The sequence below is a fragment of the Ruditapes philippinarum genome, unplaced genomic scaffold (assembly GCF_026571515.1).
Source record: "Ruditapes philippinarum isolate M1 unplaced genomic scaffold, ASM2657151v2 ctg457_1_1_1_1, whole genome shotgun sequence".
NCBI lineage: Eukaryota > Metazoa > Mollusca > Bivalvia > Venerida > Veneridae > Ruditapes > Ruditapes philippinarum.
The window spans coordinates 7639-151817 of record NW_026854735.1 but is presented as its reverse complement, the minus strand read 5'-3'; the positions used below and the strand labels follow the sequence as shown (position 1 = coordinate 151817).

The window sequence follows — 144179 nt, the reverse complement described above, 5'->3', positions numbered from 1 at the left end:
ACTGATCTAGGATTGGTGGTTAATATTTTTAAATTTTAATTGAGAAAAAACATTCACCAATTTCAGTTTGGCCACATAACAAGATCTGTGTTTGGATACGGGTTTCGACCTTATGAATACCTTCCACCTCCAAGTCAAAAAATTTCTTGAATTTTTACAATGGTACCCCGTGAAAAATGCAAAAATGAAAAATTACAACTTTGGAAGGGTTTACCTTAATCGTTTTCTGTTTCCCAAAAAACTTCTTATTTGTGTTTTACAATTTGTAATTTGTTTGGGGGGTCAAAATAAAATTCACCATTTTAGTAAGTTCCCGTTAACCCAAAACTGTTTTTATTAACCCTTTCGGAAACCCTTTTTTAAATTTAAAAAAACATTTTTTCCCAATCGAATATGAATCCAAAATTTTGGGAAAATGGGGGGGGTTTAAAAAAACGCTTTTTAAAAAACCATTTGGAAACCTTACCTTTGTAGGTTCAAATCCGGAAAGGGACGGGTTTTTGAAATTTTACAAGTTCGTTCAAGCAAGTAGCTAGTTCCAACCAGCTTACCAGGAGGGTGGATGGTTTTATTCTAATACATAAAGGGGGAATCTGACGGTCTTCTTCCCCAGTAATAGTTAAAAATCGCCCATCTGATCTTTAACAATGTTTGGTGTACTTTAAAATACCCAATAAAAACAAACACAACGAAACTTTATATTTCAAAATTCTAATCAATAAAAAGGAGGGTTTTTCGTGATCACAATTTTATTCAATTTCCTTACAGATTTGAAGATATTTTCATTGTTCGCTGTGACCTTTTTTGTTGCCAGTTGCCGTTTACAATTTCGGTCGGTAATTTACAACAATCTAGAGACGTCAGGCTGTTTTGTCTGCCAAATTTTAGTGTGTTCAATCATTAACACTGAAATATTTTTGGGACCCATACATTTATCAACAGTTTCTTAGCACCTTTCTTCTTTTTTTCTTTAATACCACTAATCAACTCTTTTAATATGACAGACACATTGAATATCGTTCGAGAATCAAAATATTCGCATATCGATGACTCATTAAGACTGCATACAGAAATAAACAGTTTACTTCATGAGGAAGACGCAACCGGTGTAAAAGCTTTTCATCAGAATGTCAAGAAACACAAGATATCAAATCAAACAAGTCCAGTATCACAACATGACCTGACCAGCTATGATGTAAACGCTAATAATATAGACCGTAATAGAAAAGTGTCAGATTCAAGTGAAAGTGGTTATGAACAACTTGAAATGGTTTTCAACGCGCGGAAGCAGACTAAACATGGAGTTAAGATTATAAAAGTTTTTGAAACAAATGTTCACACGATTGGTTCAACAGAAATTTTGTTCTGGTTTTGTAGTTTTCTTGCTTATTATGTATATATAAGAATTTAGATCTTAAGTATTTATTTCTGTTTTCCTCAATAGCAAACAATATGTAAATGTATTAGGGGAATTCTCAAAGTCAGTAAAAAATCCAACAAACAATTTATTTCTTTGGAGTAAATCGGAAAATTTCCTCGGGTGATATTTGAATTGCGCGTAACTTACAGGAAAGGGTGGTTCCTGGCACCGTTATTCGTGGGTACAAATTTAAAAACATATACCTTAAATTTAGTTTTGCTGGGAAAAAGTTTTTTGGCATTTAAAAGTGTCTATTTTCTATCTGCTCAAATTGTTCCAAAATGGGAGCCCATTATAAACTTTTTCTATCTTTTACAATAATATTTATTGTTTAATACAGGTTTTTTGGGAAAACAAAAAACCAATCAACTTTAGTTTTCTGGCAAAAAAAATCAAAACCTTGAAATGTTAAACTTATTTTTATTAGGCTTTTTAGTTGTAATATCAAAAGGGAAACCCTCCCGGTTTTATCCAAAACCCCGGCTGTTAATTTTTTTTATATTTTCCGGTGTCGGGGGCCCTTAAAATTTCCCCGCTTTTCAAGAGTTTTTAAACAAAATAAAAAATTCACCCGTATTTTTTATTTTAGGTTGTTTATTTTTTTATTGCTTTGTTTAAATCTAGTCATATGCATTCCTTTTTAATTAAATTTTAAAAATTTTGGCCGGACGGCCCAAAAATGGAAAATGACGGAAAAAACTGATTTTTTAATTGGATAAACATATGTTTGACTAATAACGTCAAAAAAAATGTTTGTGTCCGGGTTTGTATTTATGGATGGGGAATTTTCATATTTGGGCTTACTCAAATTCTTCCCTTTTGATGTAAACTTTTTACTTTTAAACATTTTTAAATTTTTAGGTTACAAGTAAAATAAACAGGGGGAAATTTGATTTAAATTTTTAAATTTTATCACCGGGAAACAAAAATTTTTTTAAACTTTCAAAATATATCGGGGAATTTTAAATTTCAATATAAAAATACGAAAACCCTTTGCACAGAAAAAATAAAGGGGGGACGCCAATATATTTTTTTCTATTCTTCGGGGACAAACACTAATTTTAAGGGTTTGCGGGGTTTTGGGACGAATTTTTTTAGAACTTTTGGAAACTAAAAAGGCCCTTTAAGGACGTTTGAAAAAAAAAAAGGGAAAATTTAAATTTAAAAAGATGGGAAAAACGGAAAAAAGGGTAAACTCTTTTGAATTTGCAACAATTTCTCGAATATGAATTGGGCGGGTTTTTTAAAATTAGGGTTGATTTTAAAAAGGGGTTTGAGCAAAGACTTTTAAGGGCAAACAAAAAAAAAATGGGGGGAGAATTTTTAAACATTTAAAATATTGTTAGGAAATGTTTGAAAAATTGAAAGCACATTAGAGACTACAATGTGGGGTTTCAACGTTGCTTCCCATTTTAATTTTCCCAAAGGGTTTTAAAATGCACAAAAAATGCTCCTTGAGTTACATCAGGATATTAAAAAATTCCCGTAAAGATTGGGGGTTTAAAATTAAAATTTAACCTAACTTAAAGCATCACATTTCTTAAAAGTTTAATTTATTATCTTATTTTTTATATTTTTTTTTTATATTAGTTTTTTACTAAAAGAAAGTATTTGCATTTACCCCCTTATTATGATTTGCTTTGGGTAAAAAAAACCTTTTTCCCACGCTTTTTAAAACGTTAAATTCCCTTTTGCTAATTTATCAGTAATTGTTTATGTTGCTAATGAAGTAATTAAATGTGCTTTCAAATCATTTTTGTTCTCAATTATATTTTTCCTTTATACGTATTCATGTATTTATTCATTTATATTCATTCCTCTATACATTGATAAATTTGTATATATTTATACATTTATTTGCCCTTCAGAGACAAACATACACATCCTTTTGTTGACGTTTTTGTTGTTGTTGTTATTTAAAATAAACTGATATGTGTAACTTCATTAATTTCACTTGGTCTGTTTCAGTTGATAAAACACCTCTTTAATCCAGTGAAGGAAAGTATTTTATGTTTAAATGCTGACATAAATGGCAGTTTAAATACTTTTCATACCGGCATTTTAAAGAGATAATGATAATGTTTAACGTTGATGTGAAAGATCATTACACAAACAGTTTATCCTTCTATCAATGCTACTTGATACGATTTAAAGAATATTTTTACGTTCTTTCACAGGGTGAAAACTGTAAATCATTCGATTTATTTCTTAAACACTTGTCTGTTTAATATTTCGTTGTGTAACATGAAAGTGAACACGGAAATAAGTGGCATGTTTATTATGGTTTGCTACAAAGCAAAGCAGATTATGTATACATTTCAAATAAAAAATCACCGTGCGTCAATTACTGAGCTGATAAAACATTGCAATATGTAGTTACAGAGATGGTACAAAGATGCATTTTAGTTGTATTCATTGTTAAACGAAAGCGATTAATATAAATGACTACAATTAAGTGTTAAAGATGCCCCAAGCGTTACAGTACAGAAAAGCTACTTAGCTTTATACACTTGTAACAATGCCAAGATTGTTTCAATGAATGGTGAACATGAAGGAAGTATTAAGAAAGTTTTGTTTTTACCAAATGTTATTTATTGATACCAAGATTTATTATGTATCCAGATAGAAAGCAAATGTACCTATATGCAGAAAAAGAGAACATAACATAGCATAATGGTATGAAATGTTACAAAACAGATCAATATTGCATGCACATTTCAAGTTGTTATCATTTAAACCAATTTGAAAATATACTAAATGAGCGCATATGTATGCATGATATATGTATACATATACATATGTAAGCATTCAGTTTTGACCGAATATCTTATATCTGTTTTATCTATTGATAATAAAATCCATTCAAAGGACCAGCACTCAATGCAGGGTACACAAACAAAGGATAAAGGAAAACCTTCAAAGAATCGCTGGAATAAAACAAGTCCAAGTGTATAATTGTGCACGACTTCTAGCATCAAGATACAGTTGTTTATTTGGTAATAAATGTATATGTCACATATATGTTAATTTACTAATTTGGGTTCCCAATATAAAAAATTTAAATGTTTTAGACAGATTCCCGATTATTAATTATTTCATTTGTTCATACAAAGATGTACGTCCGTATGGCAAGGGCAAAAGCGGAATCAATACAATTTCCTAAATAAAAACTATAACATGACAAAGATGTACGTCCGTATGGCAAGGGCGAAAACGACGTCAATGCAATTTCTTAAATAAAAGCCATATCATGACAAAGATGGATGTCCAAATGATAAGGGCAAAAACGACGTCAATATATTTTCCTAAATAAAAACTATATCATGACAAAGATGGACGTCATAATGACAACGGCAAAAACGACATCAATACAATGCCCTAAATAAAAACCACAACGTGATAAAAATAGACGTACATATGGCAAGAGCAAATCGACGCTAATACATTTTTAATTACTTATTATTTGTAACAAAACTCGTAAAAACTTGGTAAACTCAACGTTAAATGGCGATGAAATTTATTTATTTTAAACAAAAAAATATAAGAATTTCGCTTGTTTGAATAATTAAAACAAACAAATGTAGTAGAAGAAAAAGTTAATGTAGAGCTTATTTCTGCAAAATAGCGGACGTTTATATTAATTTGTAAAATTTCATTTGGAACTGAGAGAAAATGGTTATCTTCACATACCCACACTCCCGATCCATACAATAGTATTGGCTTAAACATACTGTCAAACAACTGTAACTGAATATCAATAGGCAACCAAAGTTTTATTAATTAAAAAATAATATATCCCATCAATAACATCACTGTTTGGAGTACTGAAGCTATCGATCAGTCCTGTAAAGTTTCATTGAAATTGCATAAGTGGTATAACAGGAGTATCTAGCTTGTCCGGACAAACTTTAAAAATAAAAATTATTTAAGGGCTAAGTACTAGAGGTGCCGATCAATCCTGTAACGTGTCATTTAAATTGCATTAGTAGTATAAGAGAAGAAGTCCGAACAAAACTTTAAAAAATAAAAATCATTAAAAGGCCGTAACTTGAAATTGCCGAGGATTTGCACAACTGATCAAGTTTTGTGACGGACGGACAGACAGATAGTTGTGGCTACTTTATAGAATGTATCAGCTTCTGTGTAGCTATCAACACAAAAATCATTAACAAGCCAAAAACGCTTCTTTATTCAAGGGCCATAACTCATCCACAAATCATTCAGGCGGAAACCCCTTGTAATATCTGCAAGTACTTGAGCTACTGATCAGTCCTGTAAAGTTTCGATGAAATTGCAGTAGAGGCATAAGAGGAGTAGTCCGGACAAACTTTAAAAATAAAAATCATTAAAGGGTCATAACTCATATTATTGAACCGGAAAATGCCACTAATAGGCACAATTAGACTTAGTACTGAACATTCCTGTAAAGTTTGCATGAAATTGCACCAGTAGTTTCTGAGGAGTAGTCGAGCCAAGTTTGTGACGGACGGGCAGACAGACGGACGAACAGACAACGGGAGAAGTTATCCCTATATGACACCGCCACTCTTTACAGACTTAAAGAAAACAACTTTTGTTTGATCAGTGTTTACAGTCAAGTGCCACAATAAACAATATTTAAGCATACAATTTAGTGCTTTTTAAAGACTATATATACACATACACCTGCAAACTGTAACATGACAAAGATGAACGTACATATGAGAAGGGCAATAAGGACGTCAAATCTAAATAAAAACAACAACGTGACAAAGGTGAACGTCCATATGACAAGGGCAATAACGACGTCAAATCTAAATAAAAACAACAACGTGACAAAGATGAACGTACATATGACAAGGGCAATAACGACGTCAAATCTAAATAAAAACAACAACGTGACAAAGGTGAACGTTCATATGACAAGGGCAATAACGACGTCAAATCTAAATAAAAACAACAACGTGACAAAGATGAACGTACATATGACAAGGGCAATAACGACGTCAAATCTAAATAAAAACAACAACGTGACAAAGGTGAACGTACATATGACAAGAACGAATACAATTTTATTTGTTTCTAAATAAAATTCATTGCGTGACAAAAAGTGACCATTTGACCAGAACAATAACAATTTAAATATTTTGGCCTTTACACCCATATGGCAAAGGCAATAAAGATGTAAATACATAGTCATAAATAAAAGCTGCCTAGGTCTCAAATAAAACAGGCGCCGCCCGATTTAACTATTTTACAGCATTTACATCTCGCGAACTCCGGACAATTTTAAATCTGATACCTTGCGTGGTCATGAATGAAACGGTCACCGGGCGATTTTTGCCGAATTGATTTTACAGAAAGCATTCATAGGATCGGGCTGTCGCCGCCCGATATCCGGACGGGGTCTGTGCGATTCATAAAGAGATCGGACGGCTGCTGCGCGGGGGCCGGGCCGAGAGGTTAAACCTTGACATTTTATGATATTATTTTCTGCAGCCATGGCTTCACCCACACAGACCTTCTCCTACCACCACCCCTGCGCTGATCATTGTCATTTAATGCTGCTGCAACAATTATATTTTTCCTTTGCATTAAGAATAATACGACGAATAAGTTGATGTTAAATCCGCCCGGTTCCTGCTCATGGATCGTTTGGGTACCTGCTAATAATCGTTCGCCAACGAGTGTCTATTCGGGCCGGGCGGCTGCCTTTAAAATCGGACGGTGTTTTTTGTATCAAAAACAATCGCCCGATCCAAAAACATCGACCAAGCTACGGCCTTTTAACTCACTGACCCCAAACATTATCTTCCGGACAGTTATACTTAAAACTCGACGGGGCCGCCCGATGAGCAAACTTTTCAGTTTCTACCGTCCGATTGTCACTGCCGCCGGACGAACGCCGGCCGATATATTGCGATTTTTCAGAGAAACAGACGCCGCCCGGCGGCCGTTTGTTATTTGAACACAGATGACCGAAAAAAGAACTAACATTATTTAACACTATTTTTGTCTTGCCACAGTCTTATCAGATGTCATTTGTATTCTTTCTATCACACTTTAATAAGATAAATAGTAGGACATAACATTAACAAATAACAAACATATTTGAAGACTTTCAATTTGAAAACATGTGTGAATTTGATGTATACATGAAGTTTTTCATGAAGTTGTTATAAATATTTAAAATAGTTTTCACAAGTTATTGATCGGTGTCTTTGTTTACATTGGTTGCCTGAGCGCTTGCTTTAACATCAAATGCTTTATATTATTAATTATTTCAATTCCAATCAATCAATTTCGATTATATGATCTATAGAAATACACATGATATTGCATTTGAAATATCAGTACACAAGAGAATGAATCACAAAAATCAGGCGAGCATGCGCTGTTATCCACGCTTTTATTTTTTATTACTTTACTTTTTGTACATACTTCATTACTTTATGTGCATACTTTATTACTTTATGTGCATACTTCATTACTTTATGTGCATACTTCATAACTTTATGTGCATACTTCATTACTTTTTGTACATACTTCATTACTTTTTGTACATACTTCATTACTTTATGTGCATACTTCATTACTTTATATGCATACTTCATTACTTTTTGTACATACTTCATTACTTTATGTGCATACTTCATTACTTTATGTGCATACTTCATTACTTTATTTGCATACTTCATTACTTTATGTGCATACTTCATTACTTTATTTGCATACTTCATTACTTTTTGTACATACTTCATTACTTTATGTACATACTTCATAACTTTTTGTACATACTTCATTACTTTATATGCATACTTCATTACTTTTTGTACATACTTCATTACTTTATGTGCATACTTCATTACTTTATGTGCATACTTCATTACTTTATTTGCATACTTCATTACTTTATGTGCATACTTCATTACTTTATTTGCATACTTCATTACTTTTTGTACATACTTCATTACTTTTTTTGCATACTTCATTCCTTTTTTCACCTACTTCATTACTTAATGTGCATACTTCATTACTTTATGTGCATACTTCATTTCTTTATTTGCATACTTCATTACTTTATGTGCATACTCCATTACTTTATTTGCATACTTCATTACTTTTTGTACATACTTCATTACTTTTTTTGCATACTTCATTCCTTTTTGCACCTACTTCATTACTTAATGTGCATACTTCATTACTTTATGTGCATACTTCATTACTTAATATGTATACTTCATTACTTTATGTGCATACTTCATTACTTTATATGCATACTTCATTTCTTTATTTGCATACTTCATTACTTTATGTGCATACTTCATTATTTTATGTGCATATTTCATTACTTTATTTGCATACTTCATTACTTTTTGTACCTACTTCATTACTTTGTGTATATACTTCATAACTTTATGTACATACCTCATTACTTTTTGTGAAAATATATTACATTACTTTTTGCGCAAACTTCATTATCTTATGTACATGCTTCATTACTTTTTGTACATACTTAATTACTTTATGTACTACTTCATTACTTTATGTAAATACATCATTACTTAATGTACATACTTCATTCCCGTATGCGCAATGATCATTTTGTAACATCGTTGTGTTATTTACATACTACATAACGTTTTGTGCATTTGTTTATCATTTCCTTATGTTATTGTTAAATATATATATTACGTACATTCTCTATTATATCATTTTAATCTTTATTATATTATGTGCATACTTTATTACATTATGAGTATTCTTTCTTACATTATATGAATACTTTTTAACATTATATGCATTTTATCTATTTACGTGCAAGTATACTGGTAGACCTAACTCTTTCGTGCATAAATTTAGTGCTTATGAACCTAAATATCTTCTGTTTATTGAGAAAGATTTTATTTAAAGTATTTAATGCACATCAATAACTATTGATGCACATAATATAAAAGAGACTGCACATAATATGATAAAAGATTCACATGCGTATAAATTGCATGAGTAAGTAATACAGTGCTTGCCTGGTGATTCGTATCACCTTTAACAATGATATTTATTTTAAGATAATCACTACCGTAACACTAAAAGTGTATTTTCCCATGATGACATAGCAAATCGTTAAGGTTTTTGTTAAAGGCTTGTTAATGTTAGACTGATTGACAAAATCGCTAGTCCAACAGTGATGATTACATGGCACCCTGTTGGTTTGAATTTCAATTCAAACATCGCATTGTTGTTAACAAATCCTCGCTTTAAGGCACATTGTATCTCCGAAACGAGTGAATATTGTGATTTTCCCTTGTAAAGGGGCAAATAAGAGTTTTATAACGTTTAGATATTGCTTTAAGAGCATGTTAGATGTATATCAGCTTGAGGAAGAAGTGCTGAATGTGAACTTATTGGTCATACGAGTATAAGTAGGAAAATGTAAACAAAGTAATATTTTGACTTCCATACAAAATACTTAATCACTATATATAACTGAACTTATTGCCAAAAAGTAAAAAAGAAGAAACAGGCAACTTGCAATTTTATTTTATTTTATTTTTGAAAGATATATCCGCACCTCAAAAATAAAAAAGCTTCTTAAAAATAGAAAAACATTTCTGATGCACAATGGTCCTTTAAATAACATCTTCATTGTTTTGCCTACAAATGCTTATTACTATATGATTAGGAAATAAAGGGACATCTGATGAAATATTTTACAAATGTAAATAAACACCGAATTGTTTTATCGAATAAGCATCAGATTTTAACGGGATAAACGCCAAATGAAATATTTACCGAATTTATTCCAGATTATACACACAAAAAACTCCATATGAAATGTTTTACAAATTTGCCAAATAAATGACAGATGAACTATTTTACCTAATTAATAAATACCAGATAAAAATTGTACTAAATAAACTTCATAGTAATTATTCAGGGCGTCGTATCCGCTGGAATTAGATATAGTTTTTATACCTGTATAACGCCATAACAAGGCATGCGTTATTTTCATGATTTATATCAAATCATAACCTCAAAATGTCGACTGTAAAATAATTCTACAAAGATTGATAATTGATATGTAAATTAAACTACACTAACATATCTATTTTTTCTTCCCTAAAACATCAGTCAGACCAGTGTGACTGTAAGATAAGTAATTATAACGTATATTGTTTATTACGCACTGATCAACATTTGTTTTGATGTGTCTAATGACTAGGTATGCAAAATCTTAAAATATTATCTTACGTTTTTATTTCCAAACATGGTTTGATAACCCTTAAAATCGTACAACCAGAAATAAAGGGTTCATGGAGAATATCCATTATATATTACAAACATATTAATCACTAGTCAATCTTGATTATACGGCTTTGTCTGATGAGAATGTCGATGGTATTTGTCGGTGATAAATGAGGTATTTTATCGCTGTCATCTCTGTTCAATCAATCACAACAATGCATGCATGTAACCTTATTCTACATCAAATTTCACGTTCATGGTATATTTTTAAATTCTCTTTCCAGAAATATTCTCAGAGTGCATTCGTGAAAAAAGCAGTGGCAAGTTCGGTATCAAAATTTGCAGATACGTATTTTGTGTCGCCTTGAAAAAGGCAACATACAGGGTTTACTTTTGTCGGCGGCGTCGACGATGTCGGCGTCGGCGGTGTCAGCGTCTATGTCGGCGTCCCCTTAAGCTTGTCCGGAGCATAACTCAGTCATTATAAGACGGATTGACTTCAAACTTGGTATGCATGCTTCTTATAATGACCCGAAGTGCAGTGCGCAAGAACCGGTACTCTGCACTTCTTAATTTTTGAGTTATTGCCCTTTGTTAATTTTCATACTTTATTTTGTCCGGGCCATTTCTCCTAAAGAATAAAAGCTATGGACTTGAAACTTCATAGGATGATAGATCTCATTAAGAAAAATGATAGTGTACAAGAACTGGTACTCTGCACTTCTTATTTTTGAGTTATTACCCTTTATTAAGTTGTATACTTTATTTTTGTCCAGGCCATTTCTCATAAATTATAAAAGCTATAGACTTGAAACTTCATAGGATGATAGATCTTATTGATAAGAAGTGCAGTGCACAGAAACTGCTGCTCTGCAGTTCTTATTTTTTGAGTTATTGCCCTTTGTTAATTTTCATATCTGGCCATTTCTCCTAAACTATATTGTTCATAAGGCGACACATCCGACTTGCGGAGTTCTAGTTTATAATTTAATTTCGGTTAAATAGGGAAAAAGTGAAAATGACATTTTTGTCTCGTTACGTGATCGTGTTTGGGGTCATCGTTTTTATGGTTCAACAGAAGTGTTCGAGACTCCATGGACCTGACGTCATGACATATATGGATTATTCCATTCCAAAATTCAAGTGTCAAATACTGAAAATGCTGTTTACACGTAGCCAAAGTAAACAATAGAATTTCAATAACATGCATACCGAGAATCCAAATACATATAGTTTGATTAAACAAGTAAAAAAATCCCTTTAACTAAATGCACACTTTCTTTTGTAACTCAGTATAGAATGGAATATTTATTTGTAGCATTTGTCTAGATTTCGCATGACATATATAATGTAATTATATTTATATAATATTTTCATCGCCGTCTTAACACATCTAATATCTTATTCATAATCATATCATTAAACTGCAATTAGATATTCATAACGTGAGAAATGTCTTTCTTCAGGCGTGCCTATACATAACAGAATAAACAAAATCCATATTAAAGTGTATTAAGCTATATTAGAACAGAACAGAACAGAAAATTTATTTCAGTCTTATGCATGCATATACAGCACGTCAACCTCAATACATTTGTGACAAATGTATATCAAAAGAAATTGTATAAGACAAATATGAACAGTAAAATAGTGTTGTTAACGTTTTCATAACATTATGATCAATTATTGTAAGATTTATAACATACAATGTATAGAATGATTAGAACAATATTAAATTAACACATTTACTAATGTGTTTTTTATTTGCCCTGTTAAGGATAGAAAGCGATCGACGACTAAGTATATCTACTCGGAAAAATGACTTTCTAAATTATATGTTTATGTGTAAACACAAAGAAATCAAGGAGTGATTTGACCAAATAATAGTGGTATTAGGAACATCGCCTATGAATTAGCTAATCTGGGACAAAAAAAATCACAAACATAAAAGTGCAAATACGAAAACACGAAACCCAGAAAGTTCGATGACAAAAACTTGAAAGTATGATGATTAATTAAAATGACACGATAACGAAAACACAATGACTGCAAGTACATATCACGTAATAGTCTTTGTGTCTTCACATCATCCTCGTATATTCGTGTTTTCGTATTATCGCTTTCCGGTGTGCGCAATCACAAAAAAAAGAAAAGAAAAAAATGGTGACTTTATGATATACTGACGCCTCACCCTCAAATTACCGATTTATGAAATCAAAAATGAACATAAGCAGCCGAAAACCAATACATTTACATATCGACTATTACAGGCTTGCAGTAAAATACCATCCCAAGAAAAAATACTGTTTTTACATTTTCATTGCAAACAAAAAGGATATTAAACTGATCTATGATGGAAAGTATGCAATACCATAAATATTTATGTTTATAGTATTAAGTATCATGTGTATTAACAAACCATGAAAAATATATGTGGATTTTGATAATAAAAATGTTCCAGAACAAAATTGTAGTAATTCATCATATAAATGTCATATTAAATCATGTATAACTATAAAAAATATAGAAAAATATTTATGTTCAAGAAATAGTTTGTAAGAATTTCAAAATGATACATTTCTATTGTTATAATCAATACAAAAACATGTATTTGAATTTCTTTTGAAAATGTGCCCATTGTAGACCAATCCATTTTAAATCAAAGCACAGAAGGCGCTAAATTTGTTTGGGTCTCAGAATGTCAGAAAGGTTAAGGTTTTGAGATTATAAAACAATTTAATTTTGTACAGTGCCACCAATGCTTTCCAGCGTTTTAATTGTAGTAGAATGGCTATAAGACTAATTGCAACACCAATCCAATGTTTATTTGACTTAAACAATTTGAAAAAAAAGAGTTGCCTGTACTGGGATATGAACTCCAGACCTCTCGCTTACTAAGCGAGCGCGCAACCCCTCGGCCACGGTGCATTTATATATTAACGGCCTGAAGAAAACCATATTATTCTAAATTAGGGTTTGTAACGACGCTAACTGTTGTTTAACACTTGTGTAAATAATCATGGCGCTTACTATAAGCTTGTATATCTATAAAGAATAAAACAATATTAGAAATCTTCGACCATTCGGGAATTATTTTGCTTGAAAATTAATGCGCCTGTCATGTGACCATATTTACGCAGTGATTTCCCCTGAATTGTTCGGCCTTAGTGTTACATATAAAGGGAAGTAACCGCTTCAAAAAAGCGGACTACTTTCGGCAAATGCAATTAACAGCATTAGACTCTGAAATTTCGCTACCATTATTTGTTTGGTCTGACGACCCAAACAAATAAAAATCATTTTGAGTCGGCAGATGTTTACGTCCCAAAGTTACTAAATATATACACACATTTACTCAATGCTTATTGTAATTTGATATCACTAGCTAACTTAATTTTATTAAGAATATCAACTTGCGACATTAAAAACAGTAGTTTTGCGATATTAGATGGCAAGGCATGTAACGTTATCACTGGGACTTTTACCGGTAGTTGCGATATTAAGCGGCAATGGTGCGACATTTAGCGGAAAGTATGACATTTAGTGGCGTTGCGAAATATAGCAGTTGCATGTTTATTATGTACTCTTAATATGTCACCTTCTCAAAATAAAGTTATTATTATTATTATTATTATTATTATTATTATTATTATTACACACGTTTGGGACTATACCAGTCAACGTCCAAATGAGCCAGTAACCGTGCAGCAGTTGACCGCATCTGTTTGCGTGGAATTGAACAAGATTTCACACAAGATACTCATTCGGTAACATGACTGGGAAACATGACTGGTCTAGACTGAATATCGTCGTTTATTGTTATCTGAAACGTTAAATTGATTGGCCAATAATACTTGTTTTACTTTTTTATTTTTTTTTATTGATGAAATATTTTTTTGAAATTGTTAAAATAAACTATTGGAAGAAAGGATTACCCGTCGATGTAAATTATTTTCAATGACGCTAATCTCACAATAGAATACAATTTTATTAAAGTTGGAAAACAGATCTGAAAGCTGAATTTTTGAAAGACTTAAATATGAAGAAAACAAAAAAATTAACATAAAATATTATTTAACTTTATTTTACACACCGCTGTGTGCGAGACAGTTCATGTAGTATCCACAGCTGCATTAAATATTTGAAAAATACTTGCTTTTATAAACATATTTCACAAAATCATCTTCAATCAACGTTAAGTCTAAATACAACAAATTATATCGAACACATGAGCCTGTTTAACAAATTACATGTATAGCTAAACAAAGTGAGTTTCAATTTTACCAATGGCAATGTTTAGTGCAGGATATATCATAAAAACATCGAAATACTTTTGTATGGTATCGAAGTCCAGCACGTTTTTCATGTACATTATGCTATAGGTTTAAAATGGTCAGATATATTCAAGAAAAAATGTCAGAGATGAGAAATTAAGACACCCTTCCCAATTTGACAGTTAGCCATCTTGGAAGTGGTTAAATATTTACGACTGTACAGCTTACAACATAATAGCATTGCAGGGCGTGTGTAAGATAAGAATTATACATGGGTCACTTTTGTTGTAACGACTTTGTGTTTTGCCAGGCGCTAGTTGACTCGCCCGAATCATTTGTGCGTTTAAAATCAATATGCATTAAAAATTAATCAAAGCGAGAATCTTTAATTAGCTGATCACGCGAAATTCAATTAAAATGGTTTTGAAATCGAAAACATTCATTATCACATTCATACAATATTGCGACAAGTTACGGTTTATAAACAGAGATCTTACAATGATTGATGTATGTAACATCAATGATCGAGACAAGAAATAGGGCGTTATTTAATTAATTGTATACTTTACTTCTTTGTAACAGGGATTTTAAGATTGAAATTATAAATGTAGGTGGTAAAGCAGTATGTCGTCAATACGCCCAATTAAAATATTTACGAATGATAATATAAATATATTTTATAGGAATAAATGTATTTTGTTCATTAAAGGGACTCCATCGAGTTTTAGCAAATACTTTTTCGTGAATTGTTAACCATTTGAGGAACATCTTTACTTATAATAACTTGTGGATCATTTGCCAAGAAGTTTTATGCATTGTTACCCAAAATTGGGGTTAATGCTTTTATATGTAATTTGATTAAGGCAAAATTTTGCACACAAAAAATATTTTTCAATTTATTTACCTCCTTATTATATTTTGCATATTGGACCATGCAAACTGCACCTGTAATCTTTGTTGAACCTAAGTGGAGCTCATTTAGTATGTGCTGATATATATCATATATCAACTAACCCAGCTATCTCAACATAGCTCAAATACAATATAAGCAATTTTCGATTGTTTGGAAAAAACAACCACTAAACAAATTAAATATCACAGCGTTTTCAGTGTAATCGTTTCAGCATTACTGCATAAACTACTATAATTTAAGGGAAAATTAAATTCATGAACCAGCAAATACTATATCACATGTCGCTGTTGTTTGAAGTATGCCCTTTAGTGATGTCAAACGATATGACTGTGTGTATTTTTTATAGGATATTTATCAAATGATTACTGAACCGCTTTGAATTTTATCGAAATAAGTCATAAACTTAGGTAACAGCTTAAGTGGAAACCTTGCCTACACTAATATATGACATTTTATTAGTGAGTGTTTTAATGGACGTGGCGTCTTTTATGTTTCAGATATTGTGATTATATCATCAGTTAATCAGCATTCAATTATTGTTGACAAGAACAGAGAAGGATATCATCATCTCATTAATGCAAAGGTTCATTAGCATAAATCGGCTGTATAATACTTTAAACATGCAGTCTGCATATTAATCATTTGAATATGCATGATAGGTTATGTTCATGACATCACGGTTTACAAATTCTTTAAAAAAAGATAGAAACTGGTTTCACTTTCAAAAGGATGAAAGGGTGTAAATCGACCAAATAAAGACCTATTTAATTAGGACTGAAAGAATATTTGGCGTCTTCTATGAACTATTTTCGTTAACATTAAGAATATATTAGATTCATTTTGTTTGTTACCCAGCAGTATGTCCGTGGCGCAGATGCTTATTGATTACCTCCCTAATGTCTGTTACCCAGCGGTATGTCCGTGGCGCAGATACTTATTGATAACCTCTCTCATGTGTGTTAGCTAGCCGTATCTCCGTGGCGCAGATACTATGATTACCTCTCTAATGTTTGTTACCCAGCGGTATGTCCGTGGCGCAGATACTTATTGATAACCTCTCTCATGTGTGTTAGCTAGCCGTATCTCCGTGGCGCAGATACTTATTGATTACCTCTGTAATGTTTGTTTACCCAGCGGTATGTCCGTGGTGCAGATACTTATTGATTACTTCTCTAATGTCTGTTACCCAGCGGTATGTCCGTGGCACAGATACTTATTGATTACCTCTGTAATGTTTGTTACCCAGCGGTATGTCCGTGGCGCAGATACTTATTGATAACCTCCCCAGCGGTGGTATGTCCGTGGTGCAGATACTTATTGATTACCTCTCTAATGTGTGATAGCTAGCCGTATCTCCGTGGCGCAGATACTATGATTACCTCTCTAATGTCTGTTACCCAGCGGTATGTCCGTGGCGCAGATACTTATTGATTACCTCCCTAATGTTTGTTACCCAGCGGTATGTCCGTGGCGCAGATACTTATTGATTACCTCTCTAATGTGTGTTAGCTAGCCGTATCTCCGTGGCACAGATACTATGATTACCTCTCTAATGTTTGTTACCCAGCGGTATGTCCGTGGCGCAGATACTTATTGATTACCTTTCTAATGTTTGTTACTCAGTGGTATGTCCGTGGCGCAGATACTTATTGATTACCTTTCTAATGTGTGTTAGCTAGCTGTATCTCCGTGGAGCAGATACTTATTGATTACCTCTCTAATGTGTGTTAGCTAGCCGTATCTCCGTGGCACAGATACTATGATTACCTCTCTAATGTTTGTTACCCAGCGGTATGTCCGTGGCACAGATACTTATTGATTACCTCCCTAATGTTTGTTACTCAGTGGTATGTCCGTGGCGCAGATACTTATTGATTACCTTTCTAATGTGTGTTAGCTAGCTGTATCTCCGTGGAGCAGATACTTATTGATTACCTCTCTAATGTCTGTTACTCAGCGGTATGTCCGTGACGCAGATACTTATTGACTACTTCTCTAATGTGTGTTAGGTAGCCGTATGTCCGTGGCGCAGATACTTATTGATTACTTCTCTAATGTGTGTAAGGTAGCCGTATGTCCGTGGCGCAGATACTATGATTACTTCTCTAATGTCTATTACCCAGCGGTATGTCCGTGGCGCAGATACTATGATTACCTCTCTAATGTCTTTTACCCAGCGGTATGTCCGTGGTGCAGATACTTATTGATTACCTCTCTAATGTTTGTTACTCAGCGGTATGTCCGTGGCGCAGATACTTATTGATTACCTCTCTAATGTGTGTTAGCTAGCCGTATGTCCGTGGCGCAGATACTATGATTACTTCTCTAATGTTTGTTACTCAGCGGTATGTCCGTGGCGCAGATACTTATTGATTACTTCTCTAATGTCTGTTACCCAGCGGTATGTCCGTGGCGCTGATGCTTATTGATTACTCTCTAATGTGTGTTAGCTAGCCGTATGTTCGTGGCGCAGATACTATGATTACCTCTCTAATGTTTGTTACCCAGCGATAAGTCCGTGGTGCAGATGCTTATTGATTACCTCTCTAATGTTTGTTACCCAGCGGTATGTCCGTGGCGCAGATACTTATTGATTACCTCTCTAATGTTTGTTACCCAGCGGTATGTCCGTGGCGCAGATGCTTATTGATTATCTTTTCTAATGTTTGTTACCCAGCGGTATGTCCGTAGTGCAGATACTATGATTATCTCTCTAATGTTTGTTACCCAGCGGTATGTCCGTGGCGCTGAATGCTTATTGATTACCTCTCTAATGTGTGTTAGCTAGCCGTATGTTCGTGGCGCAGATACTATGATTACCTCTCTAATGTTTGTTACCCAGCGATAAGTCCGTGGTGCAGATGCTTATTGATTACCTCTCTAATGTTTGTTACCCAGCGGTATGTCCGTGGCGCAGATACTTATTGATTACCTCTCTAATGTTTGTTACCCAGCGGTATGTCCGTGGCGCAGATACTTATTGATTACCTCTCTAATGTTTGTTACCCAGCAGTATGTCCGTGGCGCAGATACTATGATTATCTCTCTAATGTTTGTTACCCAGCGATATGTCCGTGGCCCAGATGCTTATTGATTACCTGTAATGTTTGTTACCCAGCGGTTTGTCCGTGGCGCAGATGCTTATTGATTACCTCTCTAATGTGTGTTACCCAGCCGTATGTCCGTGGCGCAGATACATATTGATTACCTCTCTAATGTTTGTTACCCAGCCGTATGTCCGTGGCGCAGATGCTTATTGATTACCTCTCTAATGTTTGTTACCAAGCGGTATGTCCGTGGCGCAGGTACATATTGATTACCTCTCTAATGTTTGTTACCCAGCCGTATGTCCGTGGCGCAGATACTAATTGATTACCTCTCTAATGTTTGTTACCCAGCGGTATGTCCGTGGTGCAGATACTTATTGATTACCTCTAATGTGTGTTAGCTAGCCGTATGACCGTGGCGCAGAAACTTATTGATTACCTCTCTAATGTTTGTTAGCCAGCCTTATGTCAGTGGCGCAGATGCTTATTGATTACCTCTCTAATGTTTGTTACCCAGCGGTATGTCCGTGGCGCAGATACTTATTGATTACCTCTAATGTGTGTTACCCAGCGGTATGTCCGTGGTGCAGATACTTATTGATTACCTCTAATGTGTGTTAGCTAGCCGTATGACCGTGGCGCAGAAACTTATTGATTACCTCTCTAATGTTTGTTAGCCAGCCTTATGTCCGTGGCGCAGATGCTTATTGATTACCTCTAATGTGTGTTACCCAGCGGTATGTCCGTGGCGCAGATACTTATTGATTACCTCTCTAATGTTTGTTACCCAGCGGTATGTCTGTGGCACAGATACTTATTGATTACCTCTCTAATGTGTGTTAGCTAGCCGTATGTCCATGGCGCAGATACTATGATTACCTCTCTTATGTTTGTTACCAGCGGTATGTCCGTGGCGCAGATACTTATTGATTACCTCTCTAATGTGTGTTAGCTAGCCGTATGTCCGTGGTACAGATACTATGATTACCTCTCTTATGTTTGTTACCCAGCGGTATGTCCGTGGCGCCGATACTTATTGATTACCTCTCTTATGTTTGTTACCCAGCGGTATGTCCGTCGCGCAGATACTTATTGATTACCTCTCTAATGTTTGTTACCCAGCGGTATGTCCGTGGCGCAGATACTTATTGATTACCTCTCTAATGTTTGTTACCCAGCGGTATGTCCGTGGCGCAGATACTTATTGATTACCTCTCTAATGTGTGTTAGCTAGCCGTATGTCCGTGGCGCAAGTACTATGATAACCTCTCTTATGTTTGTTACCCAGCGGTATGTCCGTGGCGCAGATACTTATTGATTACCTCTCTAATGTGTGTTAGCTAGCCGTATGTCCGTGACGCAGATACTATGATTACCTCTCTAATGTTTGTTAGCCAGCGGTATGTCCGTGGTGCAGATACTTGTTGATTACCTCTTTAATATGTGTACCCAGCGGTATGTCCGTGGCGCAGATACTTATTGATTACCTCTCTTATGTGTGTTAGCTAGCCGTATGTCCGTGGCGCAAATACTATGATTACCTCTCTTATGTGTGTTACCCAGCGGTATGTCCGTGGCGCAGATACTTATTGATTACCTCTCTAATGTGTGTTAGCTAGCCGTATGTCCGTGGCGCAGATGCTTATTGATTACCTCTAATGTTTGTTACTCAGCGGTATGTCCGTGGCGCAGGTACTATGATTACTTCTCTAATGTTTGTTAGCCAGCGGTATGTCTGTGGTGCAGATACTTATTGATTACCTCTCTAATGTGTGTACCCAGCGGTATGTCCGTGGCGCAGATACTTATTGATTACCTCTCTAATGTTTGTTACCTAGCGGTATGTCCGTGGCGCAGATACTATGATTACCTCTCTAATGTTAGTTACTAGTAGCTAGCGGTATGTCCGTGGCCCAGATGCTTATTGATTACCTGTAATGTTTGTTACCCAGCGGTATGTCCGTGGCGCAGATGCTTATTGATTACCTCTCTAATGTTTGTTACCAAGCGGTATGTCCGTGGCCCAGATGCTTATTGATTACATCTCTAATGTTTGTTACACAGCGGTATGTCCGTGGCGCAGATACTTATTGATTACCTCTCTAATGTTTGTTACCCAGCGGTATGTCCGTGGCGCAGATACTTATTGATTACCTCTCTAATGTTTGTTACCCAGCGGTATGTCCGTGGCGCAGATACTATGATTACCTCTTTAATGTTTTGTTACCAAGCGGTATGTCCGTGGCGCAGATACTTATTGATTATCTCTCTAATGTTTGTTACCCAGCGGTATGTCCGTGGCGCAGATACTTATTGATTACCTCTCTAATGTTTGTTACCCAGCGGTATGTCCGTGGCGCAGATGCTTATTGATTACCTCTCTAATGTTTGTTACCCAGCGGTATGTCCGTGGCGCAGATACTTATTGATTACCTCTCTAATGTTTGTTACCCAGCGGTATGTCCGTGGCGCAGATACTTATTGATTACCTCTCTAATGTTTGTTACCCAGCGGTATGTCCGATGCGCAGATACTTATTGATTACCTCTCTAATGTTTGTTAGCTAGCCGTATGTCCGTGGCGCAGATACTATGATTACCTCTCTAATGTTTGTTAGCCAGCGGTATGTCCGTGGCGCAGATATTTATTGATTACCTCTCTAATGTTTGTTACCCAGCGGTATGTCCGTGGCGCAGATGCTTATTGATTACCTCTCTAATGTTTGTTACCCAGCGGTATGTCCGTGGCGCAGATACTTATTGATTACCTCTCTAATGTTTGTTACCCAGCGGTATGTCCGATGCGCAGATACTTATTGATTACCTCTCTAATGTGTGTTAGCTAGCCGTATCTCCGTGGCGCAGATACTATGATTACCTCTCTAATGTTTGTTAGCCAGCGGTATGTCCGTGGCGCAGATATTTATTGATTACCTCTCTAATGTTTGTTACCCAGCGGTGGTATGTCCGTGGCGCAGATACTATGATTACCTCTCTACTGTGTGTTAGCTAGCCGTACCTCCGTGGCGAAGATACTTATTGATTACCTCTCTAATGTTTGTTACCCAGCGGTATATCCGTGGCGCAGATACTTATTGATTACCTCTCTAATGTTTGTTACCCAGCGGTATGTCCGTGGCGCAGATACTTATTGATTACCTTTCTAATGTGTGTTAGCTAGCCGTATTTCCGTGGCGCAGATACTTATTGATAACCTTTCTAATGTGTGTTAGCCAGCGGTATGTCCGAAGCGCAGATACTTATTGATTACCTCTCTAATGTTTGTACCCAGCTGTATGTCATTGGCGCAGATGCTTATTGATTACCTTTCTAATGTCAGTTAGTCAGCTGTATGTCCGTGGCGCAGATACTTATTGATTACCTTTCTAATGTGTGTTAGCTAGCCGTATGTCCGTGGCGCAGATACTTATTGATTACCTTTCTAATGTGTGTTAGCCAGCGGTATGTCCGTAACGCAGATACTTATTGATTACCTCTCTAATTTTTGTTACCCAGCAGTATGTCCATGGCGCAGATACTTATTGATTACCTTTCTTATGTGTGTTAGCTAGCGGTATGTCCGTGGCGCAGATACTAATTGATTACCTCTCTAATGTTTGTTAGCCAGCGGTATGTCCGTGGCGCAGATACTTATTGATTACCTTTCTAATGTGTGTTAGCCAGCGGTATGTCCGTAACGCAGATACTTATTGATTACCTCTAATGTTTGTTACCCAGCGGTATGTCCGTGGCGCAGATTCTTATTGATTACCTCTCCAATGTTTGTTAGCCAGCGGTATGTCCGTGGCGCAGATGATATTGATTACCTCTCTAATGAACCAGAGTTAGAGCGTTTCAGAACAGAATACTTTGAAAACCTAACTACAACTCTAGTACTACTGCTGAATTAAAGCGGCATGTGAGTACACGAACGGGAGACCCGGTGTCCATTAAACTTTCTCAGGGCGGCATTCATACTGACGTTAAATAGGGTGAGAACCAAACTCTATAATAGCAAAATGCAAATTCCGGAGGTCGTCCGTATCAGCGATTACTAAAAGAGATTGTCAATGTTATATATACGTGCTTCTTTGAAGGTTTTGTATAAATGGAAGAAATGCTGAATACCATTCAAGCGGGAAATTTTTGCTTTTAAAACAATCATACCATTCTATTTAAAAGAGACGTGCATAACAAAACTAAGTGTACACATGCTGCCGCCGGTATATACGGGAAATCAGTATGTATAGTGCAACCACGGAAAAAAGTGTCATCTGGACACTGAAAATAATTAGAAATTTAATGTCATCACTAAGTCAACGGATAATAGAGTTTAGAAAAAGATTAAGACTTCTTGAGTTTTCTTTAAAAAGAACAGATAGTTGCAATATAAAATTTAAGTAAAAACACTCTACAATGAGGACAATGTACCATTACTTAATAAGAACAATATATTACTCTCTTACGTCATGAAGGAAGATGCGATGACAATGTCGTGGTACGTTCAGCAACAACCGTCTTAATTTGACGGGAGCAGGGCGACCGCTGTGTCCCTTGTTGGCAAGTCAATAGAACAACAAATTCCTGTACATATAACAACACGGCCTGTAAATGTAACAGGGGAGATTGACGACGACGACTTTATTGCTTGTCATAGTTTGACAACCCGAGAATGTTACAGCTGCAAGCCTAATATTGTGAAAATATTTCTGAGTATTTTTAACATAGATTGACAATAATATAACAAATGCATTGGACCAAGATTCAATGCTATCTGTAATTTGTGGTAAATTTCTTTTGGAGACTTTAAGATTTCGCCGTTCATTTTTTTTGAATTGCCGGGCCTTTTCTCAATAGCGTATTAAATTCTATAAATTTGTTTGCCCATATTTTTGTTGCTCCAACCGACAAAAAGGGACCCGAGCATTGAACCTGTATACTATCAATCAAATTAATACTCGTGTGGTCTTAAGATTTAGGTTGGCGTTCTTGGGTCTTAGGCAGGTGATCAGATTCAGGCCGTTGTTCTTGAGTATAACCAATACTTCCATTAGCCTGTGGCTTATTAGTCCGTTTGTTTTGAACAGACCCTTATAGCGAGTTGACACTTTGATTAAACTTTACAAAAGAATCAATATACATGTACATCTAAATATGGACATAATATCAACAAATATTTGAATCTAGAATTAAACGTTTACTTACAAAACACCCCAAAAACAATTCAAAATTTAACAACACACACACACACACACTCACACACATGCGCACGCACGCACGCTCGCATGCCCCCCCCCCCCCCACACACACACACACATTAAAACAAAAACCAGAAACAATCAGAATTTCATGTTTTGTTATTATACCTATCTGTTATTTATTTATTTAAAAGTACTAATCAAAGTAAATCAAAATATATTTCTCGTTGCTCCTTTGTTCACAAATTTAAACTCACTTGTACAAAAAAACAAATAAAAACAAAAATCAGTAAACTATCGAATTAATTATTAACATAGTCATAGCAATATAAGTTTCATCAAAAATAATCTGTAAATGTTAAAACTAGATTTAGATAAAAAAAAACACAATTTGCAAATTGACATGCTACCTCCTTCGACGTTTCCTATCCTAAAAATGAGCGATCTAGGTCTATGCTTAAATGAGGAGGGTTCATCCGCCCTTTCAGGCACTGTGAGTACGGACCCTGGGTATGTCACAAGCCATACCCTTAAATGCTGTTCATGGCGAAAACGGTGACCTAGGCTACTGGATTTGAATACAGTAATTCACTGAATATGTTATGATTTTCATATTTTAATTGAAATAATGCATGGGATGTCAATATAAATATTATATGCATTATATTCATGCGCTAAGTGTGTTGCTGCCAAAATTAAGGATTTTAAAAAGCGGACGTGCAAGGTTTTCTGACATTTAATATACGGACATACTTAAGGGAAAGCAAGGGGGCTTCAGTCAGGTGTTTCGGGTCGGTGCCACAGACATGCGTATCGGACAGAAAAGGACCGATACCAAACCGTTCTGCTTCCTTTATAGGTGCCAAAATGAACTCACGGATTTTTACCAATCAACGGGCCGATTTTTCGAAAGAGTAAAACATTTAGCGATAAAACAGTATACTATTGTTGGGAAACGTAAACGAATGAAACGATTATATGTCCTTAGAATGAGAGATGAATTGAATTTAAACTTGTTAACGTCAGATATAAACTCCAGAGGTCCGAAAATATCAAGTCTATATCCGATCCAACGAAATACTTCAAAAGTGAGAAATAGACTGAATATTCTCGCAGACAGCAAATAAGAACAATGTCCATTTATTCATATATGTCTTTATTATGACGAACAATGACCACGGTCAATCTGAAATAAACATTAAACATTTTAAAGATAAATGACTAAGCTTATGTTAATTGAACAATGGATTTCGATTAACGTTTTAGTCATACATGTATGATGTATGCCTTGGGAATCAAAGTATGTTAACTCATCTCGCCGACACGTGACATACCTCCTGGATTAAAAGACTTTAATGAACGTCAAAGTCTAAGATCAAGGTCCGAGAAATATTAACAATTTTATAAGTCAGGATTGTGTTCGCAAGGTTAGAATATGAACTTTAATGTATTTAAATTGATTGGTTTGTGATAAATTAAAATAATAATAATAATAATAATAAAAATAATAATATAATAATAATAATAATAAAATAAAATAAAATTGATTGGATCTCTAACATTTTTGACGCTGTTGTTAGCTAGTCTGACGAGCATGATCCGATATTACATATATTATAATAGTAGATAATATAATAAAGTGTTTTAGAACAAAACAGTATTCATCATCATATAAACGCTTATACTAAAACACTTCGAACTTCATCAATATTGTTTCAAGCAATATTCTATAAGAATATCCATTGGATTTGGATTTCAAAATGAAACACTTCCGAGAATGTCTTTATTTTGCAAAACATCACTCCTCACAGGTGTACGTGTGATACTTGGGCGGGTAACCGGCTTTTGACCACATATAGCACAATTAATGTTTAGGCAAACTACTTTAATACAGTATCTTAAATTCCTTTACCTTAATTCAGAATGTCAAATAAAATGTCAGTGTATGCTACCAGGGTACAAGGCAAGGCGTCAAGAATTCTCCTCTCATATATATTTGATATACCTTAATGAATGGATTGAAAACTGGAGGAGTGAGGAGAAGAGCTGTGTAACTTTGATTTCAATGTGTGCTCTACAAATGTAGCCGACAGTATGGTTATTCCTTCAATTAAGACAAAATGCTAAGGAAGTTCTGGGACTATTCAAAGAAATGCAGAGATTATCACAACGCAGAAAAAAATGTAAAGTCGTTGTGATAAATGAAGAAATTACCAAATTGCAGACAATTCGATAAAGATCCTGACGTCATTACCGGAAAACGAAAATTACTGCCAGCTAGCTGGCATCATTTAAAATATTTTATTTACTAAACCTAGCATTAAAGACGCATGTTCGAAACAGAAGAAAACGTATGTTAGCATAGCCTTGTTATATTGAGCAAAATTTACAAGTCGGTTACAGATGTGAAATTTCAAGCTCTTATTCAAATTTACCAACTTAAAAGCAGCGTGCCTTCAGATCTATGCTTATTTACAAGAAAAGTTTGAAAATCTTAATGTATTTAAAATCTAAAATATTGTGAAGTGAACTTTACACACTGCAAACGGCACTTACAATCTGACAGTGATCTGAGTAAATTACCAAAAAGGGGTCAAAATATGCACAAAAAAACACCATTTCTGTATTACTAACGCAGTAGAAATATGGTGATAAATACTGCAAATTGAGTCATTTATCCTGAATCTTGAATCGTTTTACTTTACTTAAAACCTTTGTACAATTTTTTCAAGCTTGATTTTCTTGAAATATTTTGGCTTACCTGTAGGCGTGCAGCTGAGTGAATAATCGTATTCTACGCGGTTTGCATAGTATAAGCCCCATTTACGTCCCATCCGGTAAGGGAAGTAATTCTTCCTCGACGCTCATCACTTAAATGAAAGAGTCTATACGAGTCTGAGAATTTGTCCAGTTAGCATCAGCAATGATATGATATTGATCTTGTCTGTCGGCTTACAGAAAGTCTAATTCCTTGTTGATCAATATTCTTGATTTTACTTCACCTTAATATAACGAATTAGATCTACTAGTAATATGTTAATCAATTTAAAAAAGTTTTGGTGACAATCCAGATTTTTTAACAGAGACAGGCGAAGTGTACCATAAAAGAAAATTGATCGTATTGGAGCGGAGACCAAATCATAGCAATTCATGAACGTTACTTAATATATATCGAATTCTAAGTGAGCTTATTAAAAATAACTTGATCACGTGTAACATTTATATTTTACAGCAAATATAGATAGATAATTTATAATTTTATTGTGTTGCTTTCAAGAATAAATTTGCTTAGAAACAAACGCCATTATAATATACATTTTTCTTGATTACATCCATTCCAAACAACGATTTTAATTTGTTAGCTTTCAACATATTCCGTATCTATCAATATGATTTATTATTAACTTTATATCACTTAAAGTCAACACAATCATAACATAACAGACAATTATCAAAGTATTGTATATATCTCTAAAGCTTTGTATTGTTATGATGAAATACGCTTTATAGCCTTCTGTAGTTGTGAAAAAGAAATTTTCTATTATGAAAATCTATTTCACCTCTTTGTGGAAAGTTATGTTAGTGTTTGAATGCAAATAAATACAATTTTTGTTCGACTTTTTAAATTGCATTGCTATTATATTTGTGCCATTCTTTGAACAGAACTATTTACCTTCTCAGTGAAGATTATTAAAGTAATGAAGGGGTATTTGAAGGGGTATTTAGTTATCATATAGAACAGATATTGGTACAAGTCTGTTGAAAATTCAATACATTTACAGTTTAAGCGCACGTTATTCATATTCGAAAAATTCCACTGCAATGATTTAGTATGTGATTTTTATTTTTCACATTAATTCTGTTATCTAAATATTATGCTTTCATTGAAAGTAGCATGCATTGCGCTTTTTGCAGTACTTTAAACGTGAACTCTGATAATTAATGGAAATTGTTCGTGGTATTTCAAATCAAATACTCCTAAAGGAAAAAGTGATTTAGAATTAAATACACGTTTAAGCTTTGAATAAAAATCATAGGTAAGGTCGGGTGGTCAATTTCATTTAGATTAAACTGTGGTTACATATAAATATTAAATTAATAAATGTATTAGTTCAGATAAAATCCAAATATCTACGTATTTTATATAGAACTATATATCTTCAGGTTAATCAATTAATTATATTACATCTTCCATCGCAAAACATTTACATTTAATTAACGGAAAATCGTTAGATTATGTGTTTTTGTAAATTTCTTCCACACCGTTTCTCGTTTTATAACATTTATAGAAATTCAATGTTTTTGTATATTATATGACAAAATTGTTTTATAAAAACAAACGTTTAACAATATTTTTTCAGTATCGTGTCACTTATATCATTTGTTCTTTGTAGAAGTAATGATACAGATATCTATATCAATTAACGAGCTTTTCATAAAGTGAAACACATGTCAATATTATGAATAAAATATAAAATATTCCAGTCTGCATCACATTTATTATTCAAATGTTTTTATAATGTCTAAAATATTTTTTTTGATTTCGTGTATGCATTCTTATCAAGACCTTTGAAAATTATTGTTTGTAAATCAGCATTTGGATGATTTGGTCATGTCCAAAGGCCAAGTGATATGTTGTGGCTACTTGATATAACAGATTACATTGGTGGCTCCAAAATTAAAATAAAAAAATAACCGAAATTTCGTTTTTACATACAGTGGAACCTCCCTACAACAGCCAGTAGACAGATAATTGGCTGTTGTAAAGAGGTGGCTGTTGCTGGTAGGGCTTTATATCAAGGATGAATCTTTCTTTTCTTTTAAAGATATTGAAATGTGTATGGTTGTGAAAACAAGACCCCTTCAAATGGTTATCATCTATATATAGGCATGCAATACTTAAAAATTGTTGATCACCTCTCACCAACAGTCACATCCGTACAACAGCCAGTTATTTTTTTTATTTCCATTCATTGCTCTACATATAACAAGTCAGCTTTTAAAATATGATGCTATAAGTTCTTACACACTTAATGAACATGCGCCAAAATTACTGAACCTTTTGCGACAAAAATCAACAAAAGAATGTGTCAGGTATATTTACGGATGGTTCCGCTAATGTGTCCGAGGATTACTCTATTTTCCACCATGATGATACATATACATTTGTATATATAAAAATACGAACTATTCTTCAAAACTGAGGTGACGTTTAAGTAACAAACAAAATAGATCCGAGTAGAATTTATTGCTTAAATATACCTGAAATTAAATATACAATAATTTACAACAGTGTGCGTAAGTTTTCAAAGATGCAAATTCTTCGACAAAAAAGAAGAGAGAAGAAAATATAAAAAAGTCAGTATCATTTAAATTAAAAATGTTTAACTTGTGTAACGAAAATGAAATAATAGCTATGAACAATAATTGTCACTTCCCTAAATATTTTAACCTATCAAACCTTGAAAATAAATGAGGCTTTATAATAATAATGATGATTTTATTCCCCTGGTGCTCAAGCTTTTGACGGTAAACTTTTCTTTCAATGTAAGAAAGGGAGCGAAAGATACATATTAGTACTAGTGTAAAATATTTTCCTGTTATACTAGCCCTAACATAATTTTGAACGTTAAGTTGTTTAATATAACTGTTAAAGTACTTGCAGTATGCAGTTATTACATTTTGTAAAAATACCAGTCATTTCACATGGATAAACACTATAAAATAGACCATAGTCAATGACCTTAATGCGTTTAGATCGGCCATGATTTGGGTGGTCTTTTCGCGTGATTATAACATACAGAAATATTTCGTACATTATGTCATAATATTTTTTCATAGATCTGTCAAAACTTGTATAACTACTTGATTCAATTATGATATGATTCGTAAAATTTGCAATATGTCGCATTCAAAGTAAAACTGTCAATTTCTTAAAATATTAAGATAAAATCATTTAATAAATTTCAAAGAAAATAATCGTATGATGTAAATTAAATATGTGTGTTCGTTCATTCTTTTCTTTTTATGTTAACATTTTCTTGTTATTGAATCGGTGTTAATACATTGTAGATGTTTTTGATAGTAATGCTTGAAACAAGCAATGTTTATACAGTTCTGTTTTGCCATATTAACGTTCATCCATAAAATGTATTCATGTAACATAAATTGGTACAAACTTGGCGAATTTTCATATTATTGCATAAATATATTTCAAACCGTGTAACATTTCACAGAACGACACACCACGTTACAATATTATAATATAGAATATTGGATATCAATATAAGTTATTTTATCTAAACTAATACAAAACGTAACAAAAATATTCCAAGTAGCATTTCCACACTCCCCATTATTTAGAGAAAGATAGGACAAGTACACTGTCAAATGATTTACCTTCAGAACAAAATAATATGAATCTATTATCACGCCTGTAAATTGATACTTCTTTTTGTATCGATAGAAGTCCTGACTATGACAGTAGTAGTTGCTGAGAAAACTGTTACAAAAATTTCTTACTATTGATCATTAATAATGACAAAATTTAACTAAGTCGGCAAACAGGAAGTGGATGAGCTACAGAACTGAAATATGGGACCACGTGATGATGCTGTATACCAAATATCAAAAGGCTGTATATAGGGAGAACACCGGACGCGTTCACACTTGTTCAATTTTGGAACATCGCGCGTTCTATTTTAAAAACCTGTGTTCAGCAAAGGCGTTCCATGTACCAGTTTGAACGTCAGTGACTAGACAACATGAGAGTATTTGAGTACATGGGTAAGATTTTTGGTCAGTATATTGTCAACTGAGGTTACATTTGCACAATTCAATAAGTAATGATGCTTAAAAAATTAAAACCATAATATGAACAGTGGCGTTCATCACATGTTCTAATTGAGAACGTGTTTCGTTTCGTTTCGTTCAAAGCCTTGATAATGGCCGTGTTGTCACTTCCCTAAATATTTTAACCTATCAAACCTTGAAAATAAATGAGGCTTTATAATAATAATGATGATTTTATTCCCCTGGTGAAAGAACTGTTGTGGAACAAGCAGTGCTGAACGCCTTGAACTGCTCTATAGATCTACAGAAACGTGTCTAAAAATAGATTTGTGACAATTTGTGACGTCATAATTAGCATCCGCACGAGGGTACCAATTCAAGTACAACAACAACAATAACGAAACGCAAGCTGAAGCACTAAAATTGAAGAAAAATACGGTATAAACTTTAAATAAGTAACATACACTTCATTAGCATCTTTTTTATCCATAAATTTTATTTTTATCAAATGGGTTTATGTATACAGTAGAACTTAGTTGACATGTTGTAGTTCACAATGGCATAACGTGTCTCTTTATTCTTTTACAAGGAGTAGACCTAGATCTACATGATATACATGTAGATCTATGTGAGAATGTAGATTTTTCTGAGCAGTCGGGTTATTTAGATGCTAAGATTAATGAATTATTTAAATTTTGTGTGTTGATCTTTAAATGATATATTTTGTTGCTTTATATTTTAATAGGATAGCGAGTAAGAAAGTACTGTTGTGGAACAAGCAGTGCTGAACGCCTTGAACTGCTCTATAGATCTACAGAAACTGGAGCAAAATATTTACAGAAATTAGAAGGGGATGTAGAATCTAATTTCAGGACTTCCATACAGATCGTTGAGATTTGTTTCCTTTAAAAATACAATAGGTTCGACAATATTTAAATTCCAACATTGGTCTTATATAAGTACTGTCTTTAACTTATAAGGTTCTGTTGATCCCTTGAAATATCTATGAATACCTATGTGGATAGAACAATTTAATACTTAGCAAGTGTTGGAAATATAGATTATGTACATGTAAATAAATTCCATTTATATTTTCCAGGATAATGAAGAATACGATTTTCCAGCTAAATTAGAGACAAATGAAAACACCCCACACAAACTGATGATATTCAGAGGCGGAGTGTGTTTGTTTGTGTACTTGAAATTAACTTTGTTTTCGACATAAAACATTGTTTATTGTTTATGTTTTCAAGGTTTATTGTTTATGTTTTCAAGACTCTCACAAGTTAACATGTACTAAAAATTACTGTAAGGACTTTGTAAAACAGAATTTATGTTAATGTATTCTGATCATAATTGTTAAAGTCTTTTAGATATTTTTTTCTTTATAACTGTTTATAAGGCTTAGAGTAAGAAAAAAATAAGAATTTTTGAATAACATTATTCATTTTGTTATTGTGAATAACTGAAGAATAATTAAAAAATCTCAATATGATTTCTTCGTTTTATGACTTAGATCTGTTATTTTATAAAGTGTTCAAATATAAACATAAGTGTTCATCAGTGTTCTAAATTTTAACATACTTAACTTTGAACAAGTTCTATGCGTTCAATATCTGTTGCATCGGAATTGAACGCGTCTGGCATTTAAAAGTAGAACCCCTGAATGTTTATAACATGTTCAATAATGGAATGGTTTGGTCGTCAACGTTAAAATTTGAACACCAGATGTTCATAAGGCGTTTGGAGACAAAAATTGAACACTAGTATTAAGAAATGGAACGCGTCTTGGCGTTCAATATCTGTTGCAAATAGGCGTTCAAGATGTTATCTATTCTTTAACATTTACATTTACAGTGATATAGTTGCTGCGTAAACTGTTACGAAAATTTCGAACCATTAATCATTAATATCAAAAATTTAACTAAGTCGGCAAACAGGAAGTGGATAAGTGACAGACCTGAACTCGAATCACACGGTATGGGACCATGTGGTAATGCTGTATAACAAATATCAAAAGGCTGTGATAAGTAGTTGCTGAGAAACCTGTTGCGAAAATTTCCTACCATTGACCATTAATGTCGAAAATTTAACTAAGTCGGCAAACAGGAAGTGGATGAGACACAGACCTGAAATCGAATCACACGGTATGGGACCATATGTTAATGTTGTATGCCAAATATCAAGAGGCTGTGATAAGTAGCTACTGAGAAAACTGTTACGAAAGTTTTTTCCCCGCCCGCCGGCCGCCCGCCCGCCGGTCGCCCATCATTCACCATACTATAACCCGGGTTTGCACCTGTGCAACCCGGCCAAAAATGTATTGTATGTATAAATATGCAATGGGTGCAATGAATTTTATATTGGACAAACTGGGGAAATAACGTCAAATGTACTGTATAGTATTAAAAAAGTTCAATTTTTGATACTATACAGTACACACGTATAGTGATTTTGTGCTCCACCCCTGATGAAGGCATAATACGCCGAAAGTACTTGGGTATTTATACTTTAGCACTGTATGAACGTTTATTTTCTCCAAATTTATTGTTATTCTTTCCACGTTCTTGTATCCTTCTTGGGATCCGGTGTTTTTGAAAGGTATTTTGTGGATGTAAAAAAAATTCACAAACCTATATATATATATATATATATATATTCACTTATAATTGGTTTAAAGAGCTCTCAAAAAGAAAATCGTGGAAAACGATGCTGCTGATGATAAATTGTAATGAGAGATTGATTGTGGTAACCGATAATTGTATCATAGTTTGGGGACCTTTCTGTTGAAAAAGTGTCAGAGTTAAATCGTATACATATACATGCACAGTGCGGTAACTGGAGTGCGGGTATCAGTTACCCGCACTCCAGATATTGCCCGTTGATTGGTTCATTTTTGCTGGGGTTTACATATTGTGACGGCAGAGAAAGGGAAAGGGGCAGAAATATCATATTCAAATGCTCGTTCATTGGTTAATTTTTTCTGGGGTTTCATTTTATGACAACAGGGAACGTGCTGTCATGTTTTACTATGATACAAAAGAGAAAGAACACCAAAACACTCGGCAATCTGATTTATACTCGGGGGCTACGCCCCTCGTACAAATCAGATAGCCTCGTGTTTCGGTGCTCTTTCTATTACATGTATTGTGTGAAATGCGCAACAATGAACAACTAATGATTGTTCACTAACGTTTGCTTTCTTCATTCTATTGCTTAAATTAATCATAATCGATAACGATTGTTAGGTTGCATCAAGCGATTTAGTTTCAGGTAGGACAATTGAACTGATGAAGTAAACAAATGGACTCGTCCGATTTTAAGAGGGAGCACTACAGTATGTATTTACAGAAAACGAAAAAATAATTCAAACACGCAAAATGGCATTTATTTATTATAGTTCAGATACAATGTGTGATGAGTAATAACATATTTGCCTTTTTTCTAAAATTTTCCTCCTTTACTCAATGATCACAATTATACTGTTTTCTGTCGTCTGCTGTTTACCTCTAAACTAAATGGCGCTGTCCATATATATTCTGAATGCTTTGGATTTCTTAGTGAAGTAGTTTAATATCGACATGTCTCAGTGAGTGTAAAACCGTTATGGTCAACTTTACGTTGTGCAGTAACTAACGGTGGTACAGAGGTGACATGGGTGTGTTTTTTTATCTCGTGAACACGAGATACTATGTTATGTGCACGAGTTACTTAGTCGTGCACACGACTTAGTAACTCGTGCACACATATGATTAATTGGTGGGCACGATATACTATGCCGTGCGCATGAGTTACTAATTCGTGCACATGAGTTACTTAGTCGTGCGCACGAGTAACTAAATCGTGCGCACGATATGATTAAGTGGTGCAAACGATATACTACATGTATGTCTTGCGCACTAGTTGCTAAAGTGGTGCAAACGAGATTATTAAGTCGTGCTACGAGATAATAAACCAGTCAGATTACACTATATATATATGAATTTTTTTAACTCTCTCTAGAATTCCTGGTTAAAGTCCCATCCTGTAATAGTGTTAATCATAACGTACCTACTAACGCCTGTTAACCTTGTCCACATAATAACTTGAGAAGGAAAAAGCCCTGTTTTTGGCGTCCGCGCCGAAGCGCGGCGCCCTTATGGAATGAGAAAGGGCGACAGCAACTTCTCGAGCCTTATAGTCGGTCATAATAAAAGCCGATCATTCCGATCGGTATGAGGGTGCTTGATTAAAAAAATGTTTCGAATTGCGCACTATGCATGAAATAACCTTTTCCGTCTCTTCGCGGTTTTTTTATTTATCATTTTGTAGTACACAGTGGGTTATTATTGGCGTCCGCGCCGAAGCGCGGCGCCCTTTATTGTGAAAGGGCGTCAGCAACTTCTCGAGCCTTTTAGTCGGTCATAATAAAAGCCCATCATTCCGATCGGTATGAGGGTGCTTGATTATTATTAATTAAAAATGAAATGTCGCGATATGTACAATGAATAGCGAACTGGAGAATTTCGCAATGCAAACATTTTCAAATGAAATAACCTTCTCCGTCTCTTCGGGTTTTTTTTTATGTATCATTTTGTAGTACACAGTGGGTTATTATGGTATGTTAAAATAGAATGATGAGTTGATGACCTAAATTTTACATTCCGAAAATCTATTTATAGAAGGATGTACTCCTATCGTTAATTCCCGGTCTCTGACCGGGATTTACTAGTGACCGGCGAATAGTATCACACGTTTATAGTCCAGTCTCTCCCGGTTTTGGAGTAGATGTTTGATATCGTTACAGAACAGAAAAAATATTTTACAGATAAATAAGCTTTTTTTTCCAAAATGAATGTTTGTCACTTAGTTTGGTTACAATAATTAATAAACATAGATCAACTTTCAAATTTATTGATTATTATAATACATAAACATACAATTCGAAAAAAACACAAAAAAACAAAAACAATAGCATGTTTCATTTTATCTATATGAGATAAAAACAATAAATATGTACCATAATTGAGAAAAAAAGGTACATTTTATGGCATTTATATGACACTATCAACTTTGAAACATTTTATTTAATTTGTTATTCGTGTTTAGTAAAGATGCCGAGGAATAATTCAAAGTTACAAATTCGATTTTATGAATTATTTAATTGATTGATAATTTAAAAAAATGATAATTAAAAGAAAATTACAAATATACATCTACATGGTTTAAGAATAAACAATATCATATATTGAAAGATTAACCATAATTTACTGACTTTTTCCAGTTAAGTTTTGACTTTTAATCGTCGGTCAATATGACAATTGAATTCTTAAAATTTATTTTACAATTTTAATAAAAAAGGAGAAGTAAACGTAAAAAACTCAGTATTAAAATAGCACATAAAACACAAAAAAGATGAAAACAATATTTATAAAATCTGTATTTTTATATTAAAATAGATATTACAATATTGTATAATAAACAATTATGCTCAACATAATCAATATGGTAATATAAGCAGTGTCCTATTTTTACTAAGTGTGAACAGATACCTTAAGGGGGGGGGGGGTCTTCGCTTATAGAGATAACATAATAAGGGACAAGTGTGCATGGTGTTGAACATGCATTACACATATGGATTATAAATGATTGTATACATTGTATCCGTTGCTATTAATAATCGCGATCATAAAGAAATAACAAGTAATATTCTAATATCTAGCATGCCAATATTTGTTTTAATATTTTTTATAATGAATAATGTCTTTCGTCCGTTCATTCTGGTAAAAACCAATTTTCCATTGAAAAGTTTATAAGAATATCTTGTCATCATATGTCTATTAGTTCATCTTCACTTTCTGCATTTCTTGCTTGGACGCCCTTTGATGCTTTGCATCAATGCTTTTCTTGTTATCATTTGGTAGGAACATTGCCCATGGCCAGTAGATGACAACTGATTTTGAGGTCATAAGGTCAAAGGTCAATGTCATAGTGAAACTTATTACGCGTAAGTGTATATATGCCACTGTGACAGGCAGATGAAGTAGGGGCATCATTGTCTTATGACACATTTCTAGTAAAGTAAGAAAATTCTCACATATAAAGCGTAATCTGATTGGTTAATTGTGTGCACAACTTAATTTTCTCGTTCGCGCGACTTAGTAACTCGTGCGCACATCTTAATTATCTCGTGCGCACGGCTTAAAAACTCGTGCGCACAATATAATATCCTAAGCGTACCACTCAATTATCTCATGTGCATGAGCATGACATAGTATTTCGTACGAACTTCTTAATCTTCTCGTGCCCACGAATATTTAGTAACTCGTGCGCACGTATTAAAACTCGTGTGAACGACATAAATACGATATAAATAAAAACACAAACATGTTACCTCTGTGCCACCGTACTTACCACTGCATTTGTTCAAGTTCGAAAAGTTGATGGTGCATGACGGACAATGTCAAAATACTTCATCTGCTGCATGCGCGCTTACGTGAATTAATTATACGGACAATTTGATGGCTTCATCTATCATAATGTTTCAATTGAATTTTATTCAAAAGTCTGAATACCTTGGCATTTGAGAACTTGAGATATATAAATTTTCATCAAAGTAAAATATAAAGAAAATTTCTTTGTACCTTTTATTCATTCTTTGATAAAGCTACCCACATAGTAAATAATTAATTTCAGATGAATTGTGTTTCCTTAAATTGGCCATAAAATACCTTTTAATTTCCACAACGTGATATATTACACCTCTTAAAATTGAAAATAGCATGGTACTTTAAGTAAAGAAAGCTATCAAGTTGACAATAAAATAAATGTAATAGCCAATGTTGGTAATAAAAATGTGTAATTGAAATATAAAGTTTTGATAGGCTTGTATATCAAAGATTTTGTTTAAAACTAATCTAATATGAAATATTTTATATATAGTAATGGTTATTAGCAGTGTTTATTTGTTTGGGTCGTCAGACTAAACAAATAATGGTAGCGAAATTTCAGACCCTGATATGCTTATTTCCAAAATCCGCAAGTAGTCCGTCACGAACTTCTCAAAGCGGTTACTTCCTTTTATAAGTACACTAACGCCGAAAAATTAAGAGGAGATCATTGCGTAAAGATTGTCAAAAGACAGACACATTAGTTTTCAAACCTTCTCAGGGAAGAAAAAAAGTTTCCGATTGGTCGAAGATTTCTAATATTGTGTACTTCTTTATCATTTTCGCAAATTACCGGTAATATTGTTACGCGATGAAAATTCGCAAAATCTTTATGCGATGAAAACTCGCAAAATCTTTGTCAATGAAATAATCTTTGTACATTTTTGTAATTGTCATTTTTGTATTCAAACATATTTTTTTAACATTCTAAAAAACACATTTGGTTGCCACTAGCTAAAGGTGTCATACATTTCACAATTGAATGTTGAGCAGTCTAAGAAATGACTACACCCCCAGCAGAGCTATTTAAAAAGTGTCTTCTTACGCCTGTTATAACCGTTACTTACCTAGTGGGTTTAATACAGTTGAAATGTATTTTGTCCTGTTTGGGCCAGTTAAAGAACTCTTCTTGGTATGTTATATTTCTGTCCTATAGTCTTGCCCCGCCTTTCTGTACTTTTATAGATAAAGCAGCAAGTTTTTTCATTCTCGAAAAGGAAATTTTTTCGCCCCATTAAAAACTTGGTTTTGTCTCTTTCTTATACTTTTCATCCCTTTTTACCCTCGGCAAATCAAAATGAAAAAAATTTTGGGCCCGATAAAATTTAACCCCCTTAAAAATTTGGGGTTTTTTTTTGGGCCCAAAAACTAAAAAAAAACCTTTTAATTTAAACAGTCCCAAGTGTCTATAGTGAACGTTCTTCGAAAGAGAATGTTAAATCCCGCTACTTATCTATTAACAAGTGCCAGTGCGCTCGACTGTTCTCAGTGCTTTATATTAAAAAATGTATAATTTTTTTAAGTTCAACGGGCCATAGTTCTGTCAAAATTCATATTTACAACAGCTCTTCTACTTTTCGAATAGTCGAGCGTAATCAGTCAAACATTTAGTCCATCTTAAATCGTAACACGGATATTTTAACATGGCCGTGAAGTACGCGGGGTAACGGGCAAGCAGTCTAGCGGGCTAACAGTGTGAACTGAGCAGGCTAGCAGTCTAGCGGATTAACAGTGTGAACTGAGCGGGTTAGCAGTCTAGCGGGATAACAGTGTGAACTGGGCGGGATAGCAGTCTAGCGGGCTTACAGTGTAAACTGGGCGGGCTAGCAGTCTAGCGGTCTAGCAGTGTGAACTGGGCGGGCTGGCGGGCCAGCGACCTAAACTCTTAAACTAAACTGATTCAACATGAAAACGTTATGATACATATCCTAGCAGTGTGAAGTGGGCGGGCTAACAGTGTAGCGGTCTAGCAGTGTGACCTGAGCGGACTGGCGGTACAGCGGACGAAACTTTAATACTTAATTGAATCAACATAAAAACGTTATGAAACATTTCCTAGCAGTGTGAAGTGGGAGGGACAACAGTGTAGCGGCCTAGCAGTGTGAAATGAGCGGGATGGCGGGCCAGCGGCTAAACTTTAATACTTAATTGAATCCACATTAAAACCTCATGATACATTCCCTAGCAGTGTGAAGTGGGTGGGTTGACAGTGTTGCAGCAATGTGAACTTGGCGGACTGGCGGTCCAGCGGGATAAACTCTTTAACTTAACTGATTGAACATGAAAACGTTATGATACATTTCCTGGCAGTGTGAAGTTCACACTGCAACCAGCTACACTGTCAGCCCGTCCACTTCAAACTGCTAGGAAATGTATCATGAGGTTTTAATATGGATTCAATTAAGTATTAAAGTTTAGCCCTCTGGCCCGCCAGCCCGGCCAGTTCACACTGCTAGCCCGCTACACTGTTAGCCCGCCCACTTCACACTGCTAGGAAATGTTTCATAACGTTTTCATGTTGATTCAATTAAGTATTTAATTTTCGCCCGCTGGCCCGCCAGCCCGGCCAGTTCACCCTGCCAGCCCGCTACACTGTTAGCCAGCCTACTTCACACTGCTAGGAAATGTTTCATAACGTTTTCATGTTGATTCAATTAAGTATTAAAGTTTAACCCGCTTTCCCGCCAGCCCGGCCAGTTCACACTGCCAGCCCGCTACACTGTTAGCCCGCCTACTTCACACTGCAAGGAAATGTTTCATAACGTTTTCATGTTGATTCAATTAAGTATTTAATTTTCGCCCGCTGGCCCGCCAGCCGGCCAGTTCACCCTGCCAGCCCGCTACACTGTTAGCCAGCCTACTTCACACTGCTAGGAAATGTTTCATAACGTTTTCATGTTGATTCAATTAAGTATTAAAGTTTAACCCGCTTTCCCGCCAGCCCGGCCAGTTCACACTGCCAGCCCGCTACACTGTTAGCCCGCCTACTTCACACTGCAAGGAAATGTTTCATAACGTTTTCATGTTGATTCAATTAAGTATTAAAGTTTAACCCGCTTTCCCGCCAGCCCGCCCAGTTCACACTGCTAGGCCGCTACACTGTTAGCCCGCCCACTTCACACTGCTAGGAAATGTATCATGAGGTTTTAAAGTTGACTCAATAAAGTATTAAAGTTTAGGCCGCTGGTCCACCAGCCCGCCCTGTTCACACTGCTAGGCCACTAACACTGTTAGCCCGCCCACTTCACACTGCCAGGTAATGTATCATAACGTTTTCATGTTCAATCAGTAAAGTTTAAGAATTTAGGCCGCTGGCCCGCCAGGACGCCCATTTCACACTGCTAAGCCGCTACACTGTTAACCCGCCAAATTCACACTGCTAGGAAATGTATCATGAGGTTTTCATGTTGATTCAATTAAGTATTAAAGTTAAGCCCGCTGGCCCGCCAGCCCGCCCGCCCTATTCGCACTGCTAGACCGCTACACTGTTAACCCGCCCACTTCACACTGCCAGGTAATGTATCATAACGTTTTCATGTTAAATCAGTTAAGTTTATGAGTTTAACCCCCTGGCCCGCCAGCCCGCCCATTTCACACTGCTACACCGCTACACCTCAGTTCACACTGCTAGGCCGCTACACTGTCAGCCCGCCCACTTCACACTGCTAGAAAATGTTTCATGACATTTTCATGTTGATTCAATTAAGTATTAAAGTTTAGCCCGCTGGCCCGCCAAACCGCTAAGTTCACACTGCTAGCCCGCTACACTGTTAGCCCGCCCACTTCACAATGCTAGGAAATGTATCATGAGGTTTTAATGTTGATTCAATTAAGTATTAAAGTTTAACCCGCTGGACCGCCAGCCCGCTCAGTTCACACTGCTAGACCGCTACACTTTTAGCCCGCCCACTTCACACCGCTAGGAAATGTATCATAACGTTTTCATGTTGATTCAATTAAGTATTGAAGTTAAGCCCGCTGGCGCGCCAGCCCGCTCAGTTCACACTGCTATCTCGCTACACTGTAAACCCGCCCACTTCACACTGCTAGGATATGTATCATAACGTTTTCATGTTGAATCAGTTAAGTTTTAGAGTTTAGTCCGCTGGACCGCCAGCCCGCCCAGTTCACACTGCTAGACCGCTAGACTGCTAGCCCGCCCAGTTTACACTGTAAGCCCGCTAGACTGCTATCCCGCCCAGTTCACACTGTTAAACCGCTAGACTGCTAGGCCGCTCAGTTCACACTGTTAATCCGCTAGACTGCTAGCTAGTTACCCCGCGTACTTCATGGCCATTATTTTAACTGCCTCAAACAGGACACCATAGAAAATGACTGAAAGTTGTAGCCATGAATCAAATCAATTGGATGGCCATTTCCAGGAACAAAGTTACTGTTGATTTTAGCATTGACGAAACTAACAATAGTCACAGGTGGCAGTATCAGTGTTTGGACACCCCGCCCCTATCTGCCCCTGGACCCCTACTACAACCCTGAAAAAAAATAATTCAACACTCTAGGGCTTACTATAAGGTACCAAATACAAAACCACCGATGAAATTATATAAAAAAAAATTTTCCACTATCAAAATTATAGTTATAGAAAGGTGAAAAGCCTACTATATGTTCATTTGCCAAACAATGTGGAACACGGGAAATCGTCGTTTCGGCGACTGAGGCGCATTCCGGAGGGATTTCGCTGCATCATTCATTAACATCATTAAAAAGAACTAGAATTCCACAGCTTATCTAATTCAAGTCCAACGAATATCAATATTCTATCGATTTTTTCTATTTCACGGTATTTTTTTACTTGTCGTTGCCATTTTGGATTCTGATACCTGTGTGTTATACGCGATCTGATTGGACGTCCAATTTGGCTCGTCCAATCAGATCGCGTATTTCAACCCAGGTATCAGACTGCAAAATGGCTACGACAATTCAAAAAATACCGTGAAACAGAAAAATCGGAATGATAGTGATATTCGTTGGACTTGAATTAGATAAGCTGTGGAATTCTAGTTCTTTTTATTGATGTTAATGAATGATGCAGCGAAATCCCGCCGGAATGCTCCTCAGTCGCCGAAACGACGATTTCCCGTGTTAAATTTATTTATAATTAAATGCGTTTTTAATTTATCTGTTCTTTCTGGGATGTACTATAACGTATCGTATCGTATGTTCCAGGTTCTTTACACTTAAACGTCGTATTGGTCGGATACAGTTACTCGTATTTTCTTCGAAAGTGTCTATTTACAGACGTAAAGAAGACAGTTCGCTAGGACATTCATGTTGATTCAATTAAGTATTAAAGTTTAACCCGCTGGCCCGCCAGCCCGCCCAGTTCACACTGCTAGGCCGCTACACTGTTAGCCCGCTCACTTCACACTGCTAGGAAATGTATCATGAGGTTTTAATGTTGACTCAATAAAGTATTAAAGTTTAGGCCGCTGGCCCACCAGCCCGCCCTGTTCACACTGCTAGGCCACTAACACTGTTAGCCCGCCCACTTCACACTGCCAGGTAATGTATCATAACGTTTTCATGTTCAATCAGTAAAGTTTAAGAATTTAGGCCGCTGGCCCGCCAGGACGCCCATTTCACACTGCTTGGCCGCTACACTGTTAGCCCGCCAAATTCACACTGCTAGGAAATGTATCATGAGGTTTTCATGTTGATTCAATTAAGTATTAAAGTTAATCCCGCTGGCCCGCCAGCCCGCCCTATTCACACTGCTAGACCGCTACACTGTTAGCCCGCCCACTTCACACTGCCAGGTAATGTATCATAACGTTTTCATGTTCAATCAGTTAAGTTTATGAGTTTAACCCCCTGGCCCGCCAGCCCGCCCATTTCACACTGCTACACCGCTACACTGTTAGCCCGCCAAATTAACTATTAACAATTAACAATTAAGTATCAAAGTTTAGCCCGCTGGCCCGCTAGCCCGCTCAGTTCACACTGCTAGGCCGCTACACTGTCAGCCCGCCCACTTCACAATGCTAGGAAATGTTTCATGACATTTTCATGTTGATTCAATTAAGTATTAAAGTTTAGCCCGCTGGCCCGCCAAACCGTTCAGTTCACACTGCTAGACCGCTACACTGTTAGCCCGCCCACTTCACATTGCTATGAAATGTATCATGAGGTTTTAATGTTGATTCAATTAAGTATTAAAGTTTAGCCCGCTGGACCACCAACCCGCTCAGTTCACACTGCTAGACCGCTACACTTTTAGCCCTCCCACTTCAAACCGCTAGGAAATGTATCATAACGTTTTCATGTTGATTCAATTAAGTATTGAAGTTAAGCCCGCTGGCGCGCCAGCCCGCTCAGTTCACACTGCTAGCCCGCTACACTGTAAGCCCGCCCACTTCACACTGCTAGGATATGTATCATAACGTTTTCATGTTGAATCAGTTAAGTTTTAGAGTTTAGTCCGCTGGACCGCCAGCCCGCCCAGTTCACACTGCTAGACCGCTAGACTGCTAGCCCGCCCAGTTTACACTGTAAGCCCGCTAGACTGCTATCCCGCCCAGTTCACACTGTTAAACCGCTAGACTGCTAGGCCGCTCAGTTCACACTGTTAACCCGCTAGACTGCTAGCCCGTTACCCCGCGTACTTCATGGCCATTATTCTAACTGCCTCAAACAGGACACCATAGAAAATGACTGAAAGTTGTAGCCATGAATCAAATCAATTGGATGGCCATTTCCAGGAACAAAGTTACTGTTGATTTTAGCATTGACGAAACTAACAATAGTCACAGGTGGCAGTATCAGTGTTTGGACACCCCACCCCTATCTGCCCCTGGACCCCTACTACAACCCTGAAAAAAAAAATTCAACACTCTAAGGCTTACTATAAGGTACCAAATACAAAACCACCGATGAAATTATATATAAAAATTTTTTTTCCACTATCAAAATTATAGTTATAGAAAGGTGAAAAGCCTACTATATGTTCATTTGCCAAACAATGTGGAACACGGGAAATCGTCGTTTCGGCGACTGAGGCGCATTCCGGCGGGATTTCGCTGCATCATTCATTAACATCAATAAAAAGAACTAGAATTCCACAGCTTATCTAATTCAAGTCCAACGAATATCAATATTCTATCGATTTTTTCTATTTCACGGTATTTTTTTACTTGTCGTTGCCATTTTGGATTCTGATACCTGTGTGTTATACGCGATCTGATTGGACGTCCAATTTGGCTCGTCCAATCAGATCGCGTATTTCAACCCAGGTATCAGACTGCAAAATGGCTACGACAATTCAAAAAATACCGTGAAACAGAAAAAATCGGAATGATAGTGATATTCGTTGGACTTGAATTAGATAAGCTGTGGAATTCTAGTTCTTTTTATTGATGTTAATGAATGATGCAGCGAAATCCCGCCGGAATGCTCCTCAGTCGCCGAAACGACGATTTCCCGTGTTCCACATTGTTTGGCAAATGAACATATAGTAGGCTTTTCACCTTTCTATAACTACAATTTTGATAGTGGAAAAAAAAATTTGTTTATATAATTTCATCGGTGGTTTTGTATTTGGTACCTTATAGTAAGCCTTAGAGTGTTGAATTATTTTTTTTTCAGGGTTGTAGTAGGGGACCAGGGGCAGATAGGGGCGGGGTGTCCAAACACTGATACTGCCACCTGTGACAATAGTTCGTTGGATGATGCTAAAACTCTTTTTTTTTTTTTTTGGTATATAAAAAAACAACAACATAAACATGACATTTACTGTCCCATCCCAACTCACCAAAAAATAATCGGCCATTTCCAGCTGAACATTGTGTTAAGCTAAGCTCGTAAATAAGGAAACTTACCAAATTTGGGGTCGAAAACGTTATCCATTTATCCATTTATTTTTGACGCAAAACATGTTCAGAGACGGTTTCAATGTTGAATGACATCAATGGCAGCCATTTTAACAATTGTATTCGCACGGAATTTTCGTGCACTTATTTCAATCGGACACAATTCAATTTATTTATGATAAACAATGTTTCACTGCCCTAAGCTTAAAGGCCATGCAACTATTTTCTATTGTTTTATATTTTCAACGTGAACATACATTTAATTTCAGTTAGATTTATTTATAATTAAATGCGTTTTTTAATTTATCTGTTCTCTACACTTAAACGTCGTATTGGTCGGATACAGTTACTCGTATTTTCTTCGAAAGTGTCTATTTACAGACGTAAAGAAGACAGTTCGCTAGGACAAACAACAATAATTTATCCTCGGCTTCGCCTCGGACAATTTGTTGTTTATTCTAGCAAACTGTTTAGAAGACACTTTCGAAGAAAAACTCGTACTGTATCCATTTCATAAATAAATTTCTGGGATTAAAATATTTTACTCAAGGATGACCTTAGCACATCTTTAAATTTCAGATACCTAAGTTCTGTTTAACCATGCCTTCTACACATTATAAGTTCTATACAGATTATTTTACGCTGTTTTAACGACCAAGTTATAGATTTTGTCAAACATTAGTGAAAACCACCACTTTCAACTTCGCCCACTTTCTCGTTTACTCATGCGCATGAAAATAGCGAAAAGCAAACAAAAACCGAACTTATCTGGTTATCAGTTATATTAACAGTTTATTTCCTAATTCGTTTCTCTCAACCGGAAATAAATCATTTACCATCTAATAAGGTTAATCAACTGTGAGAAAAGATAACAAAACACAAAATTCTATTTAAGAATTGTCTTGTGCATTGTGTTATACAATAATATATCGAACACAAATTTTGTATATCAAATTCAACTAAATAATTTCATGATAAACTTATTAAACAAGCATACATTATTATCATTTATCAGCAGTACAATCCATTCACAATATCAGCAGTACAATCCATTCACAATATTTTGAACAATAAAGTAGCATAAAGTTGTAAAATTCTACATTAAATAAATATGTAAAGATAGTTTGCCATCGGCCTAAATACCAAGCATTCTACAGATTCATTAACCTTTTTAACAGTATTGTTGTAAATCTCATCAAATATTGTTCATAAATAAGGATTTTAGTCATGTTTGTTGATTTAATATTGATGTACGGATGATCTGGAGGCGGAGTTTCTCATGCAACAAGATATTGTACTTCCAATTTCGCCACAATGAGGTTGTCCTTTTTTTATGCTTATAAAACTTGGACACCGAAATAAGATCTGGAGTCGATATGAAACCCAATTTATTAATGAAATGTTGCTATTTCTGTTTTTATGAAATTTATTAAATGTAACTTTAAAGGATATATTAAATTAATTGAGCTTTCAAAAAAACGATTGCTGCAGAGAAAAACAAATGTTTATGAGAGCATTTAAACAAAATAATATAGAAATCAAAAAATCTACAGCATATTTGTAAAATAAAACCTGAAAAATAATTAAAGGCCCAGTAAGCCACAGAAATGCTTTCATAAATTTTGTTACTGATAAACTTTAATATTAGCGTCCTGATATACTTTCCAGAAAGTTTAAGACCAATAAATTAACATGTCAGGTAATGAACATTTAACATGCCCTAAAAACTGTAATATAAACACTGATATTCAAGATTGCCCATTCTAAACAACGAATAAATAATACGTTTCTGCATCGTGATGTACCTTTAACAAATCCTAACAGCTAACTATGAACAAATCATTTTCTTTCAAAATAAACATTTAAAATCCTTTATGCTAAAAAACGGATGGGTGGGCTGGGAAACGTAATGTATGTGTTATCTGCAAAATGCAAAAGACTTCGAATGAGGAAAAAATCTTAACAACGATTATCAATACTTTACAACGCACGGAAAATCCGTGCAAAACTGAATACCATAAATACTACAACCTTAAAGAGTGATACTCACTAAAACTAGATGATTTACTTTAACCTATTGATAAATATATTTATTTCCTAATTCGTTTCTCTCAACCGGAAATAAATCATTTACCATCTAATAAGGTAAATCAACTCTGAGAAAAAGATAACAAAAACAACAAAATGCTATTTAGGAATTGTCTTGTGCATTGTGTTATACAATAATAATATCGACCAACAAAGAACGGTACATAAAATAATAATTTATAAAGCATTGCATTGAAATGCCAGACAAATGATTAAATTCCCAAAGATTTCGAAACAAGTAATCTTTTATCAATATCATCTTTAACATAGCCATCTTTAGCTCGATCACTTTTCCCTCGACCATGCCGCTTAAATAAACGATCAGGAAAACCCATCACCACCAGATCTTAAACTATGCAGCCCAAAAAGCTGTTTGTTTAAACTAATTGACTCTAGCATGTTAAGCAAATTCTCTCTAGCTCGACTGTAAGATAACGATTTTGACTCTCTTAATTTGTAGCAATTATCTTTTTTTACAAAAAGTAAGCGCACGAAAAATATATTCATTAGAATCAACTCTAATATTTGCGCTATTGATGTATATTTGCAACATATTAACTGGGCAAGTATCACAACCCGTTTTTGCAATCAAACAACGATCGCCATCCCTATAAACATCAGTTTTACTTTGAACAATAAAAACTTCAACATGATCTGTATAGAAACATATATCTGAACGCTTAATATTAACAAGTTCTGAAAACCTTAAAACACCAGCATATGACAAAAAACACATAGTTAAATTTCTCAACCATTTAAACAACCAAAGGCACAGACTAATTGTCTTAATACATCAGGAGAGATCGGTTCCTTTTTGGTAACAGAATGACCAAGAATCCTATGAGCTGCTTCCCTGGCTGAAATAACGTAGAACGACGTACACGGATTGCTCGAAAAGCCTGCTGATTCATGAGCATAAAATGCCTCGTCAACGCTTGAGAAAGATTTACCTTTTTGAATTAACGAAACCAAATAAAGGCAGACATCAGATTCCGGAGCCGGAAGTGGAAATTCTGAATTTAGATGCCCAAACGACTCCTTGCTTGAAAAGTTCTTTTTACTTTTTACTGGTATTAGGTGCTTTGGATTGAAGAACAATATCTGGAACACGATCAGCCAGGAAAGACAACTCCGGATTTCTGGTAATCTTCAGTGCAGTTAGATCTGCAAAACGTATTAGAAGAGAATGAAATATAGTAAATACTCATATTAATATCATTACATATATATGTTTTAAATATGTAAAATAAACACAAACATGAAAATATATACACAAATTATAGAAGTTGTCTTAATAACGCCATCAGGTCGGCAACATTTATTAACGCCGTCAGGTCGGCGATAAAAATAAGCTCTACGTACGCCGTCAGGTCGGCGATTAAAAATAAGGTCTACGCCGTCAGGTCGGCAAAAAAACATGAATAGACCATAAGGTCGTCAAAAAACAACTAAAACAGTTCAGTCGGCATAAACTAAATAAAGCCGTCAGGTCGGCAACAACTTTACGCCGTCAGTTCGGTAGAAAATTCTATCAACGCCGTCAGGTCGGCGGAAATCGATAACATATTAAACATCATTATTGGTACAATCCAGCCTAATAGCAAGGACTAAAAATCGTGTTATTGTTTAAGTATTGAACAAAAATATACTGCCCGGATGAAAACATTAAAATATAAAGAATATGAGCTTTCTTAATACTGTTGTCTCCAAACAACATTGGCCAAAACGGCGCCGAAGGCCAATTTGGAATAATTAAAGTTCCCTTAGCTTTGCACTTCTCCAAGTAATTTATAACCTGTGGAACAATACTTATAGGGGGCACAAGCAAATTATTTTCCCCAGCCCAAGAACAGGAGAAGGCATTCACTGCCTCTGTTTAAGGGACCCAAAGCCTAGAATTAAATCGAAGTATTCTATTGTTGTAATGATTGGCAAATCTGTCAACCGTATGAGTGCCCCATAAATCATCCATGAAACAGAAAAAATCAACGGAAACTCCCCAGTCATCTACATCACAAAAGTTGCTTATACAGTCTGCGATTTCGTTTTGGCTCCTTGGAACCCATTCAGTTAACAACGAAATATTTTCTTTCAAACATAGATCAAATATTTTAATAGAAATCTCGTGCAAACGAGATTTTGTACTTCAGTTTTCTACAGTTCGTACACAATTTTGATTATCTGTACAAAGAAGCACTTGCTTGTCTTTTAGTTTAACATGAAACTTTCAATTGAAAAAATAACACAGACAGTTCTCTCCAGGTAGAACTTTCTTTTTGTCATTAATCGACCAATTTTTATGACAGATTTGATCATTTTCGCCTTTTATAAAAGCCCCACATGTTTTACTACTTGCATCTGAAAATATAGTAACAGAATCTGACCCATTGTGAGTAAAGAGGTACTTTACAGGTGTTTCCTTGAACTGATTTCCCCAGAAATGAAGCTCTTGAAAACTGTCAGTGAAAAATGAAATATTTAAAACCGAATCCCAAGATGACCTAGATTCTATAGCTCTGTGAAGATTTTTTGTCATCAGTTTGCAAACATTCCCTATAACTGGCATCATTGAGACAATCTTCCCTGTTATTCTAGCGATTTCTCTGCCAGTCAAAAAATGTATTTTTACTGAATAAGCATGCAAGAGATCTACAACACTGACTAATCGTCTGCTAGGGATACTGATACTATTTTCTTGCAAATTCCAAACTATACCTAACCATTCAATATTTTGAGTAGGAACCAGAACAGACTTTTGAAAATTCAAAACAAAACCAGCCTGTAAAAGCACTGATTTAACAAATTCAGCATCTTTAAAGGTCAGTAAATAATTTCTATTTACATCCCAGCCATCATCTAGAAATAACACTAACCTGACCCCATTTTCCCGGATGTATTTAACAATATATCTCAAACATTTGGTAAAAAAAAGGGGGACGGTGAAAGACCAAATGGTAAAACAGTGAAAACGTAATAGTTTTTAACATTGTTCCCTGACCAAGAAAACCCTAAAAAACACTGATGTGTAGTGGATATATTAATGTGATAGTGGATATATTAATGTGATAGTGGATATATTAATGTGATAGTGGATATATTAATGTGATAGTGGATATATTAATGTGTAGTGGATATATTAATGTGATAGTGGATATATTAATGTGATAGTGGATATATTAATGTGTAGTGGATATATTAATGTGTAGTGGATATATTAATGTGATAGTGGATATATTAATGTGATGGTGATCAGAAGTTATATCAAATTTAAACATAAATCCATTTTTATAAAGATATTCATATGCAACTTTCCAAATGTTCTTTCCAAACATATTTGTTTAAAACACTTAAATCCAAAATAAGACGCTTTTTACCTTGGCTATTTTCAGCTACAGACAAAGGACTAACAATATAAGGCACAAAACTAACTTTCAAGACAGAACCGGAACTCACTAATTTTGCCACGGCTTCAGAGACAAATTTTGAATTTTTAAGAGCGGACTTATTTTTCATGAAATAACTTTTTGGAACTTCTAAAAACGGAATTTTGTAGCCGTTCTTTATTACATCCAAAATAAATGCAGGTGCCTTTAAGGTATCTTCCCAAAATCTATAATGATCACGCAAACTACCTTTAACATCAGAAAGATCGCTACATTTATTAATACTATTTTGACTGGATAAATTTTGATATTCAAAATATCTTTTTTGTAACAAAATGTTTTTAAAGTCTTTATCATTATTTTAAATCATATCTAGATATGAATACTCATCTTCCTCATCACTGCTTTGAGACTGTTGATCTTGCTTGAGCTGCATGAACTGCGGGACTTGAGGTTGTTGTTGTTGTTGTCCGAATTGCCAAGGGGAAACGAAGGTTCCGGAAACGGAAGTTGAGGCGACCCCTGGTTCAGAATATTGAAAGGGTATTCCCCCATCCGCCACATGAAAAACATTGGATAACCCTGTTGAAGCGTCGTTAGCCACGAGAAATAGGCATGAAGTTGGTATTTGAAGGAGGAACACCAGGGGAAGTAGAAGACCCATTAAGATCAGCAAACCCTGGGCTAGGTGTAGCGCTGGAAGGCTTCCGCGGCTGCTTAGATTTAAGTTTGGCAAGCGCCCTGCTCTCTGCCCTTTTAAGACGTTTATCATCGTCACTGTCACTGGCTAAGTCGTCTGACTCGTACTCTTTGACTGTGTCCCAGCCACCTGCAGATTTATCAGCAATTCTGATAAGCTTATTTCTATGAAATACCTTCTTTCTCAGGGCTTCAGATAATTCTAGGACTTTATTCTGCTCGCCCCTTTTAGTAGCTTCTTTTATGTCGTCAAAACCCTCAACGTCAAGATTGAAAACAAACTGTTTCTTGTTACTTCGATACTTGAAGTCCTTGGATGACGAAACAATAGGAACTCTGGAACAGGACCGCATATTGCGGCGCATAAATCCGAATCCGTACCAGCTTTACATATTGTTTGTCCGACCTTTGAATATCTTTTTATATTATACGAGCGGATGGTCTTTAATTATCTTATCTCAATTTAATATAATCTGCTAATTTAAAAATCAGTCAAGTTTACGGTATATTGAAAAAAGAAAAGGAGTGACATTTTGCCGCAACGTTCGGCGTAAGTTACCCCCCTTGATATGCTTGATTTTGTTTTAATTTTTCTAGTACTCTCTTTATGTCACTCAATACATGGGGAACTTTCACATTTCCTAACAAGGAATACCAGATGAGTGCCTTGAATATTTAACTATGGATCATGTTTTAATATTCCTTTTTTTCAGTTAGGCAAAATCTATTAGACCATATTACTAAAGTGCCTGTTTTCTCCATGTAAACAAATCATATCACGAATACGCCCGTTATAATGCCGACTATACATGTCAAACACTAGTGCATGTCAACACGTGTAAACATTAAACCGTTACGATACCTGATAGTTGACAACGATAACGGGAACAAAATTCTGAAAAAATAGTAATCAAGTGTCATTCGGAACTGCCTCGGCTATTATCTATAATATTAACCTCGGAAACAATACGGATTGAAAGTAGTTCTACCACGTGGTTTACAGATGTAAACAGAAACAGAGATAATGTAAAACGAATGTATATATTTGACATCTAATGTCTGTTCCGGTACTCTTATGCTTGAAATTTGTCTGGCAACAATTTGTAATTTAAATATGCCAGCTGATGTTCAATTTTAAATAAATCCGACCAAATGTCAACAGGTTGTTTTTTTGTACTTTCGGTTTCTACAGCCATATTAGTAAATATATAAATAATGTATTGTTTGCTTTTGTACCTATGAATTTACTTATTTAAGGTGGACTTTTACTACATATATTGGAAATAAACGTGTCAACAACTCCTAGCATTAAATTACTATTTGTTTACATGTTTAGTTTCTTAGCGTAGGTTAGACCGGAATACCGCATCCGTTCTGTGTATTCATAGTATTGTGTTTGAGGTCCTTATCCGAAGACTGACGGAAAGGGCCGAGTAGTTGCGATTGATCAAGTGTAGCCAAAGCTGAACGTTGCGGCAAATGGCGGATGTCACTCCTTGTCTTTTTTATAATACCGTAAAATTTGACCAGTTTTAAAAGGAACAGATTGGGTTCAAGTGATAACAATTGTTTGAGACCATATGCTCGGATAATTATTTAAATGTAGCAGAAACGTTCTTAAAAACCGTTACACGATCGAAAATATGCGCCGCAATCTGCGGTCCCGTTCTCGAGTTCCTATGGACGAAACATCCTTGAAACGCCTTAGTGTGGAAGTCGAAGAGGAGTGTAATTCTTCTCTCAATTCTCTTTTCAATGACTTGAAATGCTGGTCGAAATAAGAGCGCATCAAACCAAATTGCTCAATGGAAGATTCATCTACAGAGCCATCTGTATTTCCATTTCTATCACTGAAGGACGAACTATCTATAATTCTATCTTCTGATTAAGCCATTTATGAAATCGTAATGTATGTGTTTACTGCACAATGCAAAGACTTCGAATGAGGAAAAAATCTTAACAACGATTATCAATACTTTACACGCACGGAAAATCCGTGCAAAACTGAATACCATAAATACTACAACCTTAAAGGGTGAAACTAGATGATTTACTGTAACCTATGATAAATATATTTAAAATAAATGATCGAATATGTATGTCGCCGCCGTGTATATAAAATCCGGTCTTTGTCCCCGAGGACGTTGCCCACATCACTTTCAAGTAATGAAAATTACTATAAAAACACATATTTTTTGAAAAAGTCATTAAGATACTTCCCCAAACCAAACCAAACCCAATTTTATAAACTAAAAGACCTCCCAAGAGGGAAAACTCCCCTTTACAAGGCAAAAGAAATTATCGTTTATTTCATATCGCGGCTGTATAATCCGGTCATCGTCCCCGGGGACGTTATCCACAGCACTTTTAAATAATAAGAAATACTATAAAAACACAAAAAAAATCTGTGAAAAAGTCATTGAGACACTTCCCCCAAAACAAACCAAGCCCCATTTTATAAAATAAAAGACCCCCGATAAAACCTTCTTCTCGGAAAACTTCCCTTTACGAGGCAAAAAAAATGATCGAATATTTCATATCGCGACAATAAATAATCCGGTCGTCGTCTCTGGGGACGTTGCCCACAGCATTTAAAATGTTATATAAGTTTATAACACGTACTAAACTTTTTGAAGAAGGTTTTTTTTTAAGATTTAATATAAAATGGATACATGTACTATAGTTTTGACATCGAGAATGCGCGTGCATAGTAAGAAATAAACATATTTTCAAGCGTTTACATGATACCGATGTCATTGAATTCGCTCTGACAAAAAAAATATTTTTAAAAAACTTATCGTCCCCTTGGATACGATGGCCGGATTATGCATAAACATTGAATTGAATATCAGCAATTAGATTTATAGCCAATGTCCCCCAGTTATAACACTGAAAACAGCATTGCTGGCACTATACAAAAACAAATTGGTTTATTATCTCACAACCTTCACCTTTCTGACATTCTGAGACCCGAACAAATTCAGCGCATTCTGTGCTTTGATTCTTTACAGATTTTGTAAGAATTGAAAATGTTCATTTACACAAGCATTTAAAAGACGACAATGCAATAATTATTTTATACAACCGGAGTCTATCTCAGTTCTTCTTCTACTATTGTTTTTGTTGTGACACCTCCACTTACAAACCAGTCACATTTTGGTATGTCAAGTTTTGTTAGAGATTTACAAAGCTGCTGAGCTATATACCCTCTCTCAGTAAATATCTGCAAACAAAATACCCCTGGAATTTGCTTCAACGCTTTTGATAGATGAAAAAGCAAGTGATTTTCTAAATCCGATGCGTCTGTTCCAAATATATCAATTGTATACGATTCTGGTGGATTTCTGCATTTAAAACTACTTCCGGCAGTTAACAGACCTCTGACGCCATTTGAGGTCAATCTGATTGTAGAATAGAAATTTGTATTCCTTCCATTTAATAATTTGACATTTTCTTTCATACATCTATACGGTGCAAAATCCAGCAAAATTCTGTTTTTTGGAAACAGTGCATTACTTACTTGTGTAGAATTGAATACAATATGCATATCTCTTGGTGCTATATAAATGATCTCTGAATGATCATGCTCCTGGAATAATGGCTCTTCTAGCTTAAGTCTAATTTCCTCAGTCACAACACCAACATAATGTAACTGTAAAAGAGATAATGCTTGTCAAAACTAATAAAGGGGACATTTATTGGGTGTCTGATTTATGCTACCGGTATTTCCTGTGTGTGTGTTTTAGGACGAAAAGGCAATCAATGACTTGTTGTGTTTTCGTGGTAACTATATTTTGCCCAACCTGCACGAAAGTACAAAAACGTTACAGACTATAGTCTGTCCCATCAAATTTGAATATTCCATATTTTATTTAATATAATAGTAAAATCATTTAAATTAATGTCATGTTAACCCTGACATCAATATTTCTAGGCATGTTTTTCATTTTTTCATGAAGTCAATAATATGGTCAAAATGTTAAAATTATATTTTTTCCCGTTGACTTACGTTGTAGCCTGACGTGACGTCCATTTCAAAATGGCGGCGCCCATTTAGACGTCATTTAGGGTTCGTCTCACAATTAACGTGAAATGTACTCAGTAATTATAAAAAAATGATTATTCTTCTTTACTTACTGATCAATAGCTAAATGTTATCATTAAAAAGAAAAATGAGAACAAAGTTGGTGTCATAATTAAATTCACTAGTATGACTAGATATTGATCTTCATTTTTATTGTTTTCCTTTAGCAAAGTTAAAGGAAATATTAAAGTTTAATATTTTATTTATATGACATCTTGCAGTTTCCAAAGTTTTGTTTTTTTAAGTTTTTTTTGTTTTTATATTGTACCTACCTACCTACCTACCTAACGAAAGGCAATTTTACTAGCAAACCATTATTTAAAATAATCAAAATCATTTGAAGTGAAAATATCAGCGTCGTAGGGGAACGGGAACACTAGCTAGAAGACTATAAAACTGTTTTTTCGCTAATTAATGTTTTATTTACATAATTCTGTAGTTGTCTGAATTCTGTCACGTCTATTCAAAAATAATTACATTGACCAGGTTCGATTGGATACAAAATATGTTACCTTTCTTATTTCGGGTGCGACGTTCGTGCGCTAAACTTTCCGTAGGTTTCAACTTTCGCAAGAAATCGCCAACAAATACTACATTATCATGCAAATCTGACAAGAAATATATAGAAAGTAGAACTGATTCACTATACGTTCAGCATTGGTTTGCTTGTAACCACAGTGTCACTTTAACTAGCTCCCTCGCTAATAAGAGAACACAGGCTCGCGGTAATTCGAGGAAAATGTAAATTATAAGAATATAATATCATTCTTTCTAGTTTGAGCAATCAAACGTAGTCCTATACACTTTAAGCTCGTAAATACAGATTAACTTTCCGTCTCAAAATGTCCAGAAATACCGGCAGTGATTTGATATTATTAAGAAAATAAGTTTGAATTGAAGCGTTCAATAAGCGACAATAAGTGTGTGTGTTTTTTTGTAGACTCAAAGTGTTACATACAAGTGTATTATGTTAATATGAATGGGAGATCGAGTCAAAGAGAAACACCGAGTGACGTCCTCAATAATTTTAGCCTTCCTAAAATTTGAAAATATTCAGTGAAAAAACAATTGCATATTTTTCGCGGGAGAAAAAATACCGCGTATTGTATATTTTGTAGCTAAAAGAGTAGGATTTACAGAAGTCTTGAATAACGAGATAATATATAGGGAAATCATTTCTGAAAAATATATAAAATAGTTTAAAAACATAAAATCAAAACGAAGGTTATATGTAATTAATGGAAGAAGTATTGTACTGTTATAGATTCATGTCATTAAGTGTGTTTAAAATTATTTAAATGTTATCAAAAGTTTTATTATTAATATATGAATTGAAGGTGTAATTTTAACAGTTAATTTGCAAAATCTGTGTACATACAAAAATTATTTTAAATGCCATCAAGACAAATTTATCTCAACGCTTAAACTGGATAGAAACTGGCAATGAAGGAATCTTCTGAGTGCGAATTTGTCGTGACGTTTATAAAGATCTATTTCGAAATTCATAGGGATTCTATTCAGCTTAAAAGTAATGGCAATTTCCAGATCTACTCCATGTTACTCGATGTTCTTGTTGCTTATTTTTCATTTTTAAAGTTTTCCATCATGCATTGCAACTAAACTGTTACATCTTGTAGATCAAGCTTTGTAAAATAACCTTGAAACGACCCCGAGAACCTCTTGTATATTTTAGAAACATGACACGTGCTTTCTCCAGTTCATCTTCAAATGAAGAGTACTTCGGCAATGGCTACGGAAAATAAACAACAGAGATTTACCATAGAGAATCAAAATTTGCTTTCACAAGAAAAGTAGACATTTTAGAGAAAAATCCTGAAAAATCTCGAGGGTGACTTTTTTCTAGTTTACAAAAAAAGTTTAATTTTTGTTCAACCTCGTTTTGTTAATTCATTGCAGGCAAAAGTTCATTTCCATTTTTAATGGGACAGACTATAATGGTAAAAATACAACACTTTAAACGTCTACTTGCATAAAATACAAAACAAAAAGTCGCAATCACAGAATCGAGTCTTTAAAGTTTCGTATTTCCACCTGTTGTCTTTTCTTCTTTGTCGTTTTTCGGCTTTGTTGTACTTTCGCCTGGCAGGGCAAAATGGTCGAAAACATGACAACACAAAGTAACATTTTGTCGTACTTTCGTAATCTTACGAGTCGACATAAACATTAGATAAAAAGCATATCTTAAGCTGATTAAAGCATCGGGTTTATTTTTGAATCAGTCTCAAAGTCCGCTTCCTGAACTTACAATATCTAATGTCAGATGAGGAAATATGGTCGTGACTTGTGTGTGGTTCGAGGCCAAGATCCAAATCATGAGCCGCAAAGACCATGAGACAATCACCCACTTTAATTTAAGCCGTAAGGTTAGCTCAATAGGTAGAGCGTTGGACTGTGAATCGGGCGACCCGAGTTCGATTCCGGACGGTGCTGGTCATTTTCGTTGTGATTGATCAAGAAAACCTTTCTACGGTCATTCGCACTGTACCTCTGCTCTGGCATGTACAGAAATTTCAGTTCCTTGCGAAAGTGAAGGCAACTAGTACTGGTAAATTGCTTGACAGCTTGCCCAGGAACGGTGCGGTGGCTGAACTGTGCTTTGGTAAATTCAATGTGGCTTACTGCCGTGATCCGGAGTGAAAACTACCAATATTACCACCACCCACTTTAATATACTCGATAAATTATATACATTTCTGACGTGTCATGTAATCTTCTTATATTCAGTAAAGTAATATTGTATTACGTTAACCCACAGGAACTTGAAATTCTATCAATATTAATGATAATATCCAAAATATACCCCCTATACAGTATAAATAAACACAAAGAATGAAACGCCTTTTCCCCACCCCAACATAATTTATGCCGAACAAGTCAACAAAACAACGGATCAAAATAATCTATCGGACCATTTCGATAAACAATACATAAATGCATCAAATACCACCGATAACTTTTTTAAAATCGCGTAGATGTGTAGGAATAATTCAAAATTTTCTGATTATTTCCCGCAATCTGAGTTTGTCGCCGACTCCATTCCGTGACGTCACTGGATTTTGATTCGAGGAGAATAATATTTATTAAAATTATTCTTAATAAGTTCCAAAAAATAACAGGTATGTATTAAACTTTTATACAAATCATTCTATGTAAATAGATTTAAACATCATTATGTAAAACCTTTTTAACAAATTACTTTTATTAATACATTTGAAAGGGAAACCGCAAACAAGAACGGTAAAACTTTGAAATAGTACTTTTGTTTTAAAAAAATATTTGAATACTCTCTATTTGATATGGCCCAGCAAATAAATTCAGCCATGTCGTAAGAAAGAAATTAGTCATTTGTTCTAGTTTGACAGTATTTTACTTGCAAACTTATTATTTTTTGGAACTTGTTAAAAATAATTTTAATAAATATTATTTTCCTCGAATCAACATCCAATGACGTCACGAAATGGAGTCGGCGACAAACTCAGATCTTATTCCTACATAGCTACGCGATTAAAAAAAGTTATCGGTGACATTTGATGCATTTATGTATTGTTAAGCAACAGTCTCACTTACATCCCGGCAGAGCCCCGGCAGAGCCCCGGTAGACGTCCGGGGTGATCCGGGAACGACCTGGGTACGACCGGGAACAACCGGGGTACATCCGTAACTCTGCCGGCAACGTCCTAGATGATCCGGGATGATCCGGGAACATCCGACATTCGACCCCGGATGGAATAAGATATTTAATATTACCGGGGTGGTCCGGGATGATCCGGGAAGGTATAGCTTTGCCGGCTTCATCCTTAGCTCTGCCGGGAACGACCGGGGTTATACCGGGAAAGCACCGTAGCTCTGCCGGCACAAACCGGGGATGATCCGGGGTATGATATAGCCGGTAGAGCTACGGTAGAGCCCCGGTATATGCCGGCAGAGCCCCGGTAACTACAGGCAGAGCCCCCCCCCCCGGTAGAGCCCCGGCAAAGCCCGGATCATTTCAAAAGAATAACGACAATTTGCGATGATTGCACTTGTTTGTATTAAAAGCCTTCCCATTTCCCTTCTATCCAGTATGGCATAAGGATTTTTCAGAAAATCATCATGAATTACTATTCTGGAACAATAGATATTATATTAAATAAAAATTATGTATCAATGTTATCATTTTCGGGCGTTTTCAATCCACCGGGGTTCTACCGGGGCTCTGCCTGGATCGTCCTGGGCTCTGCCGGGACTCTGCCTGGATCGACCGGGGTTCTGCCTGGGTCAACCAGGGCTCTTCCGGCGTCATCCGGGAACGACCGGGGAAGCATCGGCATGAACCGTAGCTTCATCTGGGCTCTGCCTCGATGATCCGGAGCGCATCCTGGGTGGTTAGTAGGGAACTACCGTAGTGCTGCCGGGGTAAGTGTGACCGCAACAATAATTTCATCCCGGATCGTCCCGGATCATCCCTGTAACTTACCGGGATGGTCCTGGGCTCTGCCGGAGTAAGTGAGACCGAGGCTTTATCGAAATGGCCCGATATATTATTTTTGATCCGTTGTTTTGTTGATATTATGTTGGGGTGGGGAAAAAGCGTTTTATTCCTTGTATTTATTTATACTGTATAGGAGGTATATTTAGGATATTATCATTAATATTGATAGAATTTCAAGTTCCTGTGGGTTAACCTAACCTTTGAAGCTATTTCAACATGAGAGAGTTTAAATTTTTCCGATCTAGTGTACTTGTTAAAAGAGGTCTCGACTAGTGCCACACGACGTTTACATCCATGTTCAATCGCTATTTTGTTGAAATACTGATTCATAGCACTGAAATAAAAAGAACAGTTACTTCTTCAGGGTGGCTATCCCACGTGCCTTGTGACTTGCTTCAATTCGTTTTGAAAATGGTTTTGAAATAAGAGAACTAGTTTGAAAATATGGATTTATATCGGCAATTCAACTTCATATTATTTCTGATGTCAAGATCACATGGGTTGGCCACCCATTACTTTTTATCAAAGTTAATACTGTTTACTTCAGATAGTTGGTACGTAGCTTGGATAGTATACATGTACATTACCACACCCATTTTTTATTAATAAAATATTGTTTAATCATTTATACTGTAAATAAAGAAAAGGTAGAAAGGTTCACCAGAGCAACTATCACCCGGCCTTATTGAAAGTCCCAGATCTTTGTTAATTTTCAACCAATTTTCTCCAATTAAAGTTCAATCTACTAAGAAATGATTTATCTTTTTTGTTTGGCAAAAAATCGAGCGTTTAGCGAAAATTGTCCCGGTCGGACATCGCTTGACCTAGTACGAAGATGATTTTGAACATAAATCGATCTATTTTTTAATGATAAATTAATGTAACAGGGTAGGCCTGCAGTCAATTTAAACCTTAAACGCCGAGAGGTAGGTACATTGGGTACTTTTTGAACTAACTTTTAAATTTCTCGACAAGACATTAATATATGTACAAATGTGACTTGCCGTTAGGCATTGTAATTGGAAGACAGCGGGAACTTTAGAAACTGTTTAACTATGTGCATTTTTAAACTACGTGACGACAAAATATTCATGAGAAAATAACGTTATTCATATTTTCTCAAGTATTAATATATATCTACCCAAATAGTCCTTGGCCCTCATATGTTTCATGTACACGACCAGCTTGTCCAAGAATAGATTCCCCACCGTCGAGGAAAAGAATTACACCGAACGAAACCTGATTTAAAAGTAGAAGGGAATTAACTCAGATTACAAAACTTTGTAAATTAGCACTGAATTTACATCCAATGATAATACTATTCATATCATACATTATGATATAAATAGTTTGTATATATTTTATCTCGTGACAATCCTGTAGAATATAATTACGTTCTTAATAGTTATTCGTTAACTTTAAAGTTTTTCAAACATTCTCTTCAAATACACTTTTTTTTTCAATTTTTTACTTACAAGCGTTCCATCTAACTCGCCAACAATGCAGCGTCTGTTGTCATCATGTAGAAAATAATCAAACTGGTCTGGTAGATAGTCCAGCCCTCGGTAAACATTATGCCGGAGTGACAAGATGGTACTTTTGTCATCATTTGACGCTTCACGAAACTTTAAATCATGCACGTTGACTAAAATGTACCAAAAATAACTATACGTAGTATAAACTATATGTAATTTGCGGTATTCCATAAGAACACGGAAGTGCGAAGACGAGAAACCGTAGTAAAAATGTTGATTTTCCTATCTCGATAAAACATCATAATATCATCTCGGAAATTTAATAAGCTTTGCTTTGTATTTCGCTGTCTATTTTAGTAAGAAAATGGCCCTTTTCATTTGTACTTCTAAAAGAGGAATAAAAAAGTGGGGCATCTACGGAAACGTTAAATGAGATCATGAAGTGTAAGTCGACTGATTTTAATTCGATTTAATTAGACGTTTAAACACAAATCAATTTATTTCATTCATAATGATTGAAAAAAACTTTCATTTCGCCACGCCTTTTATCGTTGTGCTTAAAGTTTTTGTCAAGGCGAAAAGGTATCTTTCCGTTTTTTTTTTTGTAAAACATTTGTCTTTTTGACAAAAAATCGCCCAAGTTGAACGGAATCGGAAAAAAATGTAAGTGTAAATAATAATTGTATTTTGAAATAGTCCACTTACCGGCTGTTTTAAAAGCACGAACAAAATGTTTTGTGTTTGTCAAGCGTAGAAAAGTTCTCATTTTGATAATTTTGATAATTTTATATCCCAATCCAATAAAATTGATACATCGGTACTGTTTAATATAAACCATATATTTAATAACACATCTTGTGAAAGAAGAAGAAAGATTTAAGCGGTTGCTCTTTTATTTGTGGTCATTCACTTCAGACACATAATTTTATTTGGTCTATGTTATCAAAGTTTTGTGATTTATATCAAAGACACATGCTGTTTCCCACAAAAACATTCGTCATTTCGGACCTTATATGTCCCAACGTGGTTATAACATCCTTCTTACGGTGAGTGTTTATACGTATACATGTATTGTATAAATATAAGCACTGACTGAAGTATTTTATCTGGTATAAATTCTAGTAAAAAAAAACTAAGCATGTACAAAATGCACTGCATACGGATAATCAAATGACCTTTCATAGTGTTTATTGAATATTAAAGCCAAAAATTCTTATTCAACGTAATTTTTTTTAATTTGGAGGGAACTAGTTAAAGTGTCGACGGTGCCGTTATGTTAAGACGCAGGGATATTTTCTAAGAAGCATTATAAAAAGTAATAGCGAACTTGCAGCTCAAAGCTTATGAAGGGCGTTTGTTGTCAAAATTCCAGACATGTAAAGTGTTCCTTTTAAAAATTACTTTGAAAATGCGAACGTGCATGCCTACCACTTTTTATTGTAGTTCTACAACTGGAAACACGTTTTCTTAACGAATTTTACATTTCAGTTGTATATCTCAGGTACATATAGCATTTAAATTTGTTGTTGTTTTCAATGTTAGGTCAGTTGTTATGATCTACATGTAAATTTGTTATTTGAAAACGGGTGCCTTCAATTAAAAGATTGGATTAAGAGGCATATTATTTGCTATGCACAGATACACTAAAATGCTAGATATACACGTTCGCATTGTCAAAAGTAGTTTTGAAAAGGGACAATTTACATGCCTCCATAAAAGCGGGCCAGAATTTTTATGAAGTTTTGTTGATATTGCTGAATCCATTTTTTTCTTTTCTTTTTTGGTAAAATAGACTTTTATTGCTTTTATTGCCAAAACAATTCCTTTTGAAAAGATTACCAAAAATACAACTGCACAACAGCGTCGTATCATATTTTCTTTCAACTGCGTCGTATCATTTCTTAAAAATCATTATTTTCTTGGAAAATAAACATCACTTTTAAATGAAATTTTAGTAAATGATGCAAAATTATATTTTGAAGTTTATGGTTAACTCTTAAACGTACGGAAGCGAATTTAACATGTTCTATAAAAAGTATATCTCCTACGTAGGAGATAAAAAAACCTTAATTGGAGTTTATAAGTCCTACGTAGGAGATAAAAAAGCCTTATTAGGAGTTTATAAGTTCTACGCAGGAGATCAAAAAACTAAATAGGAGTTTATAGGTCCTACTTAGGACTTTGTAACTCCTACGTAGGGCTTTATAAGTTTTCTCCTGCGTAGACGTTATCAAATCCTACGTAGGACTTACAAAGTTCTACTTAGAACTAATAAAGTTCTACTTAGGACTTATAAAGTCCTACGTAGGAGAACACTTATAAAGCCCTACGTAGGACTTTGTAAAAAAAAGCCTAATTACGAGTTTGTAACTTATACGTAGTAGTGTTTTACGTAGGAGCTAAAAAGCCTAATTAGAAGTTTATAAGTCCTACGTAGGACTTTGTAACTCCTACGTTCGAGATAAAAAAAGATTTAATAAAGAGTTTATAAGTCCTACGTAGCACTTTGTAACTCCTACGTAGGAGATAAAAGAACCTAATTAGGAGTTTGTAACTCCTACGTAGGGCTTTATAAGTTTTCTCCTTCGTAGAAGTTATAAAATCCTACGTTGGACTTACAAAATCCTACGTAGTACTATGGACTTATTTAGTCCTATATATATACGTAGGAGATAAAAAGCTAATTAGGACTTCATAACTCCAATAGTTGTGCTAACAACATATACCAAATGAAGCGGAAAATTGTGGAGCGTGTAAATACATATATCATATGTAACAAAAAGAGTATTAAACAAAAAACAACATTTTCTTTCCAACATGGCGGCATTTGTTTACAAATTGTAGGATGCGACGGAGTTCTGATTACCAGCCCTGGGTATTGAAATGTCATACTCTGCTTATAACATAAAACTACCTTGATGAAAAAAATCGAAATTACGAACCAAATACAGAAAAACAGAATCCCTAGAGAAAGCCAAAACATGGCAGAATTGAAAATGTTGCAGGCTCGGTTTGATTTTCATCAGGTTGTTTCTATCGTATTTTGTTGGTCGGTCACTAAAATGAATTTGGTACATGTTTTTACCCTTATAACAATATAAGCATTAGTATTCAAAAAATGCTATGAATCGCCGTCCAGCAGGGTATTCGAAGATATTTATTCGTGAAAGTGAAACGAGTGTTTCCGTCGTCAAGGCATGAACACGACCCATATGGTCAGGGAATGTTTATCCTAGGACCTTATACATAATGAATATATGTTTTTTCGACCATATGAACATCAAACTTGACAAATGACGTAATAATGCGCAGGCAATGTTTAACACTCACGTTTCAGGATTCATGAACTTGCCCTATCTTGCCTATGCTGATTTTATTTGTTTAGATAGTTTTCTGTTGAAAGAAGGTATTTGTAACATAATATAGGACATTTTGAGGCTCTAGGACACTATAAGGAGGTTTATACTTCAAGAAATGCTACCAAATGGCCGACAAGAATTGTATACCTTGATTCAAAATTTTGAATGCATTTATTTTCATGAAAATATACAAATATTTATCATTTTACATGTAAGAACATAGAATGTAATCCTTATTTACCTAAGACTTAAGTTCCCTTAAAAATATTTAATTTCGGTATGCAATGGTTTTGCAAATGTTTTCACTTTTATTTTATTTGTTGTTGAAAATGGTGATGTAACTGGTGCGATCACTGGTTTCATTATGACGTAAGTATAAAAAATAACACAGTTTGCATTACTTTTGCAGTTTTATAGGCGAACAAAGCTTTAAATCTATTATATGTGTCAATAATTTATATGATACAAGTTTTACATTCTTAATTACATTTCTTAGTAAGTTTACACATTTACATTTATATATTATGTTTCACATTGTAACAGATTCAAGAAGAGAAAGAAAATAGCACTTTTTGCTACAAACAGTAAAAAATAAACATTGATGACTAGTTCAATGGTAAATAAATACGATGAAATAATACAATGACAAAACTTAGGTAAACTGAGATCAGCATACTATACTGACCTAGTTAACCCTTCACTTCACGTGACAGTGTTGAATGTTTTCATGGTACATTTCTCTTGGTCTCCTGCCCGTGTCTCTTACAACATACCGTGTAATTATATAGGTACGTTTGTTGTCCATTTCCAAAATGTCTTGATTCGCAAAAGAATTTTCAGTTAAAGTGTATAATTCTGTATATCTGCTGCAAAAATATTAGTTTGATTATTAAGAATTGTTTGTGTAATAGATTTCCTTTATAGCAAATGCTGCATGCACCTGTTTTGTTAAACGTTTCAAACCCTACTTAAAAAGCATCCATGACCATTTCATTCCTGTTAGCGTAAATATTCATGTACACAAGTGTTTTTATTAACGGAGACATTCTGTTATGTAAAACCTCTTTCAAAAATCGATCATAAAATTGTGGAAATAATATAATTTTACTGATGATAAACTGTATGAAAACATTTCACAAGATATAGCTTTATACACTTCAAAATATTTATTACATTAACTAGTGTTATTAATTCTTATTTATTGTCGACGTTGTAATAATCATTAAGCAGAATACTTTTTCTTTTACACTTTTTTCTCAACAAGCATGATACACACTTATAGTCTTCTCTTGAGGGCTTTTACCAGGTCCGAAACTATATTTACAGCGACGCCTATCTTTAGCGGTCCGTGTGGGAAGAACCACGCGTGATGAAAACCAGCTTTATAATGCCTATGAATAACTTTGGTTCCCGCAGAATTGAGACGCTCAGCATACATTATCCCATCATCACGGACGAAGTCATACCCGCACGTGACTATGTAAGCTTCAGGTAGATCTCTTAACAACGTATCGTTAGCCATGAGAGGTGCTGCGAACGGGTCTGTCAGAACATTTTCAATACTGTCCGACAACACGTCGTTTCCGAAATTAAGATCATTACTCGAATCTTCCAATAGGTTTTTATTGCGGACATATTCTGGCTTCATCCATTTACTCTGATTTACCATAGCAGCAAACACAGATCTCTTAAGAACGCGGGAAGTGTGATTATTATTCAGAAAGTCTTTATAATGAGCGGGAGATATTCCTAGATAGTTTGTAACAAACACCACTGATAGTGGGTTATTAATACTGTCATGAAAATAGTATGTATTTTCAATAAAAGACGTGGTTTTAAAATCAAAGAACTGCAAACACGGTACTATTAAAAATTGCATTGCAATAACATCAGACATGCGAAGAGAAATGGCTGCTGCCAAGTTCCCACCAGCGCTGTCTCCGCCGACAGCAACCCGGAAAGGATCTATTCGAAAATCTTCCGTATGATCCGTTACAAACTTTACAACTTTAATGCAATCTTCTAGAGCAGCAGGGTAAGGGTTGTCTGGGCTGAGCCGATAACTGCAAGAAAAATAATAACATGCCCCCAAAAAAGTGTCAAAGAGTAGTGGACTGGTGAAACGTTTTGTATTTTTCTGTACGCGTACGAAGCTTACAAAATTTTTTGCCTTAACAATTATTTTCATATGCACCCATGATAGCTTTTATATATTCTTTGAATGATTTAAACTTGAAAATTAAATTGCGTCAAAGTTCACTCCCTCATAATATAAGCATGTATAATGAGTGATAAAAAGAGCGATTCATGCAAAAATGAAATACTTAAATATAGATGTATATGCATGTATAGAATGAGTATAAACATACTTGATAGAGACCACCACAACCCCACTCTCCCGAGATATCTTCCTTATAAGTGGATCATAACTGTCTGAAACAAATCAAACATTCTAAATTATTCTTACAACAATGGTTTAAACATAATTTTGCATATAAATTGTGAAAAATAGAATCAGCAAACACAAGAATTTGAACGAAAAAACAACAACAACAACAAAAAAAAAAAAAAAAAAAAGACCCCCAAAAACACAAAGCGACTTACGGGTGTCGTGTTTTAACAGTAGGATTTAACTCAGTATAGAATTGGAGCAGGACCTCTAGACACTTGCGGGAATCATGATTACAAAATAAACAAATATCTTTTTTTCGCCGATTCTTACATTTTTCATTCATTATCGTATATAAATCGGTGTGAAAAGTCTTAAAGTTCATTCCGTAAGGTGAAAGGGCGATATTTTAGTATTTAACCATTCAAGCGTCTTGACCGGAATATACCGGAAAACGGTATTTAGTGTAGTGCTCCAATCCTTTTTTAGTTTCATTCTTAACAAAAGGGGTATTAAGGTATACTCTCAATTATATGGTGGGGAATATCCACCAAAAGTATATGTATCTTGATGGCATGTTTATATCTGAATGTTACTAATCCATGTGTGTTGATTGCATTTTTATTTATACATATTTGATTTGTCCATCTTCTTTTTACATACAGAAATGCAGAATTCCAAATATTTGTATACCATTGTAAGATTGTTATTCGAATTGAATAGTTATACCGTAAGCAATTGAAGATTGTTTATGCAGAAATAGTATCATTTTTTTTGTGCAAAATGACAAATTATTGTGTAGAAGTAAATATTCGATACAATCATGCTTTATCATAGCGTCAACATATAAGTCGTTTGTCTCTTCATGACGTATGCAAAATGAAAACTGCTTGTATATTTCTTTATTATAAAATATATTCTGTGTGATGAGTAAAATCCATTGCTTACGAATGTTGTTAACTAAAATTTTATAAACCGTTTCCTGTCCTTTTCAGACAATAGAGACAGGTGACTACATTACATGTGTATGTTGGAAATGGCCAATGTTGTCTATCAATTACACTTTATACATTGTATATATCATATATGTCAAATCAGTTTAAACATTTTATGTACATGCTTGGTCCATTTCTTTCATTGAAGAACGATCACTCTAGCCTTGTTCATGAATAACAACGGATCCCAAAAGAATACTCCTCTAAAAGGAAATAAAGGTGGGAGAATCCCGGTATCCGGGAACATTACATAGTAATAAACTAGATTTGTGTTGATTCGTGTCGTAATTAAGGACAAACAAGACTGCATTTGTGAAAATTGCTATGCCACCGCATTAAAACAACACAAAATCTAGGTCAGCTGATATCAAAGTTCAATTTAACATCTCAAACTGTTTACATTGTCCAAATTACATGGCTGTACATCAAAGGACAAAAAAGAAGGTCACTTGTCAAAATCTAGGGTCAATGTGATATCAGCTTTCAATTTTACATCTAAAACTGTGCACATGATCCAAATTTCATAGCTGTACATCAAAGGCACATCATCAAATCTAGGTCAGCTGATATCAAGTTCAATTTTGCATCTTAAATTGTGCACATGGTCCAAATTTCATAGCTGTACATCAAAGGACAAGAAAACAGGTCACTGTGTCCCCTTGGGCATGGCACATTTTGACCCCATGACTTTAGTTTAACCAATATTGATACAGGTCCACCAAACAATGTTTCATGTCAAATATCTAACCTCTTACCGTCCCGCATTCAAAATAACATTTTTCTTAAAAAAAAAATCAATGATACTAACGTTTCAATTTTGACCCCTGGGCTATAATTTGAACAATTTTGGTAGAAGTCTATGACACAATGTTGCATGCCAAATATCAATCCTGTAGCATTCCTCAATTCAGGGAAGAAGATTTTTAAGTTTTTACTATAAATACATAAATGGAAAACCTATTACCCCCGGGGCGGGACCAATTCTGATACTGGGGGCAAAATTTGAACAACTTTGGTACAGGACCTAAAGATGATATTATCAGCTAAATAGCAAAGCTCTAAGTCTTGTACAAGAAAAGTTTTTACTTACAGGGACTGGGTAAATTTTAACCCCAGGACTATAAATTGAACAATCCACATAAAGGTCTACTACACAATGTTTATAGTGCCACATATCTAACCTTTAGATTTATTAAGTTTTTACTATTGGTATATTGATTGAAACTAAAATTGAAATATATTTAGCTATATACATGTATCAACAAACTTAAAATGTGGTGTGTGTGCCGGTAAATTTTCTCGTGCAAACACGACAGGAAATCCAGAAAGTAAACTTAACGTAAAATAATATCTGCACTAAGTATTCAAATTTATTTTAGAAAAAAAACTAAAAGTTACGAAAAATGCAACATCTTATTCTATCAATAAAGTTCTGTCCGTGTAGTTTACGAGAATTAATATGGAGTATACATGTATTTATAAGTTATGCTTTGAAAAGTCACACCAGCGTCGTCACACCCGCAATAGCACATTCAGTTAATTAAGTGATTGTCTAATAGTTGAGATATGAAATGGCCGAGTGCTTGTTAAATTGTCCACACGGATATGACGCAACTTAGAAACACTGTTTTGTTCGATTGTATTGTGTTTTACAGCATTTATATGACATTTATTGATTTTAAATATGATGTGATATTCACCGGTGAATGTCACATTGACCGAAGCGACAACCGAGGTCAATATGACATTTTGCCGGGGAAAATCACATCATATTCAATGGATCATTAGTCAATAACTGTTTTTATCAACAAACTTAAAATGTGGTGTGTGTGTGCCGGTAAATGATCGACTTTAGAGAAAATAATTACACGCACACACACGCACACACACACGCACACGCACGCAACCAAAAGTTACGAAAAATGCACATCACATTCATCAATAAAGTTCTGTCCGTGTAGTTTACGAGAATTAATATGGAGTATACATGTATTTATAAGTTATGCTTTGAAAAGTCACACCAGCGTCGTCACACACGCAATAACACATTCAGTTAATTAAGAGGATTGTCGGATAGTTGAGATATGAAATGGCCGAGTGCTTGTTAAATTGTCCACACGGATATGACGCAACTTAGAAACACTGTTTTGTTCGATTGTATTGTGTTTTACAGTATTTATATGACATTTATTGATTTTAAATATGGTGTGATATTCACCGGTGAATGTCACATTGACCGAAGCGACAACCGAGGTCAATATGACATTTTGCCGGGGAAAATCACATCATATTCAATGGATCATTAGTCAATAACTGTTTTTTAAATGATCGACTTTAGAGAAAATAATAACACGCACACACACACGCACACACACACGCACACGCACGCACGCACCAACGTACACGCACGCACACACGCACGCACACACGCACACGCACGCACACACACACACACACACACACACACAGTAAACCCTTATATCAAAACAAGTTATTAATGTACTAATCATTGCGGTATAACTCAAGGAAGTTACCGGAAATCTACCGAAGATTAATTGTAAGCATTGACCGTATTATCAGTATGCAATTGACTGGTTAATAAAATCAACAATACAAGTATATAGTTCAATCTTTGTCTACTTTGTTTATGAAGTAACAATCTGTTCATATATCTTTACAATTGTGCAATAAACATCAAGTGCTTCCTCACAACCCTCCCCGTCAAGATTCTACTTGTTTGTTTTATAAAATCTCCAGAACAATTGATGTCACCTTACATATGGCGACTTACATGCTGATTCTACCTTCTCTGTCTTGGTAAGTGGTTAACGACAGATTAGATACAATAGCAGTCAGTAGAAACTTACCAACAGACAACATGGTCCAGCCGCCACCATGCATGAAAATAAAGATAGGTCTATCTTGAGATCTGTATGTGGACACCGGCTCATAGAGAATCACCCGTACGCCAGCAATTTGTGTATCGTTGATCTGTAATAGTGCAGTGAAAATTTGTTCAGTTTAAATGCAGAAGACATCTGGAAAGATCCAGGAGAATTTTAGCCAGAGATTTTACGACTCATTTATGGTAGTTTTACACCATAGGAACTCGGGAACGGGACCGCTGATTGCGGCGCATATTCCTAAACATGTAACGGTTTTTAAAATGTTTCTTCTGTATCTAAATATCTTTCCTTACTATCCCAGTGTACGGTCTCAAAGAATAAAATATCAATTTAACACGTTCTTTCAGTTTTAAAATTGGTCAAATCTGACGGTATTATTTTTAAACATACCGTAAAATTTGACCGATTTTTTAATAACAAGAGGACCCAGATGGCCCTAGATCGCTCACCTGACCCATCAAACTCATCCGAGCAATTACTTAGATAAGTATCTTGACCAAGTTTGATGACAACTGAATCAAAAATGTGACCTCTAGAGTGTTAACAAGATTTTTTCCATATTTGGGCGATGTGACCAATTTCAAGGACATTTGGATAACAACAGTAGCATGCACTAGAGAGTGAACAAGATTTTTCTATTTTTAGCTTCTGTGACCTAGTTTTTCATCAGAGATTACCCATGTTTCAACTCCTCTAAGCAATTGACTAGACAAGTATCCTGACTAAGTTTGATGACAATTGAGTCAAAATATGACCATAAGAGTGTTAATATGATGTTTCCATATTTGGGCGGTGTGACCTAGTTTTTGACCCCATGTAACCCATAATCGAGCTTGACCTAAAAATAATCAAAATAACCTTTTTATCAATTTCAAGGATATTTCGATCAAAACTGCAGCCACTAGAGCGTTAACAAGATTTTTCTATTTTTAGCTCCTGTGACCTAGTTTTTAACCCAAGATGTCACATATTCAAATTTGAACTAGAAATCATCAAAACAATGTAACTACTTTAAGCTCCAGTGATCTAGTTTTTGACACGAGATTACCCATATTCGATCTTGACTTAGAAAACATCAAAACAACCTTCCTGGCCACTTTCCAGAATATTTGGATCAAAACAGCATCCACTAGAGTGTTAACAAGATTTTTCTATTTTTAGCTCCTGTGACCTAGTTTTTGACCCGAGATGACCCAAATTCGGAAATGACCTGTATTTGATGGAGACAAACATTCTTACAAAGTTTGATTATGATCCAATCAAAACTGTGACTGCTAGAGTGTTAACAACCAAAAATGTTGACGACGCACGACGACGGACATAGCCCCATCACTATACCTCACCTTGACCACTTCGTGGTCAGATGAGCTAAAAATTTGGATTTTCTTTAATGGCCCTACTACCGGATAAAATGAAAAGATATTAAAAGGTCAGACAAAAATATGTACAAAATCGGACATATGGGCCGCAATCTGCGTCCCCGAGGCTCTATATTTAACACTTAACTTCAGTATACAATTTAAATAAAAGAAGACAAGAATGGTATTAACAATATAGCACTTGAATTTAAGAGATATGGTGACATAGTTATCTGTCTCTTAACCCAGGGTTCATGGGTTCGAGCCTCATATGACACCAGTATTGGTTAAGTTCAAGAGGCAGACTTCGAATTATATACTTGACCTATGTTGTCAATTTTACAGTTCCTTATAGTGCCCATTACGAGGTCATACCTTAAGAATGGATCAAATAAACTTCGATTTAACTGTCGTTTTCGTAGAATATTCTAGTTGTACCTTATATAAAATATGAATTGCACATGGCTATATGCAAGAAAACCAGGTTTCGGCAGAAACGAAACTTTAATGATCAATGCTTCCGAGGGATCACTTTGTTTCCAGATTTTCAAGTAAAAAATGTTTTTATACACCTACCCTCAACGTCTGGTCAGCAGTAAGGGACAGACCCCAAGGCTGTCCTGTCATTTGTGCTAAAATAAACCAGTCAGCAATTTTTCTGTCTAGCGAAGAAAAATAGTCAGTCAATCCTAATTTTACTAAACCATCCATCTGCAATATAGTAATATATTGTACGCAAAAGATATAACATATCAACAATGATTGACAAAAGTTCATGAATAATGTATGCTTGGCAATATTGACCTGAATCATTTGAGCTTTTGTCTAGGCGGGAATGTTTCTTTTCGTATTTTGAAAATAACATTTGCCTTTTTGACAAAACTTCGCCTTCACAAAAGAACAAAACAACAAAAAACACATCAAGCATTTTGAAAAAAGAGCCACTGCCGGGCAGGGACAACGCTCGACTTATTTTACATTTTCTAAAAGCAAACAAATAAACCGTTTAATCTGATCTTCACAGTCAATGTCATTTTAAGGTCATGGACATATATAAGGTATTCAACATGTCCGTTTTGTCACAAGTGATGTTTTCTCTACGTATGAATCAAATCCATTCATTAATAACAAAGTTATGACAACTTAACCAAAATTCAGTAAAATGACCTTGATGGTCAAGGTCATTTAAAGATTAAAGTCAATGCTAGTTCAACATGTTAGAAGGTATTGATCAAAAGGTTGTTAAGTCAAAGCATTAGGTTAATCCACTGATAAATTATCAAGTTAAGGCTAATTATAGCAATAATCAGTGAAAATTCAATGATTTGACCTTCAAGGTCAAGATCATACATGAATCAAGATCAATTAGAGTTTGACACACAAGGTCCTAATCTAAAAGATGCTGTGTCTAAATATGAATTTAGTAACAATGTTATAGCCAAATACACAAAACATTAGAGATTTTCATTAATTTGACCTTGACGGTCAATGTCAATTAAAAGGTCAAGGTCACATCTCAATTATTCAATATGTTGTTGTTTTTTTTTTTGGTAACAGGTTTTCTTTGTCCAAACTAATATAAATGAAAGCCGTACATAAATAACAAAATATGACAATTAAACCAAAATGCAATAAGTTGATATTTACGGTCAATGTCATTTAGAGCTTAAGGTCAAGGTCAGTTCAAATTTTTAGAGGGTCTTGATCAAAAGATTGTTTTATCCAAGTATGAAGATAATTCATCTATTAATTACCAAGTTACAGTCATTTATAGCAAAAATCAGTGGAAGTTCAATAATTTAACTTTCAAGGTCATTATTTAGCCAAGGTCAGTTTGAATAAGATATTCCTGCAGGACTTTTCCTAAAAAATGGTGTTTCTTAACACGATGTTAATCCATTTTTACTAACAAAGTTATAGCCATTTACAGCAAAAAAAAGAAGAAAATTTCAATAATTTGACCTTCAGGATCAACGTCCTTTAAAGTGAAGGTCAAGGTAGGTTTGTCTGATCAACTTTAAGACGTATCCTCAAAGAATAATGTGTTCAAATTTCGAGACAATCCATAAAAAATAACCTAGTAATAGCCACTAATAACAAAAACCACCAAACATCAAGCAAAATTTAGAAACTTGACTCAAAAGGTCAAGGTCTTTTATGAATGAAGGTCAATTTTAGTCTGGTCTACTTGAAGGTATTGTCCATTAGGCTGTTGTGGCCAAGTATGAAGATAATTAAACAAGAACTTAAAAAAAGTTATGATCAGGATTAATGTTTGCGGACGACAACAGGAACACCGCCATGACTGTAACAATACCTCTATTTTTTATTCTATTTTGTTTTCTTCGAAAAAAGTCGAACTAAAACGGCCCAGTCTTTGTGAATGAAATAATTAATTTGTTTGAAAAAATATAATCAAATCAAATCGAAAAAAATAAGTCAACATATACATTATGATCGCACTAAATAGAGGACCTTTAACGTTTCCGTAAAATACTGAATGTAGGCATGAGCAGAGTATTTTATGTACAGTACATATCTATTTTTTCGACTAAAGCCAAAGTCAGTCTTAAATGACTTTCAGTAAAATCTACAGAGAAGAACTGCATATAAGAAGAATTTTTATTGGTCATTTTAAAATTACAAACTGAAATCTGGGAATCTCGTTGGCAATTTTAAAATAAGAATACGGGGGGGGGGGGGCATCGCGTTTCTGAGTCTCGGTAAGTTCATTATTTTTATAAATTTAGGCGAGACACGTTTTTTAAATCTAAACAAGATCTGGCCTATCATATGCACGGTAACTTTCCTCAAATATAAATACTAAGTGTATTGTCCTATGTTTTATGGTTTTCGAGAATATTATTTGAATTGTGTGAAAATTGCAAATGCAGCTTTAGTAATCCACACGAGACGGTATCATTTTGTACCAAAATTAATGAAAATAAGCTTTCTTCCTTCAATAAAAACACAAAACCAACCATAATATTGACATCTTTTATCCTAGAAGTCCAAATAAAACATTTTAAGGAGATAAATGTGTATTTGTAAAGTGTTAAAACAAACTTTAATTCATGATAAAATATTTCCTTTTATTTTCTAAATAACGAATGAATAATCAGTTGTTTTTGTAACATACATGATTATCGGTACATTTTTCTGGAAGCCATTGTGTGAATTATGAGATACATTCCTTAAACTCATCTCCTTCGTTTCCATGTTTAAGCTACAAACAATTTATTTTAGTCCATAAGCTTTTATATTTACATATTTCGTTCTCCGATTTATCAGAAGTAGAAAGGTGTGTAGTTATTGAAATCCAAAAATGACTTGAGACGTTGGGTGGCTGGGAGTATTTAAAATTGTTCACTGCAATAAAGGCATATTGTGTTTTATTTCTTTGTCTGTAAAATAGAGTTGACGGGGTTGAAAGTCAGTTTTAAATTTCTTAAATATACTTAAAGTTACATTTAATAAATTTCATAAAAAAAGAAATAACGACATTTCATTAATAAATTGGGTTTCATATCGAATCCAGATCTTATTTTGGTGTTCAGACAACCAAAATGAGTTTTATTGTCATACAAATGTGCAACCTCATTGTGGCGAATTCGGAAGTACAATATCTGTTTGCATGAGAAACTCCGCCTTCAGATCATCCGTACATCAATGTTAAATCAACAAACATGACTATAAGTAGCAATCCTAATTTAACGGTATATTTCCGCATTGTAACGGATATTTTCATACAAATTTAATCTTTTTTATGAGATGATTATTTTTTCTGAACCCCAGGCCTAGTGCACCGTGAAACTTAAACGGTTAAAGTGTGTTTGCACAAGAAAATCTTATATTTGCTGTGTTCCGGATAGCAACGATAACACCGTGACGTAGCGCATACACGAGCTGATTATAGTCTTCATTTGCATGTTAAAATTCGTATACGAACTTTAGTGTTACCGTGGGGTTTTCCATTTAAAATCCTTATTTATGAACAATATTTGATGATATTTACAACAATACTGTACAAAAAGGTTAATAAAACTGTAGAATGCTTGGTTTTTAGGTCGACGGCAAAAATTATTTTTACATATGTATTTAATGTAACTTTAAAGAAGCATAAAATTGTTCCGACACAATGACAGAATAAGAAAGACGTTTTCTACTTTGAGCAGTAAAATACAAGTGATAATTTAAAATGATTCTAAAACCAATTTTAAAGTTATATATAAAGGGTGTTATATATTTTGTGATGACACAAGCGTCTGCAATTGTAGAAGCAGACTCGACGTTGAGGTCGTTGCGGGTTCTGTAACATGAGCATTTACACAATAAAACAATTCTATGCCTGGCTATGCACAAGGGGAGAAAAACTACAGGTCTATGCTTGACCCTCTTCCCATAAAGGCAGGTGTAGTTCCTCTTCCCTTTGTGCATAACCACGTGATCTTCAAATTGTTTCTTCCGGTGAATGTTAATGTTGCAGGTAACTCTTGTTTATGCTGCCGACCCATGTAAATTCCTGCTGAACCAGCAAGTCGGCCTCAATGGTGAATCTGCTTCCTCAATTGCAGACGAACTGCTTTTCTTCCTTGTGTTTATAACACCTGTAACATCACAAAATAGATACTAGTAGATACTCTACATAGCGCTATAAAACTTATTTTAGAATCATTTTAAGTAATCAGCGGTATTTGACTGCTGTTACTTATAGACAAAACAAGTCAAGTCTATTCTATTCTGTCGTTTTGTCGCCTCTAAAAGGAACAAGTTTACTTTTATTTCGATGGACCATTCATTTTTAAATACCAAACGAATATATAGTTTTGAATATCTGTGTCGGGTTATGTTGGCTTTGCTATTTAACAGTTTCCCGCAGCATTTGCACATGCTTTGCAAATATAATAGAACACCATCCTGAAAACAAAAATATGTTAACTTTATTGAAGGAATTTAAAACTCAATTACAACCTCGCCCACTTCGTTATTTTAAAGAAACAAAAATAAAACACAAATGCCTTCATGGACTGTTATTTGTCAATTTTTCAATACTTCCAGGTACTCAAGTTCGTTAACTTCTGGTCTTTCGGTTTCATTGCAATTTTCATGTATTTTTGTCGCGAGTAATCCTTCCGAAGGACAACTCTTCAAGATTTTTCAAACGTTTCTGTTATACTGTTTTTAATTTTATGAATTTGAAAACAAAATCTAGTTATGAATATAAAAGCTTATGGACTAAGATAAGTTGTTTGTAGCGTTAACTTAAGGTATAAATCTGAGGAATGTATTGCATAATTCACGACAATGGCGTCGATAATTACATATGTTATAAAAACAACAATAAGCATTCCTTATTTCGAAACAAAAGAAAATATTTGATCATGAATTAAAATAATGTTTTAAAATCTTTTTTTTACAAATACACATGTTAATTTTCATGAAAATGAAATGTATGGAAATGTATTTAAAAGTAAAATATTGTGAGGTGAAAAAATAAAGTAATTTACATGTTGCAATCGGCACTTACAATCGAAGAAAATAACCAAAAAATCGACATTTGCAAAATAGAAATATGGTAATAAAATGCTGTACATAAAATCATTCTTTAACCGCACATAACATGAAAAATATAACTTGGATCTTAAATGTTTTTACCTTTCTTAAAATTTTAGTACACTTTTCTCAATATTGATTTTCTTGATATTTCAGCTCATCTGGGGGCGTGCAGCTTTAAATTGCTAATATGTTTAAGTTTTGTTTAACTATACTTCCTACCACAAAATATTTTATACTTGGTTTAGATCTCTTATATTTTTTAGTGAACATTTTACTTTACAGAAGTACATACCTAGTAATTTTACACATATATAAAGGGACCACCAATAACCTTAACGATAAGTGTAGTCGTGCACATGAAAATATTGGAAAAAAAAACATAAAAAAATCCGAACTCATCAGATACCCTCAGTTCAATTGATATAATATTTATAAGTTGCATATATTTTGTATCTTAATCAAGTATTTATAAATATAATTGCCTACCGACTACGTCGATGTTGGTGTTAGAAATTGAATTTTCTTACCGAAACATGACAGGTCCATTTAGGAACACATACATCTTACAGTGTTCCAGTTTTCAAGATTGTTAAATCCTACCATTGATTTAATATCCTATCAATTGTAGCAAAAGGATTTTTGCATATTTTCTTTTCGGATTTTAAGTGTTTTTTTTCCCAGTAATATTCCCCTCTGTGCGTGTTGCAAATCCGTGGTTTTATTATACAAAAAAAAAAACGTTCTCATTCATAAACTTCCTCTTCAAAATACTATAAGTAATTATTTTTTCAATCTAAAATGACATTCAGTATATAAAAAATAAATTATTTACATTGAGAGTTGAAATGAAAAACTGTAATAATATTATAGAGTACAAAATAAATTGTTTTACTTGTATGTGAAGTTTAAACTTAGCTTCAGACCTCCAAACTTTCACACAGTTAATATGGTGGTGAGGTTATGAACCACTTTTAGGTTTATTGTAGTTGTGACGACTGTTTTTGTTTGCGAAACCGAGGCCGTAGTAATTCTCGTGATTTATTCACAACACATAAAAAAGAAGACAAGCCCCGGTTGAACCGGGTGATGCTCCCCGAATAGGTTTTCGACACTGAACAGTATACCTCTTGTAGTTTCAGAGTAATGTCTTGGACAAAGTTCACAGTATAAAATTGAAAAAGGGCAATAACTCCAACATAAGGCAAGACAGAGTTGTGGTTCTTTTGCAGTGCACTTCTACCCAAATGAGAGATCTATCTACCAAGAAACCTTTATGTTGATATCTCTTATAGTTTTAGATCTATGTCCCGGACAAAGTTCAAAGTGTAAAATTGGGCAAAGGACAATAACACCTAAAATAGCTAAGGCAGTGTTATGATTCTTTTGAACTGCACATCTACCCTATGACATCTGTCTACCTACAATGTGTCATGTTCTTATCTGATATACTTTCAGAGCTATGTCCTGGACAATTGACAAAGTGTAAAAATGAACAAAGGGCAATAACTCCAAAATTAAGCATGGCAGCGTTACGTTTGTTTGTTTTGTTTTTTTTGTTTTTTTTTTGCACTGCACATTTTTAATGAGATCTATATACCTACAAAGATTCTTGTTGATGCCTCTTCTGGTTTCAGAGCTATGTCCCGGACAAAGTTCAAAGTGAAAAAAAATGAACAAAGGGCAGACATTCCAAAAATAGACAAGATAGAGTTATGTTGTTTTTTTTTTGCACTGCACTTCTATTCTACCCTATGAGATCTATCTATCTAAAAACTGTTTTATTGATATCTCTTATAGTTTAAGAGTTTTGTCACGGACAACGTTCAAAGTGTAAAAATGAACAAATGGCAATAACAATAATAAGGCAAGACAGAGTTACTGTTCTTGTGCACTGCACATCCACTCAATAAGATCTATCTACCTACAAAGTTTCATGTTAATACCTCTTGTTGTTTTTAATTTACTTCCACTCATTTCTAATTTATCACTCTAATTACGGATGTGTGGTTTCTAACTGCTATAAGCGAATGTGTGTAAAACTAAATGTTCTCTAACTGTGTTGCCTTTCCAAGGAATCTAACCAGGGTCTCTAAACTGACGAAGCCAACACTCAACCACTATGCTAGTACGCAAAACAGATAAAATATGAGTATTTGTTTAGGTGATTAAAGATTTAGGCGATAAATAGTATCCATTTATATAAGAATTATCGACACCCAAATGTCAATATTAGTTTAAACATATTTTATTTCGAACATTTTGCACATACAAGATTTATTTACAATCGTGAAATAATGCAATACAATGCTGAAATAGGATCAGATCCGGAAGCATAAAATGCTTATTAAGGTCTTTTCCTGACACAGGGTTAATTACCATCAATATGACGGGTTTTGAAAATTTTTGAAATATTGAACTTTAGGTAGAAAAGTAATTGTTTATACTAGTAGATTTAAAAAATGAAGAAGATTCGTCACTAAGTCAAAGTAGCGACATACAAAACAAATATGGGGCATCGAGTAGAAGTTTCTATCTGAAAGATGTATAAATAGGGACTTAATAAATTAGATACAATAATTGTCCTGTTTATAAATGTATAAAGTTTCAGAATTTCATAATTTGAGATACACAAAGAAACTTAATTTAATAAGTAGAAGCAAAGAGAAAACTCTATTCGGTGAGTAAATTGGAGGAGCAATGTAACAAAGACTATGACAATCGTTTGCTATCTCGTATAAACATTTGCCTGAAATTTGCTGTGTCGCCGTGAAGTAGTTTGTGGAGAGTGACATTACAGTAGGCTGAAAGAGTCTGATAGTACTGTAATGTTTGCATTCAAAGAAAACATGATGGTTAGTTTCTGGCAATCCACATTGATTTTTTTTCTGTATAGATGGTGATTTAGAGAACTGCACTCTGTTCGTAGACTTGCATAGTATATTTGCCATTTTCTGACACCTGTATAGAAATATTTTGGATATTTTTTATGTTTCTATTCAGAAGACACTTAAAAGCAGATGATGTACCTGCATTTTGTACATCAATTGGTAGTTCATTCCATTCTCTGAAAGCTGAAGGAAGAAAAGTTTTATAGTATAGTGATGTTCTTGTGTGAATGCCTTGTATATCGTTCAAATTTCTTAAAATTATAACGTGAGGTTTCACCTACAGACGGAGGGACAATTGTTGACAGGTAGACAGGAGAGAGTCCATTTTTCATCTTAGTAAGAATAATAAATTTATGTTTACTTCTTCTATTGTCAAGAGGTTCCCACGGGACCTCTCGTTGAAGCTCATGAAGAGACACAAGTTTAGTAGCACAAGATACAATTCTAGAAGCTTCATATTGGATTTTATCTAGTCCGCTTTTTCAAATTGAGTACAATTGATGTAAACAACATCGACATATTCTAGAATTGGCCTGATGTAGGATAGGCAGATTATTTCTAAAGATTTTCGATCAAGTTGACAGTATTTGTATACGTTACCACGCCCTCTCCTTAACATGATTAATGTGAATATGCCAGGACCCATCGTCAGAAAAGTGTAAGCGTAAGTGTTTGTGAGATGAAGATATGGTCTGGTTTTAAATTAATAGGGGTGCATGGAATTGTTTTGCTGTTTAACGTGTGATTATCATGGTTTCAGATTTGGAAGGATTAAACTTGACTAGCCATTTGTCAGCCCATGAAAAAATCTTGTTTATGTCAGATTGAAGAATGTCAGTCGCAGTAACTGGATGATCAACGACCAAATACAAACTGGTCTCGTCGGCAAAAAGATTTACAGAGGACCTTAAGTCAACAACAAAATCATTGATATAAACTAAAAAAAGAAGCGGACCCAGAATCAAGCCTTGAGGAACTCCTGCGTTTATTACAGACCAATCATTTGACTCCAGGAAGGACAACAGATTGGCGTCTATTTGAAAGATAGTCTGAAAACCAGTCGAGGAGGGGTCCCTTAATACCGGCACATCTTAGTTTAAGCAGGAGACCCTTGTGCCACACTTTATCAAAGGCCTTGCTGATGTCGAAAAAGACAATCCGTATCTCAAGACCTTCATCAAGGGCCTTAAAGAAGGAATTGTAAAGAAAGGTTAATTGATTCACAGTTGAGTCGCCAGGTTTGAAACCAGATTGAAGGGGAGATATAAAGTCATTGACATGTTATAAATATACTTAAAAATAATCCGTTCAAAAACTTTTTCCATACAACACAAGGGTGATATGCTAGGTAACGATGGATCTCCTTTCTTAAAAATTGGGCAAATGTTGGCATCTTTCCAAATTTGAGGAATCTTACAAGTGCGGAGTGAATGATTAAAAAGAGAGCAGAGTGGGTATTTGATTACGGACGAGGTTTCGTACAAGATGCGATTGCTTATTTCATCAGGCCCAGAGGCTTTATTGGTATTTAGATTTTGATAGCATCTTCAACATCTTGATTTGTAATACTGAAGTGAGAGTGTTCACCGACTGTTCGAAGTAATCGTCAGGAACTTATCAAAGCTTTTAAGAGAGGACTGGTTGCTGAAGTAGTTGTTCAATAAGTCGGATTTTGGTTTGTTATCATATGACAGTCTTTGAGTAACTGGGTGAGAAAGTGCCGGAATTGTTTGCTTTTCAGTCGGTGATATGAATTATTTAATGAGTCTCCACCAGTCTCTCTGCGATGTATGTTTTCTGATGTAAGAGAGTCTGCAAGTTTCTGGATGTGGTTACGTTTGGCCGTGTGAATAAGTGAGATGACTTTATTACGTAATTTTTGAATGAGTGCCAGTGCAAAGGATATTGGGTTTGTTTGGCTCTGTCATAAAGTTTTTTGCGTTTACGAATAAGCTGTTTGATTTGTGTCGTTATCCATACTGCATCAGTCGGTTTTACTAGTATTGTTCTTGTAGGTACATGTATGTACTGCTTTGAAAGTTCGAGAATTTTGCTGCTTACTAAAGTTGCGTGTTCATCTATGTCTGTGTTCCCAGTCAGTTTGCATTATACTTTGTTTAAGAGTGTGCTAGTTGCCGCGATCATATAACCATATAGAACGCTTGAAAGATCCTGATTTAGGTCTAGAAAAGGAAAAAGAGCAACAATAGGGCATTGGTAGCGAATATTTTGGTCTAAAACTTATTCCCCAACACCTGATGTTATTACTCGGTGATTGCAAGAAACAAGAAACAGATCTAAAACAGATGCTGACGACTCGTGAAATGTGAAGGCTCGTTTATAAGTTGTTCAAGGCGAAATTGCTGACAAATGGAAAGAAATTTGCGTGATAACGTCAGATTAGATGGATTAAAGTAAAAGTCTCCAGTTACAATTATATCTGTTATATTTGTTTCTTCACTCTTAGGAGAGTGTTCGATAAGAGTTGTATAATGTGCATCTGCATTAGGACGTCAATAAAAAGTGCAACACAGCATACGTTTACATTAAGATAATAAAATCTCCACCCATACACATTCTATATTTCTAGGTTCGAGTTCCCATCGCCGTTTGTAAAGTAGTGAATTCTTAATGTAAACAGATCAATCCTGTCATTTCTTTCTGGTAAACATGGTAAAATATATCAGAACTAGAAACACTGGGATTAAGCCACGTTTCTGAAAACGCAAGAATATCGGACATACTAAATTCAGTGGTTTGCCAAGTAGGCTTTGTATTGTAGTACAGATAAACAGGAACGTGGCGACACTAGACTTACTAGATCAAATATTGATGTAAACAGATAATGAAAGGAATAGCAAATTCGAGCTGTAACAGTTAAATATCTACCAGAGAAAAATACTGTTACGATTAACAGTGTTTTACGAGGGATGATAATGTTATTATTACCCCTCACTTGTTTTGTAAAGGCCTCTGGGAGTTATTCTTACTGTTAATGCAAGTGTACTACGTGACTAAGAAATTTGTACTGTTACGTAGGTAACAGTATATAAATAACACATGGGTTTGTGGGTAACAGTAAAAATATCATCTCGAGGAAAATACTCGGCTACGCATCGGGTAACAGTTTTTTTACGAGGGATGATAGTTTTACTATTACCCACAAACCCATGTGTTATTTATTTATTACCCCGAACAAATAATGGGATGATCTGAATTTGTCAACTAAATCTAACTGTAACAAAAATAAACAAAGAGAAGCAATAACTAAACTGTCCTTACCTTGCAAGTTTTAAGTGTACTGTAGGCCTACTTGAGAAGCTGTTTTTCTTTTATTCTTTAAGCAAGTGATGATATCTACCAGTCATAAACATACAATAAGCTAGGTTTTATTTAGAAAACAAAACACTAATCAATTTATAAGGTTATGATCTGTGAAATTTGATCCTTTCTTTATCAAGAATATTCTTCGCATGGTTTTTGACAAAGTGCATTTAGAAAATAACGATGATATCCTACATATGTCTGTCCACCAACTTCATCTGTAACGTTTCACTGGTTAAAATTGTTAAATAATCCTTTGTTGCATGCTTTATTATTCACATTACAATTACTTCCGTTGAAAACGGATGTTTACTTTTTGAATATTCAACAAAAAGATATTTTATACGCGAAAAGAACTCTAGGGTGCAAAGAACTAAATTTTATGAGAAAATAAACCACGTGACCAGAAAAATATTGTTGCCTTTGTAACAGTACAAAATTCTTAGTCACGTGGTACACTTGCATAAACAGTAAGAATAACTCCCAGAGGCCTATGGGAAATTAACATTACGAAAAAAAATGAGGTGTGATAATACTTTTTAACAGTATAAAATCTGGTCACGTGGTCTATTTTCTAAATTAAATAAAATTGCCGCTATTTTTCTTATTTTCAAAGATCACCACGATTAGGCATCACCAGAGTGACTATGATACCCATTAAATTTAGTTGTTTGCACTCTTGAGTGCTTTTCGCGTATAAAGTATCTTTTTGTTGAATAGTAAAAAGTTAAAAACATATTTTTCATCGGAAGTAAATGCAATGTGAATAATTAATTATGTGTACAACTGGAACATGCAGACGCATGTAGCAAAGGATTATTTAACAAATTTAATCAGTCAAACAATGACGATATGGTGGACAGACATAGAATATCATCGTTATTTTGTAAATGCACTTTGTCAATAACTATGCGAAGAGTATTCTGGATACAGAAGAATCAGATTTCACAGATCATAACCGTATATGTGGGCACAGGCATTCGGCACATTTGCCATGCCATTAATAGTAAAATAAAATGGTCAACGTGATACGCCTCTATATTTCAACACATATTGGACATCTGTTACAACGATAAAACTGGTTTTCAAACAATTTTACATATATGAAAAAATACCGTATACCATCAAGTCTCAATTGTTTGTCTGGATAGTAATTTAAATTTGTTCTTGGAGATCAAGAGGTGATTATTTTATGATAATTTGTTCATTATTGGCATGGCAAATGTTTTGCTTTCTAAATAAAACACAGCTTATTGTATGCTTATGACTGGTAGATATCATCACTTGCTTCGCTTGCCTAAAGAATAAAACAGTATACTTACAACTTGAAAGGTAATGACAGTTTAGTTATAATTGTTACCCTTAGTTCAATTTTGTTACAGTTAGATTTCAGATCATTACTACAGTATTTGTTCAGGATATTAAAATAAATAACACATGGGTTTGTGAGTAACAGTAAAAATATTAGATCAGGCCGCCAGGCGACTGGGCCGCCAACTTCACACATCTAAAAAATATCATCCCTCGTAGAAAAATTGTATTTTCCTCGGGATGACATTTTTACTGTTACCCACAAACCCATGTGTTATTTATTTTATTATTGTTTATTTATTATTTATTATTGTGTTATTTATGTATATGTTAGTATGCATCCGTAGCTGTTCTACAGAAATTAGAAACTTCGACGGGAGCGATAGCGACACACACTTAGTGTCAAGCTTTATTTAGCCTCATTATTATTCACTTTATTTCGTCAATATACGGTTTTATGAAGTACTATGAAAAATAGAAGTCGAATATGAACGGAATTTGATATATTATCGACTTCTGTTCTTCTATGAAAATTAACCCACAAATTTTTATGAAATACATCGTTTTCATAAGATGACAAAGTTGGACACTAACATTATATAGTATTGACTTTTGTATTGACTTGTATGAAAATTAATATACATATAATTTTTAAGAAATACAGCGTTTTCCTTGGATGACAAATAAAGCTGGACACTTACATATACTTAGTATTTTAGTCGTTGTACATGTCATCAATTATCTCGTGCGCACGACTTAATTATCTCGTTCGCACCACATAGTAACTCGTGCCCACGACTTAATTATCTCGTGCGCACGACTTAGGAACTCGTGGCCACGACATAGTATCTCGTCCCAACACTTAATTATCTCGTGCGCACGACTTTGAATCTTGTGGCCACGACATAGAATCTCGTGCGCAAGAGATAAATAAAAAGACACATGTCATCTTTGTAAAACGATATCTTCGTCAATTATTAAACATTATTTAACACGAATCTGACATTTCAAAAGAAATAAATAAATATGGATTTCTAAGGCAGTATGTGCCTTTAACCACCAAGCATAACAAACTTATACACATAAAAATAAAATCGTACCACATGTTTGTACGTCCTCATAGAAGCATCAATCAATTTGACAGTCAACTTCTCTGGAATTTCCTCGGGTACTGGTGTATCCAAATAATAACTTATAAATAACGCCACGAGTATAACTAAAACTGCCCAAAATGCCACCCTTGTCATTTTCAAGCAGTATCGTCTATATGGTGCAGATTTCATGAGAATTGAGCATATGTTATCCGAATATATAGTCAGCCATCTCCACAAACGACCTTTTGTATGACCCATTTTTATTCAGTTTTTCATTTCAACGAGATTTAAATAAACTTATACACAGCTATATGCGAGTATATGATTGTTTATCAATTATTTGCACATGTAAAAGTTAATGTGTCACTATGTTTATTGTCAATCATCTTAAACTTTGATCTGTGTAAGGTCGGTTAATGTGCGGTACAAAGTGTTGTACCCTTTACAAGTACTATTGTTATCTATGTTTCACTGTGTTGTAAGCTGTACGATAGACACTTCTATGATGGCGGACTGTCAAGTAGTAAAGGTAGGTGTCTTACTTTGTCATCTGTAATATTTTCCTTGAAAATGCCTGCTTTTAATACATTTAGTGTCCAGCTTTATTTGTCATCCAATGAAAACGCTGTATTTCTTAAAAATTATGTGTGTTAATTTTCATAGAAAAAAAAAGTCGATACTATATTGAAATCCGTTCATAGTCGCCTTCTATTTTTCATAGTGCTTCATAGTACCGCGTAGAGACGTAATCAAGGGCCAAATAAAGCTTGACACTAAATATGTTAGTGTTCATCCTTAGCTGTTCTACAGAAATTAGAAACATTCTCCTGTCGCTATCGCTCCCGTCGAAGTTTCTAATTTCTGTAGAACAGCACGGATGAACACTAACATATACATAGCAACATGTGCATGAAGAACATGTTGATCCTCGGTATCATATCATATAGAAATATTCGATTGTCATTATGTTTTGAGTATCTTGCTCTAAACATTGGCAATTGGTGAAACGAGGATCTCTTATTGTTTTTAGTGATACTTATGTTTCTGTTGTAATTTGTTGATCTTTTTAACACATCTTTACGTACGTTGCTTGAAGTTGTCTTTGTTAAATACTAGTATGTCTATAAATGCTCAAAAAACATGTATTTTCTAAATCTTCAATGTAGTGATGTTGACCACATGAACAGTTTCTTACACAGCGGTTTGGAAACGGTATTTTGGAACGGTTTAGACACAGAAACGAACCTTATTTCTGTACGGTTTAGACCCAAATTTGATTTACATATAATTTCCTATCTATTTCAGATTTATACCTTTACCTGTCATTACTTTTCTTTAAAAGGAAATTATGAAAGTGTTGTTCTTCACTCGGACAATATTTTAAAGTTTGTATATTTTCACATTGAAGATACGAAAAATACATGTTTTCGAGTATTCATAGACATATTTCACAAAGGCAACTTCAAGCAACATAAAGAATGTGTTAAAATGTCTAGCGACAACAAAATGCACCGAAAACATGAGACAATTTAACAAATTTTAACTCAAAACAATACGAGATTCTCAATTCAATTTTTTATTTCACCATTTGGCAATGTTTATTGCAGATGTCTCAAACATAATGACAATGGAATATGTCTATATGGATTTCGAGGCCCAACACGTTCTTCATGCATATTTTGCTATATGTTTTATGGCCAGATATATTCAAGAAGAAAAAATATGTTACAGATGCAAAAGTTTTGCAGTCATCTTGAAATTGTCTACACATTTACGACGGTACAGCTTGCAATACAGTGCGTTTGCTTTATTACGGACAAATTTTACGTTTGATTGAAGGGTAAGTAGTTCGCACCATTCCAATGATTTGATAGGAGGAGTGTTACAGTTCGAGACGTTATCTTCATACCAATCGTAATTTTATAACAACAAAAAGGATTACCACGACACACAATAATGTTTGACACTATGAAATATTCTTTCACGTTTTTACAAATTGAATGATTATGACCAATGTGCGAGTAGAGGGTTGTGTAATCATTTACTAAATGACAACTGATTTTATTATACTTATCAGATAATAATATTATGGATATATGTAATATCTTCATTTTTTCTTTCCTTTATCCCCTTCTTGTTTCCCGCGTCTCCCTTCAAGTTCTTGCTGTTCTTCATATTTACCTCCCTTTTGTTCTTGTTGCTCTACCTATCCTTCTTTTCCCCGTCTTCTTTTCTTTGGTTGGTAGCACTTATTAAAGATTATATGGTGACTGTCCCCCTGTCCCATAGGAGAATCACCGAAGCTAGCCGGATAGCTTCCTCACTTAAAATAATATAAAGTCCCTGGCGAGATTCGGACTCAAAGCGGCGAGGTACAAGAGGTTTGAAGTCAGGGACCTTAACCACTCGGCCACGGACGCCCTTTTCTTTCCTTCTACTTCATCTCCCATTTCTTCTTCTTTTTCTTTTACAAGAATATAACCTAGATAGACAGATAAATTTATCATATCTTCCTGAATTGAAGAGCATGTATTTCCTTTATAATTATAATAATGTGTGCGCGTGTGCGACTTATGCACCCAAAGTGATGAGCAATATGTTCTACGTGGCATAGCAGTCTCCGATTTTTGAAAAACAATCAAACTGTTTAAAACGGATATTTTTAGAAATTATGTTTACCTTTTCCTTTTCCAGCTTTGTTTCGGTAGGGTTCTATAACGAGTGTCGATATCACTAAAACGTGACAATCGGAACATCTAAGCTATAATTTATAATAATCTTGAACTTAATACGGATTGAAAGTACTTATACTACATGGTTTTAAATATAAACATAAATATGGAAGGCGATATCCGCCATAACAAATACAATAATGTGTGAACTCCTCAAATTACTGATACTGTGAACACTTTTTCAACCGGTATCTTGAACAAAAACGAGCTATGTTAAACAATCAGAATAGATTTGAATTTAATTTCTTTTACAAAGAAGATGTCCTTACTTCTAGTTTTATTATTCCAAATGCACTGACACAAGTCATTCCTTTCTCGTGAGTATTTATCGTTGAATGCGATTTTGATTCTGCATGCGTTGAAATGTTACAGAAATTGAGAAATTGTCAATTAAACTGGAAGTTTCAGACAACTGGAAGTTAGTTTATTGTAGAATCTATTTCATAAAGAAATTTTCAATATTTGTTCTATTTCCTTTACGAAAAATGTCTTAAAAGGAACTATTTACAGGAAATAGACATTATGATACTGCGTACACTCTAAAAAAATCAAGATACTGCGTACACAGTTATGTGTTATTGAGTATGCAAAGCAGTTTAAGTGATAACATTGGCGATCAAAAAAATAAAATAAATAGATAGATAATTAAAATAAAAAATATAAAGTTTGCTCCCTTTTTATATGCCCGAAAAACATTTCGGGCATATTATGTTATACCCCCTGGCGTCCGTCGTATGTCTGTCCGTCAGTCCGTTAGCAATTAAGTTTCCGGAGCATAACTTAAGTTCCATTTGGCCCACAATATTAAAAATTCATAGGATGAGTGTCCATATTGGGTAAAAGATCCCTATTGATTTTGGGGTCACAATGTCAAAGGTCAAGGTCACTATTACCTTAAAACTGAAAACAGTTTCCGGAGCATAACTTAAGTTCCATTTGGCCCACAATATTCAAACTTCATAGGATGATTGTCCATATTAGGTAGAAGACCCCTATTGATTTTGGGGTCACAAGGTCAAAGGTCAAGGTCACTATTACCTTAAAACTGAAAACAGTTTCCGCTCAATAACTTAAGTATTAATCAACCTACAGCTGTAAAATTTTATAGGATGAACAGCCAAGTCCAATACATGACCCCTATTGATTTTAGGGTCATAAGGTCAAAGGTCAGGGTCACAATGATCTTTACACTGAAAATTGTGGTTTCTGGAGCATAACTTAAGTTCCATTTGGCCCACAGTGTTCAAACTTCATAGGATGATTGCCAATATTAGGTAGAAGACGCCTATTGATTTTGGGGTCACAATGCCAAAGGTCAAGGTCACTATTACAGTAATAAAGTAATACTTTATTTCATTCCCATGTCTTACACATGCTTCATCCTTACTAAAAAAACACTTTCGGGCAAATAATGCTCCGCCTAGCGTTGCTCTTGTTTATAAAATTCAGTGTTAATAATTCAATGTTTCTGTAAACAAAAAGAATAATGTTTTTAAAACTTCAAAGTTAAGTTTTCGAAATTAAGAGAGGAAACTGCAATTTAAAAATTTAAATTTAGAATTAAGCGTGATATGGGACTGTACGACAATGTGATATAAATATATTACGAGGCTCCCCTTACAGTACGCATCGTCGCGAATTTGCAACAAGGGTAGCCTAGCACAACACATGTTGCTTGTACAACTATTTTGTAAAACAAAGGTTATAGCGAACTTGCAACTCGAAGCGGGCAGTTTTGTGGATACGACGCAGTTCATTTCGTACAGATCATTATTTTCTTGCATTATCAATGTTCCTTTAATATCTTTCTCAAATTTTACATTAAAAATAAATTGTTTATAATGAAAATCTATAAAATTAAAACATTCGTAGAGGCATCTGTCCGGGATATTTTCTGAGTAAAATCGTGTCTCTTTCCTTTACTTTTTGCACGGAATTATTCATACAATGGTATTTAATCATTTTCTTAAAAAAATGTTTTATTTAAATTAAAGCAAAAAAACCAGATCGTTATTACACGCCATTTAAGAATGATACAGACGATGACCTACTAATCGATGACTATTTCCGGTCTTCGACGGTCACCGGCCTCCAAAGACCATCTATTGTCAAATTCTCGATACAAACGTTTTTTTGTTTTTTTATTTTGTTTTTTGTTGTCGTTTTTTCAAACAATTTTGAAAAGACTTAATGAAATATTTTTAAATTAGCAGGAAATCATTTTAACATATTTGCTACGACATTGACAGATAAGAGTCGAGTTGCTATTTATAGCCCTGGGAAACACCTGGAAAAACTATTGTGCCGTGAAAGGGAACCGGTATTTCTTGTTCCTTCTATGTTGTAATTTCTATTTAGCTGTACCAGTATTATTGGTACCCTTCGAAATTCAAACTTTTAATTGTTTACGAGGCAAGTTTCCTATTATAACTTCTAAGGGAAATTATATAACTTCTAAATGATCTTATATAGAAAATTCCAATAACAAGACTAAATATTAAATTTGTAAAATATATTAGTAATTAGCAAATTAAGACATAGAGAAGGAAATACGGCGTAAAAATAAAACTTCAGCATTAACAATTAAACTTACAAAATCTGTATAATGCATTTTGCGTTGTTCAGAATTTGTGTGACAAAATGATATGTTTTACACTATTGATTATCTTTTCCATACAAACACATAAGAAAATGAAACATAGAAATTAGAAACTGGGACAAAGAATATAAATGTGTCATGGTATCCATGTAATGTACATACAAGAATAAGTCATTTACATGAATGGAAGTTTTACTCAAACACCCTTCCATAATGGCGGATATCCCCTTCCATACGAAAGTCGGTTAAAATAATGCACATATATGAACCTTTGTCTACTTGTGAATGGATAGGGCGATTATTTTATAGTGTCAATTATAGAAATAAAACGAGCGTACTTAATTACTGGTTTCCTACACCGCGTTCCGTGGTATAATTAGAGCAAGAATTAATGTAATTAATGAAATCACATGTAGTTTATAGTTATAGACATTCGTTTCTGTCTGTTATGGCGACCAAGCAACGATCACACGTGACGACAAATGCATATAACATGTTGATCATAATATTTTTCATAAATGTTGCCGGTGCTAACTAGATATTTATCTGTTTATATTTAAGAAACAATAACGGTCTCAGTTAAGTTTATCGACTATTTAACGCCGGTTTATTTTTGTCCGCATCAAAACACAAAAAAATGCGAAAATGTAACAATGCGAAAATGCAACAATGCGAAAATATAACAATGCAAAAATGTGAAAGGACGACAAAGTTATACAAAGTCCAACTTTGCCGTCCCTTCATGTTTTCGCATTTTCGCATTTTGAGGTGAAGAAGCTAGAATACGACATGGCGTAGCTAGATCAGTCACCATAGGATTGTATTGGCGCTTCAAACCCCATCCATGTCAGTTTTCAATAACGTCATTCTAGCACCTTCATGAATGAGTTGGATACTAAGAGGTTAATACACGGCAGGAGAGGGCCGGAAGGTGATAATCGGCCCGCAAAATGAATAATGGACCCGAGGGCTTTAGCCCGAGGGCCATTATTCATTCAGGGCCGATTATCACCTTCCGGCCCTACGCTGACGTGTATTAATGTCTTTAATACACTTGGTAGATCTAATAGTAGCATTGGAAAAAAACAACAAAAAAATAACAAAAACATAATCAAAACAAATAGACTTTGAAGTTCTTTCGTTGAAATTCTTGTCTACTCTTCTACTGTTCTGTACAGAGATGTTTCCTGTTTGTGTGTTCAAAGCAGTAGAACCAAGAAGCAAATTTTATTTTCATTTTTTTTCGGAATGAATTTGTCGTATTATTTCTTCAAATTTCAATAGTAACAAAAATGTGTTTGTACTAAATACGCTTAAGGTCTCATAATAAAAATAAAGCGATTCGTGCTGACAACCTACTTTCACTTTTACAGTTAACTGTTTGATGACGTTAAATGTGACGTCATTGTTTGAGTTTGTGAACGTGCACATGTTCTGCGGGCTGAAAACAAGTTCTCGGCCCCGGGCCGCAAACTCATAATAGGTCACGTGACACTCATAATCAGTTGAAATCATAGGCAATTTTGTTACTATATATAGTAACAAGTGTATTAATGAGGATTACGTCACTACGGTTATAAATGTTATCGTTATTGTATGTTTGATATTATTTAGGCATCACAAGAAAAGAAAACATGATAGGAGTGGAAAATATCGTTATGTGTCATTATTGTTGCCTTAAAACGCTTTGTTCGGAAAAAAAAACAGCCGAATACTGTACAGTAGATCTTTACTGTGGAGCTCAGAATTTGATGTAGTCCTTAACAGTTAAAGATACTGTATGTTTTGTGATTGATATTGTTACTGTGTGTTTACAACACTTGCAAAAAATTATATATGTATATAATAATGAAAATAAAACAATTTTCAAACATCGAAGAATACGTAAAATGTGTACTGCAAATATTTTTGCATATTATATATTTAATCAATAAATTATATGCATTCATTTCTTCTGAGAATTTATAGAAAATAAATTTCTAATTACCTCCCTTTATTTACATGAAATGTTAAATGCTGTAAAAAACTTTTATAAATAATGCTTATTGGAACTTACAATATTGACAAATTTTAATTTGAGCATCATATTTATGAAATAAAACCATGAAAAAGTTGTGTTACACCTTTTTTCCGGCCGAAGGCCGATCTGTTTTCAGTTTGACTACCTGTAAAATTTACGTATAAGAAAATTTTTCATTGGTCATTTTGAAATTACGAAATGAAATCTGGGAATCTCATCGGCCATTCTAAAATAAAATGTAAAGTTTAGTTCTCGTCATTCTAAGGTAGGTCTAAACAAAAGTTTCAAGGATAGTTTTTGCCATTATAAAAAAATGTGAAATATAGTTGTATAAAAATACAATGTACATGATAGTTCTTTAACTTTCTAGATAATTGCTCTGATATTTAAGTTCTGTTTAACAATACTTCTTGCATTTAGATCACTTAACATTTTCTATTGAACAGTTTTATTTATAAGCTTACTGAGTTTATTTGACAAAAGATCTGAGTTTTAAATTTTGTCCAAAATAACGAACTTATTAGATACCCTTAGTTTATGATGTTCAATAAGTGTCTAAAATATTATATGATTATTGATGTGTTTAATTGATAAAATGTTTATAATTTTTAAATATTTTTGCATATTAATCAAGTATTTATAAAAATAGATGTATATGTTATAAATTGATTTCATTTACCGAAACACGACATGATTCTTTAGAAACACATACATCTTAAAGATCCTGTATGTTGTAATTGAGGTTGTAACCACACTTAAGTGAAATTTTATATATGTATATAATTATTATGCTTCTAAAACAATTTTCAAACATCGGAGAATATGTAAAATATGTACTGCAAATATTTGTGCACATAATATATAATCATTAAAATATACTAGCATTCATTTCTTATTGAAAAATTTGACATAGACTCTATAGAAAATAAATTTCTAATTACCTCCCTATTTACATGAAATGTTAAATTCGGTAATATCTTTATAAATAATGCTTTATGGAACTTACATTATTGATAAATCTTAATTTGAGCATCATATTTATGATATAAAGCCATAAAAAATGTGTTACAGGATCTTTAAAGTGTTCCATTTTTCAACAAGAAATTATGTCATTGTTATGAAAGCTATGCTAACATTTCTATATGACTGCGCATGGAAAACTAAGAACTAGCATTTGCACGTTAACCAGTTTTTCTTCCGCCAAGTATCTGTTTTCAAAGGTACTTATTGCTGTTGTTTTGTTGGGGGTTGGGGGGAGACTTTGGGGGCAGGGGTCATTTTTTCTTTGTCATGTTTGTGTATAGTGGTATAATCACGAGGCATGTTAGAATATCAAAATTAATGACGACAACTTTAATCCTATCTTAATTGAGACATTTACAGACCTGCAAGTATACACCCTGACACATTTACATCATAACTTGTTGTTATACTTATGCTAATTACTCGTTAAACGAGCTGCATTAAAACATAAAACTTTTTATAAAATAAATTTGGCCTTACTGTAATTACACAGCTTTTAACCAAATTCAGTGCAAATGTTCTAAAATCTTGTTAAACAAAATGCCAAACAGTCATGATATTTAGAGAAAAGAACAAACTCACTTATAAACAATATATAAAAGCTGTTTCTGTGTTATGATACGCTCATTTATAAGCAGAAGTAGGAAGGTTTTACAAAATGAACTTTACTTATGTGTCATAAGTTTAAACCTCTTCATATACAGTAAGGAATATTGTATATAATTGCGACACTCAATAACTGAGCGCATTGTCGGACACTAGCGTATTTCCAAACAAACGATGAACATAGTGAAATAAACATGGACAATAATTTAACAATGAAAAAAGGATTGTACCTAGTATTGTTGTGTTGCTTCATTGATGTTCTTATATGTTTTGGTAAGTATGTAAATGTTTTTATTATGACTGGTGAAAAATAAGACTAACAAAATAACTTGTAATCAGATCTATATGTACAATTGCTGTTCGTAAAGGCATTCAATACAACAAGAACACAAAAAAAACTTACCTCTGTTGACTTTTGATCACTTTTTCTATTAAATGTGTTTCTTTGAAAAGAGAAAAAAACATGTACAAGTCAAAAGCCAAAATATCAGTTCTCATGTGTTATACTACATTACAGTGTGAAATGTTGCACACGAAAATAAAAGTATATTTTTTTAAACAAAATTAGTATTAAGTTGTCCATATGTTTCACGCGCATGTTACTGTTCGATTTTATATTTTTGTAATACTTGTATTTGCTGTAACAATAGTATTAATCATTTTTAGTGTTGTGTAGATGATCGTGAATAAATTGTATATGAGATTTTTTTAAGAAAATCGTATAATGTGAAATAAATACTTGAGTACATCAAAATTCAATGTCCACAGTGTTTCACACTATATAAGAAATATACATAATTTTATTTAATGCTTGGAGATAGTTTACTGTAATATACCATATGCCAAACATTTTATTTGATACTTGAAGATAGTAAAATTTACTTTCCCCTACTGTAACCCCCTTCATATAATCATTTTTCCTCGTGCATTACTACGCATATCATGTTCGCACTTTCATTGGTTTAGACATTTTGCTTAAAAAACATTACCAGGAACCTAGAATACATTGAAATGTTGAAATAAACAACCGATGATTAAACTCATTATGTATTATAAACTGTGTCAAGAAACCAAGTTAGTCAGCACGAAACAATGATAGCGACTAAGAAGTTGATTCCGTTCACGGAATTGTTTTTATGACATACAAATAGCATAATCATTACGCTTGTATATATAACAATTGTTATTTTTATCTTTCAGCGCTAGGCAAAGTTTGTTATTTGATTAGCGTCATATTTGAAACATAAGCGGATATTTTCTCATGTCTACAGAGTTTTCATGGCAATTTCCGAATTGACATTTTGTACATTCCGTTAATACTACTAGAATTACAATAAGAGATAATTGTTAGTAATGATTGCGCCAATTTGTTTGCGCTTAATGTTCCATGTAAAAATATCCCCAAAGCTTCCTGCTTTATAATTTTATAACACTGTAATGTTATAGACATAACCTTTATACACTAAATATTTAAAACCGCACGCCTTCAGATTCATGCCGATTTGTTATAGTAGTTTACAACGGAACAGCTGCCCTCGCTGTTTCTAGCTCAAATCCTACCAGAAACTATATTACATTTGTACACCGCACTTTGGGGTACAACTAAAACTGCTGTAAACTTCACAGTGCACATTAGGGTCAAACGCAATTTGTGTTAGAATGGAGAAATGCACCACAATCTTCATATCAAGGCACTTTGGGTTTCAAAATTATTATGTCTGCTTAAATACTGAGTACTGACATATTTTTGATCTGCATTAAGGACGTTTTCGGGGATTTTTATAAAGAATCAGAAATATTTACTTATTTGGCAGATAAATTATACATACGTCTATAAAATCTTTAAATGTTTTCTTTAAGGCTCTTTGGGAGGCATTTTTTTGACCTAAAATGTGTGTTCACTTTGTTATTTATGCAATAAAATATCCATGTATTAAAAACAAATAAAAAGAAAAACATTTTTTACTGTTATATTGTTATAGACAAGGTATGCAACATCCGAGTACGAAAATTATGGGTATGTCCGTTCTCAGTGTCAAAATTTTCCACCGGGTGGTAATATCGTCGGATTTTCACATGTAATCAATGCAATATATATTTTTCTATCCTTATTTACACGTAAATTACCGCAGTAAAGCCCGAAAGTAAGAAATCACACAGGTCCGAAAGATGAGACCGTCATGACATGTACATTGTAGCCTGGTATTTAAGCTTGAAATACATCAACAAAGAGATCAAACGGGTCGAACACACATGCAAACAACTGAATTTTACATACTTTTAAATGGTTTTATCCTCCACGAGTGGCAATAAGTCCAATGTGCCATTATTTTAAGAAAAATTCTACATGTAGAAGGTAATTCCTGAATCGGAAGTGTTCTCCCGCAACACGTGCATGGTTCCCAGTTGTTGCTATATCTTTTACAGTATGGTCAGGTATTTTTTCGGATAAATTAGTTTTGGTAAAGCAAATGTCAAATAATAACTGGCTTTTCCCATCAATGTTAATTAAATTTACGGTGATACCACTCTTATAAACATGTTTTAAATTCTTGTAGTTTATCTTCTAAGTTCAGCATATACATTTTGAAGTCTGTATAGAACACAACACTATTTTATGATAGACCTTACCTTGACTCATAAATGACATTTGACCTTGAAGGTAAAATTATTGACATTTTCATATTTTTGCTTTAGCTGGCTATAACTTTGTAATTACTGAATGTATTAACTTCCTATTAAGATACAAAACATTTTCGGGTATATCAAACTCATGCTACCAAATATTTTGATATGACTGACTTTTAATTGACCTTGACCGTCAAGGTCAATGAATGAAATTCTCTTTTTGTATATCAAACTCAAAATGACATTGACTCATAAATGACATTTTGAGTTTGAATGTCAAATTATTGAATTTTCACTGCTAACTTTAACTTGGTAATTAATCAATGCATTAACTTCATCGTCAGGTCAAATTATCCAATTTTGGTTGTACGGACATGTTCAATGATTTAGATATGACCATGATCTTTAAATGACCTTGACCGTCAAATGATTAAACTTGTTTATATTTTCCTAACTTTGTCATTTATTTATTGAAATGAGTCATCCTTGGACCAAACAGCAAATGTGGCTAGACAAAACTATTAAAATAGAAAAGGAAAAACTTGTTTTCTTTAATTACTTTTGAAAATTAGTTTAAACCGTTTATGTATTGTTTTTTAGAAACAATAAGGACTGTAAATAAATTAGAAAGAAGAATTGGTAGTCACCAGATCCTATGATATAACGATCTGGATTTTAATCAAACGCAAACGCTACAATTATATATATTAGATTAAATGTGATTTTTGTTGGGTGGGGGTAAATATAAATTGCTGTCAGTCATTTCTTTTAGGAAGATGCATGCATTCTACTATTTTCTTCTATGTACGTCATATATCCTTGAATAATGCTGTGCAACTGATTATCTACATGTGTAACATATTTTGAAATATTTGGAACCACATTGAACTACAAAATTGATCATTTTAGGTCCCCTGCCCACTTACTTTAAAATATCACTAAAAATCATTTTTATTGAATAAATATTTATGACCCCAAAATGCGAGCGTTCCTCTGATGTTTGCGATCGTTTCTCTGATGTTAGCAAATGCATACACATGTACGTAATGCACTTGAGTGCTGGACCCCTAATATTATACAATTATTGACTAGTGTGTCATTGAATATGATGTGATATTCACCGGCAGATGACACATTGACCGAGACGATTGCCGAGGTCAATATTACTTTCTGCCGGTGAATATCACATCATATTCAATGGCTCACTAGTTAATAATTGTTTTATTATATGAATAGGCTAAGAGTTAAAAAAAATCACAAAAAAAGTGTGACCATATACATGAACAATTGTGTTCAGATCTGCTTATTACTTTTATGTAGATCTGATGACGACCGTTATTATCTTTTCGCCTTTTTATAAATTTAGAAGTATTTTAAAACCTGCTAATTCAAAACGTGTTATTTAAAATTACGTTTTAGAATAAGTATTAAAATACCGCGTGAAAGTATTAACAATTAATGAGTGTTTGTAAATGAGTAGTTTGAATCGCTTTTTAACATATAGGATGTCAATTTTTTAAAAAAGAAATTTGTTTTTTAGGGGTAAATAATAGTTACGGAAACCACAAGTTCATATTTGGCTGTGGTCTGGCCCACCGTGAAATATTTCGTACTTGGTCACGTTCACATCTAAAATCTACGGAATGCCGTTAGGGCCATTGCCTATGAATGTGTTGATCTGAAACGCGATAGTCGATAGTACGATGGTGAAAACGCGAAATCACGAAACTACGATGGTGAAAATGCGAAAGCACGATGATGAAAACGCGAAAGTACGATGATGAAAACGCGACAGTACGATACTACGCATGATGAAAGCGCGATAAACTATCGTGTTTTCACCATCGTTACTGTCGCGTTTTTCACCATCGTAGTTTCGTGATTTCGCGTTTTCATCATCGTACTGTCGTGTTTTCATCATCGTACTATCGCGTTTTCACCATCGTACTATCGCGTTTTCACCATCGTACTATCGCGTTTTCATCATCGTACTGTCGTGTTTTCATCATCGTACTATCGCGTTTTCACCATCGTACTGTCGTGATTTCATCATCGCACTATCGCGTTTTCACCATCGTAGTTTCGTGATTTCGTGTTTTCACCATCGTACTATCGACTATCGCGTTTCAGATTACACATTCATAGGCGATGGCCCTAACGGCATTCCGGAATGCCGTTAGGGCCATCGCCTATGCATGGTTTGATCTGAAACGCGATACTCGACAGTACGATGATGAAAACGCGAAATCACGAAACTACGATGGTGAAAACGCGACAGTACGATGGTGAAAACACGATAGTTTATCGCGTTTTCATCATCGTAGTATCGTACTGTCGCGATTTCATCATCGTACTATCGCGTTTTCATCATCGTGCTTTCGCGTTTTCACCATCGTAGTTTCGTGATTTCGCGTTTTCACCATCGTACTATCGACTATCGCGCTTTAGATCAACACATTCATAGGCGATGGCCCTAACGGCATTCCGTAAAAATCGGAGTGTTATTAAGAGCTGATTTTACTCAGATTGAACTACTTAGTTCATGTATTTCATTTAGAGTTTGACCTATAACTTTTTTAACAGACGCTCCTACATTTTAAATATCATTTATACATGAGTCACTCACTTGATACAAGATGAAGTTGATGATAATGAACAGAAAAAGTAGGTGTCTACTTATGATCACAATCTAGGATATTGTTCAAGTGCATCTCTTCATATACAGTTCAATTTATATTATCAAACACATAATTATCGGTAGCGCTTAGTTTTCATATTTATATGTACTTGAATGCGATGAAATAGAATGTGATGAAGAATATTTATATTTATCTTACTATTTTGATATATCTACTGTACTACGGTTTTCTTTAGAAATTATTTTACAAATATATTCCACGTTATAGACAAAAACAAAACAATGATATTAAACATAAATTTTGATATCAGCTGAGCTTCTATTTCACGGGATATATTAAAATTACAAGTAATATATGTTATCATTGTCATTGCTTATGATTAAGTCGCCAATTGTCCATTTTTAAAACAAACAAAAACTATGTATCTATCTCAACATAGTATTCTGTAAGGTACGGAGGAGTATATTAACAACCCCCCTCCTCTTATATATTTTATATGCCTGTTTAAAATAAGACGATACATGATTACAACATAGTTCGTAATGTTTTTTTTATTTAGATATTAAATTGAATACAGTTCATATTGATATTTTCTCTTTTTCTGCTTCTGTACTTTTAGAGCTACGTAATTTAAACTTAAGATTTTCTTAAGACCTTACTTTTGTTTATAAGAAATATGTTTTTCTTCTTTTAAGTATGTTTCGGGTTATTATTTGTTCGACAGCTATAGAGATGACATAATCAGAAATTCCAACTATCATGCATATTTGTGATTTTAGGGTGTGTAATAACAGATGAAACTCTTTTTGAGATCTATCACTTAGCTACATGTATCGCCGCCGTCTTTAGGAACACTTCGATGTTAGGTTGAACACACATTCATTCGTATCTTATCAACGGTAGCGCCTAATTGTCCCCCGCTTTTTCGAAGAAAAAAGGGGGATATAGAAATAGGCTCCGTCTGTCCTGGCGAATATCCAATGCCTATGAGCTTCATTCCGTTCATAATTTTAGTTTAAAAAAGAGGGTCCCATAAACTGACTGGTTTATGTGGTAATTTTACTGGTTTATGGGGGAAAATGCCACATAAAGATCAAAGAAAAAGCACATAAACCCCAATTAATGGCACGTCCGGCCGTCCGTCCGTCAAATTTTCGTGTCCGGTCCATAACTTGGTCATTTATCAAAGGAATTTCAAATTAATAGGCACAAATGTTTGTTATAATGCGCAACAACCAGACCCCTACCTCTAGGATCAAGGTCGCACTTGCTCATTCAATGTCAATATTGTCTATTTGAGGGTATATGTCCTGTCCGGTCCATAACTTTCTTATCTTTTTATGGATTTTGTAAATATTTGTCACAATTGTTAACAATAATGAGACGATGTGTCATGCGCAACAACCGGTCACCTACCTCCAAGGTCAAGGTCACACTTGGAGGTCAAAGATTAACATAGTCTGTTATAGGGTTTATTTTGTGTCCGGTCCATAACTTTTTCATAGATCAAAGGATTTTGGAAAAACTTGGCACACATAGTCACTATAATAAGTCGATGTGTCATGTGCAATACCTGCATCCCTACCTCCAAGGTCAAGGTCACACTTAGAGGTTAAAAATTAACAAAGGCTGTTATAGGGTATATTTTGTGTCCGATCTAGTTCAAGGGATTTTGAAATAACTTGGCACAAATAGTCACAATAAGAAGACGACATGTCAAGTACAACACCTGCACCCCTACCTCTAAGGTCAAAGTCACACTTAGAGGTAAAAAAATTACATAGTCTGTTATAGGGCATATTTTGTGTCCAGTCCATAACTTTTTCATAGATCAAGGGATTTTAAAAATACTTTGCACAAATAGTTACAATAATAAGACAATATGTCATGCACAACACCTGCACCTCCAAGGTCAAGGTCACACTTAGAGGTCAAAGTTTAACATGATAGATTTTTAAATTCCGTGTTTCATTTTATTTCTTTAATTAATTAATTGTTGCATTTGCAGATGTAGCATTGATCAGAAATTCTCAGGCCAATATTGCCAAATAATACTTGCTTATTTAATAATGAGAGCAGTTTCTTGACAATATTGCTAAGCAAGTTTGCTTCAAATATGTTTTATTGTAAAAACAGTTACTCAACGTATTGTTCCTCTATATTTATGATAATATAATCATTTTTGTATTTTCTGATCGCAGATAAAATACAATGCTGACATTCAATCTCTGGCACAGAATTTCACGACAAACCTAACAACAAGTAGTTCTCAAAACAGCTTAAAACTAGCGATGTAAAAGAAAGAAATATTTTTATTTTGTTACAAGTATCCAACAATTTACAACGCATTCAAAGTTTAAAAGTAGCGTTGGCTTATAGAATTGTCAATAAATGCACAACCACAAATTACGCGGATGAATATCATTTAAATCAACGAAAATGCTATTTTTAGCGATGTCGATTACCAGCGTACGTCGTAGTACACAAATAAATCTGACTGTCGAGTAATGGAATAATTATATACATGTCGGACTGTTTTGGCGAGAAGATTTCCGCTAAATTATTTACATCAGTGTTAAACAACAGTTTTATCGTGAACAAAATACCTCGAAATAATAAGTATTACAAACCCCGAAATGGAAATTCTAAATTTAGAATTATTTGATTTTATTCAGGCTTTCTTCGTGTAACTTCCCGGTGGTGCAGGGGTAACGCGCTCGTTTAGGGTATGAGAGGTTCAAATCCCAGTCCAGGCATTTTTTAAGTGTCTTTTTTAAGGATGTAGCCACGATATGCAAGGATTTGTCATAAAAAATGAACATAAATGATTTTTGATGCAACTCTAGTCATCCAAAATTCCGTATGTATCAAACTCAAACTGTTCTAGTAAAAAATCTAAACGTAGTCGCTGCATCTCGGTGCCCTGTAAGATGAATTATAGTATATAAAAATAAACTTATACAGGAAAATACATACAGATATACAGTACGATTTAGATAAAATACCACAGAGCTTGCAGCCCTTTGATTCTATCCGGCGACTTGATGCCTCCGTTTTCTGCGTACGCATCATCGTAACTGGCTGTGTAAATTCTGGTTCCGTAATTGTTATGATGACATTCCAGTCATGATGGCTTTGCTACAAAGATGACTATTTTAGATGCTATGTCCGGTGTTTTAATGATGCAATTTGCGGTTGATATATTACAGTTACTAGTTATAATACAGTGACCGTTATCCTGATTAATTAGGATTTGGTTATTACCCTAGTTATTACTTGTATGTCATTACAATGTTATTAGCGAGAAGAGCCGTATAAATAACTAATAACAAATGTTATACTTCTATTAAAGCGAGACGCAATAATAACAAGGAAGTTTGTCTGTACTTTGTAGTCATTAACGGGTTAAAGTGTTTTTAACTTTGAACATTAAACTATTATCATTAACATGTACACGTATCTATGCTTTATTTTTGCCGAGTCCTTATTATCTGCTCGATGTTTAATTATGTTTATTATATTTGTGTAATGACGAGGAACTGATATGTTCAAGTCATATTGAATAATTAAATCTGTTCTGTTCTTTTCTATAAACTATACATTTTTTTTAATAAAGGGAAGCCGGGACCACGAAGCTTTAGCTTCTCCGGCTATAGATTCAAAAGGAAATCAATAATAATAATATAAAAAAAAACAATTAAAAAATATAAAGATTTCTAAACCTATCAGTGTATCACATTTCTAGTTGGGCGCCGCTATTTTAATGTAACCCATTGTAATCAAGTTTTTCATTCAAGTTTTATTTTATATGGGCATCAGTGTTATGAACAGCAAATTTCACAAACAAATAAGGAAGATGACTTAATGAAATTTCAGCATTATTGCTATAGCAAACATTGCTAGATTAAGTAAAGTATTTCTGTTATCAAAGCACATTAAAGCCCGAAAATTTAAAATACTAGGAAAACTTGAACATGTTAGTGTTCATCCGCGCTGTTCTACAGAAATTAGAAACTTCGACGGGAGCGATAGCGACAGGAAAATGTTTCTAATTTCTGTAGAACAGCTACGGATGAATACTAACATATTTAGTGTCAAACTTTATTTGGCCTCAAAATCACTCACTTTATTACGTCACTATGTCGTTCTATGAAGTACTTCGAAAAAATAGAAGTCGACTATGAACGGAATTCGATAAAGTATGAAAATTAACGCACATAATTTTTAAGAAATACAGCGTTGTAATTGGATGACAAATAAAGTTGGACACTAAGAGCTTGTGGTACAAGTTTATTTTTGAAGTTGTCACTGTAGAAGTTTGTTTACCCCCCCCCCCCCCGATTAGCTGGGAAACAAAAAAAAACAATATTCTTAGTTCCGGAATAAGTATATTGGTAATTAGCGTTAAATTAAACTAACCACTTATCTCTTCCTGTGTTTTAGGTGGGGCTTATTGTAAAGTTGATGTTAAAAATGGTGACGCCATACAGCCTCAAATGAATATTCTTAAACGGAAGTACAAAAAGAACGCTGATCAAACATGGAGCCTAGTGGCAACTTCCGGTCATTGGGCACTCGTGTTCCACTACATGTCAATAGAGAAGTCCATCAACTGTCAACACGATTATCTGCAGATACAGGAATATGACCCTATGTACGTATGATATATTTAGATAAATTCTTAGAATTAACATTCTTTGAAACAAAAATGTAAACAGTTCGTGGCTGTTTAAATAATGGCGAGTCACATCTACTCCACCTGGTGTAGGAATTTAACTAAATTTTACAGCAATATATTGTTTGAAATTATTTTTGTCCAATAGGATTGCAGTATTTCAAATGAATCGTAACTTATTTACTTTGGTAAATGGGCAAACTTTTAATCAGTCTAGTAAATCGACTGTTTATAAAAAATAATTTAAAACACTAAGCTGGTTAAAACTCATTAGTACGTATATTTACAAAATTTAATTGGTCGCGCGGCTCATTCCCCTAATACCAATACATGTCTGCTCCAATGAATATCCCGGTAATAAAATAGTACAGACCAGATTTTCAGGTTAGCAATTAATGTACACTGTGGCCCTCTTCTTATATTTATTTAACATTATAAAAACACACTCATATACTGATATATATGGAACGCCTGGACTGTCTTATGTGTAGAATGACTGATATACATGGTTAAATGTCATTCTGTTGAGTCCGAGATACAATATGCTTGGTCAAAATCCCAATATACTGGGTGGAAATCCAAATGCGCTCAGTTATTGAAGTGTAATGTTGTGTGGTGATTACATTATATTCAGTCAAGTCAATGTAATTGCCGGGTGCATTAGTCCCGTTCTGTTCAGTTCTTAAAACAAACAAGCATGTGGTAACACAATTATGTTGAGTTAAAAAGATATGTTTGTAGGGTGTGACAGTTGTTATGTTCGGTTAAAATAGCTCTTCTTATCATGTTCAACCATGAAAATAAACAGTTGAGTGGTACTATCATTTTCGTTTGGCTGAGGCAGTGTATTATTGGGTGATACTTTTTATTATTTTCAGTTACAATGACATGCTGTTGGGTGCTTTATTTAGACTGTTCAGTCGTGAAATTGAACTGTTGAATAGTACTATCATTAGGTTCAGTTCAGATGATATACTGTTCGGTGCAGAGGTCATTATGTTCAGGCAGTGAACACAAACTGTTGTGTGATACCGTTATTATGTTCAGTTCAGAATGATGTACTGTTCGGTGCAGAGGTCATAATGTTTAGTAATGAACACAAACTGTTGTGTGATACCGTGATTATGTTCAGTTCAGATGATGTACTGTTCGGTGCAGAGGTCATTATGTTCAGTAGTGAACACAAACTGTTGTGTGATACCGTTATTATGTTCAGTTCAGATGATAATACTGTTCGGTGCAGAGGTCATTTTGTTCAGTAATGAACACAAACTGTTGTGTGATACCGTTATTATGTTCAGTTCAGATGATGTACTGTTCGGTGGGAGGTCATAATGGTTTCAGTAGTGAACACAAACTGTTGTGTGATTACCGTCATTATGTTTCAGTTCAGATGATAAATTGTTCGGTGGCCAGAAGTCATTATGTTCAGTTCAGATGATATACTGTTCGGTGCAGAGGTCATTATGTTCAGTAGTGAACACAAAACTGTTGTGTGATACCGTTATTATGTTCAGTTCAGATGATGTACTGTTCGGTGCAGAGGTCCATAATGTTCAGTAGTGAACACAAACTGTTGTGTGATACGGTGATTATGTTCAGTTCAGATGATGTACTGTTCGGTGGCAGAGGTCATTATGTTCAGTAGTGAACACAAACTATTGTGTGATACCGTTATTATGTTCAGTTCAGATGATATACTGTTTCGGTGCAGAGGTCATTATGTTCAGTAGTGAACACAAACTGTTGTGTGATACGTTATTTATGTTCAGTTCAGATGATGTACTGTTCCGTGCAGAGGTCATAATGTTCAGTAGTGAACACAAACTGTTGTGTGTGATACCGTCATTATGTTCAGTTCAGATGATAAATTGTTCGGTGCAGAAGTCATTATGTTTCAGTTCAGATGATATACTGTTCGGTGCAGAGGTCATTATGTTCAGTTGCGAACACAAACTGTTGTGTGATACCGTCATTAAATGTTCAGTTCAGATGATGTACTGTTCGGTGCAGAAGTCATTATTTTTTAGTTTCAGATGATATACTGTTCGGTGCACAAGTCATTTGACAATGCGCCTGAGTGGTCCATACAATTATGTTGGGTTCATTCGGATATCTTCGCGTCAAACAAGATGGCGGGCGGGGAGCAACTAATTTCCATAGGTCACGTCGAGGCTAATGACCACTAAATTGCCAAAAAACAATTTTTCTTCCCCGTAAATACCATCGGGAGGTTAAAAACGTTATTTCCATAAATTGGACAGTTTTTTTAATGGAATATTTAATACCGGATGGGTATTTTATCAAGTTAATTTATGACTATACTATACTGTTACAATCATAAATGGACACAGTATATAAAAACTTAAAATATGGGTAAGGGTAGTCCTGTTCAAGTCTGATATGACCGCCGTAAATAAAACTTGAAATATATGTGTTGGTAACTTTTTTAGACTTACAAGTGGACACATCAAACGAAATTTAAAATATGAAACATAATATAACAAGTAAGGTAAACCTATTTGAGTCACACATGGCCACAGTATATGGAAACGTTAAATGTAAGTATGGAACCCCATTTTGAGACACAACATGACCACAGTAAATGGAACATTATATATAAGTAAGGGTAGCTAGTAAAGTCAAACATGGCCAAATATAAAGAAAATTCTATATAAGTAAGTGAAACCTGAGTCACACATGGCCACAATTTATTAGTAGACATAATGTTTAAAATAGGAAAAACAGAATCTCTAAAGAAAGCACAACACTGCAAAAAATTGAAAATGTTGCAGACTCGGTTTGATTGAGCCCTGTTCATGGACTGTACTGGAAAGTGCAAGTTACCGTGCACGCCCCCTAGCACCGGCTTAAGCAGAATTCAACATTTTAACACGAAAATAGTGAAATTTTGAATTTAGAAAACATCCGAAGATGATGTGTTCATAACGGCGGTTATCATGGAACTTCAATGTGACACAGTTGTGCCATTCCACGAAAAGCGGCGTAAGGTCCCCATGTAAAAGAATGCTTTTTGCCCTAAACGAGAAAAACAATGGGCGGAACAAAATAAAATGGAATTTTGTAAGGGGATCTGAGGTTATGAAGTCAGGGAAAATGTATTTGAGTCTAATTTTATTAGGCTACCCTTACTTATATATAATGTTGCATATACTTTAATCATGTGTGACTCAAAATAGATTTCCCTTACTTAAACATAATGTTCCATATATTTTGGCCTAGTGTGACTCAATTAGGTTACCGTTACTTATATAGAATGTTCTTTCATTAATGTGGGTATGTGTGACTTATTTGCGCTACATTACTTAATATATTTAAAATGTTCCATATATACTGTGGCCATGTGTGACTCAATAGGTTTCCCTTACTTAAATATTATGTTCCATTTATTGTGGTTATGTGTGACTCAAATGGGTTACCAACACATATATTTAAAGTTGTATATGCCTGTGGCCATATGTGACTTTAATAGGCCTACCCTTACTTATATGCTCCATATACTGTGGCCATGTGTGACTCAAATAGGGTTCCCTTACTTGTATATGATGTTTTATATTTTAAATTTCGTTGCTGTGTGTTCCATTTGTGACTCTTATAGGTTACCAAAAAGATAAATTTTAAGTTATATTTACGGTGGTCATGTGTTACTTTAAACAGGCTACCCCTTACCCATCTTTTACGTTATATATACTGTACCATTTTTGACTGTAACAGTATAGTATAGTCATGAATTAACTAAATAAAATACCCATTGGGTATTTCAAAGTCCAATTTATGAAAATAACGATCTTAAGCCCCGATAATATTTACAGGGAAGAAAATTGTTTTGGCAATTTTAGTGGTCATTAGCCTCGACATGGCCTATGGAAATTAGTCGCTCCCATCTTGTTGCCCGAAAATATCCGAATGAACCCAACATAATTGTGGTATCACATAACAGTTTTGTGTTCACTATTGAACATAATGACCTCTGCACCGAACAGTTTATCATCTGAACTGAACATAATGATAGTACCAAAAAACACTGAAACATAACGACATTTGCACGAACAACACATTGACTTGACTGAAGAAGATATAATCAGCACACAAGATAATGATAGTACCATTTTAGATAATGATTGTACCATTTAACAGTTCTATTTCACGACTGAACAGAAGAAATAAAGCACCCAACAGCATGTCATTGCAACTGAAAATAAAAAAAGTATCACCCAATAATACACTGCCTCAGCCAAAGAAAATGATAGTACCACTCAACTGTTTATTTTCATGGTTGAACATAATGAGAAGAGCACCAATTGGCATATTATTATAACCGAACATAATAACTGTAACACCCTACAACATATCTTTTTAACTCAACATAATTGTGTTACCACATGCCTGTTGGTTTAAAGAACTGAACATAACGACTTATGCACCCGACAATACATTGACTTGACTGAATAAAATACAGTCAGCACACAACATAGCACTTCAATAACTGAGCACATTAGGATTTCCACCCATTCATTCTTAACATAAGACAGTCCAGGCGTTCCATAGATATACTATACTTACAGCTCAAGCGATGCAGTATATCATCCTGTAAGATATTGCGGAGAAGTTGCACCTCTGCCGTACATATCAAATACATCCCGAATAACAATACGCTTTGTCTCAGATAACATATGGGAACTCAAAGGTTTCAATATAACAGCTATTCACGGCGAACAAAAAGGTAAATATGTAAAAAGTCGTTAAAAATCTAAAAGTATACAAGAAATTAACATGTATTTTGTAGCCTTTTTTCTTTTGAAATATAGACATAATTTATATATATTTGTAGATTTGTTGACAATATAATAGTTTGCATGATTTCACTACAATGCTTCATGCATTTTCAAATTTTCAAAACAACATTCTTCCATTTTAACGATTTAATATTGGTAGAAACAGTTTAACATGATCAGCACATCACAGACACGTGTTGTCGGTGGTGATTTTCATAATATTCTTCATTCACAATGTTTTCAAAAGTGGTATATTTTTTTATTTCAGAATATCTAAAAGCAAAAATACACGAGATGTCGAGCAAGTATACTGTAACATTAGGTATAGTACATTTTCTCTAGGTTTTGTCAATCAGCAGCAGTCAGCGCCTTGACATTTACTATAGTCAACCTTTCGAATAGACAGCACCAAGGGATGTACTATTCGTATAGTTGTTGCCGTATAAAACTCCTCAATGGTCTTTATATAGTGCATTTTTCTGAATAGTGCTCCAAAACTTGATGGACTGGGACTCCCTGCCTTGTAACGCCGCATATAGCTCTCAATAAATATAGCTCTCTCGAGAGTCGACAACTTGTTACATTTTCAACATAGCTCCAGACAAAGGGAGCTGTATACGTCAAATTGCACTATTTTGGCGATTTAATCTGCATGTCTACAGAATAATCAATATATTTCAAGAAATTCCAACTTGATCTAAGCTTTTAAGAAAGCGGAGACGCGGGCGATGATTAAGCGCACCACTTAATTATCTCGTGCGCACGACTTAGTAACTCGTGGCCACGACATAGTATCTCGTGCCCACGAATAAATTATTTCGTGGCCACGACTAAGTAAAGCGTAGTCACGACTTAAGTATCTCGTTCCCACGACTTAGTGACTCGTGGCCACGACATAGTATCTCGTGCGCACGAGATAAATAAAAACACACACATGTCACCTCCGTGTCACCGTAAATATCTTGAATTATGTATTGTATACTATAATTTAATCGATGATATGTATTTTTATTTACTTCTCATCTCTTATATATACATAATTATAACTTACTTTGTTAAAATGTTTTATTCTTCAGTATTGGAGGAGGATAATAAATAATTAATGGCCCAAGCGTGCGTCTGCATATGTTAATACGCGGATTAAGGTGATAATAAATCTCATGATAATAGATATACTGTATAATTATAAACAAAATGACACGATATAAGGCTTAGAAATTTTGTTCAAGTCCTGCAACAAATAACTGTCTTTGTCAGTATTCAAGTCTATCATTTACTGTCTGTTTGTCTCCCTGTACGCCTATCTGTCTATCCGTCTGACTGTCTGTTTTTTACGAATTGATATGACATATTTTTTGTTGTTTTTTGTTGTCGTTTTTTGTTGTTGTTTTTAATTCTGAGATACATTTAACAAGTAAGAACATCTTATCTTTTTGTTTGTTTCTTTCTTTGTTAAGTCAGTTTGTTGTCAGTCATGAAAAATAATGATATTTGTTCTTTAAAAACATACTGAAATCATATTAAACAAACACCAATTGTTGGGGAGGAGGAGAGGATTAATGAGTCAAATTATTAAGTATTTGATAACAGTCTCAAGAAACCTATCAGATGTTGTGTTTAATAAGAAGAACCCTGTCTGAGATCATCCTGAAGACCAGCTGACCACGTACGTGGAACTTCGGTGTTCCGTTAGGGTCAGCGCGTTTTTCTCTGGAACGAAAAGCGCGAAACATGACAGTACAATGGTGACAGTGCGACAGTACGATGGTGACAATACTACATGACGATGGCGGAGCACGACAGCACGATAGTGACAGTCGGTCGTACTGTCGTAATGTCACTATCGTACTGTCGTACTGCCATCATCGTAATGTCGTTCTGTTGTACGGTCACATCGTACTGTCGTATTGTCACCATCGTATTTTCGTACTGTCACCATCGTACAGTCATATTGTCACCATCGTACTGTCGTACTGTCACCATCTTTTCGCTTTCCTGTTAGACATGTGCATAATTAAATAAAAACATCACGTTGACCGTGTCATCAAGTCTCATTTTAACAATGGCCTAACATACACGTAAATTCTTGTATTGATGAGCGTAGTTTGAAATTGAAGTTGATAAAAATAATACTATATTTTACAAATAAGTCAATATTAGGCCTATCTGTTACAAATTACAAATTATGAAGACACAGGTGTACATTTTTATCATAAAGCTCTTAGTTATGTAGTAGATACATTTTGATTCTGTTAACTTTCGATTTCCTTAATAGTTGATCTATGACAGAGTAAAGATTTTTTTTATAAAACGCCGGTATAAGTTCTAAGTACGGAAGCCATGTTGAGTGAATGTTTGTGCATGGTCAACATGTTGGTGATGGTGACAATACAGCAGTGTGATAGTGACAGTACAGCAGTGTGATAGTGACAGTACGGTAGTGTGATAGTGACAGTACGGTAGTGTGATGGTGACAGTACGGCAGTGTGATGGTGACAGTACAGCAGTGTGATGGTGACAGTACGGTAGTGTGATGGTGACAGTACGGCAGTGTGATGGTGACAGTACGGTAGTGTGATGGTGACAGTACAGCAGTGTGATAGTGACAGTACGGTAGTGTGATGGTGACAGTACGGTAGTGTGATGGTGACAGTACGGTAGTGTGATGGTGACAGTACGGCAGTGTGATGGTGACAGTACGGTAGTGTGATGGTGACAGTACGGCAGTGTGATGGTGACAGTACGGCAGTGTGATGGTGACAGTACAGCAGTGTGATAGTGACAGTACGGTAGTGTGATGGTGACAGTACGGTAGTGTGATGGTGACAGTACGGTAGTGTGATGGTGACAGTACGGCAGTGTGATGGTGACAGTACGGTAGTGTGATGGTGACAGTACGGCAGTGTGATGGTGACAGTACGGTAGTGTGATGGTGACAGGACGGCAGTGTGATGGTGACAGTAAACGGCAGTGTGATGGTGACAGTTCGGCAGTGTGATGGGTGACAGTGCGGTAGTGTGATGGTGACACAGTACGGTAGTGTGATGGTGACAGTAAGACAGTGTGATAGTGACAGTAGCGGTAGTGTGATAGTGACAGTACGGTAGTGTGATGGTGACAGTACGGCAGTGTGATGGTGACAGTAAGACAGTACGATGGAGACACTGTCACCATCGTACTGTCACCATCGTACTGTCATATTTCGAGCTTTCCGTTCTCAGAGAAACGCACTGGCCCAAACGGAACACATTATTTAATTTGCTTATGATACTATTGTCAATAACAATTACCTAGCAAGGCTGTATACGACAGCGTTAAATTTTCATTTTCCCAATTCAAAGAGCTCCATTTGGCTTCAGACCACACTTAATTTCACTATATGTTCCTTATAAACACTTATCCCTGTAGCAATTCTAATAACGCTCCAAGTAAATCAAAGTCGTCTATGCTTATAGTATCATCCAAGATAAATAATTCCAGCTATAGCAAACTAGTGGTCATGCGGCATTTTTGCACAGCAATTCAGTTCGATATACAAAGATACATAGTATGGCAGTTTTCAGTAATCTGCCGGAACCATGTTAATTCTGTTATGTAGAAACAAAAACACTCAAAAATACTTAGTCACATAAAAACTGAACCAAAGTTGGCATTTACCAGCTATATGAAATGAATTCTGTCAGAAAATGTCCTTTTTCCATCTCTATCATTCAATTTTTCATTTATATCTGGCATTAAATACAGGTGCTCTTTTATGCGGATTTACTTCCTTATTTGGTCAACGAACGGCAAATAAATGTGGACTGATTCCAAGTTCAAGATGGTTTCTATAGTGTGCAGCAGCGCCTCTATCTCTCAAAAGAAACACAGTCTTTTTGCATAGATAAGACTGGCGTTTAAGTTGTATAGTTGAACATATGCTGGACATTGCATCTGATGGTGATGCCAGATGATTTGCGTGCTCCAAAATGACTTCATATTTTGGCACATTTTAGGAAAGAAGTGCATGCTTTGGATGATATAATGTAGCTTTTATGAAGACAAAGGTTAAATTCATACGCCAATATATACAAAAAGTAGACGTAAAGGATGAATTGGCAATTTTTCTATAAAAAATTAATTATTTTTTGGAGGAAAATAATATCTAACATGTGGTTGTAGTTCTGTATTGATCCGATTTCGATATGGTTGCTAACATGTGATTTTATAATTTATGGAGAAAAGTGAGTGTCGTTACACTTATGAAAATTCATTAAGGTTCCATGTTCTCTGAATATAAAAAATGCACTAAAACTTGTATATATATTTTTCATTGCAGCATTGGAAGCGGAGGAGACAAATAAAGGCGTTTCAACTGAACGAGGAGCAATATTTTACATTTTGATTGGTTGTTCGGCCGGTGCTCTTGTTTTATTTATTATCCTGCTTTCTTATTTCGTCATCGCCACGCGCAAACAGATTTACACACACGGAACAAATGTTCCCAAACTATCCTACAACGCCGGTGTTCCGCAGCTTAACAATAGAGACCCAGCTTCTTTGATACGGGAACCGTTCGTGAGGTTAAATTCTGGAACACAAGAAGCCACAAATGCAAATGAATTGTGTAAAACTGGTAAAAAGCGATATTCAAAAGACAAGAAAGTTCAGAAGCCATTGTGTGGGGATATGACCTCTGTGAAATTCGTTGAGCCAAATTGTAGGTCTCAACATAACAATATGTATGTATCGAATGCCTCTATCCACGTGTGTCCGCAGCGACAGTAAAAGAAAGGCAGACTTTGCACATTTTCCTGTTAATTAATAAGCTGAAATCGATAATGATATATTGTCAATCCATAATCAATTGAATAAGCGACCAGATCATTTTACTATTTTATGTATTTCAGGATAAAAGTCGGCGATTAATTGTTTATGAGAAAATCCATTATATTGATAGTTCACATTGCACAGTGATTAGAAATCATTTACATCTGTTCGAATCACTCAAAATTATTCATCATGTTTATGTTTTATAGTTTATTGAAAGTATCTGAAACCAGTGGTATATTTTTTTTCGGTGTACTTTATTTGCCAAATCTTGATAAGTTAAAAGATTTCCTGCGGGGTGTTATTTACAAAAAAAAAAGATTCCAGACTTATTATTGTATCGTAATATATCAATTTTAATTCTAACACGACCTGCATTTTCTCTTTTGAACACAGAAAGAGACTGAAAATAGTGTTGGAGCATCACACCGAATACCGTATTCCGGTATATATACCGGACAACGCTCAAATGATTAAACTGAACTGCACTAAGTCTTTAGGTAGCACTCCACACTAAAATTCAAGTTTCTGCCGTCAATGTCCTACAAGCAATATGTCTGATAAATCTGATCCCAAACTACACAACCTGGAAAAAGAAAACACATTTTGTTAAGAACATATATGTCATAACATTGCAAAATTTATAATGAAATCATCCCATGTGCAACAGTCAGGCAGTTAAAAAAAATTCATTTCGTAAAAGTCAAAAATCTATCCGGTAAAAAATATCTGCAAATATACGGGCTACAGAAACTCTGTCACTGCTTTAGCAACTCCCTATACGTTGCAAAATATCACAAAGAAATAGGTGCTTGGCCTTATTGCTGAAAGTCTGTACCCCCCTGTAAAATTACTTGTTTTCACCGAGCATGCTGTTTAAAAACAATGGCGGCCTTGACATCTATAATTAACAGCATGTGATTTCTAACCATGTTTTCGAATTTGCCAATGATCATATTACATGTCACAAAAACAATTTCATGCTGAAATTGCACTTTAAAGACAACCAGTCATTAAAATCCACGATAGTCACTATATCCATGAAATCCTGGCCATTTCAATTAGTGTGGTGTGCTGCATAAGAGCCTGCCTTAACACCGATTTATATACAATCATGAATGAATAATGTAAGAATCGGAAAAAACCCGCTATTTTTGTACTTGGTAATCATGATTTCTGCAAGCGTCTAGAGGTACTGCACCAACACAGCAGTGATAAATCTTAACAATTAACAACCACAAAGAAAGCGACCGGTAGAGAGCGCCCGTGGGTTTTTAATTGTTTAAACTTCACTTAAAGGCCCATTATGCCTAAGTAACTTTTTTGTATCTTGTTACAATTTTCATAGAATACTCATTTCCTATAAACAGAAACTATACTTGGTTGTTTTTTGTTGTTTTTGGCTGTTGGTTAAGCTATAGTGAATTAGTGTTGTGTATTGAAGTCAAAATACTACTTTGTTTACATTCTGCTACTATTACGACACATGTTCATCAGTTGTTAAACATTTAATATGTCCTTAATCCGTTATTAAAACATTATTTAATGCATGTCTCAAAGAATTAAAAAAATTGGATTTTCGAGGCATACTGTGCCTTTAATAGAAACAAAGTAATAGCTCGAATCATAATGTTTGCCATCAATATTGATATAAAGGGATGTGGATAATCCTAACGTGTAAAACATATTATTTATCGCTTTTCAACTTGAACTATTACTCATTTCAAAGTGTAATAGCGTAGAATGTTCACTTCTTGATTGTAGATACCCTGAAAAAATTCATTTTATTGTATTTTTAGTTTAAGATATTTTTGACTAACTTAATTTTAGTTCTTCGTGAATATTGTATACACAACGTTGATAAATATTTGAAAACAGTAACGTTCTTTTAAAACAGATTTGCATTCTATAGAGTTAAATTAGATCTTTTTTAATAAACTTAAATGGCTGAAATTCAATTTTTCGGTTAAATACCACACAGCAGTTATGGTGTATAAGTCAGTCTTTAAACAATCTGGCACCGTTGTATATGAGTTAAATTTTTAGTTTCCCTCACAATGAATTACATTTTGTGCATGATTAATCGCTCATAAGGATCTTGTTCTGAAAAGTATACCTCATACTTATTATTTCTTCAGTATTGTTGTCTGAAACAAGTCAACTATTACTATCAAACAATGGATGACTTTACAGTCTTTCAAAATCAGCTGTAAAATCATTTTATATTTTTACAATTAGATCTATGATGAAAATTTACCATTTAAAGCTGTTGTAAATTTTGATATCATCATTTTTTTATCATTACGAGTTTATCTATAATTACTATGATTAATATGAGTGTCAGTCGGATGAAAGAATGAAAATACAAATGTATATAACCTTTACATTCGAATTTTGTTTGTACAAAAAGATTTCAAATTTTGTATAGATCTGCAAGTACTTTCCTTTGTTTCTTTATGATTGCTATTTTTCTTCTTTTCTCATTAGTATTGTTAAAACAGAAGGCCGTACTGAAAACAAGTATACATGTTCTCTTTTTGTGTAAACTATGTATATAAACATTTTATTATAAAAGCAACGCAGTCAATAAGTGAAGTGCTAAAAAAAGAACTGGAAAATCAGCTATGGAAGAAAACAGATATACAGTAAAACCGGGACAATATGTATCTTAACCTGCACATACAATATAAAAGAATGTATTAATATTTAGTGTGATGAGAGGAAAAACATACATGTATTTCTGAAGAAAATATATACAACATTAAATTACTCTAAAATTTACTTTCTCGCATTATTTCATACCGTAACCAAACAATAACAGTTTTTGACATCTGTGATATGTCATGCATAAGATAGAGAGAGAGAGAGAGAGAGAGAGAGAGAGAGAGAGGGAGAGAGAGGGAGAGAGAGAGATTCTTCTTCTTCTAGTCTATTCTTAATGAGGGTCCGTCCGCCCGTAAGGGCACAAAATGCAGCTTTCGCTGCCGACTATGGACCCCGGATATGTCACCAGTCATGCCCTTAAAGAGTTAATTTTGAAGCACAAAGTAAAATAATTTACCTCCATGCAATTTTCACGAATTATTAGCAAAATATTTGAATTTTGAGCCATAAGTAGGTCACTGTACGGCGGTAGCCTTTACAAGGGTTGTTGGTGCCAGCAAAAGGTCTGGGGTTCAAGCCGACTATCCGTGCTAGGGGCTCATGCACCCTAGCACTTCATCCTCGTCGAGTCTAAGCCTACTTTGTAGGGCCACTCCCCTTGGCTTTAGTCAGGACATCGGCAGCTGGTCCGCAGTACAAATCCCGATCTTTTGCGCCGTCCCCAGTCTTCAAATCTTCTGCCGATGTCCTGTGTCTTCTCAACGACGTACACGTACCGAGGGCAAGAGAGAAGCGAGTATACATCCTGTGTGTGTATTTGCGTTTATTTATACTCGTCACCGGTTGCCAATATGGGCGAGTCCTCCAGAAGAGTATTAGTCATTTTAGATTTTGGAGGATAGTGCAATTACAGATACAGAAAGATGCCCCAATTCCAGAAGCTTCTCCTGGTTCTTCAGCGTGCCAAGTGTTTAAGCACCCATACACGGGACCTCGATTTTAAGTCTCATCTGAAAGACTGATTAGTAATTTTAGTTGGCCAGCCCGGGAATCGAACCCACAATGTCCAGATTACAAGTCTCGCGATCTAACCGATTGAGCTATGCGGGCTGGCAGACACACAGGACAAAGGCGTATTTGAGTATACATCCTTTGCTACTACTGAAATATATATATGTCTCAAATCTGAGATGCATGTTGGTTAGTAGATCATTACTGGACAAGGGCCGTATTAAGTGTTAAATTAACGTGTGCAAAATGTTTGTAATCATTTAAAACTTTAAACTTTTTTGTTGTTTCGATAGATGTAACGTGTGCATTCATCATTTTAAACAAAGTATAACAGCAACGACTTACGTCTACACGCATGAGAAAGGGACAGAATTTAGCTCTTATTGTTCGATGCTATCAAAGTGGTCGACGAGAGAAACTAGTAATCCTGTTTCTTACTGAAGGAAAATATAGTTTTCTGAGTTTGAGTTTACGAATTATATGAAAACTATTTTCCCTTGTGTGTAATCGCGGATAGATGATTTAGCGCAGTATAGAAGAGTTATATTGAATTTGATCATTCAGCTTCGCGAGGCGTAACTGAGCGGACAGAAAATTATAATTCAATACACGTACATGTATATTACTTATTTTTGAAATGGATGGACCTCATGAACAGAATGATAGAAATTTAACCTTGAAAGATTTAATGGACAAATTAGGCAGCAGAGAAATGAAGTGCAAAATTTGAGAGAGGAAGTCCAGGGCAGTTCTGAATTCGTTTCCTGTGAAGTAAAGAAACTCAAAAAGGCGAAAGACATTGTTTGGAAGTACACAGGAATAAGGTACAATTTGAATTTAAAGAAGATTTGAATGACATTGTTACGCAAGTTATTTGGGCGTTGAATAACAATAAATATATACAACAATAAATTGATTATTCGAAAGAACTCTGTGAAGATCTTCAGAAAAAACTTAAACGACAAAACAAACTTATAAGATTAGCGGATTCTTCTAGCTGTGGCTGGGAAACGGTCAAGCAATATGAAAGCAATCCGATTGCCAGCGATTCTGATGATGAAAGTTAAATCATCAAAGCTGAGAGTCGTGCCCTTATGAAAAAAAGGGATTCTAGTAAGTCGCGGTCTAGCGCTAATCGTCCTGGTAGCAGCCGGTTTAATGGGAGCAGTACGTCATTTTCAGGCTTAAACTTTTGACCTTCTGGCGGGCAAGGCCTTTTTCGTGGTTTCAACGGAAGTTTAGGCACTACCAGCAGCGGTTTGAACGGTTTCAGCAACTCATTTGGCTACGGAAGCCCCTGTTTTGCCTGCGGAGACAGCGGTCAGATCAGAAGGTATTGTCCCAGTGTGCAGAAGTCAAGTGGTTCAGTTGGCGTTCAGTATGGGGGAAATCAGAGTGAACATGGTGGCAGTTTGTTAAAAGATGAGTATTTATTTGACTACGATAGATTTACTCATGACTATTATGAATATGAACAGGGACAAAAACATATTATAGTTAAAGGGAGATTAAGAGAAAATTTATGTTTTTGGCAGGAAATTGGTTTTTCTGAGTTTATTTTAGATGTTATCAAAAATGGATACAAAATTCCATTGTTTTCAATGCCTCCGAAAACTTATTGTAAAAATAATAAATCTTCTTTGTAAGAATCAGATTTTGTAATGGAGGCTATTTCAGATTTGCTAGACAGATACCTTATTAAAAATGTAGCAATCAACCTTATATTGTCCATCCATTAACGGTATCTGTATAAAATTCGAACAAAAAACGACTTATTTTAGATTTAAGAAATGTTAATTCTCATATTTGGAAACAATCGGTTAAATTTGAAGATATTAAAACAGCATTATCCTTTTTAGTTAAGGGATATAGTATGATAAAGTTCGATCTAACGTCAGCTTATCATTTGATTTAGATATAAAGGCCACATACAAAATATCTTGGGTTTTTATGGACTGCAAAAGATGGTTCTCAGTCATTTTAAAATTTCTTAGTTTTACCGTTTGGACTCTCTAGTGCATGTTATATATTTACGAAAATAACAAGGCCTTTAATTTCAAAATGGCGCGCCGAAGGTAAGTCCGTATTGATGTTTCTTGACGATGGATATGGCTGTGCAAAAACAGCGGATAGTACTAAAATATAGGTAGTCAGATAAAAGCTGATTTACTTTTATCCGGTTTTATTCCCAACACAACTAAATCTATTTGGGAACCTGTTCATGTTTTAGAATTTTTAGGGATTGTCATTGATTTTTATAATGGAATCATTTACGTTCCAACTAGGAGATTAGATAAAGCATTTCGAACAGTTTCTGAGATTTTGTCGCTAGGAGAGTGGCTAGTCTAGTCGGTCAGTAAATTTTGATGTCAATTGTTACAGGCCACGTGTCACAAATTATGACACGTGCACTTAGTATAGATATATAGTCGAAGTGAACTTATATATTATCCAAATGGTTAAATAAATTGAAAAAGACCAATATCAGACAGCCATGGCTTTCCATATATAGATATTCATAAGGCGTCATATTGGGATTCTTACATATTATATAGAGGATATTTGTTTGTTTTGCATGTAAGATTGAAATATAATTTCACTGAGTGAACACCAGATGCAATATTTTCACGAGTGGCGTAGCCACGAGTGAAAATATAATAGCTGGTGTTCACGAATGAAATATATTTCAATCTTATATGTAAAACAAATAAATTTTCTTTTTATTTCATGCTTTTTAAGTGATTTTAAGTATTATTTACTGATTTTGCCGCGTAACGTCGCGCATTCTCCTTTGTGACGTCATCACATCATGACGTCACATCATCAATTTTGAAATATAGTTCTGTTAAATTTCTCTAATTTTGTTACATTTTTAACATGATGTATGGTGACATCGACTTTCTTTTCATAAAGAAGCAAAATTTACGCATGACAGCATTTATTTCTGCCTGTTATTCCATTTAGTTATGATTTTCTTTTCATCCGCATTTAGATATAGTCCGGCTACAGTGAAAATTATATTTTATAAATTTCACTAGTGGTTTATCAGAATATAATCATCTGATATATTACAATAAAACACTGGAAAGCATGAAATAAATCGTTATCAGCAGACAGTATAAATCAGTTACGGTTCTGGGAGTCAAACTTAAATTTATTAAATTTTAAGGATATTTTTCAGTCCACAAGATGTTCAAAGGTTGTGTTTTCAGATGCGAGTAACTCTGGTTATGCAGGTTATGAAGTCAATACATTAAATGGAATGTCACACGGAGTTTGGAATGATGAAGATCAATTAAAATATTCTATATGGAGGGAATTAGTAGCTGTGTACAGAGTACATTTGTACTACAGTCTATTTCACATGTTTTAGCTCATCAAAGGGTTAAATGGTATTCTGATAACAAAGGGGTTACTTCAATTGTTAGAAAGGGTTCAATGAATGTGGAATTACAAAGCATTGCGTTTACAATTTTTACTTTATGTCTAAGGAATTCTATTTCTCTGGAAATGGAATGGTTACCTCGAACGTTAAACGAACGGGCTGATTATTGGTCACGAATCGTTGATTACAATGATTGGGGCATTTCTTTTTATTTGCTGAATATGATAAGATATCAATTTCATATAAATTTAGAAGTTGATTGGTTCGCTTCACCTTACAATGCCAAACTTCTGGTTTTTAATTCAAGATTCTGGAATGAATCTTGTCAGTGATTAGATGCTTTTTCAGAATCATGGAGTCTATATGTGTGTTTATTTGTCCCCCAATATCTATGTTATATGAAGTAATTAGAAAAATCGAGGCTTATCAAGTTATGCATGTATATAAATAAATATATCCCCATTCGGACCATTTCCATTTAGCGAGTTGGTCAGAAGACTCCTCAACATGTCTTATACCGACAAACACTATTCAGCTGATGGTTTCAAGAGAGATGGTGACAATAAAAATTAAACACAGCTATACTGTACATTAGTCTCAAAAACACTAAAAAGTTAAATTATTTACCAAATACCTCTGTATGTCCTCTTATCTATCCATGTTTAGTCTGAAATGAGATTGTTTCCAATTAAACATAATAAAAAAGACTATACTTAAAAAAAACCATGTGACTGCTAGACACCGTTAACATCCATTAAACTACTACATCCCGTTCACTTAAATTTGTTTTCTGTGCTAGACTCTGTACACAAGGCAATGCAGTTTTTTGCAAATTTTGTTAAAAGCAGCTCGAGTTGAAGGGTGTAAACTCAAATATAAGTAGAGGGATGACTATAATTTGTGTTAAATGGCGAATTTTGATACAAAAAAGATGCGTTTTGGGCTTGATTTAGTGGTAAATATCAACATCGTTCGCACATGTCAACAAATACGCTACAATTTTTCGCCAAGTTAACAAAAAATATTCAATTTGCAGACAAAAGCAAATATTGCTCTGAAACCAGAAACATTTAGCTTCACAAAAGTGTTTATATAGTTTGGAAAAATCGATGAAGTTGTGATGAAGAAATAAGTTAAAACACCTTGGGTGTACTCGGTGTGCAGCTTTCCACTTTCGTTTTCGGTGTTTTTAGGGGCTATATCCGGTGGACGCTGTACAACAGTGTGTATATATACGTATAATGTTGTCATTGTCCATCAAAATATCATATTTCAAAATAAATATTCTGAGAACACTGTCAACTTTACTGAGCCAATTTTGCGGACATAGGTCTATTCCGTATGAAAAATATATGCATAAAGCAGTTTAATGTAATGTGTTACATAAATTGACACCTGTCATTATGTCACATTAATTGACATATTTTAAAGATAAAATACGTATATTGAATTAATATCTAAATATTGACGCTTGTTGATTTTTACATGTCCGTCGGTTACAAAAGCTCATAGTTTGTAGGTTGTATTATAATTATATAAAACATCATTCTAACAACGATTTTAACTCTAGTATTATTAATTTATACTAAATTTCGAACAAAAAAATACTGCGCGAATTTTAACGCCATTCAAACATGACGTCATTTACATGAATTTTATGTTTTGGCACACGTTTCGACAAAAGAAAAGAAATAAATGACATCTAACGTGTTCAGCCATGACAACTTTAAGGATATTGTTATTCCTGTTCATAATTTTCAATATTCATTTAAGAGTAAAAAGCAGAGTTTTTAATGGCAACTTAAATGCAAAAATTCATGACTTCGATATCAAAGGGAAGAGGGGACTAAAGAATTCAAGTAAATATGTAAGATCTGTAACATCTGAAAAAAATAAAGATGGGAAAACTTCAAAGAATAAGATAGTATCTGGAAAGAATGCAGACCAAGAAGGTGAGAGAAATCGAGTCAATAAAAGAAACAAAAGACTAAGAGACAGCAATTCTCCGGATTCAAAAACAACGCTAAACGAGTCTAATACAAAAGAAAGAGAAGATCGCCAAAATAGCGTTGCCACTTTAGCGCAAGAAACAACAGAGAGTTTTCTTTCCAGTACAGAAATTGACAGAACTAATTATTCACCATTAGAAACGGTCGAAAATAAAACGGACAATTCAGAAAAATATGAAACTGACGAGAACAATAAGCTCACCAATACAGACTATGGAGAATCTGGATTTCTCAGTAAGTGCCTAAAATATATGTTGATTTTTTCATGATTGAATAATTTACAAAACAGTTTCATTTGTTCACGGTGCAATTGACAAATTTATTTAATATGTATTTTAAGCGCATTCCAGTATTTTTTTAAGAGATCTAAGAAAAAGTTAAATTTTCATATACTTAAATCTTATGTAGATTTACTACAACACAATGATTAAACGCCATGAAAATATATATTTAGAAAAAAATAACATACGAGTGGTCAAAATTTTATGAAAATTTTCAAAAAAAAAGTTTGACTATGAAATGCTGTTTAAGACACATATTAACATGTTGTTAGATAAATTAATGTTATTCTCTGATAAGCGAATAATTATCTGATCTTTAAAATAGATATACCTATTATGTTAATTATCTGATCTTTAAAATAGATATACCTATTATGTAGATATTGTGAACATTTTAGAACCAAACGGTTTAGAAGTTGATGTAGATGACCCTAAAGATAGGATTGTGCACATCCTTAATACCACTGTAAGTCAAGTTTAACATTCAAATATTAATATGAAAATATATATATTTATTATATACTTATAAATGAAATATTGAGAAATATTTATGAAATAAAATGCATATTTTCATTTTCCGTATTTTCACTGTAAAAATTTGTTTTTCACTGCAGTGAAACATATTTTCCGTATTTTCACTGGTGTCTTGCCGGACTACTTTCTTTTAAATTCTGCCAGTACACAAAATTTAAGGGAAAGTTTTTCAAATTTTAATGTCAAAAAAGAGAAAAATGTATATAATAAACAGAAAATTCAAGTTTTTTCTATAAATACACGATTTATTTTCATCTTGTGGCATGAAAATACCATATTTCACTCGTGGCTACCGCCACTCATGAAATATTTATTTTCATACCACTCGATGAAAATAAATCATGTATTTATAGAAAAAACTTGAATATCCTCTATTTGTTTTTCGATAAATTGTTGTTTATATTATAGTATGTATATATCTGTGCGCTTTAAGTCAAAGATTCCAGGGCAAAGTATAACAAGCTATGTTAATAATTATCAGTAATATATTTTTGAGAAAACGTGATATTTTATCGTGCCTGTGTAAGTGGAAAGTTTCAGCCAGGGCATTTGAATGAATTCAAAGTGCAAAGCTTTGTTTTGGATTTTAATTATTTTATTTTCAAATTTCGTTCATGTATATTCTTCTGTGTATTGAAAGTTGAATCTAAAAATATAGCATGCATACTTTAATTCGTGAAATAGAGAAAATAAAAATCCCTAAATATCCCTGAAACCATGTGCATGCGTAAATTCTTGTTATTTTCCGAAATATTTTGCCCCTGCCGACAGTCAAAACTACCAGTGATTTGTTACAAGAACATTAATTATTCGCCGTCGAAATCTCGCGTGTTATCGTTTACGTGATTGCTGGGTTGTTTAGGAAATAGATATCAATTCTGAGTGCATTGTTGTAGAATAGTTCAAATGCGTAGTAGATCTAATACAAGTTAAATGTTGATGCTGCACATCAAAGACGCCGCCAAATGATGTGAACAGTCAATCAGCATTGAAAATGTTCTCTATTACAGTTGAATATCCGAAGCACAAATCAATTCTTTCTCCATGTTCTTTTTGCTCGTTATTTAATAATAAAATAGCATATTTTTGTGAAAAAGTAGAACCTAATGCATAAATTCACAAAGTAATGCCATGTCTGAAATTCAAAAATTGAAACTCAAAGATTGAAACGTCTGGTCGAAGGAAAATAAATTGGATAACAAGTAAAATTGAAATGATTGGTATACTACTTAAAATGCATTGACGACAATATGTGCCGAGAATATATCCATTTAAATATTGGTACGAATTGCATAATGTTCGAATGATTTTTAGGACGAACCTCCCCTTACTGGCTACGCTACGGCCAGTAACCACTGATGATGGTCTTATCACATGTTGTGTGAAAATGGCGTATACGCCAATGAAATCGTTGAAAAATGTTTTATCTGTAATAAACAGCGACATTTAAATTTGAACTCTGGTCTCAAATATGTCGATATGATTGAGAAAAAAATTGATTTTTGTAAAACGTAGAGCCGAAATTTATAATTACTTGAATGATTTCTCTTTCGAGAGGGGTATTAAAAAAATTTTAAATTATTTTCATAATATTTATGTTTCCAAAATTATTTTTTATTTTAGTTCACATCTTACACCTATCGGTCTTGAAACATTATTCTAACACTACTGTATCGGAAATTTTTCTATATAAACAAAGAAGGCTCGAAGCGTGCATTATTCTACATTCTAACACGACCCGCATTTTTCCCTATTGAACATAGAAGGAACCGAAAGTGTGTGTTATTATGGAGGGTTATTTATGCCAAAATTACATCTTGCTTTCTTACGTTACATCGTGCTTTCTAACTTGTACATCGTGCTTTCTAACTTGTACATTATGCATTCTGACATATACATCTTGCATTCTGACTTTTACAGAAAATGTTGTGGATGGTCACAGGTATTGGAAATAAGCCATGTCAAAATTTAAGAACTTTTCAAGAGGATGAAATATTTTAATAAGAAGTTTTTTATGGCCAAAGCACTTTGAACAATGTTGAACACCTGTTCTATTTTATAACTATTTTGTTGATGAAAAAAAAAATCTAAAACCATTGATTTGGAAATGTGCAACTTGTCATTGTCAGCTGGAAATATAATTTGACCTACAGAGTTTCATTAATAAATATAAAAATTGGTTAAATCGTTTTGTATATTTTCTCCATGAGTGCAAATGGAAATTTTAAAACAAAGGGACGTAACTTGGTAAACTGAATCCGAACCGCAATACGGACTTTACCGAGAATATAACTGTAGCGCCACCTGTTAGCATAATTTGGGTGTTACATATTATTACACCAGATGTCGCGTTGTATTATGCTTGCTGCATTCGGCTTTCGGCTATGCGCATTCTACCTTATGACATTCGTCATTCAAGCTGAGTAAATAGACCCAAATACAAACAGTTGCAGGTTAATTTATTGAATTAATATACCGGCCAGACCAACAAATGAATAATAATTGATCGTTAAATAACGACATCAACATAAAATTAAGCAAGTCGCACACAGCAGAAAGCATAATGTGCATGTAAGAAATCAACTTGTAAAAGTCAGAATGCAAGATGTATATGTCAGAATGCATAATATACAAGTTAGAAAGCACGATGTACAAGTTAGAAAGCACGATGTAACGTAAGAAAGCAAGATGCAATTTTGGCATAAATAACCCTCCATAGTTATTATGCATTCTAACACTATCGGAATTTTTTCTATATAAACAAAGAAGGCCCGAAGCGTGCATTATTTTACAACAATGCACTCGTTCTTATTATCTCCCTTTATATTTTCACATTGACGGCGCCATTTTGTTTGAAAAATCTGAAAAAATAAAACAATTTTTTGTCGAATTTTGTTGTGAGAACTATCTAGAATGAAAAAGAAAATGGTCTAACTAAGAAAATGAATCCGAACACCAATATCTTTAATTCAGTCGTTAACGCTGTACAGACGTTTAAAGTGTTGTTTACGTGACGTCACAATGTAGCGCCAAACAGCACGTGCAAAACAATCAAATCAAGTACGCTATTTTAATGTCGCAAACGAGTCATGCAAGTTTTACATATATTTCACTTTTAATAATTTGTATTTCGCTTGGAAAATTATAGACTGAAATAAAATAAACAAAGTTTTATCAACGTTTTCAAAATTCGTTATTCTCAAAATGTTTCTACACACGGTAGATTTAACGACAATTTTTTTCAACCCACTGGAACGGCCTTTAAAGAACGTTTCTCGGAAACTCTGAGGCGAAAACAAATTTAACCACCAAACATAAAGTCCAACTTTATAATAATAATTATATTTTTTCTTGACGTGTTAGAATGGAAATAGATATTAATTCTTCGTGCATTATTGTATAATAATGCACGTTTTTCGTTCAAATGCTTTGTAATTAATCACTCAGGCCTTTCGGCCTTCGTGATTATATTACTACGCATTTGAACTCAAACCGTGCATTATTCTACAACAATGCACTCTGAATTGATATCTATTTCCTAAATAGAGTCACTGTTTGACGTTCTATATTTAGACATGTGACGTAATCATTATACATGTGACGTAACCACTATAAAATCCGACGCGCTGACAATAAGTACGGAAACAAATCAGGCGCAATTTTGCTTAATAGCAGGTACGGCAGCATTTTTTTGTTAATGTCGTGTTAGAATCGAAATAATATATCCAAATCGGTGATTTTATCGCTGGATAACATCACTGTTTGTCGTTCGGATGCGCATCATTATATCACTCGGGCTACGCCCTCGTGATATAATTTCTCGCATCCGAACTCCAAACAGTGCAAACTCCTCACAGCGGTTACGTCACGCTTTGCTACTGTACAGATCAGGGGAAGTAACCGCTGCGAGGAGTTTGCAAACAGTGATGTTATTGAGCGATAAAATCACAGTTTGGGATATATTTAAGAAATAACATCGGCCTGAGAGGTGTATATCGGCTATTTAACACCGGTTTGGAGTTTTGATGCGTAGGAATTGACCACGAAGGCCGTAGGCCTGAGTGGTTAATTTTCTCGCATTAAAACGACAAAACCGGTGTTAAATAGCCGATATACACCTCTCAGGCCGATGTTATTTCGATTCTAACACGATAAAATAAGGAAGATCACTAATGTTATTTTTTTCAAGCGGAAATAACTTCTGGTGCCGATTTTCGTATAACGCTGTTCAATTTTCGCACCCTACTGTTAGACAAAATAAATAATAAGAAAAAACATCATTTTATCAAGTTTTCAACAACAAAAAAAACTTACGACGTATTGTGTTTACATCAGTGCCCCATTTATCATTCTTGTATGTATGAAATAACGTCAGCTCGTTTATGAATGAGTTGTTTACTTACGATGACGTCATTACGCTACTTACGGATTGGCGCCGTTTTGTCAAAATATTTATTAACTGATATGGATCAAATATGTGGCGTTAGTGTATGTGAGATATTATTTCGGTATTGTATGAAAAGAAAACATTATAAGAACTGAAAATATAAATAAAAATGCTTTTTATTGTTGCTTGTAAACTATATACTCGAGGGTGAAAACATAAAAGCCGCATATACAAGTAGTCCCTAACCAGTGTTTATTGGCAGTTTAACACCGGTTTTTTTCCTTCTTTGTCTATAGTGACAAAATCACGTGGAGTGATAGAATTTTTAAACAAAGCACTCGCCGTTCTTATTATCTCCCTGTGTATTTTCACATTGAGGGCGCCATTTTGTTTGAAAAATCTGATAAATAAAAACAATTTTTTGTCGAATTTTGTCGTGAAAACTATCTAGAATGAAAGAAAATGGTCTAACTAAGAAAATAAATCGGAACACCAATATCTTTAATTCAGTCGTTAACGCTGTACATACGTTTAAAGTGTTGTTAAAGTGACGTCACAATGTAGCGCCAAACAGCACGTGCAAAACAATCATATCAAGTACGCTATTTTAAGTTTTACATTTATTTCACTTTTAATAATTTGTATTTCGCTTGAAAAATTATAGAGTAAAATAAAATAAACAAACACAGTTTTATCAACGTTTTCAAAATTCGTTATTCTCAAAATGTTTCTACACACGGTAGATTTAACGACAGTTTTTTCAACCCACTGGAACAGCCTTTAAAGAACGTTTCTATTAGAAACTCTGAGGCGAAAACACATTTTACCACCAAACATAAAGTCCAACTTTATAATAATAATTATATTTTTTCTTGACGTATTAGAATGGAAATAGATCTATATCAATTCTTTGTACATTATTGTATTATAATGCACGTTTTTCGTTCAAATGCGTTGTAATTAATCACTCAGGCCTATCGGCCTTCGTGATTATATTACTACGCATTTGAACTCAAACCGTGCATTATTCTACAACAATGCACTCAGAATTGATATTTATCACACACCCGTGCCGATTTTGCCACTCCGTAAAAATGGTATTGCACGGCCGTGCATATATTTTGACATGACGTCATTAGCGTTATACAAACATAGTGTAAAGACGCGCTGAATGTTAGCGTTATACAATAGGCGCGTCAATGAAAAATGACTTATTCTTATTCTTTATTTTGGGTATGTGATAAATAGAATATTAAATTTGTGTAAGTTCATTACTTATTTTATTGCACTCGTTGAATAAAATAATATTATGCTCGCCAGAGGCTCGCATAATATAATTTTATTCAAGTCGTGCAATAAATTCAGTATTGAACTTACACTCATTCAATATCCTCTATTTATCACACACCCGTGCCGATTTTGCGACTCCGTAAATATGGTATTGCACGGCCGTGCATATATTTTGACGTGACGTCATTAGCGTTATACAAACATAGTGTAAAGACGCGCTAAATAATAGCGTTCTACTATAGACGCGTCAATGAAAAATGACTCTTATTTCACTTTAAACGGTCTTTATTTTGGGTATATGATAAATAGAATATTGAATGAGTGTAAGTTCAATACTGAATTTATTGCACTCGTTGAATAAAATAATATTATGCTCGCCAGAGGCTCGCATAATATAATTTTATTCAACTCGTGCAATAAATTCAGTATTGAACTTACACTCATTCAATATCCTCTATCTATTTCCTAAGCAAAACCGGGTTTACTTTTTAAAATAAATATAAAAATTGAAAAATTCATATCGTCAAAAATCTTGACGAAAATGTTGTGATGGCAGAGATCTAATCCTGTAAGGGGAGATGATCACTGCGTAGGAGATTGAACGAGTTTACGGTTGCGGAAGAACCGCCTCTCTGATAATGGGCTTGGTTTAGGCTTTGTGACTTGTAATTTAATGATTCGACAAGTGATATTGATCAAAGTTGTCCTTGTTCCCTTCTGCCCCGTCAACGAAGACTAAATGCTAGCATACGGAGCACCAAACTCCTTACAGCGGTTACTGTATTGATCAGGGTAAGAAACCGCTGCGGGGAGTTTGACGGAGCATCATTTTAAATTTTTGCGACAATTTAAGGCGGAGCCGAACTTCAACAGAGGCGGAGCAAATTAAGTAAGTGACACTGCCTTAGTCGTAACCTCTTTCAACGGACTGGCTCATTGACACGTTATTGGAGAGGTCATCAAATTTCTCCACAGTGTTCAGACTGATTGCTGGCGGCATCCATTTTTGCCTATCTGATTGTAGTAAACGAATGTCATTTAAAGCGTAAAATCATTAGGAGCAGTCTACAAAAATTGTTTTGCGCATGCTCCTTTTTCAAAATACGACTTAGCTTAAACGAAAAATTAACATCGAAGTGAACAAATCGGTACATAGAAAAATCGAAAAATATCATTTACGTTACTTAGCGCTATGTGAATATTTCATTCCGTTTTAATCTTTTATATTGTATAAATCGATTACCGTATTGTTTTCTGAATAGCGTTTTACTTTTTCATGTTCCGATAAATAGTAACAGTGAACATTACAGGTACAATATCACCATGCACTATTATATGACCGAGTGAACCGTGTACCGAAAGTGTGCTGCTCCTTAAACATTTGAACCGGTATGACTATAAAATAACGCAACGGAGATTTTTTTTAAAAAAAATTTTAAACATTTTTTATGTAAATATGGGACTTAAAATTGTTTGATTAACAAACTTTATGCCCGTTTTGGAAAATGTATAGGAAATGTTTCCATATAATTAGAAAAACATTAACCGAAAATGTGCTTATTGAATTTTATTAGAAACTTTTATTTTGTTACTACATATATATACATGTGTATATCATTTATTTAAAATTTAGTTTGATGACATAACATAAATTGTTCCCTTTTAGAAAAAGTACCCCTAATGCGCCGAGGGAAAATAGTCCATTTATCCGGCATATAATCATTCAAAACATTTTAAAAAATGAAGTGTAAAACAAACTTTCATTATGATACTTTATTTAATTTTACCCATGAAATATATAGAGGATATTGAATGAGTGTAAGTTCAATACTGAATTTATTGCACGAGTTGAATAAAATTATATTATGCGAGCCTCTGGCGAGCATAATATTATTTTATTCAACGAGTGCAATACATTCAGTAATGAACTTACACGAATTTAATATTCTATTTATCACATACCCAAAATAATGACCGTTTAAAGTGAAATAAGAGTCATTTTGCATTGACGCGCCTATAGTATAACGCTAACATTTAGCGCGTCTTTACACTATGTTTGTATAACGCTAATGACGTCACGTCAAAATATATGCACGGCCGTGCAATACCATATTTACGGAGTCGCAAAATCGGCACGGGTGTGTGATAAGGTGCTATATCAGTCAAATATATTTCATATTTTTTAAAAATAAATATGAAATATAAATATGAAAGTGGGCGGAGTCAAAACTCATATTTATTTTAAGGGACTTCTTTCGCCATTTTAATTGAAAAATCTGAAAATTCAAAACAACTTTTTGTAGAATTTTGTTTTGAAAACTATCTAGAATGATAGAAAATGGTCTAACTAAGAAAATAAATCCGAACACCAATATCTTTAATTCAGTAATTAACGCTGTACAGACGTTTAAACAGTTGTTTACGTGACGTCACACTGTAGCGCTAAATATTGTGTGCAAAATAAGACAATATTTATATTACTGCGCGCTGTACAATTGCAGTTGCGTAGCAAGCACGGGTGTTCGTAACCATTTTTTCTTTGATAATGAAATTAAATAAAAAGGTTATTTTTTCGTTTTTCGTGAAATATGGTATATATTTTCACTCAACATGATAAAATACCACATATTTTCACTCGCCGTCCCGGCTAATGAAAATATGTGGCATTTTATCATGTTTCGTGAAAATATATTCCATATTTCACTCAAACGAAAAAATATCCTCTTAATATTCAATATATATAATAAATTCTATTTTGTTAAAAAATTGTAATTTATAATCATTCATTGTGTCGTTTATGCAAAAATATCCCAAATTATTTAATTTTATCCATGAAATATGGTGCTATATCAGTCAAATATATTTCATATTTTTTAAAAATAAATATGAAATAAAAATATGAAAGTGGGCGGAGTCAAAACTCATATTTATTTTAAGGGACTTCGTTCGCCGTTTTGTTTGAAAACTCTGATAAATACAAAACAACTTTTTCTTGAATATTGTTTTGAAAACTATCTAGCATGATAGAAAATGGTCTAACTAAGAAAATTAATCCGAACACCAATATCTTAAATTCAGTAATTAACGCTGTACAGACGTTTAAAGAGTTGTTTACATGACGTCACAATGTAGCGCCAAACAGCGCGTGCTTACGCCAAAAATTACTGCGCGCTGTACAATTGCAGTTGGTAGCAAGCAAGGGGATTCGTTACCCTAACATTTTCTTTGATAATGAAGTTAAATAAAAAGGTTATTTTTTCGCTTTTCGTGAAATATGGTATATATATTTTCACTCAAACTGATAAAATGTTTTATCATTTTATCATGTTGAGTGAAAATATCTTCCATATTTCACTCAAACGAAAAAATATCCCCTTAATATTTTCGAATTAAACAAATCTTCTACAGCAGCAAAAATACCTCTCGCATGCTTCTTTTTAAAGAAGCAAACAAAGAAGCAAACTTGTTTATTTAATAAGGCCGTCGTCGATGGTCCGGCCGGCCAAAAATGAGTAAAAAAATTCTTTAAATTTTTCTTCTGTTCACATACAAGTATCTTAATTAATATGAATAGTTTGAGATAGTTAAATATCATGATGTGTGACACAATTCCATCGGAACCAAATCAACCAAAATCATCGAACATTTGGTGAGTACATTTTTTCATCAATGTTATATATATATTATGATATAACAAAAAAAACCCTAAAAAAAAACCAGTGCATGAGATTTGCAATATGCATTATGAATATCTTAAACTATTATGCCTGAATTCTCCGAGAACTTGATAACATTTTATTGATTGTATACGGCAACCGTGTTCCGGCCTTATTAAGTACTTTGAAGCAATCGATCTTGCCATGGCCAGTGTTTAAGAGAGATGTGACCAACCGGGATATCGCGTACTTCAGAACGTGGAGGATTTACTGTTTAAGGCCGCCAAACCTTTGAAGACCGAGTACACTTGAGAACTTGGTTTTGTTTGTGATTTCTATGGTAACGATATTAACCGAGACATCTTAGAGGTGCAGCTTCAGCTGCTACGTTCACATTTTGACAAATCAGAAAATAGTACTGTTACTCTACCTGACGTTTTGAAATTTGTGTCAGAACAGTCGGTGCTAGAACGAGCACTGTTCTCTGAGGTTGTTGTGTTTATAAAGATTTTGTTAGTAATGACTGCTACTAATGCTACCAGTGACAGGACATTCTCGGCGCTCAGAAGAAAGAATAAAGACATACCTGAGATCGACAATGTCTCAAGTACGTTTGAACAATCTAATGGTGTTACATATTCATAAGTACAGAACAGATTCACTCAAGTTACGTATAATTGCCGATGAGTTCATGACCACTAGAGAACGACGGTGATGTGTTTTTTTTTGAAAATTTACATAAAATGAGACTCTGTGTTGTGAAAGATTATTGTGAACAAAATACAAGTGACTGCTAAACAAAAAGTGGTTATTGTTAACTCGTAATTTGTACTATTCTTCCATCATGTCATCGATTGTTATTTAAGCTTATACCATTGTCTGATTTATGTTAAACAATAATCCACGTACTGTAATATGTCTTGAATTTGTTTATTTATAATTATCAGATAAAATGCATCTAAAGAATTATAACAACATCAGTTATTGTTTATTTTTCATTTGCCAAATATCAATTACATGTATTCATCTTTTATGTACACCTGTTCGTCCGTTATGCGAACCTTAAATGTCACCCTTAAAACTTACGACGCACTTAAATCTGTAAAAAAATCGTTGACATATTACTATAACATATACTAGCGGCAGGCTGTAAACTGTGCCAAATATATGGGAAACGCCCCTGAGAGCATCCTAGAATAAAACAAATTTCCGGGGGAGCATGCCCCCGTACTCCCCCTAGATTCTGGCTAAAACCAACCAAATTGGCCGCACCAATCACAAAATCGTTCCGACGAGCCAATGTAGATAAAATTAGATAATGATAAAAAGAATATGAGATTCAAACATGGCATTATAATTTCAGTTAGACGTTTATTCAAATCCCTTAAAGCTCCGTGACATGTTGTACATCAGAAAAGCTATTTTTATTAGAAAATTTGAGAACAGTGTGATTTTGTTAAAACAAAAAAATACACAAAATCAATTTTCCCCATTGCTGTATGGACAAATGCATATCCAGGGGCGTAGCTTGAAAGAAACCAATGTGTAGGCATTTGTGTTAGGGGGGTTCGGGGGCATGCTCCCCCGAAAATTTTTGAAATACTACATTGCCATAGCTGCATTCTGGCGTATGTTAAGGCATGTTCTGAAGGAAGAGTATTCATAATTTTGCTGCATTTTCGATACATTTTTCCATCAATATAAAGATGACAATACTAAATACATGTATATCACTAACTCAACATTTTGGCAAAAAGAGCTTTTTTCCGTAAACACCATTGGGGTAATGATATACGAATTCAGAATTATACATTTAAAAAGAACAAATTTATGCAAATTTTGAAGCAAATATCAAAATTTAAAAATTCAAAATAAGGTTGTCTAAATATATAATTAGAAAATAATAAAACAATGATCAAGAAGATCGAACGCCAAAGCACCCCTAATAACACATTGCTACACCGGACAATCGGTATTTAAATACCAATTGATGATGAAATATCTTATGTCACACAAACAGCATCGAATACATTTTCTCAATAAGATTTTATGCTCCAATAATTCATAAATGAAAGCCACTTTTTATTGTTTATGGTGAAACATATATAGAACATAGAATATGACTGTTTACGTGAGTAAAACATATAAAGAAAGTAAAGACAAAGCAAACTTACACCTCCAGTAATTCAATAAGTACGTTACCAACAGTAATGAAAGAAAAAGAATTCCGAAGAACTTTTATTATCAAACATTTTTTGTAATTTGAATGGAGTATTTCGCGCGAAGTAGTTTCAGAATGTTCAAAAATCTATTTCGCAATTGTAAGAATTCCTATCAGTGTGAATGAACTTGGCATGTCAGAACGCTCATATTCATTTACATGTTTATTTTAAGAACTAAAAAATCGGATATTTTCAATCATGTTTTTCCTTACATGCTTCCTTTCTTCTAATATTTCTCCATAAGTTACTTATGTCTCTCTATAGTGATAATTCAAAAATCAATTATTCTCTTATTTTTAATTGTACTTTCAAAGAGCTTACATTTATACGCAACATTTTTGTATCTTTATTTTGAAAATTACTTGAGGTATTGTTTTACTTGTCTGGATTACATTGTTGTGAAATGTTTGTAAATGTTACTTTATGTGCAATTTAATGAATAAATAAAGTTTCAACTAAGTATAAATAAAAAAAAAAGAATTGCACCGCTAGCTTTAAAAGCAAACTCTCCACCACTACGCTAATTAATGCAGAATTTGATGTGTATTCAAACACATAACTTGTATATATCATTAAAATACATTTTAAAAAACTTCTGTAATAACACAGATTATGTTTCACGTTTACTTCAAAGCGACTTTATGAACTTGCCAGGTTTCAATTCTACTTTGTGTTTTGTGCTCAAAATTTGACGGAGATGCAGTTTGAACAGAATAACGTAAACATAATTAAACCATGAATATCTTAAGAATGGAAGAGAATATAAAAGACAAGATGTCAAGGCTTCATTCGAAAGATATCACTTAGTTTCCTCATCAGTTGTATAAAGCTAGCAGTCTACCAATATCTAGATATGGCATATCCTGGTCGTGCATACTTGTAATATTTATAATATTTTGAGTCGAAGGGCTCAAAAACTTTTATATTGTCAAAAACTTTATCCGTGGTGTCTCTGATAGGTTTTACCACAGAATAACTTTATAACACGGCAACACTTTCGTTATGAAATAAAACTCGATATATTTTCAAATAAGGTGACAGGTCATTTTCTAAAATTAGGACCTACACATCTACCGCCCTTACCCTTAAATTTGTATTGCATTTTTGTAATCATTTAATTTTTCATTTCTGAGGAAAAAGTGTAGGCACGTGCCTACAGTGCCTAAAGGAAGCTACGCCACTGATATCTACTAGACGCCGCTTGCAAGCGGCGTCTAATAATCACGAAGGCCTGAGTGATTAATTACAAAGCATTTGAACGAAAAAAGTGCATTATTATACATTATTACATGCTTTTCGGTGGTTTATAGAAATATATCAGTGATATAAAACTGGTAATTTCACTGTTTGAAACAGTGAAATTACCACTTTGATAATTTCACTGTTTTGAATTTAAGCCCCTTACGTTGTTTCAGTGAAATACCAGCGTGCACAGTACTTGGTACCAACTTAATGACGTCACGTCGTAAATGACGTCACGTTGTATTATTATTTGGCGCGTTTTTCATTCAGTATTAGGTTTAATTTCTTTTTAAAACGTTTCTGTGCATGTAATAAAAAGAAAATTTGTTTAGTTTAGTGTAAGATTGAAATATATTTCACCTTGTGACCACCAAAAACTCATATTTCACTCGTGGCTGCGCCACTCGTGAAATATACCTTTTGGTGCTCACTCGGTGAAATATATAGAGGATATTCAAGTTTTTTCTATAAATACATGATTTATTTTCATCGAGTGGTATGAAAATAAATATTTCATGAGTGGCGGTAGCCACGAGTGAAATATGGTAATTTTCATGCCACAAGATGAAAATAAATCATATATTTATAGAAAAAACTTGAATTTTCTGTTTATTATATACATTTTTCTCTTTTTTGACATTAAAATGTAAAAGACTTTCCCTTAAATTTTGTATACTGGCAGAATTTAAAAGAAAGTAGTCCGGCAAGACACCAGTGAAAATACGGAAAATATGTTTCACTGCAGTGAAAAATAAATTTTTACAGTGAAAATACGGAAAATGAAAATACGCATTTTATTTCATCAATATTTCTCAATATTTCATTTATAAGTATATAATAAATTTGTTTAGTTCAGTGTAAGATCAGAATATATTTCACGGAGTGAGCACCAAAACGTATATTTCACGAGTAGTGCAGCCATGAGTGAAATATGAGCTTTTGGTGTTCACAAGGTGAAATATATTTCGATCTTACACTAAACTTAACACATGTTTTTTTTATTATATGCAAATAAATGTTTTAAAAAGACATTAAATCTAATACTGAATGAAAAGCGCGCCAAATAATAATAAAACGTGACATCATTTACGATGTCACGTCATTAAGTTGGTACCCAGTACTGTGCACGCTGGTATTTCACTGAAACAACGTATAAGGGGCTTAAATTCAAAACAGTGAAATTATCAAAGTGGTAATTTCACTGTTTCAAACAGTGAAATTACCAGTTTTAAACCACTGATATATTTCTATAAACCACCGAAAAGCATGTAATAAATTCAGATCTTACACTGAACTAAACAAATATCCTCTATATAATGCACGAAGAATTAATATATGTTTCTATTCTTACTCGTCAAGAAAAATTAAATTATTTTTATCAAGTTGGACTTTATGTTTGGTGGTTAAATTTGATTTCGCCTTAGAGTTTCCAATAGAAACGTTCTTTAAAGGCTGTTCCAGTGGGTTGAAAAAAAAACTGTCGTTAAATCTACCGTGTGTAGAAACATTTTGAGAATAACGAATATAAAACTTTGTTTGTTTATTTTATTTCACTCTATAATTTTTCAAGCGAAATACAAGTTATTAAAAGCGAAATAAATGTAAAACTTAACTCGTTTGCGACATTAACATAGCGTACTTGATTTGATTGTTTTGCGCGTGCTGTTTGGCGCTACATTGTGACGACACGTAAACAACACTTTAAACGTCTGTACAGCTTTAAGTAAAGTATTGAAAATATTGGTGTTCGGATTCATTTTCTTAGTTAGACCATTTTCTCCATTCTAGATAGTTTTCACAACAAAATTCGACAAAAAATGTTTTTTATTTATCAGATTTTTCAAACAAAATGGCGCCCCCAATGTGAAAATACACAGGGAGATAATATAAGAACGGCGAGTGCATTGCTGTAGAAAAATGCACGCTTCGGGCCTTCTTTGTTTATATAGAAACATTTCCGATATTGTTAGAATGTTGTTTTTATTACATAAACGAAAAATTTCTGAATTTTCAATCATTGGTATGTTCTTTATACATTTTAGGAACAGAATAACATCATTTCATCTCTAGAATCTGATAATTCAAATACAGAGGTAAAAGAAAGTACAGATAATGATAACGATTCTAATACAGATGAAAATGAAAATGCAGGAAATGATTACGAAAATGAAGGAAGTGATAACGATAATTCTTATATAGAAGAAAATTCCAATGCAGTAACTGATAACGAAAATTTAAATACAAAGACAAATACAAATGCAGTAACTGACAAAGAAAATTCTAATAAGGAAGAAAATTCCGATGCAGTAACTGATAACAAAATGTCTAATGTAGAGGAAAATGAAAATCAAGGAACTGGTAACGAACATTCTAATATAGAGGAAAACTCCAATGCAGGAACTGATAACAAAATTTCCAATGGAGATAGAAAATGAAAATCAACGAACTGATAATGATATGTTTAGTAAAGAGGAAAATAATATCTAGTATGAAGGAAAATGAATATGCCGGAACTTATAACGAAAATTATAATACAAAAGCAAGTAAAGATGAAGGAGCTTATAACGCAAGTGCAAATAAAAGGGACAATAAAAAACGGCAGATGATGAAATAAACTTAAATTAAATGGAACATTAAAGAAGGCAAAAGCCCCGTCTTTTCTCTCTTTTTTTTTTCTTTCTTTCTTTATTTTTTCCAGGCTTAATGTATAAGTGTTTTTCAATCAGGAGAATTTATATACTAAGAGGATATTTTTTCGTTTTTCGTAAAATATGGAATATGTTTTCACGAAACATGATAAAATGTCACATATTTTCACGAGCCGGGATGGCGAGTGAAAAGTCACGGCTCTTGAAAATACATGTATGTGGCATTTTATCATGTTGAGTGAAAATATATACCATATTTCACGGAAAACGAAAAAAAAAAATTTGATTTAATTTCATTATCAAAGAAAAATGGTAACGAACACCCTTGTTTGCTACGCAACTGCATTGTACAGCGCGCAGAATATATTTACGTTCTGTTTTGCACGCGCTGTTTGGCGCTATATTATGACGTCACGTAAACAACTCTTAAATTTAAACGTCTGTACAGCATTAATGACCCAATAAAAGATATTATGGTCGGACTTATTTTCTTAGTTAGACCATTTTCTATTATTCTAGATAGTTTTCAAAACAAAATTTAACAAAAAGTTTGTTTTTTTATTTAATCAGATAAGAACGCAATTCATTCATAAAAGGAGCGCGGCAATGACGTCTTTTAAAGCACGCGACTTGTCTTACATGAGGGGTGTAAGCACCGGTGTAAACGGTAGATAATCCCGTCTGATATGCAAGAAAATCCTGTCTGATATGCAAGAAACAATTAGGAGTGCTTTGCTTGAGGTTCAGTATAATTTTGTAAAATTTAAGCTGAAACTGATCAAGAAGAAAATTGAGGTGCATAGATCTTCCCTACGATTCCTGTCCCTAGAAAATATTATAACCTTTGTTTTTGCAAAGTTCACTTTTATATTCTAAACATTACAATATTCTAGCATAGCATTTAATGCAGACTGAAGCTCATCTGCATGTTCTGCTAAAACGACAGTATCATCAGCATATCGGAGCAGAAAGAGTTTAAAAATACTTCTAAGTTCTCATTTCTTAATAAGTTTTTCAAATCATCAGCAAGTGTATATATAGACCAGCATATTTGTCAGACATATAAACTGCAAAAAACTGGAAAGTTTATTAGCAGCTTTTACACTTTACTTTGCTTCATCATACATATTATGCAAACTTTTCAAATAATTACCATTAATATTATTCTTGATCAGTTTCTGCAATAACAGCTCTAGAAATTACGCTTTACACAACGATATAGATTTTTACCCCTTGGTAAATGAAAATCAGAGAGAATATATGATCTATTATATTGTAAAGAGTTTAATTAATAAAAATAACTTTTTATAGGTATGCCTCGATCTGTATTATCAGGGTCATTTACATCACCTACAATGGTAAAATCACTCCTTAACTCCATATCTCTGGAAAAATACCAGAGTCAAGAATAATATTAAACAATTTGCAAAACAAAAGAAGCATAACATCATCAGAACTTTTCAAATACGCATTCAAAATGTTATGCTTTACCATGCGTGCAAGATTGTGCTATACTTGGTGGTAGTTGGAAGTCCTTTTCGCCAGTTTTCAGAAGTGTCTGCCAGCCAGTCAAGAAAATTCGTTTTCATGTAAATTATAATTGATTTCATTAATAAGAAAGCCTTCATTCATATTGTCACTGAGTCAAAATGAATGCAATCATTAACCCACTGTCAAAATTTAACAGGTAAGTGTTGTTTATGAACTAGACTTTCACCATTATCCATTAAAACTTGACCTTGATACGGTGTAATACATTCGGATAGTCAATGAAAGCGGATAGATCCAGAGTTTAGAGAACTGCCAGACTAGATTTTTTGCTGTCATTTGTGACCCTCTGTATAAAAAAATTGGGGTCATTTGAAATTATGAAGGAAGTAAATTCTAAAAAAGTACATTTCGGAACTATTTGATTTCACATGTTAACTTCAGTTTCTCACTGAACGAAAAATCTTCTTTAAAGAAAGAACCAAGGCTTATTTGCATTAAATTGATTAAAACAATTAAACTGTCAGACATCTGTTTATATCAGAAACTTCGATATTTTGGCCACTTACAAAAATCATTTGTTTACCCAGAGTCCAGACCGTACATGTCTAAATCCCAGATATGGTGACTGATTGTAGAATGGTTAAAAATGGGATAGAAAATGTGCCTATAACACTACAGAATAGGTTAGCAATTTATACATTTTCCGGAAATAAACAAATTTAGGATACTCAAACAATTTTTGCCGATTTAAACGGTATAGCGCTTATAACTTAATGAAAAGATATCCAATTAAGGTAGATTATGGCTGTGTCATAGAAAACGCGCTTTGCAAATTTCAGTGCATCATGCGTGAAGTAATTGTGTCAACAACGCAAGAAGCTCAGAGTAGCCTCAACACTGTAGATCTACAACATTCGTGGGGAATGCAGGGTCTATTCTAAGACGCGCGATTCACGCTAGTATTTCACAGATCGTGCACAATTCAAAATCATGTGCGTGAAAATCGCGCATCTATAATAAAAGTTAATAAAATCGTAAAACTTCCATCCCGCATTATATTTGGTTGTTTTGTTTACATTTACACCGAAACCAAAGGGAGGTAACTGTAAGCTAATTATAATAATTTAGTACCGTATGGTACTGGTTACGGGAGTTGACGAAAATTAACGGAATGTTCCATACCCACCGGAACTAGTGTGCTAAGTATGACAGTTGGGCGCCATTTTAGTGTAGTAAATAATCAAGAAAAATTAGGCAATTCCTAGCTTGACTACGATCTAGACGTGAAAGGTAGGTTGATTGTTTGTATTGTCAATCCCTTTATAATCAATCGCGACAGTTCTATAATAATTTGTTTTTGTTTAAAAATTAAGGGGGGACAACTTCTGCTGCCTTAAATAAATATTTTCGTTTTAATTATTTCATCGGTTGAACGCCTCGGTGTAAACTTAATGCCTAATTTAGCATTGGCAGTTTATATTGGCACCCCTTGATTTTGAAAATCCCCCCCCTTTTTTGAAACAGAGGGGGGAAAATCACCCCTATTTTTGAATTCCTAGAATAGACACTGGGAATGATAGGTCCAATATTTCGGCTGCCATCGATTTTACAAACTAATATAACATACTGTACAATAGTTGTCCGTCTTTCAGTCTCAACCAGTTAGACGCAAAACTGTAGGAAATCGATAGTCTCGGTGTTAAACTATAGTCCAATATATCAGACCTTATGGTCTTGTTATAATTTGTGTCGGTCAAGCTTTTCCTAGTAGCAAAAATATCTCGTCATATTTATAGGACTATAATAGTATATTTCCCACAAGCAACTATTACCTTCTCCACTTGAAACAGTGATGGAATTCTGTAAACTGTCACTTATTAATAATTACCATTGACTAGTTCAAGCATTTTTTGTAAATCCTTTTAGAAAATTGACTTTTTTTTTAGATTAGAACAAGTGACTCATTAAGTTCTATTTTTTTTAAAGAAACAGGATAAACAAACTATAATCAAACGATTGTTCACAAATTCATTTTTGAAATAAAATTCATGTAACTGTTTATGTTATAAAAGAGCAGAGAGATTGTTCATGCTTGTAAATGAAAAAATTTCATTTTGTTTGCACAATTTCATCCATTCATGCTGTATTCATTACTACAACAAACAGTTTCCTTTAAATTAAACCATTTTAAAAAAGGAAAATCAAATCTGTATACTGAGATACAGTTCAACACTCATTTTACTCACGGTCCAAGGTTTTTTGTTTTTTTTCCAGGATTTTGGGAATATGAGGGGCGTCCTTGGCCGAGTGGTTAAGGTCGTTGACTTCAAACCACTTGCCCCTCACCGCTGTGGGTTCGAATCCCGATA

The 144179-nt window shown here is 34.1% G+C and overlaps 4 protein-coding genes and 1 long non-coding RNA gene across 7 annotated transcripts; 3 read left to right on the top strand and 2 right to left on the bottom strand.

Moving 5' to 3' along the window:
* Positions 1 to 31240: 31240 nt before the first annotated feature.
* On the top strand, positions 31241 to 32264 carry LOC132740891 (uncharacterized). The gene is made up of 3 exons (XR_009627221.1): positions 31241 to 31306; positions 31614 to 31788; positions 31968 to 32264. It is a non-coding gene; the product is annotated as an uncharacterized LOC132740891 (long non-coding RNA).
* A 15103-nt stretch (positions 32265 to 47367) lies between these two features.
* LOC132740895 (histidine N-acetyltransferase-like) lies at positions 47368 to 63490 on the bottom strand. 2 transcript variants are annotated; one of them, XM_060728944.1, is made up of 6 exons: positions 62049 to 63486; positions 61344 to 61513; positions 61010 to 61107; positions 60067 to 60202; positions 54813 to 54944; positions 47368 to 48374 (listed from the first exon to the last, which is right to left on the bottom strand). In XM_060728944.1, exons 1-6 carry the CDS (start codon positions 62179 to 62181, stop codon positions 48369 to 48371), a joined length of 675 nt encoding a protein of 224 aa, XP_060584927.1. In that variant the 5' UTR covers positions 62182 to 63486; the 3' UTR covers positions 47368 to 48368. The 2 variants fall into 2 exon arrangements, with proteins under 2 accessions (XP_060584927.1, XP_060584926.1); XM_060728943.1 differs by having other exon boundaries at positions 47368 to 54944; positions 62049 to 63490.
* Positions 63491 to 64858: 1368 nt separating this feature from the next.
* Positions 64859 to 87088, bottom strand: LOC132740894 (neutral cholesterol ester hydrolase 1-like). 2 transcript variants are annotated; one of them, XM_060728941.1, is made up of 5 exons: positions 86530 to 87084; positions 72927 to 73061; positions 70954 to 71077; positions 67072 to 67135; positions 64859 to 66765 (listed from the first exon to the last, which is right to left on the bottom strand). In XM_060728941.1, the coding sequence occupies exons 1-5, from the start codon at positions 86779 to 86781 to the stop codon at positions 65979 to 65981; spliced, it is 1362 nt and encodes a 453-aa protein (XP_060584924.1). In that variant the 5' UTR covers positions 86782 to 87084; the 3' UTR covers positions 64859 to 65978. The 2 variants fall into 2 exon arrangements, with proteins under 2 accessions (XP_060584924.1, XP_060584925.1); XM_060728942.1 differs by lacking the exon at positions 72927 to 73061 and having other exon boundaries at positions 86530 to 87088.
* Positions 87089 to 95533: 8445 nt separating this feature from the next.
* LOC132740893 (uncharacterized) lies at positions 95534 to 115288 on the top strand. The gene is made up of 5 exons (XM_060728940.1): positions 95534 to 95776; positions 105214 to 105424; positions 110032 to 110189; positions 110510 to 110563; positions 114560 to 115288. Exons 1-5 carry the CDS (start codon positions 95698 to 95700, stop codon positions 115006 to 115008), a joined length of 951 nt encoding a protein of 316 aa, XP_060584923.1. The 5' UTR covers positions 95534 to 95697; the 3' UTR covers positions 115009 to 115288.
* An 8393-nt stretch (positions 115289 to 123681) lies between these two features.
* Positions 123682 to 140323, top strand: LOC132740892 (uncharacterized protein DDB_G0287625-like). The gene is made up of 3 exons (XM_060728939.1): positions 123682 to 124293; positions 124739 to 124806; positions 139714 to 140323. Exons 1-3 carry the CDS (start codon positions 123768 to 123770, stop codon positions 140104 to 140106), a joined length of 987 nt encoding a protein of 328 aa, XP_060584922.1. The 5' UTR covers positions 123682 to 123767; the 3' UTR covers positions 140107 to 140323.
* Positions 140324 to 144179: the final 3856 nt, after the last annotated feature.

Excerpts from the sequence above, each read along its gene's own strand:
- LOC132740895 (XM_060728943.1), bottom strand. The coding sequence starts at position 62,181 with ATGGTTTATATTAAACAGTACCGATGTATCAATTTTATTGGATTGGGA. Across the intron at positions 61,108-61,343 it reads GCGAGTTAGATGGAACGCTT|GTTTCGTTCGGTGTAATTCT; the intron begins GTAAGTAAAAAA and ends CTTTTAAATCAG. Across the intron at positions 54,945-60,066 it reads ATGTTGAAATAGCTTCAAAG|TTACATTATGTTGGTGTTGT; the intron begins GTTAGGTTAACC and ends TCTCTTTTACAG.
- LOC132740893 (XM_060728940.1), top strand. The coding sequence starts at position 95,698 with ATGGACAATAATTTAACAATGAAAAAAGGATTGTACCTAGTATTGTTG. Across the intron at positions 110,190-110,509 it reads TATTCACGGCGAACAAAAAG|AATATCTAAAAGCAAAAATA; the intron begins GTAAATATGTAA and ends TTTTTATTTCAG. Across the intron at positions 110,564-114,559 it reads CAAGTATACTGTAACATTAG|CATTGGAAGCGGAGGAGACA; the intron begins GTATAGTACATT and ends TTTTCATTGCAG.
- LOC132740894 (XM_060728941.1), bottom strand. The coding sequence starts at position 86,781 with ATGGGTCATACAAAAGGTCGTTTGTGGAGATGGCTGACTATATATTCG. Across the intron at positions 73,062-86,529 it reads TGAGGACGTACAAACATGTG|ATGGATGGTTTAGTAAAATT; the intron begins GTACGATTTTAT and ends ACTATATTGCAG. Across the intron at positions 67,136-70,953 it reads CTGGACCATGTTGTCTGTTG|ACAGTTATGATCCACTTATA; the intron begins GTAAGTTTCTAC and ends GATTTGTTTCAG.
- LOC132740892 (XM_060728939.1), top strand. The coding sequence starts at position 123,768 with ATGACAACTTTAAGGATATTGTTATTCCTGTTCATAATTTTCAATATT. Across the intron at positions 124,294-124,738 it reads TGGAGAATCTGGATTTCTCA|AACCAAACGGTTTAGAAGTT; the intron begins GTAAGTGCCTAA and ends TGAACATTTTAG. Across the intron at positions 124,807-139,713 it reads TGCACATCCTTAATACCACT|GAACAGAATAACATCATTTC; the intron begins GTAAGTCAAGTT and ends TATACATTTTAG.